The sequence below is a fragment of the Molothrus ater genome, chromosome 1 (genome assembly GCF_012460135.2).
Source record: "Molothrus ater isolate BHLD 08-10-18 breed brown headed cowbird chromosome 1, BPBGC_Mater_1.1, whole genome shotgun sequence".
Taxonomy (NCBI): Eukaryota; Metazoa; Chordata; class Aves; order Passeriformes; family Icteridae; genus Molothrus; species Molothrus ater.
The window spans coordinates 636,220-775,320 of NC_050478.2; the positions used below are offsets into that span (position 1 = coordinate 636,220).

At 55.6% G+C, this 139,101-nt stretch overlaps 5 protein-coding genes and 1 long non-coding RNA gene across 8 annotated transcripts in view; 2 read left to right on the top strand and 4 right to left on the bottom strand.

Annotated features, from left to right (window-relative positions):
• ELP6 (elongator acetyltransferase complex subunit 6) overlaps positions 1–11,436 on the bottom strand; it is a 26,767-nt gene extending 15,331 nt beyond the window's left edge. The window contains exons 1-4 of the mRNA XM_036379242.2: positions 11,356–11,436; positions 7,701–7,779; positions 6,361–6,431; positions 285–412 (exon numbers count right to left, since the gene is read on the bottom strand). Of these exons, the coding sequence (XP_036235135.1) occupies positions 285–412; positions 6,361–6,431; positions 7,701–7,779; positions 11,356–11,409 (332 nt within the window). The 5' untranslated portion in view covers positions 11,410–11,436. The remainder of the gene's footprint in view (positions 1–284; positions 413–6,360; positions 6,432–7,700; positions 7,780–11,355) is intronic.
• Positions 11,437–13,034: 1,598 nt separating this feature from the next.
• On the bottom strand, positions 13,035–14,540 carry LOC118684410 (uncharacterized). The gene is made up of 2 exons (XR_004979833.2): positions 14,220–14,540; positions 13,035–13,727 (listed from the first exon to the last, which is right to left on the bottom strand). It is a non-coding gene; the product is annotated as an uncharacterized LOC118684410 (long non-coding RNA).
• Positions 14,541–20,177: 5,637 nt separating this feature from the next.
• LOC129046940 (uncharacterized) lies at positions 20,178–22,919 on the top strand. The gene is made up of 2 exons (XM_054517366.1): positions 20,178–20,658; positions 21,702–22,919. Exons 1-2 carry the CDS (start codon positions 20,224–20,226, stop codon positions 22,845–22,847), a joined length of 1,581 nt encoding a protein of 526 aa, XP_054373341.1. The 5' UTR covers positions 20,178–20,223; the 3' UTR covers positions 22,848–22,919.
• CSPG5 (chondroitin sulfate proteoglycan 5) lies at positions 22,707–30,571 on the bottom strand. 3 transcript variants are annotated; one of them, XR_004979830.2, is made up of 6 exons: positions 30,403–30,571; positions 27,769–29,005; positions 25,843–26,031; positions 24,804–24,876; positions 24,064–24,345; positions 23,117–23,229 (listed from the first exon to the last, which is right to left on the bottom strand). XR_004979830.2 is itself a non-coding variant. In XM_036379223.2 (5 exons), exons 1-5 carry the CDS (start codon positions 30,467–30,469, stop codon positions 23,068–23,070), a joined length of 1,728 nt encoding a protein of 575 aa, XP_036235116.1. In that variant the 5' UTR covers positions 30,470–30,569; the 3' UTR covers positions 22,707–23,067. The 3 variants fall into 3 exon arrangements, 2 of the variants coding, with proteins under 2 accessions (XP_036235116.1, XP_036235118.1); XM_036379223.2 differs by lacking the exon at positions 24,064–24,345 and having other exon boundaries at positions 22,707–23,229; positions 30,403–30,569; XM_036379225.2 differs by lacking the exon at positions 23,117–23,229 and having other exon boundaries at positions 23,588–24,345.
• A 12,893-nt stretch (positions 30,572–43,464) lies between these two features.
• Positions 43,465–117,838, bottom strand: SMARCC1 (SWI/SNF related, matrix associated, actin dependent regulator of chromatin subfamily c member 1). The gene is made up of 28 exons (XM_036379240.2): positions 117,629–117,838; positions 109,083–109,202; positions 106,553–106,638; positions 101,737–101,818; positions 100,354–100,446; positions 99,081–99,150; positions 97,834–97,903; positions 96,557–96,632; positions 95,649–95,774; positions 94,826–94,944; positions 94,149–94,273; positions 93,415–93,474; positions 92,747–92,784; positions 90,828–90,949; positions 89,754–89,825; positions 86,117–86,230; positions 85,250–85,403; positions 84,336–84,449; positions 82,626–82,685; positions 78,283–78,541; positions 76,549–76,710; positions 68,794–68,849; positions 66,781–66,895; positions 65,682–65,836; positions 61,769–61,903; positions 57,061–57,319; positions 47,800–47,964; positions 43,465–45,118 (listed from the first exon to the last, which is right to left on the bottom strand). The coding sequence occupies exons 1-28, from the start codon at positions 117,821–117,823 to the stop codon at positions 45,033–45,035; spliced, it is 3,288 nt and encodes a 1,095-aa protein (XP_036235133.2). The 5' UTR covers positions 117,824–117,838; the 3' UTR covers positions 43,465–45,032.
• A 9,370-nt stretch (positions 117,839–127,208) lies between these two features.
• DHX30 (DExH-box helicase 30) overlaps positions 127,209–139,101 on the top strand; it is a 15,796-nt gene continuing 3,903 nt past the window's right edge. The window contains 5 exon segments of the mRNA XM_054515840.1: positions 127,209–127,371; positions 133,791–133,921; positions 136,011–136,121; positions 138,020–138,375; positions 139,077–139,101. The exon segment at positions 139,077–139,101 is cut by the window's right edge and continues 102 nt beyond it. Of these exon segments, the coding sequence (XP_054371815.1) occupies positions 127,209–127,371; positions 133,791–133,921; positions 136,011–136,121; positions 138,020–138,375; positions 139,077–139,101 (786 nt within the window).

The following is a 139,101-nucleotide window of genomic DNA, read 5'->3' on the forward strand; positions in this document are numbered from 1 at the left end:
ATAAATGTTTTTCTAGACCTGTGACATGCTTGGCAATGAGGTTGGGAGTGCAAGTTCCCTAAAATCTGGAAGGGACACAGGATCCCCCCCAAAGCAGCAGCGAGGGAGAGGCCAGAACACTTAGAGGGATGTGCACAATGCTGGTGTTTCCCTTCCCTTGGTGTCCAGCTGAGTCCTTGGGCCTTGGAGGAGAGCACAAAGGGCAGCAGGAGGCAGCCCTGGACCTTGGGTGGTGCCCTTGGTGGCAGCAGATGTGAGGGGGAACACTCCATGCTCAGGCTCACCTCAGAAACTGCAGAGGACTGGGCTGTCCTGGCTGCTCCTCCTCCCCAAACAGGAGGTCAAGGCAGGACTTGAGACCCTCCAGGAAGACAAGCTGTCCCTGCTCCTTGGCAGCTGCCAGACTGACTCCCTGGAGAGAGGAAAACATTGGCTTTCAGAGTGAACACTTATGGAAAATGGTGCACACAGAACCACATGGGTCGACAGCCAAATTTTCATTCTTGTTTGAATCAAATCTTATCTAAATGTGCTGATAAAGTCAGTGCTTCAGGGATGAAATGGGCATTTCTGTTACAGTCACTGGTGGCATGTTCACTCTTCCGTACTTTGGCAGGAGATAACAAAAGCACATTTGTGATTGTGATTTGGGGGCTCAAACCTCCTGGAATTCCTTTGGGAAGCCAGCTTGGTGTGCAGAGGCAGGGAGAGAACGGGCCAGGCTTCTCCAAGGGCCTGCTGTGAGCAATCCCTTCACCTCCCTCCCTGGGAGGTGAAAGCTTTTGTTTGTCACTATCTCCAGATCTGTGGCAATGAGGGCTCCGGGCACACCCACGCAGCTGAGCCTGGCACGGCCTGGATCCAGAGAGGCCGTGGGCTTGGCATCCCCACATTGCACAACACCTGGAGAGAGCAGCCAGGGCTCCCACAGCCAGGAATCCCACGGGAAGCAGCCCTGACTCCACCAGGAGGAGGAGGAGGACCATGACAAATGCCTGGGGCTGCAGCTCAGACTCAAACTCAGCTGGCTCACAGCCCTGCCTGCTGGTGAGGCCAATGGAGAGCCACGTGCTGGGAACAGCCAGCTCCAACGGAGACATCCACAGCTGCAGCACACATGGACAAGGCTCAGCTGGAGATCACACAATTCTACACAGGTTTGGGTTGGAGGGATGTTTAAAGGTCACCCACTTCCATCCCTCTGCGGGGACATCTTCCACTGGATTAGGTTGCTCCAAGGCCTGTCAAGGGCAGAAGGAGCTGGGGGCTCAGCCTGGACAAGAGGAGGCTCTGAGGGGATCTTCTCACTCTCCACAGTTTATCCTCAAAAAGGGTGGCCAGGCATTGGAAGGGGCTGCCCAGGGCAGTGGAGGAGTCACCATCCCTGGGGGATTTAAAGCCTTGTGGATGTGGCACTTGGGTTAGAGGTGGCCTTGGCAGTGCTGGGGGAAAGGGGGACACAATGATCCCTGAGGGCTTTCCAACCTCAGTGATTCCATGACCATGTGCAGTACAATTATTTCCTGGAGGATTGGACTAGGTGACCTTTTCAGGTGTCTTCCAACCCAAACCATTCCATGATTATCTTCCCAGGCTCAATTTTGCAGCACTATCACTTTGTAACATGGATATTAAGAATAATCTGAGGCCTGACTGAACTCCATCTGCTGGCATCTGCTCCCTGCTTTAAATGGAAGCTGCTTGGACTCCCAACCCCAGGAATCCTGCTGCCTGAGAACTCTTCCTCTATTTTCCTTTTACTCAGCTGGGAAGGAACATATGCCTGAATGCTCACTCCCTCTTCAGAGTCCCCCTATCAAGCAATAGATTTTTTTGGGCACTACCCCTCAGTAACAGCTCCAGAAATAGCAGCATTATTGGGCAATTCTGAGCACACACGATGGAAAACTTCCTAGCCAAGGACAGAAGCACCTTTATGTGGCAGGTGAGGAGCAGGGAACAGCCAGCAAATAAATACCTGCCATGCCATAAGGAAAGGCTGGGCTGCACAGCAGCCTCACATTCCCTCACATACCCCATTCCCTCAGGGATTTCTGCAGTGCATAGGACTGGGAACCTGCTGAAGGGCTGTGAGTAAATTCAGCAACTGATTTTACCTTTGCTTCAGCCATTTCTTCCTGCACACACAAAGTCTCTGTACCTCAGATCTGCAAGAAAAGCGTCCCCCCTTCAGAAGGAAACTCAGTGCTGTGACACCAGAGCCTGCCTGGGTGACAGAGAAGGGCCACAGCAGCCAGGGACAGGGTGCCTGTGTGTCAGACCAAGAATTCAGCCCCCTCAGTGCCATGCCACGGACCCAGCAAGTCCAGCTGCGTTTTCCAGCAGGGGAACAGGTTCCAGGGAACTCACCCACTGCAGTCACCTTCCACAGCAAACCTCTGCCTGTCCCCTGCTGCCAGCCCACCCAGTGTGATCTCTGAAAGCAGCACAGGAAGCATCAGGCAGCTTGGAAAAGTGGGCTAAGTGCTCTAAATGGCCAGTGGCACCTTCCTGAGTGCACAGCCAGGACTGATATCCCCAGAGCAGAGCCACTGCAGTGCCCAGCACCCAGACAGCGTAAAAGCTTTCATTGTGAGCCAGCATCCTGCTCCATTACCCTGGAGCACAGGACATTATCCTGGCATGCTGCCAGCCATCGACCCAGCCCAGGATGCTCCTGCAGCAGCAGCACCCAGCCCAGGATGCTCCTGACCAGCAGCACCCAGCCCAGGATGCTCCTGCAGCAGCAGCACCCGGCCCAGGATGCTCCTGACCAGCAGGACCCAGCCCAGGATGCTCCTGACCAGCAGCACCCGGCCCAGGATGCTCCTGACCAGCAGCAGGACCCGGCCCAGGATGCTCCTGACCAGCAGGACCCGGCCCAGGATGCTCCTGACCAGCAGCACCCAGCCCAGGATGCTCCTGACCAGCAGCACCCAGTCCAGGATGCTCCTGACCAGCAGGACCCAGCCCAGGATGCTCCTGACCAGCAGGACCCAGCCCAGGATGCTCCTGACCAGCAGCACCCGGCCCAGGATGCTCCTGACCAGCAGCAGGACCCAGCCCAGGATGCTCCTGACCAGCAGCACCCAGCCCAGGATGCTCCTGACCAGCAGCACCCAGCCCAGGATGCTCCTGCAGCAGCAGCACCCAGCCCAGGATGCTCCTGACCAGCAGGACCCAGCCCAGGATGCTCCTGACCAGCAGGACCCGGCCCAGGATGCTCCTGCAGCAGCACCCAGCCCAGGATGCTCCTGACCAGCAGCACCCAGCCCAGGATGCTCCTGCAGCAGCAGGACCCGGCCCAGGATGCTCCTGACCAGCAGCACCCGGCCCAGGATGCTCCTGCAGCAGCACCCAGCCCAGGATGCTCCTGCAGCAGCACCCAGCCCAGGATGATCCTGACCAGCAGCAGCACCCGGCCCAGGATGCTCCTGACCAGCAGGACCCAGCCCAGGATGCTCCTGCAGCAGCACTCAGCTCTCCTGTCCCTCTGGGCAGCTGTGGAGTGTGCTGCCCCCCGGCTGCCAGCAGTGACAGCCCCTCAGAGCAGAGCTGCTGCTCTCCACTGGCCATTCCATACGGGAAAGGGAAATGTCTGAGGGACAGAAGGAATGGAGAGTGCAAAGCAGGGGGAATGAGCTCATCGGCAAACACAGCTGTGGGACAAAGTGGGGCCATCAGTGATCGGGCCACACCACGCCCTCCAAGCTGTGAGCTCCACGCAGGGGACAGGAGATGGGCATCATCAAATGGGGACAAATCTGGTTTTCCTGTAAAACAAAACAAACTTTGTACAAGTGAGGGTGGGAACACCAGCCTGGCAGGGTGCCCTGCTGCTGTTTGTCCTGATATAGCCCTGCATGTTCTCTGCAAGGTCAGGGCCAATAACACTGACAGTGCCTTAAAATGAAGTGAGGGTCCTCAGGGAAAGAGGACACAGGCACAAAAAAAGCCAGGGAAGTTTTTTCCTGCAAGTAAAGATACATCCCTACACTTAGCTAACACAGAAGGAAGTGGTTTGGGACTTGTAACACCTGGCACTCTGGGAAAGCAGCAGGTCCCTGGAAGCATCACTTCAGCTGTGTATAAACATTCACTTTATCACCTCACACAACTGCTACAAGTGTCACTGTACAATCCACCCTGACTCCAGGAGCCTCCTCCTGGGGCTGGGACTACCCTGCTCCCAACAGAAACTGGGGCATTGCTCAGTTCTGAAGCTCTTCCAAGTGCAGGCTTTCCTAAGGCCATAATCACAGTCACAGAATCACTGAGGCTGGAGAGGTCCCCTGAATCCATCCAGTCCAGCCATTCCCCCAAGCACTGCCAGGGCCACCACCAACCCATGTGCTCAAGTGCCACATCCACAGGGTTTTTGAATCCCTTCACCAGTGGGGACTCCAGCATGGCCCTGGGCAGCTGGGCCAGGGTCGGATCACCCCTCAAGGGAAGGAATTTTTCCAATATCCAACCTGAACCTCCCCTGGCAACCCTTGAGGTCCCTGCTCCCTGGGAGCAGATTCTGAGCCCCCCTAGCTGTCCCCTCCTGGCAGGAGCTGTGCAGAGCCACAGGGTCCCCCCTGAGCCTCCTTTGCTCCAGGCTGAGCCCCTTCCCCAGCTCTCTCAGCCCCTCCTGGGGCTCCAGACCCTTCCCCATCTCCATTCCCTTCTCTGGACACGCCCTGTCCTGTACCTGGGGATCACAAATCTGTCCCCAGGACTGGAGGTGCCTCAGCAGTGCTAGCACAGGGCCTGTGGCCACACCATTACTGCTCTCCAGTAAAGATCTACAGCAGCCAGTTCTTAACCGAATTTAAGAGTGAAACTACCCTGCCGAGAACCACCTTTCCTGAGCCTGGCGTGTTCATCTGTGCAAAGAAGGATTAAAGCAAAGAGAAAATGTGATGGAAACTTGGATATAAATAACCGATGTTGCGACCTCCAGCTCCTCAGAGCCTGGCAGGAATTCACAGCAAGGACCACAGGGGCACCTATGAAGCTGCAAGGCAGGAGTGACTCAGAGCTGAAAGCAGCTCGGCGCTTCTCTGAGCTGTGCTTATCACCTCCTTTGTGGCAGCCACCTTTTGTTCGAGTATCAGACAGCAAATCGCCCCCATTTGCATCGCACGTGTGCTCCAGCTAATCCTCCTGTTCTCGCTCCTCAGCCTCCCAGCCAGGGAGATGTCAGCAGCTGCCATGAGTGTACACCGGGAAATCTCGGCATTAGGAAACACCCTGAACTTGAGGAGCAGGCAGGGATCCCGTATTTGACCGCTGGATTGCCTCCCCACAGCGGCTGCTGCGCCCCATTTCCGGCCCCACTCAGCAAGTTCCCCCCAGGATTTCCTCCCCTCTGCACCACAAAGGCCAGGACAGCTCTGTGCTCCTGGGGGGGTTTGTTCAGCAGGGGAATCACACCTGGAGTTACAGCTCCGTGGGGCAACAGCCTGTTTGCTGTGTGTCCCGGGCGCTGATCTCCTTTCAAAAGGTAAAATCTGTAAATATTTTTTAGCAGTAAATAAAATCGAGTTGTTTAGCAGCACCATGTTTCCAGTGGAGAATACAGAACCTGGTTCCTCAGCATCTGGGAGTCTTTGTGAGCAGCAGTGCTGCTGGGATTCACAGCAGAACCAGAGGGAGGAGCAGTGCAAGCCCTCATCCCCTCAGCCCCGGAAGGTCACCTGCACTGCCCGCCCACCTGGGGCATTTCACCTTGGAGTGGTGTAAAAGAGCTGAGTGAAGCAGTTTGGAGCTCAGACAATACGCTGACACGCAGAATTACCCTGCCTGCTTTGTCTCTGTTTCCTCATTTCAGAGTACACATAATCCTTGTCCAACTCAGCATGGGAAGGAAATCCCCAGGAACTTACCTGTGGCTCCTCACAGAGCTCAGAGGGATGGCTCAGCCCAGAGGCCAAGGAGGCACACAGGTGTCCTTGAGACCCTCCATCCCAACAGGAACCAGAGGACAGGGCACAAAGTCACCTCAGGAGCCCCTGTAGGAGTGCAGGGTCCTGGGAACACTGACACCCCAGCATTTTCCTCTCCAGGGGATTACGGAACCTCCATCCAGCAGTCTGTGCCTGTCTGGGGAGCACTGATCCCCAGCAAACCATTCCAAGCACAAAGCAAGCAGCTGTTCCAGCTCGTGGCAGGGCAGAGCCCGTGGGGCACCTCACAGCTGGGTTTCTGCCCCAAAGTGCTCTTTATCCCCATCCCAGGAGCACCAATCCTGACTGTCCCCATCAAGGCCTGGAAACATTTGCTCACGCACAGTTCCTGCTGCCCATTCCCATTCCTTCCCACCCAAGAGAAACTTCCTGGACCCATAACAATGAACCCATGCCAAGGACTCACCAGCTTCTGTGCCACGATGCTGTAGTGGCTGAAGGACTGGAGCAGGGCCACAAAGCAAACCTTGCAGCCAGCTGGGGAGGGACAAAAGCACGTGTTAGCAGTTCCACTTTGCAGCTGACATTAACAAAGCTCATAAATCACAGCAGCCAGGCCACACACCTGCCTGGAAGGACCTTGAAGTGATGCAGGTCTAGACAAACCCTCCTTTGCTTTCAGTTTTCAACCTTCTAGAGGATATCTGCATTAGTGAAAATGTGAGTTTAAAAAGAGGGGAAAAGAAGGAAAAAGATGACTTTGAAGAGTGTAAGGCCACTTTTCTGCCTCATGCCAGGCCAGGCTGAGACCTCCTGAGCCTGTTTGATGGTGTGACAGTAAGGAGGCCAAGGGCCAGCTGTGACACTGAACTACTGAAACCACAGACATGCCAAAAATTCCCACTTTGGCTCTCACAGGGCAAGCGACCTTGACTGGAAAAACACAGAACTGGGAATTGTGTCAGACACCTAAATAAAAAGTGATTTTGGAACACAGTTTGGCTATGAACATAAGCATGTTTTTGGACATGGAGTTCAAGCAGAACAAGTCAATGGCCCCAGATGAACCTTCAGATCTCCCAAAGGTTTTGGGCACCAAGAGGACAACACGGGGATGCTGCAAACAGGGAATACAGCACCCAGGCCCTGGGCTGGAGGGGGGCAGGTGACAGCCAGCACACCAACACCCAGGGCACTGCTGTGGGGCAGCACCATCAATGCCCAGGGCACTGCTGTGGGGCAGGACATCAATGCCCAGGGCACTGCTGTGGGGCAGCACCATCAATGCCCAGGGCACTGCTGTGGGGCAGGACATCAGCAGAGCCTGAGGCAGTGCCTGGCAGGTCTCTGAACCATTTACAGCTGCAGGAGTCCCTGAGTCCAATGCCTGCTCTGCAGGGGCCAGGAGGTTACTCACAGGGGAAACTGCTCCCACAAAAGTAATTAGACAGCTTGCCAGGCTCTGTTTGTTTCTTGACTCACTCTGAGCTTATCTGTTGTTAATTGGTCCTGATATGTGTAATTATATCATAAAAATGGAAGCAGTGAGAGAATTGCAGTGAACACTTCCCTGTCAGAGCCTGTTTGATTTACAACCATTGCCACAATCATGATGAAACAAGGTGCAGAATTATGGGATGTACCCGAGGATACAGAGGAGTCCCAAGAACAAGTCAGGACTAGGACCCACAAATCCTAACCCCAAACTTTGGGTTTATCTGAGGATAACTCACACTCTGCAGAACTGCTCCCTCATTGAGGGAACCCCTGAGGCGTTCCTGCCTCAGAGAGCTGCTGCTGACCCACCTCTGAGGTAGAAGGAGAGGAAGTGGTGCACCAGGAAGCTGCCATCTGTCCGGGTGTCTCGCAGCAGGGTGAATTTACCCTGGAAAAGAAGCAGCAAAATAGCAGAGTAAGGTGAGGGCACCAAGTGCTCTTGGTAGACAAGATGTTGGCTCAAGCTGCAGGAATTCTGCAGGTGCTACTCAGAGGAAGAAGTGGACAAGCAGAGCTCCAGCTGCCTGTTTACAGAGGGAAGCCAGCACTTCCTCTGGACACAGCCCACGGGGAGGCATCTGAACCACAGCCTCACTAGGGCTGGAAAAGCCCTCTGAGCCCACCAAGTCCAACCATGAACCCAGCTCAACCATTAGCACTGCCAAGCTCACCACTGAACCACGTCCCCACATGTCCCAGCTAAAAACCCTTGTGCTCAGCTGTGAGCCCAGCTGTGAGCCCAGGTCTGTGCCCAGCAGGTGCCACCCCCTCCCCTGAAGGTGCAGCACGGTGCTCCCAGTGCCACCACATGGAGCCTCTGGGGCTGGGCACCACCAGGGGCTTCTGGGCCCTTTCCATCTCCCGGCCTTGTGCCCCTTTCCTCCAATTCACGGGCATCTTCCTTCTCCCAGTGGCAGGGGAACAACAGCCACTCACTCACTGCATTCCCAGCCCATTCTCCCCTGCCACAGCCAGCATTGCCAGTGTGCTCCAAACGCCAGCACCCCTGGAGCTGCTGCTCCTCCTGTGTCAAACAGCCCTCCCTATCCTCCCTTCCGGGTTTACTTCCAACATGCCACCTTCAGGGAAGAAAACCTTATCATCAAAGTTCTGTAGTGCAGCAGAGCTCTCAGCACAAGGTATAAACCCTGTTTTGATCAGGCAGGAAATTAATTCTGTTCATTAGTGCACACTCATTATCAGCCCCAGCCTCATCAAGGTGTTTGTTTCCATTAAAATCTTAGGCAGGATGTTTCTTTAATCAATACAAATCATAGATGAGCTGCTTGGAAACACAAAGAACTTATCAAAGTGGGAGGTTTTTCTACTCCCAGGAACAGAAGAAGCCTTTCAGAGCAACGAGCCATCTCCACACAGGCAATTCCCAAATCATCCACCAGAACAAACTCCCCGGTGCAGAGTGAATGGAACAGCAAACATTGACCCTGACTGCAGGGAATGCAGAGCAGAGGCCAGGGCAGGGAAGTGAGAGCTGCAGTGAGAGAGAGCTCTTTCCCCAAAAAGGGCTATGCCTCAATGGCATAACACACTGCAGTGACAGGGACACCGCCCCAAGATGTGCCCTCCATGGAGGAGAGCTGTGCTCAAAGAGCACAAACCCAGACGTTCAGGGTTTATCTTGTGCTGCTCCATCCCCTCCTGCTCCCCACCAGAGCCCCGGGAAGAGCAGGCTGAGCACGCCCCACGTGCCCTCCCTGCCAGCACCAGCCGGCCCCCACAGGCTGTGCTGGCGTTTGTCACTCTGAGCACCCAGCACCATCCCAAAGGCAAAGCCTTCCTGTGGCATCCTCCCCATGAGCCCCAGCCCGGTCTGTCCACGCTCTGCCCTCACACACTCAACACCTGCAGGCTCAGGGACAGGCTGCAGCTGCTCGTCAGGAGCTGCCAGAACGGCTCGGCGGGGCAGCAGCGGGTGTCACAAGCCCAGGTGACACAGCAGGCACAGCCACAGCAGCTCCCTGCACCCAGCAGCCCTGCGGGGACAGCTCCTGTCAGCCCGGGAAGCGGCAGGGCCCGGCTGTGGAGCTGCGGAAATGGGGATGGCAGCGCCGGGAAGGTCCGGCCAGCAGAGGGCTGACACTGTCACACAGGGGGACAGCCGGCCGGGTATCCCAGCACACCGCAGGGACGGCTCTGCACAGGGATCACCGAGGGGGACCTGCACACACACTACTCATCATTTACCACCAGAGTGAAGCACATTTAGTGCCGTGGGTACTGCAGGAGGCCATTCCCCACTCCAGCACTGGGAACACCGCTCGCTGGGCAGGCAGCCACGCTGGTGTGACACCCAGAGAGGGCAGAACCCACAGCCTGTGGTGGGATGGGAACGCCCAGCTCAACCCAAGGGAATTCCTCACACAGACAAAGCCTTGCTCAGCTCCTGCTCTGGCTGCCAAGCCCAAACCCAGGATCTTCAGGCCAAATCTCAGGGTTTTGCTCTGTGGAACTTCCTGCTCACATCAAGGTGAGCTCCTTGCCTCAGAACCAAGCTCGTGGATGCCCTCATTCCCGCTCATCCCACAGCTCCACCACCAAAGTGTCCTCTCCACACCACAGAGCACAAACTCCACCAAGCACTTCTCCCTTAGCGTTTCACGTGCATTAAAAACCCGACAGCAACCCACAGGCACCTCAGGGCTTTGGGACTTTGCACACTCAGACCACCCTTTACTAACACCTCCCCAGGTCTGCTCTGAGCCTCAAGGGCACCATCCCAAATTCCCCTCAGTACTGATTCCCCATCAGAGCAGCACTGCCCCACTCCAGCCAGCCTGACAAGGAATGACCTCAGAAGTACCCTCCAGATCAAGGAGAAACCTCTCCTATTCCCATACAAGCTGGTAGTACAGCAAGGGGGGAAACTGGAGACAAAAGGGGAAACTCACACTTCTAAAATAAATTATCACCTCAAACTTGTTTTTATCATCTAAGCTCATAACTGTCAGGAAAAACATGGAGTAACATGGAGCATATGGATAATGTATTAATAATTACTGATGACACCAAGCTGGTGGTGTGGTCACACGCCAGAGAGAAGGGATGGGACATCCAGAGAGACCTGGAGATGTTGACAGAGCGGGTCCATGGGAACCCCATGAGGTTCAACAAGGCCAAGTACAAGGTGTTGCACCTGGGTCAGGACAACACCCAGAATCAGCAAAGGCTGGGGGACGGATGGACAGAAAACAGACCTGGAGCGGCTCCAGGGCTGGAGCCCCTCTGCTCTGGAGCGGGACTGGGGACAAGGCATGGAGGGACAGGACCCAGGGAATGGCTCCCAGTGCCAGAGGGCAGGGATGGATGGGACATTGGGAATTGGGAATTGTTCCCTGTGAGGGTGGAGAGGCCCTAGAATAGAATCCCCAGAGCAGCTCTGGCTGCCCCTGGATCCCTGAAGCGTCCCAGGCCAGGCTGGACGGGGCTTGGGATGGAGGAAAATGTCCCTACACAGGACGGGAGGTGGGGCTGGATGAGCTTTGAGGCTCCTTCCAGCCCAAACCACTCTGGGATTCCACGACTGACATTTTACCTGCACAGCTCTCACAGACAGCGAGGCTGTTTAGTTCCTGCGTGACTTCATTTACACAAAACCTCCCTGGAAAAGCTACATTAATTAATTAATTAATGACAAGTATCTCTAGAGCAGCTCCCGGTCCGGAGCAGTGCCCGCCAGCGGGTTTAACGCTTAGTTCTGTGTTTATTCCCCGCACGGGAGCACGGACACACCGTGGGAGCAGAGCTCGGCCCCTGCGCAGTGGGAGCCGGAGCCGTGAGGAGCGGCGGAGAGCCGGGAACGGGAGATGGAAGGGCCGAAGGCGGCTCAGCTCTGGCACCGGCCGCAGCCGCCGCCTCCGTCTGCGGAGGACGTGCCCCTCCCAGCGTGCCCCGCCGCTCCCGGCGGCCCCGGCCCGTCCCTCCCGCCCTCTCAGCGCCCTCTCACCGCGTCCGGGCGCTCCGGGGAGGCCCCGAGCAGCTCGTTCAGCTCCGCGAACATGGCGGGCGCCGCTGAGGGGCCGCGCGCGGCGGGAAACGCCGCGGGCCGCGCATGCGCGGGGCGGGTGGCGCCCCCTGCTGGCGGGGCGGGGCGCGGCCGGAGCCGCCATTGCCGCCCCCCGCGGACCCGCGTGCGCAGCAATTAACGGGGCTGGATCGGCAATTAATTAACGGGACTGGATCGGCAGTTAATTAACGGGGCTGGATCGGCAATTAACGCGGCTGGATCGGCAATTAACGGGGCTGGGCCCGCGTCCCAACCTCAATTAAAGCGGCTGGATCCTCACCCATGTGGTTAATTAAAGTTCTGAATGGGACATCCCATCATTAATTCGTGGACCTGGATCCTCATCCCATCGTAATTAACGGGGCTAGATGCTCATCCTATCATTAATTCACAGGGCTGGATCCCTATCCCATCCTTAGTTCATGGAGCTGGATCCTCATCCCGTTGTTCCCAGAGGCACAGCCTGGGGCTGGCTCTCCATCCCACCATAATTAACGAGGATGGATCTCCATCCCATTGTTAGTTCATGGATCCTGTTGTTAGTTTGTGGGGCTGGATCCCCATTCCATTGTTAGTTCATGGATCCTGTTGTTAGTTTGTGTTGTGGCTGGATCCCCATTCCATTGTTAGTTCGTGGGACTGGATCCCCATCCCATTGTTAGTTCATGGATCCTGTTGTTAGTTTGTGGGGCTGGATCCCCATCCCATTGTCCTTTTGTGTAACTGGATCCCCAGGATCCTCATCCCGTTCTTCCCAGAGGCACACCCTGGGGCTGGATCCCCATTCCCATAATAATTCATGGGCTGGATCCCCATCCCATTGTTAGTTCTTGAGGCTGGATCCCCATTCCATTGTTAGTTCTTGGGGCTGGATCCCCATGGTCCCCATCCTGTTCTTCCCAGAGGCACACCCTCGGTCTGGCTCCCCATTCCCATAATAATTAATGGGGCTGGATCCTCATCCCACTGCTCACAGAGGCACACCCTGGGGCTGGCTCCCCATCCCATAATAATTAATGGGGCTGGATCCCCATCCCACTGTTAGTTTGTGTGACTGCATCCTCATCCCATTGTTCCCAGAGGCACACCCTGGGGCTGGCTCTCCATCCCACCATAATTAACAAGGATGGATCCCCATCCCACTGTTAGTTCTTGGGGCTGGATCCCCATGATCCCCATCCCATTGTTCCCAGAGGCACACCCTGGGGTTGGCTCCCTGTTCCCATAATAATTAATGGGGCTGGATCCCCATGATCCCCATCCCATTGTTCCCAGAGGCACACCCTGGGGCTGGCTCCCTGTTCCCATAATAATTCATGGGGCTGGATCCCCATGATCCCCATCCCACTGCTCACAGAGGCACACCCTGGGGCTGGCTCTCCATCCCATAATAATTAATGGGGCTGGATCCCCATCCCATTGTTCCCAGAGGCACACCCTGGGGCTGGCTGCCCGTTCCCAGCAGCAGAGCTGCCCCCAGCTGCCCTGGTGGCTCTGGTCACCCCGAGCCCTGGTCACAGGGTGCCACCTGCCCCTTTCCAAACCCCCGTGTGGCACATTTAATCCATCTGGGAAGCATCAGGGACGCTTTGGGACACGGGGGATTTGTGAGGGGTCTGTTACTCTCTCACTGACTCCTATTTCAGTATCAGCACATTTGGGAAGTGCTGAACATGGTAAAAATGATCTGCAGTAACAGCAAATTTACAGCCCATAACCACCAAAATCCACATTCTCTGGTGTCATTTTTGCCTCCGAGCCCAAATTTGAGTTTTCTGGCACTTAATTCAGCTTTCCATTTGCTCCAGCAAAGCTTTTGTAACCTTTCATCGTGGATTTCATCGTGGAAGCAGGGATTGCCCTCCTGAGAGGAGCTGGAGAGAGGATTCTGGATCCAGGAGGACTGCAGAGAGGATTCTGGATCCAGGGATGTGCCAGGGGGGTTGGAGAGAGGATTCTGGAGCCGGGGATGTGCCAGGGGTGTTGGAGAGCAGGTTTTGGATCCAGGGGAACTGGAGAGAGGATTCTGGGGCCCGGGATGTGCTGGAGGCCGGGATGCTGCGCTGTGAGCATTAGGGGGCATCCCACGATGGGAGAAGAGCACGGAACGAGGGACGGAGGCACTGCCTGGGTTCATTCAGCCCCTCGGAGCATCGCTGCTGAGGGACTCCGTGGGGCTGGCACCGGGGTTCCACGGGAGAAGGGGACAAGCCGGGCTGTGGCCATCCGGGGAAGCCCCAGAGCTGCAGATTCCCGGGAAGAGAGCAGTGGGAACACGGGAGGTGCTCCCTCACCTTCGCACAGAATGATTCCTGGAGGGAGGATGGGCACTGTGAGGTTTGGCTGAGGCACTGCGGCCGTTCTCCTGCCCTTATTCCCGATGTTCGTGTGTGTGTGTTCCATTTAAAATTCACCCTCCTGCCCTCCTGCCCAGCTCGGGGTCCCTGCTGTGCCCCGGCCCCCTCTGGAGGAGCTGCCTCTCTGCTTCCCTTCGGTGCCTTCTGTCCTGCAGAACCCGGGGCTGGGAGCTCCTTTAGGAGCCCAAATCGCTTTGCTTTTGTTCCTGCAGCCTTTCAGGGGCTGGAGCCCTGCTCGGCTCCGGGCAGCGCAGGAGCCTCTCCCTGCCGGGGCCGGAATTCCTCCGGGAGAGCCTGGCCCCGGGGCTGGATCCCCATCCCGGTGTTAGTTCTTGGGGCTGGGGCCGGGATCACCGGGCTGTGGGAGCCCGTTCCACCGGCCAGGGGCCCACCGGGCCCGGGCATGCCTGGCGGTGTCCCGGGAGGTGTCCCCGGAGCTGTCCCTACCTGGCCGCATTGGAATGCGAGCGGAGCCGCCGCTCGGGCTCCCTTTGTGTGCGCTGTCACGTCTCCGTCCCCGTGGCACTTCCCTCCGGCTCTTCGCGAGCCGCAGAGCCCGAAATGCCTCGTAAATGAAACGCAAAATCCTCCCTTCTTCTCCCCTCAGCGGGAAGGGGAGCAGAGCCGCATGCAAAGTGCAGCTGCATCCCTCCAAACACCTCTCGTCCTTCCTCATCTATTCCTTCCCACACCCCAGGACTTGTTACCGTGCGAAGGCAGGGAGGATTTTGCTGTTAAAACCGGTGCCCCTTCCCTCCCATCTGCTCCGTGCCTATTTCCAGTATTTACCATGGAGCTGCTTCCCAGAGGAGCCATATGGGATCCATAGGTAACCACGCTGCTTCCAATGAAGCCCCTATGGCAGAGCAGTGGGGGAAAAGCAATTCATGCCCAAAAGTAGGGAAAAAAAAACCCAAACCACAGCAGAACAGATAAAACCAATTAATCTTGCAGTGTTTGAGGTGATTCCCAAGAGCCTGGCAGGGAAGGGGTGCTGAACCTACCAGGTTTCATGATGTGAGTGTGTGGAAAATGATTTTTAGGGAGAAAACACTTTGATTGACCTCCCGTGACTGTTGCTTTTTGCTGAGCTGCCCAGGATGGATTTTAGTGCCCAAATCCCACTCCCCCCCAGCAAAAGGAGGGTTTTCTTCTCCCGGGACACCTCGGCTGTTGCTGACACAATGCCGAGTGCTCCGGAGCCATAAAGGATCCCCGGAGCTGTGGGGCCAGCGAGGGTTAACGGGAGCAGATGTTGGCCGAGTCAATGGGCAGGGAAGAAAAGAACGGGACACGTTCCGGGATAAATCCCACCTCCTCAATGCCCGCCCCGACGCGGCAAAGAGCAGCTGGAAGGAATAATGGATGAGCTGAAGCAGGCGCTGGATTTCTCTGCAGAAATGCAGGAGCCAGAGTTTGAAAAGAGCTGCGCCGGTGGGACAGGCGGGGTGTGCCCGGTGCCTCCGGCCCTCCTGCCTTCCCACAGCCCTTTTCTCTAGGAAAACTCAGGGAAAACCAGCCTCTGTTGGACCTTCCCCTCTCCTTTAGCTGGGCAGGCTTGGGAAAAGCGCTGCCAGTGAAACCAAATCCTCCAGGTATTCACAAACACTCTGCTCTGTCATCCCGAGGCTGCACATCATGGAATAATCCGGGCTGGGCTGCAGGGGCAAGGATCGGACAAGGAAAATAAATGTGCATTTAGATCCTGAGAGCATGGTAAAATGGCCAGGACACCTGAGCTGCCTTTAAAAGATTCCAACAAAGCCACGGAGCAGCATCAGTTCCTGTCTCCCTCCTTTACCTTCTCTTTCTACTGTTTGCCCGAGGCTAAATCCTCAGCATGGAGTTATTCCCACCTCGGGGTACTCCTCCTGCTGGAAGATTTCATGGGAGAATGATACACCTGGAAAATACAAGAAAAATAGAGGAAATGGATGTTCATTTTTTCCCATTTTAAATCTCACTTTTTGCTTGCTTGTATCCATATAAACAAATGTATCTCTGGTGAAAGGAGCAACTGTGAAAAACGTTGGCAAAAATGATGAGGACTGAGCTGATAAACCTGCTCTGCACGCTCTGGCAGAGGGAGGGGAGGGCTGGGCTGACATTTCTGATGGCAGAAAAGCAGGATCACTGAGCGTGAGGCCGGAGGGAGCCCGAGAGGTCACTGGGATGAAGCAACACCTGCCACCAGCAAAATCCGCTCAGCCCCAGCCTTCCCTGGCAGATGTTTGTCCAGGCTGCTCCAGAAACCCGGGCAGCCACAGCTCCACAGCCTGCCTGGCGTTCCTTCCCAGCCCCCTTCGTTCCCGCTCCTCATCCCCTCCTGCTCTGGGTTTGTCTGTGCTGCTCTTGCTGATTGCTCCTGGCTGTGGAGAACGATTCACTGCCTTTGCAGAGCAGGGAGGAAAACAGAAACACAAACCACTTTGGATGCATTTTGCAGCTCACCTTTAAAATTCACTGCACCATTTCGAAGCAGAGTGCCACTGGCTCTCCATGAGGGATCTCCAGGCCTTTTCAGGAGACTGGAGAACCCCTGGGAAATGCGCTGGATGCAGCAGGGACCTGGCAGCAAAGCTGTGCCAGCACGGAGCCCCTCAGCTGTCGGGGCAGGGCACCACCGAGGTCCTGAGGATGGCAGTGAGCAGGGTGGGACTGAGGATGGCTGAGAGCCAGGGGGGATCAAAGCCAGCAGGGAAAGCACTGTCCCCTCTCCCAGCCCAGGTGCTGGGCTCCCCAAAGCCACTGCCCTCTGCCAGCTCCTCTGTGCCTCCCCATCCCTCACTCTCCCTGCTCCTTTGGCTGCTCCTTCTCCTCATTTTGCCCCGTCCTGCTTTTTCCGCTCCCCACACTTTGCAGCACTTCCCAGTTCCTTTTTTCCTGCCCTCTCCTCTTCCCACTAATTCCATGCACACCACTCAGCAGCCTGAATGAGATCCCCTTCTCCCCCACACCTGGATCACCACGCACACCTGGAGTTTGGAAGCTACAAAAAGAATCTCTGCCTTTTCTCCCAAATCCTTCCTGAAATCTCCTCTTTTCCCAGAGAGCCCCACCAGGTTTGCCTGGTCCTGTCTGCCCTGGCAGGCAGTGTTGTCTCACTGCTCCTCAGCCCACCAGATTGTCCCATCTGCCGTCTCTTGCCTCCATGTGAAATTCTCAGCTCTGACACCAGAGCTGCATTTTCACGCTGCATTTTTGTAGCTCCCAGCAAAAGGTGATGGAGACTCCTGGGTGCTCCTGCAGGATGGCTCCAGATTCCTTTAATAGATGCAAATTGCACACACAGATTGAACCACTGAGTTCTGGAGTGGGGTGGGTGGGAAGGGACCTTAAAGTTCATCCCATTCCAGGGACACCTTCCACTGTCCCAGGCTGCTCCAAGCCCCGTCCAGCCTGGCCTTGGGCACTGCCAGGGATCCAGGGGCAGCCCCAGCTTCTTTGAGCAGCTGTGCCAGGGCTGGACAGCCCTTTCCTGAAGGGATTTTCCCAATATTCAGCCTGACCCATTGGCACAACTTGAGGCTGTTCTCCCTTGTCCTGTCCCTGTTCCCTGGGAGCAGAGCCCGACTCCCCCAGCTGTCCCCTCCTGTCAGGGAATTGAGGAGTCCTTCAGACACTGTTCCCATGTCTCCCTGGCTCTCCAGCTCTCCCCACTGCCCACTCCTCTTTCCTGGCTCTCTCTTCTCCTGGACTTTCTCCCGTGGCTTCCATCTTTCCTTACATGACCTGCCCCAAACTGGACCAGCTCTTGTAAACCCTCAGCCATCCCCTGTGCTACCAAACAGCTCCCAGGTGGCTTTAACTGGGTTCTACCAAACAGCTCTCAGGTGGCTTTAAGTGGTTTTCTAAGCACCCCAGGATGAGGTTCTGAGAGTTGGAAGCAGTCTGAGAGTGCTGTTCAATATTCCCATTTTTGTAAGAACCAGGCTGAGGTTCTGAGGGCTGGGAGCAGTCTGGGGGTGCTGTTCAATATTCCCATTTTTGTAAGAACCAGGATGAGGTTCTGAGGGCTGGGAGCAGTCTGGGGGTGCTGTTCAATATTCCCATTTTTATAAGAACCAGGATGAGGTTCTGAGAGTCAGAAGCAATCTGGATGTGCTGTTCAATATTCCCATTTTTGCAGTCGTTGCTCTCTCGGTGGCAGCACAGCACCTCATTATTGTGGTGGGCATCTGCTGGCACTTGGCACCTCTAAAGGCTGGGGGTTTTAAGAGGTTTTTAAACAAGCCAGTGATCCTGTTGAGTTCCCAGCCTCCTCTGCCAGCCGCCTTCCTCCTTTCCTGGGTCCAGACCAACGCTCCCCTGCTCATTCTCCTCCTGCTGATGGAGCCCTTTCTTCTTCTCCTTAATGATTCCTCCCTATTTCCATCTCAATTTGGCCTTTCTGATGTCTCCCCACATGCTTATGCTCCCCTTGTAACTGCCCTTAGTAATTTGACCTAGTTCCCACTTCCCATAAGCGTTTTTTCTCGAGCCTGAGGTCAGTGAGGAGCTTGTGATGCAGCCAGGCTGGTTCCTGCTCCGTTTCCTATTGGGATGGCTCCTGTGTGTGCTGCTTGCAGCGTTCCTTTGAAGTCCCTCCAGTTTCCTTTACTCCTTTCACTTCTGATCCTGCCTCCCCCCAGATCCTGCTTCCCACTTCTCCAAACATCCCAGTGCCCCTTGTCTTTATTTCTCCCTTTTCTCCATGAGGGGTGGGAGCTTGGCTGCTCCACGCTCAGCCTTGGCCCCTTTTCCTGCTGTCCTTGTGTCCCAAGGCAGTCTTGGTTTGCTGGCCATGGTTGCTGGCCGTGCTCTGCTCTGTCCCTCCCAGTGGCACCAGGCAGCGCAGCAGCGGTGACAGTGGTGACACAGAGCAGCTGCCATGCCCGTGGCCAGCCCAGCCCTCGCTGGCCTCAGCGGGCGCATGCCCAGCTCCTCGTTCCCACACTGGGCATTCCACAGGTCACAGAGTTAAGAGGATTTTGCTTTTCTCCTCTCTTTAAATCCAGCGCGGAGTGGGTTTAGTGCTGGAATCGCTCCCTGTTACAGCCAGGCTGTGGGTGATGAGTAATTGGTATTTCCCAGCACTAAACACTGGGATCCCCCCAGTGCTTCCTGGCTGCACAAACTCCAGTGACAGCCCCTCCCAGCCAGGAGGGAGCCCAGCTCTGGTGGGAACACTGGGATGTCACCAGAGCTGCTCCCAGGAGCCTCCCACAGTGACCCTTTGGCTCACTGGGAGGTGTCCCAGGGTTCCCCACACAACACTCCTGTGCTGGGGTCAGCAGAGCTGCTCCCAGGGACGCTCCACAAGGGTTTGGGAATGGCTCCTCAAGGCTGACCCTGCTTCCCTGGGAGCTGGAGGCGGGACAGGAGGGGTGGGATCCACCCCACCACTCGTGGCTGTGTGTGACCGGAGCCAGGCTGTGCCGGGGTGGAAGATGGGGCACAGAAGCACCAGGCAAGGGAAGGGACACAGCCTGCCTCATCTTCCAAAAATTCACCAAGGGAAAGGGTGTGGGGCCAGCCCTCAGGCAAGGAAATGTCCTCAGAGGTGTCCAGAGGGGACCAGGGACAGGCATGGCACTGGCAGCTCCTGGCAGCCCAGGGAGGGGCAGACCAACCTGTAATCCCAGCAGAGCAGTGTCCTGTGCCAAAGGTGTCGGGCACAGCTTGGGGTGTGTGGGGGCTGACAGGGACCACTGAGCTGCTGCCACCTCCCTCTCCAGCCCCTCATGCCCCTGGGCAGCAAAGAGCAGCTGGGAGGAAAAATGGATGAGCTGAACCAGCTGAACCATGGTGAATGCAGACACTCAGCTGGTGAATCAAGGTCTGCTGGGGGAGTTGGGACTTTTGGCCATTGAGTCAGGACTCAGCCAGTGATGGGCACTCTCAGCTGGTGGATGTGGACCCAGACCATGAATGTGGACTCTTGGTCAGTGAATGGGGACCCTGGGCTGGGGAACTGGGCCTTTTTTGGTGAATGGGCACCCTGGGCTGGGGAACTGGGCCTTTTTTGGTGAATGGGGACCCTGGGCTGGGGAACTGGGCCCTGTTTGGTCAATCAGGACCCTGGGCTGGGGAACTGGGCCCTGTTTGGTCAATCAGGACCCTGGGCTGGTGAACTGGGCCCTGTTTGGTGAATGGAGACCCTGGGCTGGTGAACTGGGCCCCATTTGTGCATCAGGACTCACCCAGTGAATCCCAGCTCCGGATATTTTGTCTCAGGCAGCCGGAGCCTGTCAAGGGAAGAAAGGCTCCTTGTCTCGGGGTCGTGGCTCTGGTCCTGTTCTGTGTCTGGGAGAGAAAAGAGGATGGTGGAGAGAGGAGGGCAGCCCCAGTGCCCATGCCAGCTCCCTTCCCGCAGCCCGTGCCAGTCCTGGCTGCCCACAATGGGCCCATCTCCCCTCCCAGCCAACCAGCCAAGCATTGAAATTTAATAGCTCTGGCCTCTCTTCATCCCATGATTAGGCCTGTGACTAAAGCCCATGTGTTGCTCTTCTGGTTGGAGGCAAATTCCTCTGCAGGGCCGGTGAAGGCAGCTCGGGGTGCCTGCTCCCCGCCCTGTGCCGTGTCCCAGCTGCTCCCCGCCCTGTGCCGTGTCCCAGCGGGCACTGATGGAGCCCTCGGACAGCCCCGGGCTACCCGAGCCTCTGCTCCCTCCTCTGGGACAGGCAGAGGGGATGAGAGCTGGGCTGGGCTGGGCTGGGCTGGGCTGGCAGCCCCGGGGCACACGGAGACACAACGAGGGACACTGACCCCAGAGACACAACGAGGGACACTGACCCCAGAGACACAACGAGGGACACTGACCCCAGAGACACAACGAGGGACACTGACCCCAGAGGCAGGAACGGAGGCTGTGCCCTCCCGGGGCAAGCAGGAGCACGCCAGGAAGGTGAGTAGGGTCTGAGGGAGCAGCGTGGGGGAGTGATGGGCTCAGAGCGATGCCCCAGGGCTGGGGGACACGGGGACAAACCCCCAGTGCTCCCAACCCGGGCATGAGCAGGAGCATCCTTAAACCTGCTGGAATCCTTGTGACCCACTTTGGTCCGGAATCCCAGTAAGGCCCTACAGCCCATGGGGGCGAGCAGCTGGAGCTGAGGATGGCTCCTGAATCCAGGGCTCCTCTGTGGATCATCCCCATGGCTCTGAGACAGCTGAGGAGCCACGGCCTGGCTCTGCAGAGGGGACAGTCCCACCATTGCCCACCGGCCACACTGGGCTCCCTGGGAGGGACAGACGCGGGTGGGGAGGGAATGTGGGCACCACTCCAAGGTGGCACCTCTGTGTGGCACGTCCAGGATGGATGGGCTGTGCCAGGCTGGAGGTTCTGTGCCATGTCACCCTCAGCTCCGCGGTGACACTGTGCACGACGTGCTGTGCCAGCCTCACCTCCACACTGTGACCCTTGGTGACACCATGGGCAGGGTCTCCCCGGGCGGTGTCCAGCTGGACAGACCCACAGGCACCGTGAGGGAGGATCCCAGTGAGGAGCAGACGGGTTCCAGGTCCCACCAGCCCGGGCTGGACTCCCTCCTTGGCTGCCCCAGCCCACTCCGTGTGTCCCTGCATTCCCTCCTCGCTGACTGCCTCCAAGGGCAGCTGGGCATGGGGGGTGGCCTGGCCCATCCTGCAGTGCCCCTTCTGCCCTGCCTCACCCACGGCACTGCATCGCTCTGGGATCCCCAATCCCCTCCAACATCCCTGTCCCTACACAGCCGTTTCTTCTCCTCATACACAAACACAGATCCTCTCCTGCCACAGTGATGCCCATCCCACTCCAGCTCCCTTTCCCTCCCTCCCATCCCACGGGAAGCTTATGCCCAGCTCTGCCCATGCCAGGACATCCCACCTGCCCTCGGGGTTTGCTCAGACATCAGCATCTCCTCTCTGCCCCACCAGCACATCCCTGTCCTCATCCCACCCTTTCCATTGCAGTGTCCACGTTCCCAGTGCTTTATCCACGCCTTTACCTGTCCTAGAGCTCCTGTCCTGTGCTGGAAGGGGCCGGCAGAGACCAGCCCTGCCGGTTCGTTGCAGCAGTTTGTGGCAGGTGATGGAAACGCTGCAGCCAGGGGGAGATCTGAGGATCCCACACCGATGAGCCGCCCGCCGTGCCCGCCGGGATCGGCTGCCGGCTCCCGCCACCGCTCCTCGGCTCTTAATCTCCCCAGCAAGCCGAGAATTAATTATTCAGCGGCTCCCAGGACGCCTCGGAACATCCGCGCCCGCGGGGCTTTGGCTGCCCCGGCCCCGAGGTGCCGCACCCTTCACGCCGGGGGTGATGGATGGATTCGTGCCCTCTGTCCAGGGAACCCCGAGCGCTGGCACGGGGCTGAATCCGAGCCCGGGAGAGATCGGTTCCTGCTGGAAGCAAGAGGGAGCCACGAGGGGAGGGTGGTGGGAGTGCTGGGGTCCCTGGGGACAGATCCCTGTGCCATGCTCCATGCCAGGGGATGGCCACAGCCACCTGACCTTGCCCAAGCCACTGGGACGGTGGCACCGGTTCTCCTGCAGGCAGATGGAAACTGGGAGTTGGGAGGGATAACCCTGGGGTGTTTCACCCCAAATCCCAGCCTGGGCAGCTCCACTGAAGGAGCCTGTCGGAGCAGGAGTGGCTGGGAGCCATCACGCCATGGGCAGCCACCTTGTTTGGGGGGACCTTATGGGGACAGGGATGGAGCAAACCCTGGAGCAGCCCAGGCACCTCCACCAGACATCCCCGGGTGCCCCAGCTGCTCCCAAACGTGTCCAGGGTGGCGGGATGAGCTGCACCCCTGGCCTGGCAGAGGCAGGAAGGTGCCTGGAGAGGGTGACAAGGGGGAACCAGGCACCCAGCACCCCCGGGTGATGCTCAGAGGGGACCCTGTGGAAGCAGGGGCTGAATCCCTCTCGGGAGACATGAATGGCCACGATGGGAGATCGCAGGCACCGGCAAGAGGCTTAACTTTAAAAAAAAAAAAGGTTTATTTATTTCAAGATCTTACTTTTTTTTTTTCTCCTTTTTTGTTGTTTTTACCTGTATTTCAAAAAAAGTGGGGCAAAAGTACAAAAAAAGTCAGTTGCGGAACGGCAAAGGTTTAGAAATCACAGCGCGGAACGAACCCAAGCGAGAAACACGGAGCACGAACCAAACACCCCCACGACACGGCCGAATTATTACTGGAATTTTTTTTTGTTTTCCTCGGTACAAAACACACCAAAGCATGCCACGGAGCGGGAGGGACGCGGGGCGGGAGGAGAGGCTGCGGGAGGGGGGAGCCTGAGCCCGGCTCCGGCCCCGCCGCCGCCCCGGCGCCGCCGCTCACGTCAGGTTGTTCTGGAGGCAGTTCAGCTCCCCCACGTCCTGCTCCCCTTTGCCGCCCTCGTGCTTGGGCGACGTCGAGTTGTGGATGTTGAACGGCTCCTCGTCCTTCAGGCAGGATTTCAGCGAGTCCTGCAGCTTGTGGGGAGCGCTGGGATCGTCCTGCAGGAGAGAGGGGGGTCAGGGCAGGGCCGGGATGGGGCGAGACCCAGTGAGGGCACCCATGTCCCACTGACCCCTTGCAGCGAGCCACTGGGGGACAAATGTCCCCTCCCAGCTCAGAGGGCGGCACGGGGGGCCCGCGGCGCTCGCAGCACGGGGACAGGGCCCGACCCCCCCGCGGTGACGCCGTCCCCCAGCAGAGCCTCCCCACCTCGGCTCCCGAAGCGCCCAGGAGCTGTGCCAGCCTGGAGCCCGTGCCAGCCGCCGGCGCATCATCCCCCGGCCATCCGCCCACCGTTCCCGTTCCCGTTCCCGTTCCCTTCGCCTCGTCCCCGCGACGAGCAGCCACTCCCGGCGCTTGGCAGGAGCCCAGAGGGGCTGGCTTTATTGCGGTTCCTCAGCGTACAGCCCGTGCCCCCGCGCCGCTGGCAAAGCCGGGCACGCCTCTTCCCGACGTCCCCCCGCTGCAGCATCCTCCGCTCCGGGGCCTGGCCCGCACCCCGGCAGGAGCGGCCCCGCCGGCACCGGCACCGGCACCGGGCCCCGGCTGTGGGCGGCGGCTGTGCCCGCACGGTCCCGCTGTGGGCAGGGCAGGGCAGGGCAGGGCAGGGCAGGGCAGGGCAGGGGGAGCCTGCCAGGCCGGGCCGGGCCGGGCCGTGGTGGTTCCGGTGCTGCCGGTGCCACGCGGAGAGCGGCAGACGGACGGGGACACCCCAGGGCCGGCGTGACACAGGGACAGGATCCCCATCTCCTGGGCAGTGACATCCGGCCAGTCCGGAGCTGGTGCCATTGGCTGCAGGATCCCCAAAAACCCCTTTCCGGGGGGGTGCTGACCCTGCTGACCCCTCCTCATCCTCGCAGTGCTGCTGCGTCCCAGGCACCGCGTGCCGAGCCCTCCAGCTCCGGAGGGGACGGGGGATGTGCCGGGGAGCGGCACCGAGCTCATCCCGAGGTGCATCCTCTCGGCAGCGGGGAGGGAGCCGGCCCCGGAGCCTCCTGCCAGGGCGGCTAGGGCTGCTAAAGGCGGTCGGAAGACGGGGAACACCGGCCGTGGGTGGGGGAAGGCTAAAGGGACCTACGCTCCTCCTCCGGCTCCGCAAAGCCCTTCGCTTCTCTCTGTTCCGAGTCGAAAGACAGCAGGTTGGAGCGGGATCCCGGGGAGGCCGGGGGTGCACCCCAACCGTGGCACCAGTGTCATCCTCCAGCACCCGCGGCCATCCACTGCTCCTGCCCGGCGATGCCACAGCCAGGGAGCATCGCCTGCCCCGCTGTCCCCTCCCTGAACACCGGCACAGCCACCCCCGCCACCCCCACACGGAGCCAAAGCCATCGGGAGCTCGGGACGGCGGCTCCCGGGGAGCCACACAGGCAGGAGGGGACGGGGAAGGGACAGGGGGGTGACACTGCCCCCCTGCCTGGCCTCAGACCAGTCTAGCTCAGTGGGGACCGAGGGAACAGAGCTGTGACCATGGCAGGATGGGGACAGGAGGGCAGCGCTGGGATCGTGGAGGGGTCAGAGGTCACCAGACAGAGGGACAGGGATGGGACAGGAAGAGGGACACACAGCTCCTTACGTTTGGGTGGGAGCCCTCGGCGATGGTGGACAGGGAGAAGTTGTCGTTGTGCAGCTCGGACGGGGTGCGGTATCTGCGGGGCCAGGAGAGCAGGGTGAGAGCAGGCCCCCCCCGCAGCCCCGCCCGCCTTTTGGGGTGACCCTGCTGTTGGGGGGGTTAATTGTTCCCAGCACTGCAGGTCTGGGGGGGTAAATGTCCCCAGGGATGGACGTCTGGGCTAAATACCCCAGATCTGAGGGCTTTGGAGGGATAAATCTTCCCCGGTCTGGGGGTTTGGGGATTTGTACCCCCAGATCTAAGGGCTTTGGAGGGATAAATCGTCCCTGCTCTGGGGATTTGGGGTTTTGTAACCCCATCTCTGAGGATTTGGGGAGCTAAATGCCTCCAAGTCTGGGGGGCTTGGGGACTCAGTACACCCGGAGATGGAGGTCTACGGGCTTAAATGTCTTGAACTCTGGAGGTTTGGGGACTAAATGTCCCCAGGGATTGAGCTGGGGCTAAAGGAGCCCATTGTGACATTTTGGGGGGCTCGGTGCCCCCAGATCTGGGGGTTTGGGGATAGCTGGGCTCTGGGCAGGAGAGCGGGAAGGGCAGCCCGGGGCAGGGCTGGAGAGGCAGACCCGGGAACTGGCACGGAGCCTCCCTGCTAATTACACTTGGCATTTCCAAACACTAATTAACAGCTCATTAGGGACCGGGCTGGGAAGGCTCCCTCCTCCCTGCTCCAGGAGCTGGCCAGCAGTGGCCGGGGCGGGGGGGTGACCCCAAACCCTTCCCCGTCACCCCCCAGCCCTGTCCCCAGCCGGACCGTCCCCGATGGCCGCCCAGCCGCTGTCCCAGCGCGCAGCGAAGCAGATTAACTGGTGCCAGTCAGGAGCGGCTTTAAGGGATTAACCGCGGAGCAGGAGCCGCGGCCACGGCCCCCGCCCCCGGCAGCTCTCCCACCCACCGTGCCCGCGTCCCCCGCGGCACCGGCGGTCCCGGTGACGCCAGCAGGGCAGGGGTGTTGGGGCGGCCCGGGGGTGTCCCCGTCACTCACTTGGTCTTGCGCAGTTTGCTGTTCTCCGTCTTGAGCAGGTAGAGCTTCTTGGCGAAGAACACGGTGAGCATGAAGAGCAGCAGCACCACGAGCGCGGCCGAGCCCACGGCCACGCACATCACCTGGAAGTCGGTGACGATGGACTCGCAGCGCGTGCCCTTGTGCCACGTGTAGTCCTGCGTGTTGCACCTGCCGGGGGACGCGCTCAGAGGCATCCCCCGCCCCAAAACGCATCCCCCGCCCCAAAACGCGCCCAGAGCATCCTCGGGGGATGCGGTGTTTGTACCTGCGGGGGTTGCGGGGGTCTGAGGGGGATGGGATGAGCGGGTGACACACGAGGGGGGTGACACCGAGCGAGATGGGGACACTGGGACATGCTGGGAGCGGGGTCGGGGTCTCCCAGACGGCGCTGGCGCCCCGCACCAGCGGCTCCCAGCCCCAGCGGCGGCGGGAGCGGGGAGGGGTCCCCCGCGTCCCCCCGGGCTCGGTGCCAGCCGCGGGGCACGCCCGGTGCGGGCGGCACAGCCGGCGTCGCCTCCCGGCGCAATCTGCCGGGCCCGATTAGCGCGGCCGCCCCGCAGGCTCGGCCCTGACCTAATTCCTGGGCAGCCGCCGCCCGGGGGCAGGGAAACCCCCCTGCATCCCGGGAATGGGGCTGCGGGGCACCCAGAGCCCGGGAACGGCCTGCCGAGGGGGTGGAAAAGGTTCGGAATGGAATGAAAAAAGGATGGAAGGACTGGGAATGGGGTGTCAGGGGCATGGAGAGCCCAGGGATGGAGCACAGAGAAGGGAGAGCCCAGGGATGGAGCACAGAGAAGGGAGAGCCAAGGGATGGAGTACAGAGAAGGGAGAGCCCAGGGATGAGGAGCATGGAGGATGGAGAGCCTGGGAATGGAGCACAGAGAATGGAAAGCTCAGGGATGAGGAGCACAGAGAAGGGAGAGCTCAGGGATGAGGAGCACGGAGGATGGAGAGCTCAGGGATGGAGTACAGAGAAGGGAGAGCTCAGGGATGGAGCACAGAGAAGGGAGAGCCCAGGGATGAGGAGCACAGAGAAGGGAGAGCTCAGGGATGAGGAGCACGGAGGATGGAGAGCCTGGGAATGGAGTGCGTGGAGAGGGAGACTGCAAGGATGGGGTGCATGGAGGATGGAGAGATGGGGAGTGGGGCACACAATGGATGGAAGCACTGAGAATGCCAGGCCAGGAGGATGGAGAGCCCAGGGATGGGGCAGAGGGAATGGAGAGCCCAGGAAGGAGGTACTGGGGGTGGGACAGACCAGGAATGGGGTGAAAGGGGTGGAGAGGCCAGGATTGGGTTGCAGGAGATGGAAGCACTGGGAATAGGGTGCATGGGTGGTGGAGAGCCCAGGGATGGAATGCATGGAGTAGGGAGAGACTGGGAGTGGGGATGCACAAGGGCTGGAAGGACTGGGAATGGGATACATGGGAATGGAGAGCCTGGCCATGGGGTGCAGGGGATGGTGAGCCCAGGGATGGGGTGCAGGGCATGGGAACACTGGGCATGGGGTGCAGGGGATGGTGAGCTCAGGGATGGTGAGCAGGGATGGAGAGCCCCAGGATGGTGAGCCCAGGGATGGTGAGCAGGGATGGAGAGCCCCAGGATGGTGAGCCCAGGGATGGAGAGCCCCAGGATGGTGAGCCCAGGGATGGAGAGCCCCAGGATGGTGAGCCCAGGATGGTGAGCCCAGGGATGGGGTGCAGGGATGGTGAGTCCAGGATGGAATCTAGGGATAGTGAGCCCAGGGATAGTGAGCCCAGGGATGGTGAGCCCAGGGATGGTGAGCCCAGGGATGGGGTGCAGGGATGGTGAGCCCAGGATGGAATCTAGGGATGGTGAGCCCAGGGATGGTGAGCCCAGGGATGGCGAGCCCCACAGCCCAGCCCAGCAGGGCCCGTTCCTTACCGGCAGAAGGCCCCGTGGCTCTCCACCAGGTAGCACTGGCCGCCGTTGTGGCAGTAGCTGGGGACGAGGTCGCAGAGGGAGCGGCAGGAGCTGTTGTGCCGCACGTACCCGCTCCGGCACTCGGAGCCGTTCTCGGGCGGGCCCCGCTCCCCCGGCCGCGGCCAGGCCGTGGGGCCGCCCCCGGGCAGCCCGGGCGGCGGCGGCGGGGCCGCGGCGCGGTGCCCGGTGGGCCGGGGGTCCCGCGGGGCGGGCGCGGCCGAGGCGGGCGGCCGGTAGCCGTTCTCGTCCTCCAGCCCGCCGTCTTCCTCCTCCTCCTCTTCCTCCTCGTCCTCCAGCTCGTCCTCGTCGTCCCCGTCGGCGTAGAAGGAGGTGGTGGGGTAGAAATCGGCGTCGTCGAAGGGCGTGAAGTCGTCGTAGAGCTCGTGCAGGGCCCAGGGCGTGGCCGCCCCCTCGGGCTCCCGCCGCCGCGCCGAGCCCGCCGCGCCCCGGCCGCCCCCGGGGAAGCCCCCCAGTCCCTCGCCCCCCTCGAACAGGTCGTAGTAATCGACGTCGATGATCTCGGAGCCCGTGCGGTCGGCCGGGGGCTTGGGCGGGCCCGTGGCGGCGGTGACGGGCTCCTGCAGCCACGTCAGGTCGGTCCAGCCGCGGGCCCCCTGCGCCGGGGCCGGGCTGGAGGCGGCGGCCCAGAGCTCCGGGGCACCCCCCGAGTCCCCCCCGGCGGCGGCCACGGGGCCGGGCTCGCCCAGCACGGGGGTGCGCGGCGCGGCCGAGCCCCCGGCCGCCAGCAGCAGGTCGGATTCGGCGGAGTCGGTGGCGAGCTGCGGCCCGGGGGGGCTCGGCAGCGCGGCCGGGAGCCCCCCGAAGCCCCCCGGGGCGGGCGGGGAGCCCGGCGTGGGTCGGTCACCGCTGCCCGGCTCCTCGGGGCTGCCCAGCGCCACCGGCACCGTGCCCCCGTCCCCGGGCCAGGTGACGGCTCGGGGGGGCACGGCGCTGGCCTCGCCCTCCCCGGCGCACCCCGGGCACCCCTCGGGCACGGCCGAGGGCTCCGTGGTGGCCGTGCCCCCCCCGGGGGGCTCTAGCTGGGGTCCTGCCGCTGCCCCCCCGGCGCTCGTGCTGTTGCTGGGTCCCCCAGGGGGGTCTCCGCTCGCCAGGTCCCATTTCGGGGGGCTGCTCTCCAACGAGCCCTCCCAGGCTCTCCCCTCGCCAGCGCTGGAGTTTTGGGGGGGCCACGCGGATGCTGGGGAGGGCAAGGAGAGAAAGAGGTGTCAGAGGTGCCCCCGCACCCCTGTGAGGACGTGGCAGCCTGGGGGGGGGGGGAGTCCAACAGGTCCCCCACCTGCTCCACCTTGCACCCACCTGGATGCATGACAAGGACCTGGGGGGCAGGCGGGGCTGCACCCCGAATCCTTGAGTCTCTCTCGGGGGACTGATGGGGTGAACCCCACAGAAGCCCCCAGCTCTGTGGGTGCCCTCACACCCAACTCTGTGACGCCCCCCTTCAGCACAGCCCCCCCAACACGAGCTGCCCCCGTTCCTGCCCCCTCAGCTGCCCTTCAAGGGGATCCAGCCTCCTGCAAAGGGATCCAGTCCTCCCCCAAATGGATCCAGCCCCACTGCAAGGGCAGCCAGCCCTCCCCAGAAGGAATCAGCCCCCCAAAAGGGGATCCAGCCCCCTCCCCCGGTAGATCCAGCCCTCCTGTGGTTCTCGTGAGTGCACTCCACACACACAGCGGGCTGCAGCTCCCTGCGATGGGATGCAGCCCGGTTCCCGCCCCATCTCTGCGAGGGGATCCAGCCCCTCCGGCTGCTGCGGCTGCAGCCGCTACACACAACGGGATCGGCCCCTGCGGCGGGATCAGCCCCTCTGCAATGGAATCCGGCCCCTTCCGAGGGCATCAGCCCTCTCTGCCGCCTGCCTGTCCATCCGGACACACAGCAGCATCCAGCCCTCCCCACGCCGGGATCCAGCCCCCTGCCAGCGGATCCAGCCCTCCTCCGGTTCCTGCGAGTGCACCCCATACACAGCCCCGATCCCGCCCCTGCAAGGGGATCCGGCTCCCTGCAGGGGGATCCGGCCCCTTTCCAAGGGTATCCGACTCCCCCTGCAATGGAATCCAGCCCCCTGCAAGGGGACCCACCCCCCTCCGGCTCCTGCAAGTGCGCCCCAAAATCCCGAGAGGATCCAGCCCCTGCAAGGGAATCCGCTCCCTCCTGCACGGGGCTCCAGCCCTTCCCTGGCTCCTGCAGATGCTCCCCCTGCACGCACGGGGATCCAGCCCTGCCGCAAGGGATCCAGCCCCGGCAGGGGGATCCAGCCCTTCCTGCAAGGGGACCCAACCCCACGCACGGAATCCGGCCCCGGCCGGGGGATCCCGCCCGCCCTGCAGGGAGATCCAGCCCTTCCCTGGCTCCTGCAGATGCCCCCCCTCCCCATGAAGGGATCCAGCCCCCGCCCGGGGGGATCCACCTTCCCCCGGCAGCAGCAGCGGGATCCGGCCCCGGCCGGGGGATCCCCCCCACCCCCCCAGCCCGCAGCCCCCGCCCGGACCGCAGCCCCCCCACCCGGGGGATCCCCCCCGCCCCGGGATCCGCCCCCCCGCGCCCGTGCCGTGTGTCCCCGGTCCCGGTACGCACCGAGGGCGCCGCCGATCGCCAGCAGCAGGGCCAGGGCGCGGGGGGCGCGGGGGGCGCGGGGGGCCATGGCGGCATGGAGGGACCCCGGCTCCGCCACGGGGCCGGCACCGGCAGCGGCTCCGCCCGCCCCGCTCCGAGCGAGCCGCGCCGAGCCGAGCGGAGCCGCGCCGAGCCGGGGGGCCGGGCCGGGCGGCGGGGGCGGGACCGCGGACGCGGCGGCGGCTCCGGGCACGGGCACGGCACCCCCCCGGCACCCCGCGGGCAGCGCCGGGGGGCGCACCCCGGGACCCCCAGCATCGGGGGGGACACAGCCCGGCACCCCAATATCGGGGGGACACACCCCGGCACCCCCAGCATCGGGAGCACACACAGCCCGGCACCCCCAGCATCGGGGGGGACACAGCCCGGTACCCCCCAGCATCGGGGGGGACACAGCCCGGTACCCTCAGTATTGGGGGGACACAGCCCGGTACCCCCCAGCATCGGGGGGGACACAGCCCGGCACCCCCAGCATCGGGGGAGACACAGCCCAGTACCCCCCAGCATCGGGGGGGACACAGCCCGGCACCCCCAAGAGCGGCATCCCCGGAGGGGGACACCGGGGGACACATCCCGACAGCCCCCACCACCGAGGGACACACACCCTGGCATGGGCATCCTCTGGGGGCACCGGGGGGCACATCCCGGCACTCCCAGCACCGGGGAACCCCCCCCGGCAGCCCCCAGCCATCCTCGGGGAGGGACACCGGGGGACACATCCCGGCAGCAGCATCCCTGGGGCAGGGGACACAGAGGGCACACGCCGGCACCGCTGTCCCAGGGGGGACACCAGGGACACGTCCCGGCCCCCCCAGCACAGGGGGAGCCTATCCCGGCCCCCCAGCGCCGTCATCGCTCTCTGACCCCCAAACTGCTCCTGCATGGGGCAGGGACCCCCCCGCACCGGCACCGGCACCGGGATCCCCTCCCGGCACCCCACCGGCCCAGGGTGGGGCTGTGCCCCCCCAGCAGAGCCCCCGTGCCGGGTTGGACCCTCCTGTCCCCCGGCCCTGGCATTGCTGGCCAGTGCCAGACCGGTCCAGATGCCACCAGCTGCCACCACGGCCGCTGTCACCGCTGGCGCGTCCCCGGGGGCACCGGGGGCTGGCTCCCTCCATGGGCAGGGGGGCAGGGCGCTGCTCCAGCCCCTGGCCCAGCGCCAGAGGCAGCGTCCGGATGAGGCCGGGGAGGAGCCGGGACAGGAGCAGGGCCCGGAGCCCCCGGCAGAGCCCCCCGGTGCCACCGGCGCAGGGCGGGGACAGCGCCCGGGGACAGCCCGGGCCGCTCTGGGGACAGAGCCCGGGCCCCGCGGCTGCTCCTGGGCTGTCCCTGCGCCGCGGGCTCCATGGAGACCTGCCAAGGTCACCGAGCGTCCTTGGACACCTCCACCTGCAGCACCGCAGGAATGTGACCGTCATGGCTGCTCCACAGCCCGCATCCCAGCCCGGGAATCCCACACCCTGCACCAGGCATCCTGCCCTGGGCATCCCAAACCCTGTGCTGGGCATCCCAGATCCCAAATCCTGCATCCCACATCCCAAATCTCACATCCCATATCCCAAATCCCGCATCTCATATCCTGAATCCTGCTTCCCACATCCAAAATCCTGCACCCTAGATCCCAAATCCTGCATCCCACATCCCAAATCCTGCATCCCACATCCCAAATCTTCCATCCCACCTCGGGTGTCCCCCATCAGACATCCTTTACCCCACACCCCACACCAGTGTAGGATGCCAGGGCAGTGCTGGGGGCTCCCAGGGACCCCATCCAGTGTGCCCCAGTCCCACATGGGACCCCCTGGTGTCCCCCTGCCCCTCTGGGCCGTGTGTGTGGGGCTGGGCTGGGAATGGGGTCCCCTCTCCCCCAGCAGCGGCTCCTGGCCAGGCTCCTGCTGGGAACAAGCCCCGCTCTGTCCCCCGCTCTCAAAGGGGATTGAAGGGGCTGCACCTGCTTTGCATTCCCCAGGCTTCCGCCTCTGGATGCGTTTCCAAGGGGACCGGCCCTGGGGCCGCCTGGACGGACAGAGGGACACGGCCCTGATGGCTGGGAAAGGCTGGGAAGGGGCTGGGAAGGGGCTGGGAAGGGGCTGGGATGGGGCTGGGGGTCCCAGTGCCAGGGCCCTGCCTGGCAGCAAGAGGCAGAGGGAAGATGGGTGGGATCTGGGGATGGGAATGGTGCTGGGATGGTGCTGGGATGGGGCTGGGATGGGGCTGGGATGGGGCTGGGATGGGGCTGGGATGGGGCTGGGATGGAGGGGCTGGGATGGGGCTGGGATGGAGGCTGGGATGGAGGCTGGGATGGAGGGGGTGGGATGGAGGATGGGATGGGGCTGGAATGGGGCTGGGATGGGGCTGGGATGGAGCTGGGATGGGGCTGGAATGGGGCTGGAATGGGGCTGGGATGGGATGGGATGGAGGCTGGGATGGAGGATGGGATGGAGGCTGGGATGGAGGATGGGATGGAGGCTGGGATGGAGGCTGGGATGGGGCTGGGATGGGGGCGGGGATGGAGGATGGGATGGAGGCTGGGATGGAGGCTGGGATGGAGGCTGGGATGGGATGGGATGGAGGCTGGGATGGGGCTGGGATGGGGCTGGGATGGAGGCTGGGATGGGGCTGGGATGGGATGGGATGGAGGCTGGGATGGAGCTGGAATGGAGGCTGGGATGGGATGGGATGGGGCTGGGATGGAGGCTGGGATGGAGGCTGGGATGGAGGCTGGGATGGAGGCTGGGATGGGGCTGGGATGGGGCTGGGATGGAGGCTGGGATGGGGCTGGGATGGGGCTGGGATGGAGGCTGGGATGGAGGTGGGGATGGAGGGGCTGGGATGGAGGCTGGGATGGAGGATGGGATGGAGGCTGGGATGGTGCTGGGATGGGGCTGGGATGGGGCTGGGATGGGGCTGGGATGGAGGCTGGGATGGAGGATGGGATGGGGCTGGAATGGAGACTGGGATGGGGCTGGGATGGGGCTGGGATGGAGGCTGGGATGGAGGCTGGGATGGAGGCTGGGATGGGGCTGGGATGAGGCTGGGATGGAGGCTGGGATGGAGGCTGGGATGGGGCTGGGATGGAGGGGGTAGGATGGAGGCTGCGATGGAGGCTGGGATGGGGCTGGGATGGAGGGGGTAGGATGGAGGCTGGGATGGGGCTGGGATGGAGGCTGGGATGGAGGCTGGGATGGGGCTGGGATGGGGCTGGGATGGGGCTGGGATGGGGCTGGGATGGAGGCTGGGATGGGGCTGGGATGGAGGGGGTAGGATGGAGGCTGGGATGGGGCTGGGATGGGGCTGGGATGGGGCTGGGATGGAGGCTGGGATGGGGCTGGGATGGAGGGGGTAGGATGGAGGCTGGGATGGGGCTGGGATGGAGGCTGGGATGGAGGCTGGGATGGAGGCTGGGATGGGGCTGGGATGGAGGGGGTGGGATGGGGCTGGGATGGGGCTGGGCAGGGCAGCAGCCCTGGAAGTTTCCAGCCCATGGAAGCTTCCAGCACCCACAGTCACCCCTGGGGGCAGGAAGCTCGTGGGGCTGGCAGGGACCCCGGGACCCCTGTTCCAGGCCTGGAGCCACCCAGGGTCACATCTTGGCACCTCCATGGCTCTGCCAGCCCTCGGGACTGGCCTGGAGGTGTCCTGGAGCACAGCTCCTCCCCTCCAAGGGTTGTGTGCCATGGGAGCCCTGGGGCTCCTCGTCCAGGGGTGTTCCCCATGCTGGGGAATCCCCTCCCACCCTCGGGGTGCCCTCAGGGTCCCCACACCCCGGGGGCTCCAGCCAGTGCCACCCCAGGGTCAGAGCCCCGTGAGGAGACACCTGGGGCTCCTGGGGACACGAGGGTGTTGGCAGCCCCAGCCTGCCCAGGGGACAGGGCTGGGACATTCCCTGCAGCCCCACAGCCCCACAGCTCCACACCCATCCCTGCTCCCGTGGCTCCGGATCAGGGACCCCCAGCTGGGGTGGGCAGTGAGCACCAAGGGTCTGACCCCACATGGGGCAGGGCTCAGGGGGCACTGGGTGCTGTGTTCGTGCTCAGGGGGCACTGGGTGCTCTGTTCATGCTCAGGGGGCACTGGGTGCTGTGTTCCTGCTCAGGGGGCACTGGGTGCTGTGTTCCTGCTCAGGGGGCACTGGGTGCTCGGGGGGGCACTGGGTGCTGTGTTCCTGTTCGGGGGGCACTGGGTGCTCTGTTCCTGCTCAGGGGGCACTGGGTGCTGTGTTCATGCTCAGGGTGGGGCACTGGGTGCTGTGTTCGTGCTCAGGGGGGCACTGGGTGCTCTGTTCATGCTGAGGGGGGCACTGGGTGCTCAGGGGGGCACTGGGTGCTGTGTTCGTGCTCAGGGGGGCACTGGGTGCTGTGCTCATGCTCAGGGGGGCACTGGGTGCTGTGTTCCTGCTCAGGGGGCACTGGGTGCTGTGTTCATGCTCAGGGGGCACTGGGTGCTGTGTTCATGCTCAGGGTGGGGCACTGGGTGCTGTGTTCATGCTCAGGGGGCACTGGGTGCTCAGGGGGGCACTGGGTGCTGTGTTCCTGCTCAGGGGGGCACTGGGTGCTCAGGGGGCACTGGGTGCTGTGTTCCTGCTCAGGGGGGCACTGGGTGCTCTGTTCATGCTCAGGGGGCACTGGGTGCTCAGGGGGCACTGGGTGCTGTGTTCATGCTCAGGGGGCACTGGGTGCTCTGTTCCTGCTCAGGGGGGCACTGGGTGCTGTGTTCCTGCTCAGGGGGCACTGGGTGCTGTGCAGGGCAGGTACACCCAGCTGGGACAATTCCAGAGCCTCCCTGTTCCCAGAGCCCCGAGGCAAAGCGGGGCTGAGCCTTTCCAGCCCTGTGCCCAAGGCCAGGAGCAGCCCAGCCCAGCCCGGGGGCAGAGCCAGATCCCCCCTCATTCCTACAAACCTGCCTTGGGCTGGGCTTCCTCGGCAGCAGAGGCTGGGGTGAGCGATGGCAGGACGGACAGGACAGACAGACAGATGGACAGTGATGGCTCTTTAGTCCCAAAGGAGAAACCCAGCACCGACTCCCTCACTTGGGGAGAACCAGCTGCTGCTGCCAAGTCTGGGCTTTCCTGGGGGAATTACTCAGAATATTAAAGGTGATTTTAAAGACAGAATGGCAGCCACCATTTGGGGCCCTTCCAGAGCAGATCCCTGAGCTCTGTCCGTCCGTGCAGGGATCTGGGCAGGGATCTCACCCCAAACCCCCTCCCTGCCCACTTCAGCTCTGGCAGTGGATCCTGCCCTACCTGGGGGATCCTGGGCAGCCTCAGCTCCATCCCTCAGCTCATCCCAGCCCGTCCCAGCCCACCCAGGCTGGCAGCTCCCTGTCCCAGGGCTGTGGGGCAGCCCCACACCAACACCTCCCTCCTCCCTTGGGGCACCACTGGCTGCAGGTGCCAGCCTGGAGTGTGATCCAGGATCCCGTGGGGATGGACAGACAGACCAAGGCCCGGGGGAGGCCCAGGCTGGGCTGGGATCCTCACCGTCCCTGATCCCTGCCTCAGCTGAGCACCAGGAATTGCCCCATTCCTGCATCCAGTGCTGATCCCAGGGGCATCCAGACCCATGGGATAACGGGGGGGGGATGATATTTCCCCCCAGCTTCTGTTCCTCCCATCTCCTCTCCCTGGGCTGCCTTTCCCTCCCCTCAGCCAGGTGCTGGAGAGGCTCAGATCACCTTTATTTCTTTCATTAACAATATTGGAGAAGTGCAAAGAAAATGAAGGACTGGAACAAAGAGCCAGGACTGAGGTTGGTGTTTCCTGCCCCGGCTCGGGCACCTCGGACACGCGAACCCTTCCCTGTCTCACAACATCCTGGGCGTTGATCCTGAGCCCAGGGCTGAGCCCAGCTCAGCCAGGCGGGGTTTAGGGACGGCTTTGTCCTTGACTGGGGCTGGCACCGCCCGGGCTGGCTCCGAGGTGACGATTCCCGATGTGACACCGATCCCTGGAGGAGCCGCTGCCGACCTTGAGCCTCCCCCGAGGCCAGCCCACGGCTCCCAAGCCTTTCCTGCAGGGACAGACTCCCCCTGCCCCATCGGGCACGGCCAAGCTGCTCCCACGCCCGGCTGATCCCAAATCACCCCAATTCACAGTGCCCGGAGCAGGAGCCGTGGTTGGGATGGCAGGAGCAGCGTGGGGAAGGAGGCTGGAGGCACAGAAATCCACAGATCCACAACCTCTGCGTGTCCTGTGGTGCTGGAGCCGGGATCTTCCCAAAAAACCCTTCCTGAGCTGCCCATGGGCTGGGGCATTGGGGCTGCAGGGGCAGGGCCCAGGCAGGGGCACGGTCCCGGTGTCTGAGCAGCCCCTGGCTCCTGCTCTCCCTGCCATTCCCGAGCCACATTCCCCTGGGGCTGCAGAGGGAAAGGTGGGAGAGGTTTGATAATCCCCTGTCACAGCTCTGAGCTGCAAGGAGCAGGGAGAACCCTGAGTAAAGTGAGGCCGAGATTTGGGGAGAGGAGCTGGCAGGGAGCTGCATCCCAGGGATGGAGCTGTACATCCCAAGGATGGAGCTGTACATCCCAGGATGGAGCTGTACATCCCAGGGATGGAGCTGTACATCCCAAGGATGGAGCCCTGCATCCCAGGATGGAGCTGTACATCCCAGGATGGAGCTGTACATCCCAAGGATGGAGCTGTACATCCCAGGATGGAGCCCTGCATCCCAGGATGGAGCTGTACATCCCAGGATGGAGCTGTACATCCCAGGGATGGAGCTGTACATCCCAAAGATGGAGCTGTACATCCCAGGATGGAGCCCTGCATCACAGGGATGGAGCTGTACATCCCAGGATGGAGCTGTACATCCCAAGGATGGAGCTGTACATCCCAGGATGGAGCCCTGCATCACAGGGATGGAGCTGTACATCCCAGGATGGAGCTGTACATCCCAGGGATGGAGCTGTACATCCCAGGATGGAGCTGTACATCCCAAGGATGGAGCCCTGCATCCCAGGATGGAGCCCTGCATCCCAGGATGGAGCTGTACATCCCAGGATGGAGCTGTACATCCCAAGGATGGAGCTGTACATCCCAGGATGGAGCCCTGCATCCCAGGATGGAGCTGTACATCCAAGGATGGAGCTGTACATCCCAAGGATGGAGCTGTACATCCCAGGATGGAGCCCTGCATCCCAAGGATGGAGCCCTGCATCCCAGGGATGGAGCTGTACATCCCAGGGATGGAGCTGTACATCCCAGGGATGGAGCTGTACATCCCAGGATGGAGCCCTGCATCCCAAGGATGGAGCTGTACATCCCAGGGATGGAGCCCTGCATCCCAGGATGGAGCCCTGCATCCCAGGATGGAGCTGTTCATCCCAGGATGGAGCTGTACATCCCAGGATGGAGCTGTACATCCCAGGATGGAGCCCTGCATCCCAGGATGGAGCTGTACATCCCAGGATGGAGCCCTGCATCCCAAGGATGGAGCTGTACATCCCAGGGATGGAGCTGTACATCCCAAAGATGGAGCTGTACATCCCAGGATGGAGCCCTGCATCCCAGGATGGAGCTGTACATCCCAGGGATGGAGCTGTACATCCCAAAGATGGAGCTGTACATCCCAGGATGGAGCCCTGCATCCCAGGATGGAGCTGTACATCCCAAGGATGGAGCCCTGCATCCCAGGATGGAGCCCTGCATCCCAGGATGGAGCTGTACATCCCAGGATGGAGCTGTACATCCCAAGGATGGAGCTGTACATCCCAGGATGGAGCCCTGCATCCCAGGATGGAGCTGTACATCCAAGGATGGAGCTGTACATCCCAAGGATGGAGCTGTACATCCCAGGATGGAGCCCTGCATCCCAAGGATGGAGCCCTGCATCCCAGGGATGGAGCTGTACATCCCAGGGATGGAGCTGTACATCCCAGGGATGGAGCTGTACATCCCAGGATGGAGCCCTGCATCCCAAGGATGGAGCTGTACATCCCAGGGATGGAGCCCTGCATCCCAGGATGGAGCCCTGCATCCCAGGATGGAGCTGTTCATCCCAGGATGGAGCTGTACATCCCAGGATGGAGCTGTACATCCCAGGATGGAGCCCTGCATCCCAAGGATGGAGCTGTACATCCCAGGGATGGAGCTGTACATCCCAAAGATGGAGCTGTACATCCCAGGATGGAGCTGTACATCCCAGGGATGGAGCTGTACATCCCAAAGATGGAGCTGTACATCCCAGGATGGAGCTGTACATCCCAAGGATGGAGCTGTACATCCCAGGATGGAGCCCTGCATCACAGGGATGGAGCTGTACATCCCAGGGATGGAGCTGTACATCCCAGGATGGAGCTGTACATCCCAAGGATGGAGCCCTGCATCCCAGGATGGAGCTGTACATCCAAGGATGGAGCTGTACATCCCAAGGATGGAGCTGTACATCCCAGGATGGAGCCCTGCATCCCAAGGATGGAGCCCTGCATCCCAGGGATGGAGCTGTACATCCCAGGGATGGAGCTGTACATCCCAGGGATGGAGCTGTACATCCCAGGATGGAGCCCTGCATCCCAAGGATGGAGCTGTACATCCCAGGGATGGAGCCCTGCATCCCAGGATGGAGCCCTGCATCCCAGGATGGAGCTGTTCATCCCAGGATGGAGCTGTACATCCCAGGATGGAGCTGTACATCCCAGGATGGAGCCCTGCATCCCAGGATGGAGCTGTACATCCCAGGATGGAGCTGTACATCCCAGGGATGGAGCTGTACATCCCAAGGATGGAGCCCTGCATCCCAGGATGGAGCTGTACATCCAAGGATGGAGCTGTACATCCCAAGGATGGAGCTGTACATCCCAGGATGGAGCCCTGCATCCCAAGGATGGAGCCCTGCATCCCAGGGATGGAGCTGTACATCCCAGGGATGGAGCTGTACATCCCAGGGATGGAGCTGTACATCCCAGGATGGAGCCCTGCATCACAGGGATGGAGCTGTACATCCCAGGATGGAGCCCTGCATCCCAAGGATGGAGCTGTACATCCCAGGGATGGAGCTGTACATCCCAAAGATGGAGCTGTACATCCCAGGATGGAGCTGTACATCCCAAGGATGGAGCTGTACATCCCAGGATGGAGCCCTGCATCACAGGGATGGAGCTGTACATCCCAGGATGGAGCTGTACATCCCAGGGATGGAGCTGTTCATCCCAGGGATGGAGCTGTACATCCCAGGGATGGAGCTGTACATCCCAGGATGGAGCTGTACATCCCAAGGATGGAGCTGTACATCCCAGGATGGAGCCCTGCATCCCAGGGATGGAGCTGTACATCCCAGGATGGAGCTGTACATCCCAGGATGGAGCCCTGCATCCAAGGCCACATCCCAGCCGTGCCAGCTGCTGTGTCTGTGCAGGTGCACAGGTGACAAATGAAGCTGTCCCCGAGCAGGGTAAGTCACCCTGAGTGCCAGCACTGCTCCCACACCTTCCTCCTCCTCCCGCCTGGAGGAGCCGCTTTAGTTCTGGTGATTTTGCCAAGAGGGCACCAAAGGCCCTTCAGAGCAGCTTTCACCTCCAAGGCTTTGCTCTCATTAACGCGGCTCCCTCACAGTCAGGAGGAGCCGTGGAGACTCAGCCTCCCCCCGGCACGGAGGGCAGGGCTAAGCCCGGAGCGGTGAATACGAGCTCGTCCCTCCCACGGCTGTTTCAGCTCTGCAGGAGGGAGCCCGAAACCGGAGCAGCAGAGAGCGCCAGGGCCGCAGGGCACCGAGGGCACCCGGAGCATCCTCCGAGGGCAGCGCCCAGGGGAACGCGGCATCCTGGTGCTGGCACTGGGAAGGAGCAGGGGAATTCAGGGCATGGATCCTGGGGGGTCTGGAGGCTCCCCAGCAGCAGCTGGAGCAGAGCCCAGCGAGGAGATGCCCCTCGGGTCCCTCTGGGCTGATGCTGTGCCTGGAGGTGGCTCCAGCTCTCTGTGGGCACGGAGCTGGCTGGGCATCCGTGGTCCTGGCATATGGGGACCACCAGCTCCATCCCAGGACTGGAATTCTGGGAGCAAGCCTGGTAGGCTGCTGGCTCTGATGGACACCAGGTTGCTTTTATCACACTGCAACTTAAAACGACAGAAAATGAGAGATTTGGGGAAAAAAAATTCCCAATAATCAGCCCTCAGTTTGTCCAGGTGACACCCAAGGGCTGCTGGAAGGGTCCCTGTGGTCCCAGCAGCATCCTGGGGTTCCTGTGGAAGGGGAAATTCCCAGCACAAGCAGCTGGGTGGGAGCTGGTGCAGGCAAAGGGGGACAGTGCTCCTGGAGAGGTGGGCAGGGATGGCCCTGGCACTGCCCTGGCACTGCCCTGGCACTGCCCAGCCCTGGGCAGGTCACCCAGAGCCACCATCAGCCCCGTCTGGGGCAGGTCTGTTCCTGCTGGGATCTGGGGATTATCCAGGGCGGCACCGGAGTCAGCCCTGTTCTGGTTCCTGTCAAACCTGAGGAGGGAGGGAAGGAGCTCCCAGCCCTCCACACCCTGCCTGTGGAGGTTTCCTGTGACAAAGGCACTGGGATGAAACAGCAGCGAGGGGACAACGCGCACTCAGCCACCTCAAAGTCTCCACGAGCCCCAAGGTGCATTTTGGGCTTTAAATCGGCCTGAAAAGGACAAAAATGCAGATTTCAGGCAGCTGGGGTGGAGGTGGTATCCGAGGCAGGACAGGGGAGGTTTAGGGATGGACAAGGGCTGTGCCTGCTCCCGCTCCTGCGTGGTGCAGAGAACAGTCCCGCATCACCTCTCCCCTCCCCACAGGATCCGATTACCGGATGAAGATGCAAACCCCTCCCAGCTGCACCAGGCACGGGGAACGTTCTGGAGCGGGCAGAGGAGCTCACCCTGAGCAGGTAATTCCCTTTGTCCTAAGGACATCTGGGATTGAAGTGACCCCAAGAGAGGTTTTGGAGCAGACGCTCAGCCAGCTCAGAGCCCTGTCCAACCCCCCTTTCCAGCTGCTGTACCTGCACCAGGAAACCGAGAACAGCCGTAAATTGACTCCCAAATCCCACTCCCTGCTCCAGCAGCAGGAGCAGCCCCAGCCCCCAGCCCATGCCCAGCCCAGCTGTGGGGACCCAAAACCCCAGGATGGTTTGGGTTGGGTTGGAGAGACCCCAGAGCCCACCCAGTGCCACCCCTGCCATGGCAGGGACACCTCCCACTGTCCCAGGGTGCCCCAGTGTCCAGCCTGGCCTTGGACACTGCCAGGGATCCAGGGGCAGCCCCAGCTGCTCTGGGAATTCCATCCCAGCCAGGAATTCCCAATTCCCAATCTCCCATCCATCCCTGCCCTCTGGCACTGGGAGCCATTCCCTGGGTCCTGTCCCTCCATCCTTGTCCCCAGTCCCTCTGCAGCTCTCCTGGAGCCCCTCCAGGCCCTGCCAGGGGCTCTGAGCTCTCCCTGGAGCCTTCTCCTCCCCAGGGGAACATTCCCAGCTCTCCCAGCCTGGCTCCAGGTCCCTGTGCTGGTGGATCAGGGGCAGCTCTGCAGGTGGGGTCTCACCTGAGGGGCAGAATTCCCATTTCCTGCTGCCCACACTGGGATCAGCCCAGGCACATGGGGGTCTCTGGCCAATCCCTCAGCCACCAGCATTCCCAAACTGGACCCCAAAGCCCATCCATGGGACCTCAAAGCCCATCCAATGAACCCCAAAGCCCATCCATGGGACCCCAAAGCCCATCCAATGGACCCCAAAGCCCATCCATGGGATCTCAAAGCCCATCCATGGGACCTCAAAGCCCATCCATGGGACCTCAAAGCCCATCCATGGGATCCCAAAGCCCATCCAATGGACCCCAAAGCCCATCCATGGGACCCCAAAGCCCATCCATGGGATCCCAAAGCCCATCCATGGGATCCCAAAGCCCATCCAATGGACCCCAAAGCCCATCCATGGGACCCCAAAGCCCATCCATGGGATCCCAAAGCCCATCCATGGGATCCCAAAGCCCATGCAATGAACCCCAAAGCCCATCCAATGGACCCCAAAGCCCATCCATGGGATCCCAAAGCCCATCCAATGGACCCCAAAGCCCATCCATGGGATCCCAAAGCCCATCCATGGGATCCCAAAGCCCATCCATCCCTCTCTGCCTCACTCCAGCTCTGCCCAGCCCGGCCTTGGCAGCGGCTGCGACCACGAAGATTTGAAGCCTGTAAAAAGAAAACTTCCAAAACTGACATTTATGATTTACCAGTTTCTGTGCATCCTTCAGGAAAATGATCTTCAGGATGAGAGGAGGAGAAATGACCATTGCTGGGACAAGCCTTGCTGGGATGCAAAGATCCAAGAGCTCCTTCCCTTTTCTTCCTGCCCCGAGCAGGGGCAGCTCCAAGCAGCCCTCACGAGGATGCTCAGCAGGAGACCCCAGCCCTGGAGACCCCCCAGCCTATCCAAGGAGAATTCCCAGCTGGGAATGTGCCTTTCATGGCATGTCCTGAAGCCAGGGACACAGCTCTATCCCTGGGCTTTTCCCTCCTAGGGAATTGAGGACTGTGGGCATTACAGGATGCCTGGAATGGAAGAGGTGCCACTTCTGAGGCAGAGGCTGCCACTGGGCATGGCAGGGGAATGGCTGGAATATCATCCAGACTGGATTCTGGTTTCAGTTTAATCAGCACATGAGCCCTGCTGCAGCCTGAGGAGCCCGGGGGGATCACAGGAAGAGCAGCACGGGCAGCAGGACTGAACCTGGCAGGGCAGAAGGACTGAACCAGGGCTCCCCCAGCCCAGCCTGGCACATCAGAGCTGCCCTGATCCCAGCGGGAAGCAGGACCCCAACAGCAGGGATGCTGTGGGGCTGCTCTGCTGCAGCCACTCCCTGAGCTCTGAACCCTGACAGGACCTGTCCCCCCAGCACATTCCCACTGTGGGAAGGGTCTGTGCTTCCCCCATGGCTTCCATGCCTCCCCCAAGCTCAGGGTTTGTGTTTGCTCCTCTGGAGCTCACACCCAGCCCCAACACAGCCCAGTTCCCACACAGCAACGATTGCCAGCTCTTCCCACACACACAGAGGCAAAGGAGACTTCACAAACTCCACAGGCTTTGTACAAAAACCGCTTTTTTTTGCTTTTATTTCACAAAATTGGGTGGCTGCTGCAGGAATCAAACCGGCCCTATACAGAGATCAGGTGAAAAAGTGGGCACAGGGATTATTTATACAGAAACAAAACAGAGTCCAGGACCCAGGTCCTCGGCAGGATCAGCACTAGGACAGTAAAAAATAGTCTCCACCTGGATCCTGGGAACTGCTCACGCTAAAAACAACCTGAGGTTACTCTAAACTGGACTAAGGGCTGCACCAGAAATCCCACGCTCACCCCAAAGAGCCTGGAGGGGAAGGAAGCCTTGGGAAGGGGAATGGGAAGGCCCCTGTGCTGGAAGACCTGGCAAAGCCTGAATTTTTAAATGCTGGAAGCGGTTCTGGAGGTTCCAGAGTTTTTGGGAGCCTCTCTCCAGCCCAACCTGGACAAAAGCCATCCCTGAAATCAAGGAGCAGCATCCAGACCCTCGGCAGGGAAACCCCAAACGCTGCTGGGCCAGGAGGAGGGCAGAGAACCCGAAGCTCGGGCAGAAAAGGACTTTTTGCAGGACTTTTCCCCAAGTTCTGGCAGCCTGGAGGTGTGCAGCAGCAGCAGCAGCTCTGGAGTGCTCCCAGGTCTGCCTGCTGCAGCTGCTGCCCTCCCCACCCCTGCAGCTGCACTGGGGTGACAGGAGCTGTCCCAGCTGCTGCCCTGGCTGTCCAGAGGTAGTTCTGCCATTCCCATCCCAGCCATCCCAACCCAATCCCAAATTCTAGCACTTCTTCGCTACCTACTTTAATTTTTTTTTTTGTTTGTTTTCTTCATTTTAAAAAGTACAAAGTATATGCTCCAAAAAGAGGGACTAAAAATGGGGGGTTATTCCTCAGTTGGCTACTGCACCAAACTACTCAGGGAAGGTCCAACTACCACCTCCAAAGGCAAAGGAAAGGTAAAAACTGGAGCAAGAGAACTCCTACCATTGAGTGGTTTTATTCTGATTGATTCACTCCTGGTTTCACTGCCATGGATCAATATTTCCTGTAATAAGTTAGAGGCAGCTGTGGCTGCAGCCACCAGGAATCCCTGCAGGCCTGGCTGCTGGGCTGTGCCCCTGCCTCTCCTGCTCTGCCCCAAGCTCTGGTTTGGCCTCTGCTCTCGGTGCTTTGCTCAGCCCAGAGACCCCAGAACACCCAATCCCCCCGGGGTGGGCACATCCTAAAGCTCAGCTCCTGCCCTAAAACCTGGATTGTTTCACCCTGCAGGAGAAGCCAAAAGCACCAAGAGGAAGGAAACCAGCGTGGAGCTCTGCAAGGCCAGCAGGCCAAGGGGTGAAGGACTTCCCAGCAGCAACGTGGAGGCACTCCTGGCACCCCCACCTGCAGCTTCCCCTGGCAACACCGAGCCCTGGGGGCTGCAGGGGGAGAGGGGAGTGCCAACCATGCCAACCGTGCCAGCCGTGCCCACGGCCGGGAGGGGAGGGGACACCTCCCCAGGAACAGAAGGGAACTGAGGAATTCTCTTTTGGTCACCACTCCGCTGCTGTGGAAGCTCCTTCCTCCTCCTCCTCCTCCTCCTCCGGGGCTGCCTTAGGGAGCGGCAGAGGCCGGCGGGGCTCCGGCCGGGGGTGGGGTCACTCCTTCCGCGGGAGGCGGGGGCTGCGCCGGGCCGGGGTCTGCAGGGACACAGCGGGACAGTGAGGGACAGGGGGGACAGGGAGGGACACTGAGGGACACAATGGGGGCTGCGCCAGGCCGGGGTCTGCGGGGACACAGCGGGACAGTGAGGGACACAACGGGACAGTGGGGACAGGGAGCGACACAACGGGACACTGAGGGACACAATGGGGGCTGCGCCGGGCCGGGGTCTGCGGGGACACAGCGGGACAGTGAGGACAGGGGGGACAGTGGGGACAGGGAGGGACACAACGGGACAGGGAGGGACAGGAAGGGACACAATGGGGGCTGCGCCGGGCCGGGGTCTGCGGGGACACAGCGGGACAGTGAGGGACAGGGGGGACAGGGAGGGACAGGGAGTGACACAACGGGACAGTGAGGGACACAACGGGACAGTGGGGACAGGGAGGGACAGGGGGGACAGGGAGGGACACAACGGGACAGTGAGGGACAGCAGGGGGGCTGTGCCGGGCCGGGGTCTGCAGGGACACAACGGGACAGGGAAGGACACAACGGGACAGTGGGGACAGGGAGGGACAGGGAGGGACACGGAGGGACACAATGGGGGCTGTGCCGGGCCGGGGTCTGCGGGGACACAGCGGGACAGGGAAGGACACAACGGGACAGTGAGGACACAACGGGGACAGTGAGGACACAACTGGGACAGCAGGAGGGGCTGGACGCAGAGAAGGGACACAACACCCGCGTGTCTCCAGCCCACAGGACAGACAGTCTGCCCGAGGGGAGTTCCTGCAGCCAGAGCCCAGGAATGGCTCCTGAAGCTCTGCTGCACCTTTAGTTTGCTCTTCCACCACCCAGCACTGCATGGGCTCCGTGAAAGAGCAAAAAGCTCCCATATTTTTATGGACAAGATGCTGGGGATGCAGCTCAGCAGCTGGCAAATCCACGCCAAGCAACTTGCAGAGCTGGAATTGGCACCTCTCACCTGCCAGCTCTGTGCTCCAGCCCAAATTACAGCTCTTCTCTGTTTAAAACAGAGGGAACAATAGGTTTGGTATCAACAGAGGCTGCTCCTCCCTCTGAAGGATGGATGTAGGTTAAAGCAGAGGAATCCACAGATGCAGTGAGGAGGGGAGGAAGGAGGGTACAAAGGGCCAGCCTCGTGCCCAGAGAGGAGATGCTAATGGAACATGACTGACTTGTTTAGCAGGGGAGGAAAAAAGGAGAAATTAAGGGAAGGGAAGAGTGCAAACAGGAATACAAGCTGACACGAGACATTCCCAGCGGTAAAGGCTCGGGGAAAAGGAGGGAAAAGTAAGGCTGGGGAGCAGAGAACAGGAGCAGTGCCCAAGCAGAAATAGCACAGAGCTCTCCTGCTGGGGCTGGGAACGCCCTGAGTCACAGCTCACAGCAGCTCCTGCTGCTGAAGCCAAAATCTAAAGGGCTTTTCCCAATTATTTTTTGGGAGAGGTACTACAAGTGATGGCAATTCCTGCTCGTCTGGTGAGAGCCACACTGAGCATTTTGGGGTGAGGATTCCTGAGCAGCAGCTGGGCCAGGCTGCAATTAATAATGGCAAATTTATTGAGGAATCCCTGATGGAGAATTCCTCAGTCATCCCTCTCTGTGCCAGCTTGTCTTCTGCCTTCTGAGCTTGGCCACACTCTCACACTCATTCAACAACTCCCACACCATGGCTCCTGATCCAGCTGCTTTTTTGGCTGCCATAAATCAACTTCATTTTTGGAGGTACACATTTTATACTGGGAATGTTCTTTACATGGTTTATCCTCTCCTTCTTCCTAATCATGATTTCCATGCTCCAATTCCAGGGTGCCAAGTTTTCAGTAAGGAATAATTGAACTGGATTCTACTCTGACCTCCGCTATTTAGAAATTACATTTAATTCCTGACCCTCCACTAAAGTCAGGAGAGGCTTTTGATCATCACCACCAAGCCTCTGCATGGTTATAAATAAAATAAGGGATGTTATAAATAAAATAAAGAACAATGGAATGTGTTGGGATGCCCAGAGGGCTGAGGAGCACTTAAAGCTTCCAGCACATCCCTGGCAGCACAGATCCTGATACTCCCAGGAACCAGGGGGTCTGCAGGGCAGGGGAGCCCAGGACTACCAGGATTATCCATCCCTTTCAGGCTGCACTTACACAGATCCCACTGTCCCTGCAGGAAGCAGGGGTTTGCAGGGCAGGGGAGCCCAGGACTACCAGGATTATCCATCCCTTTCAGGCTGCACCTACACAGATCCCACTGTTCCCACAGGAAGCAGGGGTCTGCAGGGCAGGGGAGCTCAGGACTGTCAGGATCACCCCCCGTGTCAGGCTGCACTGACACAGATCCCACTGTTCCCACAGGAGCAGGGGTCTGCAGGGCAGGGGAGCCCAGGAGTGTCAGGATCACCCCGCTGTCAGGCTGCACTGACACAGATCCCACTGTTCCCACAGGAGCAGGGGTCTGCAGGGCAGGGGAGCCCAGGAGTGTCAGGATTATCCATCCATTTCAGGGTGCACTGACACAGATCCCACTGTTCCCACAGGAAGCAGGGGTTTGCAGGGCAGGGGAGCCCAGGACTATCAGGATTATCCATCCCTTTCAGGGTGCACTGACACAGATCCCACTGTTCCCACAGGAGCAGGGGTTTGCAGGGCAGGGGAGCCCAGGATTACCAGGATCACCCCCCATTTCAGGCTGCACTTACACATTCCGTTGGGGGCAGCCAGCGGCACGCGTGGCCCCAGCAGGTTCCCGGCCATCGGGGCCATGCCGGGCGGGGCCGCGCCGCCGCCGCCGCCGCCGTGGATGCTGGCAGGGATCATCCGGCCCGGCAGGGGCTGGCCCGGCAGCAGGGAGCCCGGCAGCTGGCCTGCAGGGAGGGACAGACACGGTGAGAGCCGGGCAGCGACAGGCAGCAGGGTTCTGCTCCCAGCCCTGGCACAACCGTGCGGCGCAGGCGGCTCCAGGTGCGCTCCACACCCCAGGAAACTGGGGTTCAGCAGGAGACCCCAGCCTATCCAAGGGGGAATTCCCTTCTCACCCCCCCAGCACACCCCGGGAAATGCCTTCTGACCCCCCAGAAAATGCCTTCTGACCCCCCAGCAAACACCTTCTGACCCCCCAGCAAACACCTTCTGACCCCCAGCACACCCCAGGAAATGCCTTCTGACCCCCCAGCAAACACCTTCTGACCCCCAGCACACCCCAGGAAATGCCTTCTGACCCCCAGCACACACCCCAGGCAGGGCCAGGGGGCACCTGGAAGCTCCCCACAAGGGAGAAGTGGGAGACAGCAGAGGCAAAGCCACTGCAAGCAGAAAGGGCATCCATGGAATGCAGGTGCTGGGAAGCAAATGCAGTAACAAGGCATCAGAGGAAGAGCCTTGATGGAAAGGAGCAGCCATGAAGCCTCCTCATGGATAAATTTGGTGAGAGAACTGAAATCATACAGTTCAAACTGGGCTGCACAGGGTAGGAATTCCTACCCTGATTCCCTGTTGTGCTGTGAGGGAAGATTGCAAGGCTCTTCCTCACAAATCAGCTCTGTGGTCTCGAGACCTCCCTGTTCCAGGGAAGGAACAGGTTTCCCATGCTTTAAATCTCATTTGAGGGATGGTTTGGCACAATCCAATTCCATTTCCTTCATCACACTTCCATGGAGGGACGGGATTTTAATGAGACAGGGATGGAAACAGCTCCTGCCCCCTAACCCCAGGCAAAGGGGGAAGGACCTGAGAGCCAAAGAGGCTCCAGGAGAGCTGGAGAGGGACTTGGGACATGGGACAGGAGCCAGGGAATGGCTTCTCACTACCAGAGGAATGGGATATTGGGAAAATCATCCAGTTCCAAGCTCCCAGAGACTCAGAGGCTTTGTAGCAGAAGGAGGCATTCACAGCTACGAGGGGTGTCATTCACTGGCAAAATAAAGGTTGATCAGGGAATACAAATATAAAAACTGGAACAATACAGCTGTGTTTGAGAGGCCCAGGAAAGGTGGGAACTGAGAAATTCCCAGCCTGGGAGCTGCCACCTGACAGGAGCCTCAATATTGGCCATCCCTGAACACCACAGGCCTACGAGATCCTCTCTCACTAATGAAGTGATTAATATTAAAATCCCTCTTCTGAAACACCTGAAGCTGAATCAGACTTTACTACACACTGAGTGGCTTCAGTGGAACTCCAGCACTGGGCACGAATTCCTTCAGGGAAAGGCTGCCAAACCCACAGGGACGTGAAGATTCAAGGGTGTTTTATGTGCAAATCAACCCCAGCTGAGCTAAAACCACCACTGAACAGAAACTAAACCTACTTTATAAAGTGTCTTTTCTTCATAAATGCAAAGTGTGTCCCATCCCTGGCAGGGTCCAGGGCTGGGAGCAGCCTGGCACAGTGGGAGGTGTCCCTGCCATGGTAGGGATGGCACTGGATGATCCTTAAGGTCTCTTGCAACCCAAATCAACCCCAAATGTCCCAGCAATGCTCACTGGGAAGCTCCCTCCTCCCTGGGCCTTGGAGTGTCCTGAGCTTTTCTCCCTGTTAAACCTTGGAGGTTTAAAACCAAGCAGCTGAAGCTGAAGTTGTGCAGAAGCTGAGAAGCTCCTCTGTGTGGGGCTTTTTCCCCTTCCTGACACAGGATGCAACATTTTCATCTCAAAATTACCTTAGGGAGCTGGCAGAGGAATGAGCCCATCCCATCCCAGCTCCGAAACACCCAAGTGAGAGCACCCAGGCACTGACCCCACCCTGAGTGGGATTAACCAAGGGGAAACCACTGCTGCCACCACAGCACAAGCACAGCCCTGCTTCACAGAGATGTTTTTCTTTTTTTCCAAGAGAAAGCGCTCCAAGACAGCGGCTCAAGCAGAAAATGTGCAAGTGTGACCTACATAGGGGGGAGAGCTTAGGAGCAGCAGCTGCAGGAAGAGATCCAGCCCAAAGGTTCAACACAACGAGATTTAACTGACTGAAAACCCCTCACACGGAGGGGCAGGGCAGGTTCACCCTCCCCTGCTACCACTGCAGCTCCACAGCCCAGGGAAACGGGCAGGAGCTGCCTTCAGAGGCTCTCCAAGGTATTTATCTCCATTAAAAAGCCTCTCCCTCTATTAAATCAGCACTTGAGGAGCACTGGGCTGATAAGCAGCCAGAGGGGTTTTGTTTTGATGCATGAGGCTTGGAGCTGATCCAAATCCTCCAGCACCTCTCCCTGCCCAGCCTGTGCAGGGAAAACCTGTGGACACAGCCAGGGCTCCGTGCAGGATGGCCTTGGGAGGGCATGGAGCAGCTCTGGGGATGAGCCTGGCTGCCACCCTGCTCTGCTGGAGGAGCTGCTTCCCAGCCCCGACACGGGAGAGGCACAGAACAGCCCCAGGAACACCTGCTGGCATCCCAAGGTGTGCTCCTTCCCACTGGGAACAGGCTTCACAGGCTCTGGGAGTCTGGAATGGTTTGGGTTGGAAGGGACCCTAAAGCTGATCCCATGCCACCCCTGCCATGGGCAGGGATATTCCAGCAGCAAAGCCACCCTTCCCTCCCCCTCCCCAGCCAAGCAGTGTGAATAATTAACCACAGCAACTCACTGAGCCTCGTGTCTGGGGAAGGAGAGGCAGAGTTTCCACTGCACTGGCACCCAGCATTTCTGTTCCTGCCCTCCCTCCAGAGCCCTCCCGGGCCAGAGCCAGCCCTGCTCTGGGGGCACCATTCCCAGGGCACCATTCTCACCCCTTCTGGGACACCATTCCCAGGGCACCATTCCCAGCCTCTCTGGGACACCATTCCCAGGGGCACCATTCCCAGCCCCTCATTCCCAGGGGCACCATTCTCACCCCCTCTGGGGCACCATTCCCTGGGGCACCATTCCCAGCCCCTCATTCCCAGGGGCACCATTCCCAGCCTCTGTGGGGCACCATTCCCTGGGGCACCATTCCCAGGGCACCATTCCCAGCCCCTCTGGGGCACCATTCCCTGGGGAACCATTCCCAGCCCCTCATTCCCAGGGGCACCATTCCCAGGGGGCACATAGGAGACACTGGAGCATCTCTGGGGAGCTGCTGCTGTCCCCCTCCTGAGGAAAGGATGCTGCACCCAACACCCCAAGGAAAGGATCCCCCACCCAACACCCCAAGGAAAGGATCCTGCACCCAACACCCCAAGGGAAGGATCCCCCACCCAACACCCCAAGGAAAGGATCCTGCACCCAACACCCCAAGGAAAGGATCCTGCACCCAACACCCCAAGGAAAGGATCCTGCACCCAACACCCCAAGGAAAGGATCCCGCACCCAACACCCCAAGGAAAGGATCCCGCACCCAACACCCCAAGGAAAGGATCCCCCACCCAACACCCAAAGGAAGGATCCCGCACCCAACACCCCAAGGAAAGGATCCTGCACCCAACACCCCAAGGAAAGGATCCCCCACCCAACACCCCAAGGAAAGGATCCTGCACCCAACACCCAAGGAAAGGATCCTGCACCCAACATCCCAAGGAAAGGATCCCGCACCCAACACCCCAAGGAAAGGATCCCCCACCCAACACCCCAAGGAAAGGATCCTGCACCCAACACCCAAGGAAAGGATCCTGCACCCAACATCCCAAGGAAAGGATCCCGCACCCAACACCCCAGGGAGAGCTCAGCCCTCAGCAGGGGAGGGGAGGGCAGTGCTGGTCCCTCCAGAGGAGCTGTCCTGGGGTCACTGATTGACTGCTTGAGGCCAGCAGTTCTGTAATGCATCAGGTATTTACTGCTTTGTTCACTACTCCAGCCCCAAAGAGCCAAACTGCAGCAGAGGCAGCCCAAGGTGGTGTCAGTGTCCCTGTGTCACCAACCACCCTGACAGCTCCAATCCCAAATTACACCCTGCTTGCACGGCCACGGATCAGCTCCAGCCCCTTTCACCACCCCCTGACTTGGATTTCCTCCCATCCCACTGCTCCCTGCAAGCTCTGCACATCTGATGGAGAAATGGGGAGCACTGACAGCTGACAGGGAATATTTACCTAAAGGAAGCAAACTCAAAATCCTGTACCCAAAAAGCCCCCTGGAATCATCACCAGTCCAATAAGGAAGCAAATAGTGTCCAGCAACTCAATTTAAAGCCACAAATAATGAAATGCTCAGCAGCTGAAAAACCCCAAGCCCAAAATTCCTGACAAAGTCCCTTTTTTTTGAGTATTTCAACCATTGACAGAAAAGCAGGTAAAATCTATCAGGGAAAAGGTTATTAAAATTGCTCATCCAGCTGTGGTGGGAAGTGTATCCTGCCCTCCTCATTCCATTTCTGCCTTAGGTCAGAAACTGTTTACCAGCTGACAATCCCACCTGAAGGAAGAGTTAACAATGACAGCTACTGCTTCCCAGCTCTCTTCCTCCAAGGATTTCCAGAAGTTTCTCCCATTCCACACCGTGAGTATCACCAGAACCAGGAGTTCTCACCCCATTGATCACCAACCCAGGGCTTGGAGAGAAATCAATGGAGTGCCCAAAGTGGTACCATGGGAAGAAACTGGGAATTTGATTTCCTATTGCAATGACAAGGGGCAGCTTTTCACAGTGAAATTGGAACCCAACTTTGTTTTCCTATTCTAAAAGTTTTCATTCCAGGGCAAAGGAATAAATAAGCTCAGGGGAAATGAATTCTATGGCCCAGCAGAACCAGACACGGCCATGCCAAGGAGAAGTGGGTGACCCTTGGCTGGAGATGCTCTCCAGATGGGCCCAGCGCTGGAGATGTTCTCCACCACCATGTCCAGACTGACACCTGAGCTAAAAACCAGACTTCTGGGAGAAGCCTCTCTTTTTAACTTTTAGGTAAGAGCTTGACTTCGCTGCTTCTGCCCTGAGCAGGGATTTATCCTCCTCTCTTTCCTCTCCAATGCCATCTCAGAGCCTTTCCTCCCTTTGCTTCCCCCCATCCCTTCAGCTCTCATCAGTCACTCAAGGGTGTTCTGCTCATGCTCTGCTGAGCCCAGGGTGGCACCTGCAGCTGCTGCTGAGCTCAGAACCTGTCAGGAACCACCGCTGAGCACCAAGGTGAGGCCTGCAGTGAAACCTGGCCAGCACAGCAGGAGCTGGGCGGGTATTCCCAGCCCAGCTGCTCCATGGTGCCCCTGGATCACTCTCAGGGGTCTGGGGGTTTCTCCTCCCCATCCCTGGCAGTGCCCAAGGCCAGGTTGGACATTGGGGCTTGGAGCAGCCTGGGACAGTGAAGGTGTCCCTGCCATGGCAGGGGTGGCACTGGGTGATTTTCAAGGTCCAACCCAAACCATTGCAGGACTCCATGATCTCCTCACACTCACCAAATTTTGGGATCTCCACAAAGGCTGCAGGAGACTCGGGGGCAGATCCACTGAGGGCACTCACAGCTGTGGGGTGACCAAGCTGACATTCAACATTTCCTCTCCATGCTCCCAAGCTAGAATAACTCTACTGTGCAGCCAAAGAGCTTTGGCACCCCTGGGCTTCCCTAACCCCAGGCATTCCTAACAAACTTCCTCTGAAGAACTCAAGGCAAGGAGCCTCCTCTGCTTTCTAGGCAAGATCAGCTGGGCTCTGGCTGGGGACACAGAGGGGTTTGCTCCAAACTTAGAGTGGGCCTCAAATTCCTCCCTCTACAAGAGCATCAAAGAGAGAACTGTCAGAGGAGGTGAGGGCACATCCTGGTCCTGGGGAATGAGACAGCTCTGGATGCTGCTGGGAGCCAGGAGAGCTGAGCCCCAGCCAGGGGAGGTGCTGCTGGGAAAGCCAATCTATTGAGCAGCTTTAATCAAAGCTGGAAGAGAGATGTTGTGACTAATGGACAGAGCCCATTCCCTGTCCCTGCTCGGGGAATGCAGAGCCTGAAGGGCTGTGAGGGCTGCAGTAACACAGGGCTGAGTGAGCCAGGGGAGCTCTCAGCCCCCAGTGAACAAATACTTGAACCAATTAACAAATGCTTTAACCTTGTCCCAGTCTCCACAGCAGTGTGGGAGGGACAGCTGTGTATGGATGTGCCAGGGTTCCCTCCTTCCCTCTGCTCTCATTTGCCAGTTGTCCCTTTCCAGGTTATTCCTTCATGGGAGCAGCCCTGAGCTGTGCTCAGGTTTTCAGAGTCTAAAACTACACCCTGTTTTATCACACTCCCAGTCTAATTCCAGCAAAAACCATACCAGCTCCCAAAGAGTCTGTGGTGGTTTGACAGGAAATGTGTTTTTTGGGATGCTGTGTTTTTGGTCAATGGATATTCAGACTTTAATATTGGCATTTAACCTAGCCATTAGGACATAGACACGCCTCTGAGAACAGGGGGTTAAAAGCAGAGCTCTCCCCTGGGAGGGTCCTCTTGGGTTTCCGGTGGGAAAGAGTTCGGGTCTCTCCCCCGGCCCAGCTGCTGGCTGGGCAGGGGGAGGGGAAAGCCATGTGGCCGAGAGAGGTAGGCCTGAGCCCCGGGGTGGAAGGGTGGAAGAGAGAGAGAGAGACACCGGGAGCCATCGGGCAGCCCCCCCTGAGAGACACAGAGAGAGAGAGAGAGAGAGAGCCGCTGCCTGGGACTGTAACCTTGAGACTGGATAAACATGGGCCTGTCCTGGCAGCACGGCTGGGACGGAGAAGAAGGGGGGGGGCGCAGCCGGCCGCTTGTAGGAGCTTTTAACCCCTTCTCAGAGAATGAGAACTTTACAGAACATTGACCTCTCCTGGAAGATAGAGTGGAAGATGAGGAAGGAAATGGGCCAGTGTGAGAGAGGTCTGGGCGAGTGAGAGATAGTAGAAGAATAGAGAAGAATCCTAGTGGGAAGAGATGATGGAGTGGCTTTTGCTGGACTCTTTTTGTATAGCCATGGACAGAACCATGTTCCTTGTGATACAGAGACTGCATTCTAGGGGGAGGCAATGGCCTCAGAACCAAGAGGGTTCAGTGTTGATGCCCCTCGGCCCCAGGGGGTGAAAAAATATGGGGGGGACAGGTGTCCCAAAGGAGAGATTGTGGGGACAGGTGTCCCAAAGGAGAGATGGACAGACCCGTGATCCTTGTGATACAGAGACTGCTCAGTGTTGATGCCCCTCGGCCCCAGGGGGTGAAAAAATATGGGGGGGACAGGTGTCCCAAAGGAGAGACTGTGGGGACAGGTGTCCCAAAGGAGAGACTGTGCCCTTTTTGGATCGGGACAGAGCATCCTTAAAAGACAACCCTAGAAGCAGCTCTGGTCCGTGTTCAGTGGTGACAGCACTGGACATGAAAGGAAGAGGTCACGACGCAGATGTACTCCGGGCAGTGCCACGAGTGACACAGAAACACACGAAGCTTCAGCTGTGTTTCCAGGGGAAGCCCATGGTACAAGAAGGACTCCTCTCCTCTTGATGAACTGAGGATTGATTGTCTAAAAGGTGGTGCTGGACCGAGAGTTGGTGATTTGAGGAATAAATGTATTGTGTTTGGAATTTGGTGGGGGGAGGAGGAAATGCATTTGTGAGGTTTTCATTTTCCCTGTGTGTGTGTGTTCCTTTTTATTTGTAGTTGTAGAGTAGTTAATAAAGTTCTGTTTTCTTTTCTTTCCTAAGTAGGAGCCTGCTTTGCTTATTCCTGGTCACATCTCACAGCAGCTACCAGGGAGAAGGTATCTTCATGGGGGCACTGGCATTGTGCCAGTGTCAAACCATGACAGAGTCCCAGGGATTTTTGTCCACAGTAAACCCAGGAACTCCCTGAGCCTTAAAAGCAGAGTGAGCCTGAGCCTCACCAGACACCTCTTCCCTCCCTGCCCAGCACCAGAACTCTGCCCCTGCTGAGGGAACCCACTCTGATTACTCTGCAGATCCATTTGGATTGGATCCTTTCCATTTTCCTTCTCACCTGCAAATCCTGCTGTTTTCCTGGGCCCTTCTGCTCCCTCCCAAACCAAACACTTTTTGTCTCAACAGGAAAACCCAAGTTCCTGCAGCTTCTTGTTGCCATGTTCTATGTGGACTATGACACCCAAACTTTCCAGCTTCTTCAGCAGCTGCCTATGAAAAATCTTCCCAAATATTTTTGGCTAATAACTGATCAGGTTTGCTTCTGGAGCAGGTTTTGGTCAAGCTCCTCCTTGGCTGTATCCAGTCCCACAGCCGGGTTCCCACGTGCCAGCACCGTTATTTGATTTTAAATTACCATTTCAACAACCTTTAGCAAGTAAAAGCTGCCAGTTCACATCCTCACCTGATCACCCCACCCTCTGGAATCAGGAGTACCCACCCCTGGAGATACCCAACCCTCAGCAGGACAGGCTGCACTGGAGACTTGCAGGTGACCCCTCTGACCAACAGAGTCCTGAGACCCTCCCCTGGCACCAAACCATGAGGCAGGACACAGGAACCTCTCACAGCCAGCTCTCCTGCCAAAGAAGGTCCTTAAGGAGCTTCCCACCCCTGCTGCCCCTCCCAGTCCTTTCCCTTAATTTCTGCACTTTTGGTGTGCCATGGACTGGAGAATTTGAGGAGTGACTGTTTTTGAAGGAGCATCTGCTCAGATCACCCATCATAAAACAAGTCTAGGGAAATACAAATAACCTAAAAACATCTGGAAGTGCTTGGGGCAGCTTCATATTTCACTTTAGAGCTTGACTGTCCCAGGCAGGGGACTCCCAGCCCTGCTGGACAATCTGCTCTGGGGCTGATGAGTCCCTGAAGGAGGAAAGTGTTTTCCTGTGGCTGGAAGGAATTTCTGCTGCTGGTGCCCACTGCCTCCCACCCTGGCACTCCCCCACTCCTGACTCCTGGGGTTCCCCCCTCCATAAAACACCTCCTCCCCACATCTGGAATGGGGGTGGGAGCTCCACAACAAAGCTGCAGAACATGCATGGCTCATCTTTGCAGCAGCAAACTGTGTCTGGCAGTGGCCCCATTATAAACCAGTAACCCAGAGCATCCACAGCCCCATGGGCAGCCCCTCTCCCTCTGGGCTCGCTGCTCAGGCTCAGGGCAGCAACTCCCTGCTCCCAGCTCTTACCTGGCTGAGGTGGGTGAGGAGGTGGCATCTGGTGGTGCATCATGGGGTAGGGTGGGGGCTGCTGGTGGGGCAGCAGCCCTGGGTGTGCTGGTGCCCCCAGGGGGGTGATGCCAGGCCCGCTGGGGTGCTGGTGGGGCTGCTGGGGGTTCTGGCTGTGCTGCTGCTCCATTTGCTGGCGAGCCCTTAACTCGGCGTACTTGAGCTGCTCCATGTGGAAGTTCTGCCTCTCAGTCAGCAGCTGCTGCCTCTGCTGCTCCAGCTGTGCCAGGACAGAGGGCAGAGGTTAATAATGAGTTACCAATGGTGCATTTCCAGCTGTGCTGCTGCCTCTGCTGCTCCAGCTGTGCCAGGACAGGACAGAGTTAATAATGAGTTACCAATGGTGCATTTCAAACACCTCCTGCCTCTGCTGCTCCAGCTGTGCCAGGACAGGACAGAGGTCAGTGAAAAATGGTGCATTTCAAACATCTCCTGCCTCTGCTGCTCCAGGACAGGACGAAGGGCAGAGTTGGGTTAGCAATGGTGCATTTCCCACCTGCTCCTGCCCATCAGTGGGTTGGGTTGGAAGAAGTCTCTCATCCCAAACCCAAAAGGAACTGCTGTCCTGTGGATGTTTGCAGCAGGTTCTGGGAAAGGCTCTGCAGCTTTTTCTAGCTGGGACACACGAACTCACCTCGTTCTGTCCTAAAGCCTCTCAGCAGCACAGCTCGTTACTCACTGAGCTCTGCACTGAGAACTCGGCCCTAGCACAGCTCTGGGAGAAACTGGGGGGTTTTCCTCTGCATCTTCTGCATGTTGGAATGAGGGAGAGCAGGAACCTCAGGGGATTTTCTAGGGAAGCCTGAAGCAGAAGGTGTGTGCAGCTGCAGGAGCTCAGGGATCACAGGCAGGATCCTTCTCCACCCTGTGAGTGCAGGAATCGGATGTCACAGCAGCCAGACACAGATTTGCATTATTAAGAGCTTTATGTAAAAAAACACATTTAATTTAGGCCAATTAACATCAAATAGGCTGCTTTGATTAATTATGAAGTCACGTAGAGAGTGGGACCTGAGCAATCTGGCCTAGGGAAGATGCCCCTGCCCTGGGTGGAACTGGATGATCCAGAAGATCCTTCCAACCCAAACCAGTCTGAGATTCCTTGAAAAGACAAAAAAAGCTACAGAAAGCATTTCCTACCACTGGGCATCTGTATGATGGGTCAGGGCTCTGCTGAAGGAAGTGATGTTTGACTTATTGCAGGAATATTGACCCATTCCCACGTTATTACATTAATACATACAATAATATATTGTTATATCCATGGACAGCCGGGCCCGGGGCTGCGTGACTCGTGTACAAATCCTGAAGCAGTGTTTTAAGGTAGGCTCCACAGTTCAGCTGAAAAGCAGGTTGCCAAGGAGACTCTCACCTAGCAGGAGTTCTCCAAAAATCCCCAAGCTGCCTCAGTAGTGGTGCTGGCAGGCTGGCTGCTGACGAGGCAGGCAGGGCAGGGGAAGGCAGCTCACAGAGGAGCCTTTGAGCAGCCCCAGCTGGGCCAAGCCCATGAATTAAACATGAGCCCGGCCGGGGGAGCTGCTCCCGGCCACAATGGCATCATTCACGCTGCCCTGGCTCTTTTCTGCTCTCATCTGCTGAGGGAAGCACCCGATAAATCCACCCCACCGGGGAAATGGGGTGTGTGGGGAAACATTCCCGAGGTGGCAGACAGCTGGGAGAGGAATTCCTGCAAATGACTCCAAACAAAGGCTCAGGCAACACTTTTGTTCCTCTGAGACCCTTTTGTGGCCCTGCTTTGCTCTCTTCGTGGCACCCCATCCCGTTACAGTTTAAAAGAGTCTTTACAAGGATGCCCAAAGAGCAGCCAGGGCCTGAAAATTCACATCGGAGGAGGAAAAGCAGGGAAAACTTCCCTTCTACACAATCCCTGTGCTTGGGATCAGGAAAGACAGTTGGACAGAGGAAAAAAGGCACAGAAAGACAAGTTACAATGTGAGCTGGTGCTAAAGCTGAGCCAAGCTTAAGCCTGGGATCCAGTGCCAACCCAAAGCCCTGGTTCTGCAGCAGGCTCTGTCCCACCTCACACACAGCCCCCAGCTCTGCCCCCAAACTGGCACTAAAACAATTCCTTTAAATAACACATTTCCAGTGGGAACTCCATCAGGGACCTGCAGCTGCCCTCCCACCTCAGTCATTCCTGCAGGAATGAGGCAGGAGCAAGGCTGGGAGCCTTCACCAAGGTCAGCTCTGCCCCAGAACCCCAGAGTGCCTGGGCTGGGAGGGTCTGGATGCCACCCAGGCCAGCCCCCTGCCAGGGCACAGGGCAGGGTCCCCTGGGCTGTGTCCAGGTGGCTCTGGGATGTCTCCAGAGAGGAGACTCCAGCCCCCCTGGGCAGCTGTTCCAGGGCTCTGGCCCTGCATGGACAGAGGCTGTTCCTGCTGCTGGGCTGGAGCTGCTGTGCTTTGCTTTGTGCCACTGCTCCTGGTGCTGTCACTGAGCAGAGTCTGGCACCTTCTCCTGGCACACAGATGGGGAGATTGGTGGGCATTGATGGGATCCCCTGTGAGCCTTCCCTTCTGCAGGCTGAGCAGGCCCAGCTCCTGCAGTCCCTGCTCATCAGAGATGCCCCAGAGCCCTGAACATCTCTGTGGCCCCTGCTGGACCCTCTCCAGCAGAGCCTCTCCACAAAAGCCCACTCAGGAAACCAGCTGGAATTCAGGGAGGTGGTTCTGGGTGTCACAGCTGACAGTGACAATATCCAACACCCCTGTCTGTGCTGCTGTCAAAGTGCTGCACCAGCAGGGGCAACTACAAGCCCTTAATGGCCACTCACACAACAAATCAGTGCCACAGCTTCATCTCCAGCACAGAGCTTCCTTTCAGGGGGAATTTCCCCATGGAAAGGGTGGTCAGGCTTTGGAAGGGGCTGCCCAGGGAGGTTTGGAGTGCCCATCCCTGGAGGTGTCCCAGGAACACCTGGAGGTGGCACTGAGTGCTCTGGGCTGGGAACAAGGTGGGCACTGGGCACGGCTGGGGCTCCATGGGCTGGGAGGGCTTTTCCAGCCTCAGGGATTCAGGAATTCCTCCCTGAACAGAACCAGCAAAGCTTTAGGTGCCATTAGAAATTGTGGGTGGGCCAAGCTCCACCAACAATCCCCTGGTTTCCCACAGCAGTGGCACTGCTGACACTGCTCAGCTCAAACACAAATAAAATAAATGTGTTTTGCCTGAGATGTAACACCCTGCAGGCTGCAGCACCGACTCCTGTCAGCACTCACAGCCCCTGCTCCCTCCCTGCAAGGAAAGCCAGGGCAGCAGGAATGACAGGCCCAGGGTGCAGTGGCAGCAAGGAGGCTTTGCTGCCTTAATTATTCCACTAAATATCCACAATGACAGGTGAAAAGAGCGAATTTAACCACCAGGAAGCCAAGGGGAAAATCTGTATGCACATTTTTAAAAAGGGAAATGTCATATGCCTCAAAAGGGAGGAAAAAAAACCTCCCTGTCACTAATGGAATATATCCCCCAAAGAAAGAATCTGCAGGGAACCTTTCCAAAAGAGCTGGGTCCATTTCCTGAGCTGCCAATCAAACACAGACTGAAACACTGGAGGATGTGGAGCAATCCAGAAATTCCTGCTGACATCCTGCTCCAAGAGGAGTCCACATCTTGTCAGACTCCATCAGTGTGATTAGGGCAACTCTGGATTGGAAAAGGTTCTCCATGGATGTGGCCATGGCATCAGGCCTGGCAGGGCTCAGGGAATGCCTGCAGGATGCTCATGGTTTAGTTTTGGGTGCTGTGAGGAGCAGGAGTTGGACCTGGTGCCCTTTCCATGAATGCCAAATGGGGCTGCAATTCCATTAAATTCACACAGAAGGGTAAATGCAGAAATCCCTGGAATTATGAATCAACATAGCACAGTCTGAATCTTCAACCCATCCATATTAACTGTCTACTCACAACAATGAGGCAGCTACAGACAGAAAAAAGAAATTAAAAACTGTCCATTTTGATAGAAGTGAGATTTTGAGTCATCTTTCAAGGAGCTGGAGAGGAAACACTTCTCCAAAGCCTCTGGCACTGCACGTGACACAACTGCTGCTAATTCCTGAGTAATCCAGGTGCAGACAGCTCCTCTCCATGTCCTGACCTCACTCCCTTCCCCTCTCCTGAAGCTGCTGCTGCCTTCCCAGCTCAGGCAAACCCATCAGCAGCAGCACAAAGTGAGGCTGGCACTCTGAGCATTCCCCTTCCACCTCCACATCCCACTTGCAGGGCTTTCCCAGGAGCTGCTGAGTGCCCCCAAAACCCTGAACTGTGTCCTTGGAACCCCTTGGGTCAGGGGAAAGGCACTCAGGGCTGGCTCCCTCCCCTAGGGAAGGGAGGGCTCCACCCCTTTCACTCTTGGCAGGGCAAAGCTGTTCTGAGGTCAGACACAATCCATGTGAAAGGGCCACATGAAGCTCAATTCCACATTCCTGCGCAGGGTAAGGATGAGGAAGCAAATCCTGATACCCCAGTGTGCTGCTTATGGGACAGAGGAACACTGGATGGAGCAGGACAGGGCCCAAATGCCACTGTGGGAGGGAACTGTGGGTTCCAGCTGAAGGAGAGGGACACAGAGGGGAGGGGAGGAGCTGCTGCTTTTCCAGGTGCTGGCACACAGAATCTGCAGTGAGAGATCTGATCCCCAGTTGCACTTACTGCCTCCTTCTCCCGGTCCATGATGGTTTCCAGCTCCTCAAAGTGGCGAAGCTTTATCTCCAGCTTCTTCATCTGAGTCTCCACCAGAAGGGCCACCAGGGACTTGATCTTCCTCTCCTCCACAGCTGCCAGGTGCTGGGGATGAAACACAGGGGGTGTTGTGTGACACTGGGCACAGGAAGGGGCTGGGAGGGAGGGAATCTGCCGCTTCAGCCATCCTGCTCCACTTGTGGCACGAAACAGGGAATTCTAAATCTTATGCTGGGAACCAGAGGCCTTGGAAGATGATTAGGTTTAATCAAATAAACAGGTGTGAAGGTTTCCTACAAGAGGTGTGGAGGATGCTCAGAGCAATCCAGCTCTGGGCACAGGGAGCCCTTCCAGTGGGAATGCAAATGAGGGAGAAGGAAGGAGCTGTTCAGAGGAGTCAGCTGAGGGTCACCCAAAAAGCTCCCAGCAGGACACACACAGGAGGCTGTGACCCAGAATGACCCCAAATCAGGGAGATGGCACTGCCACATCTTTGCCATTAAAATAGATTTTTCTCAAGCAGAAGGCAAATTGATTTTTATAAGGATTAGCTTCGTGCCATTTATATCCCCACATAAATAACACCAGAGATCTGTGCATCTATATCTGATACACGAGGCAGCCATGCAAGTGTTTCACACCCTCAGAGTGTGACAAGTGTGCTCACCATGCCCGTCCCTGTTTCTGTTAAAACCTGAGCTCAGCAGGAGAAGCCCCTGGGAGTGCAGCCTGGGGGGCTGTGTGCTCACAGGTGTGTCACAGGACAGGGAAAGGTGAGGGCTGGGGGCAGCAGGAAACAAGGAAAAGCTGGAGCTCCTCCAGCTCCAGCTGCAAACAGACCCCTGCTGAGGGAGCTGGGCCCCAAACTGGGACACCAAACACAGAGGGCAGGAAAGCAGCATTAGAAACCTCCCTGGAACCCTGAGCAGAATCTGAATTTCTCAAAGCCGTGTGACACTGTGCCATTGACAATGTTCACCTCCCTGACCCAGCAGCAGTGAGGGAGGGCTCAGTAAATGTGGGCAAATGCACTCCTGACTCTCTAAAGTGAATTTCAAATCAGGTCTGAGAGAACCAGAGTGACCCCAAGCTCGTCCAACACCATATCCCTGAGAAATTCCAGCAGCTGTTCCAAAACTGACCGAAGTGCTGCACAAAAAATAATGAAACAAAGCTGACAGAACAGAAAATCTCATGTTAATAACACTGTTAAGGAAAATAAACTTGTTTGTATGAAAATTCAGAGTGAGGGAATCACCTGGGGATACACAGTCCTCTACCAAACATTTCACTCTGTTTCACATGTGCAATTTTAATAATGCAATGGGATGAACACCTGATCAAAGCACATGATTAGTTAAAGGACAGGTCTCCAAATACACCTTGGAAAGAAAATTATCTCTCAAGTTTTTCCTAGACAGACTCAAAGAGGCTCAGCCTGGCACTACCCAGGGCTTTCCATGGGCAAAGGACAAATCCCTACAGCTGCAGCTGAGGAGAACCAGGAACACAAATTCAGGGGTAATCTGAAATGCCTGATAAACCCATCACTGCACCAGCCTGGACTCATAAATGAGCAAGTGATCCTAAAGGGTTTTTCCAACCTAAATGATTCTACCAAAAAGAATCATGGAATGCATGAATGCTTTGGGTGGGAAGGGACCTTAAACCCACCCAGTGCCACCCCTGCCATGGCAGGGACACCTCCCACTGTCCCAGGCTGCTCCCAGCCCTGTCCAGCCTGGCCTTGGGCACTGCCAGGGATGCAGGGTGGGCACCCTGTGCCAGGGCCTGCCCACCCTCACAGGGAACAATTCCCAATTCCCACTGTCCCATCCATGCCTGCCCTCTGGCACTGGGAGCCATTCCCTGTGTCCTGTCCCTCCATGCCTTGTCCCTGGCCCCTCTCCAGCTCTCCTGGAGCCCCTCTGAGATCAGCAGCTTCCAGGAATGATCTCTCCAGTCCCAGGCACCTCCAACAGGGATTTGGAGAGGTCACAAGATCAGTGTTTGGCAGGAGGTGAAACTGGGACCAGAACAGCTCTGGGAAGGGGAAGAGATGGACCAAGAGCAGCAGTTCTGCAGCTCAGTCCCAGCTGGAGAAGAGCAGGAGCCATCAGGGATGCTTCTGCACAGAAAGGAAAAACCAGCTCACATTGGGTGTCCATTGAGAGGAAAATGAGCAGAAGGGACTTAAATTCTAATGCTGTTTGTTCAGAAACCAGAACCTGTGCAAGCATTTCAATTGTTGGTCTGTGTGAAATGCAGAGTCTCACCCTGAACATTCATGTTCACCATTCCTCAAACAGCACAACTCAACTTCTGGAAGCCACTGATCCCAAAAGAAAAAAAAAAAACAAACCAAAAAAACCAATAACAAGGGAAAAAACCCCAAACACAGCCCTCATTTCAATCCCCTGTCTTTAACCCCCATCTTCACTCAGAATCCATCTGCAATATTGCTCTGATATGAAATCCTAAGGAAAACAGCTTTTCACATAAGCAGGGCCAGAGTTTATGATGAAGAGTTTAATTACTCCCTCAGACACAGACCACCCAAAGCTCTAATATTGTCTGGCTTTTTAAGGCAGGGGGAAGAGAAATCCCTGCTGAACCTGAATTGTATCTCAAGTGTCAGCCTCCTAATTACAATACATTATTCCCTGCAATGGGAAGCTGAAGCTCTTCCAGAACATTATTACTGCCATAATGAAAAGTGCCATCAGCCAGGCCCCTGCTCCCTCCAACTCCTCATCTCCAGAAAAATGGAGCAGCAGCTCATCCTGGAGCAAGTGGCCTTCCATAAAACACAGATTAAACCTCATGTCTTCTCACACAGATACAGGTTTGTCCAACTTGGCTGAGGATATCTGTGAGTCTGATGAACTGAGAGCCACTCTGGGCTCTGCACTTCACCAAAATACTGAACCTCAGCTTTGCTGCAGTTTGGGATTTTAATGGACAGGGAGTTGTCTGCCATGTGGGATTTCACAGCCTGGTTTGAAAGGTAAGAACTGAAACACCCTCCCTCTCCTGGGTTCTGCAGGAGGGAGTGCACAGGACATCACCCACCAGCCTCACTCTGGGGGATGCAGCTGGGGAAAAAGTCTGAAGTTAAAGAGTCAAAGATCAGAGTGGAAAAGTTAATAGAACACACAACACCTCACTCTATCCATGGAAATCCACCAGGAATAAACACCCAAGCCTTGCTCTTGGTTTTATAAAGCAGGTGCAACGTGATACTGAATCCAAGAGCGATTAAAAAAACCCAAATTAAAACTTGAATCCAGAGAAATTTGTAAAGAGAAAACAGATTTGAGAAAGATACTCTAGAAGCAATGAAAGCAGTGTGGTTCCTGCAGAAGGAAAGGCAAGACGGCGTGCAATTACTAATTACAGGGTAAAGAAAAGCTGATTCAACACAGCTCATTAGAGACCACACACAAACAGGACCTAAGGGGACACACCAACGTGCTGTTAGCAAAACACAGGAACACTGAGGTGTCTGAAAGCTGCAGTGCCAGGAGTGAACATCCCTCTGTGTCTGCCCCAGGCAGAGCCCAGGGGTTGGAGTGGAGCCCTGGGGCAGCAGGAGAGGCCATCAGAGGGTTTGTGCCCCCCAGCACCACCCAGCTCCCCCAGCAGCCACCAGCCTTGCCAAGAAGCCACACACACACTTTGGGGCTACTCCTTAGGGATGCTCAGCCAGCTCATAATCACCAAAGAGCTGCTTAATTAACCCTGTTCATTAACTCCCCCAGGGGCTCAGGCAGGAGAAATGCAGGCAGCACTGGTGCTCCTGTGAGGTGTCAGGGACCAGAGGGTGAGCCCCCAGCTCTGCTGTCCCTGGCAGGCAGGCTCAGGCTGCTGGCACAGCACCAACCTTGGCTTTGGTGGCAGCAGAGGCCAGGGCAGCAGCTGCAGCTGTGGCCACGTTTCCTTCCGAGATCTCGTGCTCCACTTTCTTCTTCCCAGCCTCAGCTTCTTTGTCCTTGCTGCCATCAACGTTCTCCTTGTTCTCCTCTGCCTCCTTTTCCTCTGCAAGACACCCAGCCCAGGCTGTTACACGTGTTCCCAGGATGCACCACACTCATTAGTCAGGCACTAATTAACTCATCCCCAGTCCCAGCACTGCTCCCCATCCAAATGCTGACAGGGGAACCCCAGTTTGAGAGGATCTGATCCAACAAATGGGGCAACTTTAAATGCTTTTCATTCCCATCCTCTCAGTTCAGCACCTGCCATCAGCTCCCCTCCTCATTTCCACATCAACTCCATCAAATCCAAGCACTCCTTATTCTACATGGTGCTAAAATCCTGAATCTTGGATTGCAGGAAAAAAGCAATATATCCATTCCCATCCCTGAAGTGTCCAAGGCCAGGCTGGGCAGGGCTGGGAGCAGCCTGGCACAGTGGAAAGTGTCCCTGCCATGGCAGGGGTGGCACTGGATGATCCTTACAGTCCCTTCCAACCCAAACCATTCCATGATTTTATGAGGCACAGGGGAAATGGCAAAAAGAATAAGGTTTTATGTAGATGTTGTTACTTCTCAGCCTGCCAAAATCCAGGCTCTGCATCACTTCCCTGGGAAGCTGAGCTGAAATATTAACTTCCAATAGGAGAAATGAGCAGAGAATCCCAGAGTGGTTGGGTTGGAAGGAGCCTTAAAGCCCATCCAGTGCCACCCCTGCCATGGGCAGGGACACCTCCCACTGTCCCAGGCTGCTCCAACCTTTAACACCTCCAGCAGTTCCACTTCCTTGCATCCAAAGTGATCAAATGTTGTGGAATCTGGGCAACCCCCCCCCTTTCTATGACCCACAGGCACTTGGGGGCTGCAGCTCCTCCTGCATGCCCAGGGAGGGATTTGGTGCCCGAGCTCTGCAGGGAGGCTCAGTGGAGCCTCCGTGAGCACAGAGCAGCCCAGGGGAACACTCCCAGCTCCTCTGGGGAGGAGCTGAGCAGGGGCAGCTCTCCTCACCTGTCTTGGGCTCTGCAGCCCCTTCGCTCTCCGGCTCCTTGTCCACGTTCCGCTCGCTCTCCCCTTCCGGAACCTTCTCCCCTTCCTCAGGCTCGCTCTCGGCTTTGCTCTCCACCTGAGGGGAGGGGAGGGTGGGACAGGGGCAGGGAGAGGAGATACTCACTGTTAACTCTGTATGGCACTGGGGGACAGGGGCAGGGAGACAAGGTACTCACTGTTAACTCTGTATGGCACTGGGGGGACAGGGACAGGGAGAGGAGATACTCACTGTTAACTCTGTATGGCACTGGGGGGACAGGGGCAGGGAGAGGAGATACTCACTGTTAACTCTGTATGGCACTGGGGGGACAGGGGCAGGGAGAGGAGATACTCACTGTTAACTCTGTATGGCACTGGGGGACAGGGGCAGGGAGAGGAGATACTCACTGTTAACTCTGTATGGCACTGGGGGACAGGGACAGGGAGACAAGGTACTCACTGTTAACTCTGTATGGCACTGGGGGACAGGGGCAAGGAGATACTCACTGTTAACTCTGTATGGCACTGGGGGGACAGGGACAGGGAGAGGAGATACTCACTGTTAACTCTGTATGGCACTGGGGGACAGGGGCAGGGAGAGGAGATACTCACTGTTAACTCTGTATGGCACTGGGGGACAGGGACAGGGAGACAAGGTACTCACTGTTAACTCTGTATGGCACTGGGGGACAGGGACAGGGAGACAAGGTACTCACTGTTAACTCTGTATGGCACTGGGGGGACAGGGACATGGAGAGGAGATACTCACTGTTAACTCTGTATGGCACTGGGGGACAGGGGCAGGGAGACAAGGTACTCACTGTTAACTCTGGCTATGGCTTCCAATGAATTCCTTACCACAGTGGAAGGGTTACATTTTAAAGGGTGGCTGCTGCCTGAGCCAAATTTGACAGACCAACCCAAAATGTGAATAAATGTAAATGTAAACTGGACCAAGGCCAGCGACCCAGGCCAAGCTGGGTTACTCTGTGGGCACAAAAACTCCTGAACTGGGATGTCTGGGAATATGCAGATTTCCAAGCCTGAGTGAGTCTTCCCCACTTATCTCTCCCAAATGTCCCTGTTGATCAGGGTGGCAGAACTACCTGAAAACAGAGTGGGAAATAACCCCAAGGCTGATCAGCCCCAGGTTAGTCTGAACTCCTCATCTGCTGAAGGAGGCAACAAGAAATATCTCCTGTTGCTGCAGACTCCAGAAAAAACCATCACCATTTATTTGTCAGGAATGTAGCAGGAATTAAATAATAAATAAACAAAAATTTAAAAATTTAATTTGCGTATAGAATTAAAATAATTATTTTATTAGAATACATATTAAACATAATTATATTAATACACAAGCAAATAAAATAGTAATAATTTAAATTTAGAGTAATTTAGCAGTAACTAAACTGGTATCCTGGAATTTCTGGTTTAATCCCAGCTCATGTCTGAAACACCCACTGCAGTTTGAGGCGCCTGTCTGTGGACACAGCTTATGAAAAAGCCACAAGCGTGTTCTTGGGGTCATGATCAACAGGTAGAAGGATAATGATAATTAGTGACCTTTAAGGGCAGGGTGGATCACCCCCACATCACAAACACACCCATGCCCAAGGGCCAGGCCACGATTCCTGTGGGGAGGATTCTCCTAGAGCAGCTCAGCTGGAGGCCCCTCAGCCAGAAATGGCAGTGAAATAACTGAGAGTGTCCTGGGGGCAGGTATGTGCCCAGAGCCCTGGCCCAGGAGCTGCCCAGAGCCCCCCAGGTGAGGGTGCCCCCCATGTGCAGCTGCAATCCCAGTTCCCACAGCATCCCCTGTTCTGCTGCCTCACTGCTGTCACTCCACACTCCAGCTGGAGCTCTGTGGAGGCTGGGATCTGTCCCTGTGGGGACACACACTGTCACAGCTGTCACCTGTGTCACAGGCACCATAAAACTCCTGGATTCAGGATTTAAGTGCCAGGAGCCTCCTGGCAGCAGCCCCAAACTCACCTTCTCTGCTGGCTGCCCCTCTGCCTCTGTTTCCATCTTCTCTTCCTCAGCTCCATCTGAGAAACAAACAGGGAGGGTTTTAGGGTTTTAGGATTGTCCCCACAGACCCTCTCAATTCTGGGCTAACTAAAACCTGCTGTTCTCCACCAGTGGCTTCAGCAAAGGGCCAGCACTGAACTGCCACAGCCCAGGCTGCTCCAGCCCTGCCCTGGGGCACTTCCATCCCCCCAGCCCTAAACCAGAGCAGACAGGGCCCAGCTGGTGTTCAAGTGAGACCAGCTTGAGGACAGAAGAAGGAATAAGAAAGGTGATGATTACGGAGCCTCTGTCCCAGGTGCTGGATGGGTGCACCTTGTAGCAGGAGTGCTGGGAGTGCATCCCCGTGCACCATGTGGCAATTCATTTATTGCTTTATAAACCACTGATTTAAAATGTTCCTGTAATGACAGCTCGTTCTGGAGATCAGGGGATAACAACCAGCCATGGAAACACCACGGAGGTGCCTGCACAATGTTCTAGAATCTAGAATAGTTTGTGGGATTGGTTAGAAGGTCAAGAAATCCTAATTCCTCCACAGCTCTGCAAGGAGAAACAAGAGGAAGCTCGTGGTCCTGGCCAAGGATTTCACAATTTATACAGAGGCATTAAAGGAGCTTATTTAGATCCTGGACTGGGGTGATGCAGAACTGCTGGTGACAAGCCCTGATCCATCTCTAAGCTTCTGAAGACATCAGCTGGTGCTGGGGGTTCATTTTCAGTAATCCTCATTTTCCTGCTAATTCCTGTGTGCTACACTGAGAAAAACAAGGTACAAAGTGTTCTTCTTGAACAGCAACGGCTCTGTAGAGAAATTTTTACACAAGTCCCTTCCATATATAAGAAAAACCAACTAAAATGCCTGACTGAAGGGTAATAGTTTTCCTCTTGGCCTATTTTAAGATGATAAACCCCCTTATCTGAACTATCTGCCACCATAATTCAATTTAGGGAGGCTGGGGACATTCTCCCTCACAGGTTTTATCTCAGAGTTAGGATTTAGTGACCCAATAATGTCACAGGGAAAATCTCGATTAGATTTTGTCAGACAGCTCTTTCAAGCCTAGAAGCAGAGTTCCAGACTGGGCTGGAAAGTGTCATTCCTCCAGGAAAGGGAAGGGTTCACAAAGAAAGCTGGATTCAATCCTTTAAGACAAAAAAAGGGGAGACAAAGTGCAGAACATTCTGAGTGTGCCCAGGTTGGTGGAACTCAAACCAAAAAAAATACTGCCTAGAAATAGCTAAATTTACATTTTTTGGGTGGGGAGGATCATTGAGGTCATCCCATTGCCACCCTACCATGGCAGGGACACCTTCCACTGTCCCAGGTGCTCCCAGCCCTGTCCAGCCTGGCCTTGGACACTCCAGGGATCCAGGGGCAGCCACAGCTGCTCTGGCCAGGAGACCCCTCCATGGACCATGGGAGCTGCTGAGGGGCTGCTGCTGCTGCTGCTGTGGAGAAATTCACAGGATGCCAGGATCCCTGAGGCTGGAAAAGCCCTCCCAGCCCACTGAGTCCACCCTGTCCCCAGCCCAGAAGTGAGTGCCACAGACTGAGTGCCACCTCCAGTCATTCCTGGGACACCTGCAGGGCTGGGCACTCCAAACCTCCCTGGGCAGCCCCTGCCAAGGCCTGACCCCCCTTCCCATGGAGAAATTCCTCCTGGTGTCCCTCCCCTGGCCCAGCCTGAGGCTGTTTCCTCCTGTCCCTGTTCCCTGGGAGCAGAGCCTGTCCCCTCCTGTCAGGGAGGAGCTCCAAACAAACAGGACATCCCAGAAAGACAAACTGCTTCCCAGCCACTCTTCAGAGATGATTTTCTCAAGGAAAAGCACACAGAGCATCTTCAAGTGCCCTCAGATCCTCCTGGGTGTCGGGACACATTGATGGACACCACCCAAACCCAGGTGCTCCTTCCCATGTCCAGGGACACCTGGAAGGAAGGGACCTGTGACACCAAGATTATTCCAACGTCCTGATTTAACTCACTCCTCTGGTCCTGGCTGCAGCAGCACATGTGAGGTTAAAATGAGGCTGACAGCTTCACACAGGTTGTGGTCAATGGGTTTTGAAAAGTGTTTTCCTGAATCAGCTGCAGAGCCCTAAGAGGCAGTGACAGCACGGTGGCTGCAGCTCCCAGTGCCACCAGGTGCCACGGGTGGGACACCACGGGACAAGGCACAACAGCTCCAATGATCCATTGTCAGTCTGGGGGGAATGAGTTTGCCTGGGTGGAAGCAGGTTTTGGCTCTAAATCCCAGGCTGCTCAAAGGATCCCAGGGTCATTAAGGTTGGAAAAGACCTTCAGGACCATGGAGTCCAAGCTGTGCCTGATCCCCACCTTGTCCCCAGCCCAGAGCACTGAGTGCCACCTCTGGGACTCCACCACCTCCCTGTGCAGCCCCTTCTGATATTTAACACCCTCTCCATGAAGAATTCCTCAAAACAGTAGAGTCTGGTAAAACTTAATCCCAAATTCCAAAATGAAAGGATGACACAAAGCCCAAAACACGCCTGACCTGCACAGCCATGACAGAATTGCCTCTGGCCCTGGCACAGACACAACCACAACTGCACTGATTTTCTGTTGTGATCTAATGAGCTTATTGAAAATACACCCCAGAGGAATTATCAGCCTGGAACAAAGAGGAGGGAAGCCTTGACTTTAAGGAGAGAGCTCCTGAAATCCCTTTCCCCTGCACCAAAGATGCTCCTGAACTCTCTTCAGGAGGGTTCATAGTGCACCTTGCAGGATGTGGGAATCAGGGATCACAGAATCCCAGATTCATTAAAGCTGGAATTCACCCCTGAGACCACGGACTCCACCCTGTGCCAGTGCCCACCTTGTCCCCAGCCCAGAGCACTCAGTGCCATCCCCAGGCCTTCCTGGGACACCTCCAGGGATGGGCACCCCAAACCTCCCTGGACAGTCCCTGCCAATATTTAATAACCTTTCCATGAAGGAATTCTTGCTGATGTCCACCCTGAGCCTCCCCTGGCACATCCTGAGGCTGCCCCCTCTCCTCTTGTCCATGTTCCCTGAATGAAAGGACATTTCTTAGATCAGGAAGAAGCAGATGGTTGTGAGCCACCCCAGGACAGCTCTAAAGAGGGAAAATGCACTGGGAGATGAGGAATCATCATCTCTCCAAGCCCCTCTTTCCACCTGAATTAGCAGGTGTATTGTTTCTATGGAATTTTCTGTTTTTCACATTATCTCCAAAAACACTGAGCCCTTTTTTTCTAACACATGAAGAACTCCGAGCTGAGTTCTGCCCAAGCCAGTGACTCCACAGAGAACTCAAATGGACTTTAGGTCAACAAGCAAACCTGTGAAACATCTCCCTGCTAAGAACTCCCTGTGTTACCAGAGAGATGCAGGAGCAGCAGCTCCGGAACCTCTGCTGCAGTGAGAGGAGCAAACACAGCTCTGCAAACAGCAGTGGAGTCACCTGCCTGAGCTCCAGCTCAGCAAACAGTTTAAGATGCCCTCCAGACAGCCCAGGCTCCCCTGCTCTCACTGAGGCAACACACAGCCTGTCACAGCCAGGCTGGGACATGAATATTTAATTGAGAGGAAATCCACGATAGCTGAGGAAATATCCCAGCCCTGGGTATGATAATGATGCTGTTATCTAAACCATCATTGACATTTCCCACCATAAATCAGGGCTGCACTGCCTCACACAGCCTGGGGGCTCAGCAACAGGGGGCTCCAGGGGAAGCCTGGGGAGCTGGGAATGCTCTGGGGGAGCTGGAAAAGCCACAGCAGCTCCTGGGAGAGCCACAGAATTCAGATGGGCCCAGCCCCTGGGACACACTCAAAGCTATATTATATTATTATAATATTATTATAATATTATCATTATATTATTATTGTTATATTCCAGGCACTCTGGAATCCACTGGTTTAGGAATGCTTCCATCACCTCAGAGTTTTCACCCTGGACAGCAGCAGAGGAATCTCCCTGCCAAACGTGACTCAGATAACTGGGTATATGTGCCCTCCTTGTGTGGGGTTTTCTAGAGAGTGTGTGTGTGTTTGGGAATGAATCAAACCCGTGCCCAAGATGGTGAATTGAACCCTCCCCTGGCACTGTTGGCAGGTGATGGGATGCAGGAAATCAAACACAGTCCCTCACTCAGTGGCACAGAGCAGCTCCAGCACAGCCCCTGCACAGGCTGCCTTGAGAAATCAGTGTCATTAACCATGGAAAGACATCAACAAAGACCTCCTAGAAATTATCAATCACCACAGGTGTGCTGGATATTCCCCTTCTCTGGAGCTGAATCCCAGCCCAAAGAGGGGATCCTCCTTTGCTCCTTTGCCCAAAGCGCTGAATCCTCCCTTGCTCCCCTCGGCCACTGGCACTGGCACAGCTGCAGAGCAGCTCCAGTCATTCCTTCCACAGCCTGCACTGGGGCAGAGCTCAGAAAGCTCTGGGTATTTCTTGTGGGGGGCTGTTTTAAAACCTTGGAGCAGATTGCCCAGAGCAGCTGGGGCTGCCCCTGGATCCCTGGCAGTGCCCAGGCCAGGCTGGGCAGGGCTGGGAGCACCCTGGGACAGGGGAAGGTGTTCCTGCCATGGCAGGGGTGGCACTGGGTGGGTTTTAGGGTCCTTCCAACCCAAACCTTTCTGTGACCCTATGAAAGCAGGAGACAGAGCCCACCACACTCACCACAGCATCTGAACCACTCCAGTCTCCTCCTAACTCCACTGCAGCCTCACTTTATCAACTTAAAAGGAATTATCACCAGCTCTTAGAAAACCTAACAATGAAGACTTAGAAGAGGAGATTCTTGGGTATTAACTTAAGCTCCTCCAATCTGTTCCAGTCATTTTCCCTTCTCACATCCCATATTGACTATAATTCACTGATATTAAATAGTGTTAAAATTATTATGGAGCTCTGATATAGTTTTACTTTTGAAATATATCAGCTAATGAACTTTAATTCTAGTATGGAACCATAGGCAGATAGTTGCATTGCAACCATGGTTGCATTTAAATATAAAACCAGCATTCTGTGATTCCATTACAGAATGGATGGAGGGACAGGACCCAGGCAATGGCTTTGAAGAGAAAGAGGGCAGAGTTAGACTGGCTATTGGGAAGGAGCTGTTCCCTGGGAGGGTGGGGAGGGACTGGAACAGATTTCCCAGAGCAGCTGGGGCTGCCCCTGGATCCCTGGCAGTGCCCAAGGCCAGGCTGGACAGGGCTCACCTGGGACAGTGGGAGGTGTCCTTGCCATGGCAGGGGTGGCACTGGATGATCCCTGAGGTCCCTTCCAGCCCAACATCCTTTGATTCCATGCTAGTCTAACAGCCAGTGGGCTTCCATTCCCATCTGGAAGCCCCAGCAGGTGTTCCCATCCCTGCCCAGCTCTGGGGTACAATCCCCCAGTGCCCAAGCACAGCCCCAGCCCATGGCACACCCTCTGCCACGGACACTGGGGGTCCCTGTGCCCAGCTCTGGGGGGTGGGAGGCACCACAGATTGCTGAGTGACCCAGTTCACTCGGGCTGAGCAGCTCCCCAGGGAGAACCATCTGCTCCTGCCCTAATTTATTCCATTAGTCACAGCCCGGCACAAATCGCATTAACGCCGCCGGGGCCAGGCCCAGCTCCCCTCACTGCTCACCCAGAGCTGCTGGGGTGGGACTGCCCTGAGAGCCCCAGAGCCACTGACAGGCACCTCTCACCCCCCTGCCAGCCTGGGCCCACAGAAAGGGCCAGAAAGGGCCAGCCTGCAGCCTGGAAACGGGGAAAAGTCCAAGAGCAAATGTGTCACAGGGGGGACATTGTTGAGGACAGGAGGGAACGGCCTCAGGATGGGCCAGGGGAGGCTCAGGGTGCCCATCAGCAGGAATTCCTTTGTGGAAAGAGTTATTAAATATTGGAAGGGGCTGCCCAGGGAGGTTTGGAGTCCCAATCCCTGGAGGTGTCCCAGGAAGGCCTGGAGGTGGCACTGAGTGCTCTGGGCTGGGGACAAGGTGGGGACCAGGCACAGCTGGGACTCTGTGACCTTGGAGGGCTTTTCCAACTGAAATGATCCTTAACAACCCACAGTGACATCTGTACTGGGAGAAAATGGTTAGGGGAACAAAGACTGGAAGAAAAATTTAGCTTAAGCTGACCTTATTTTAAAACAACTATGAAATTAAACTCAGCTCCAGATGGAGTAACATGGAGATTTGGTTTATAGATGACTTGTAAATAAACCCAAAGCTTGTCCTTCCAGCAGAGCTTCAATGCCTGCTGTCAGCTCTGAGGAGCAGGCAGCAGCAGATGTTCCAGATGTTTCTCTTCCCCTTCCAGCACACAATGCCCACAATCCCAAAGCACCGAGCTGCCTCATGGCAAGTCTGTCCCACTGAGTGCACAACTGAGATGTGTGACAGAAGGGCTGAGTGGTTTGTTTGCTTCTTTTCTAATTAAAAACTATCTTGGTGATTTAAATGGCATTTTGCAATCTAATTTACTGGGTAGTTTTGCAATGGACATTAGGAGCTATAAATAGCAGCCCTCTGTGGGCAGCAGTTGATAAGTGAAGAGCAGCGAGCACAGCCCCTCGTGATGCCATCCCACAATCTGGCACCTTGCTCGTGTCCCTGGACAGGGTGACAGCAGGGCAGCTCTGCAGGGCAGGAGCACATCCCAAAGCCAGCCTCCCAGTCAAGCTCCATCACATCCTGCTCAGCTTCACCCAGAGCCAGACGTGCCTTTTCACGTCCAGGCACCGAAATCAGTTGTGATAAGCTGAACAAAGCAGGAGCCAACAGGGCTGAGAGAAAGGAGCAGTGACAAGATTGTGGATCTGTAACCAAATGAGGAGAGCAAAGCCTGAGAAAGCCCTGGGGATGGAGTAAACAGTGTCTGCTCCTCCTGCTGGGGAGAGCCACCACGGCCAACAGAGAGGGGCAACACAGCTTCACTTCCCAGGGAGCTGCTTTGACACTCCAGAGCAATCAGGAACCAATCTGCACCAGGCAGGGTTTCAGAGAAGAGACTTAGCAGCAGAATATTTGCTGAACACCACAGAAATTAAACCAGAGCTTGTTAACATGCACAGGTAAAGCCCAGCAGAATTCCAGCCCAACCAGAGCCAGGGCTGGATTATCATGTGCCAGTCCAGCACTCCATCAGAAATGCCTCTGCTGCTGCCTCACAGTGAGCAGCAACACACTCAGAGTACCAGATCCACCCTAAAACACACTGCCCAAACCCCCCTGTTTGCTTTAACACCACAAAGGCAGAAACAAAACTGTAGCTAATTGCACAGTATCATAAGGAGACAACAGATTTGTAGATTTGTATTACTAATACAAATTAATTGCATTACTTTAGCATAATTAATACTAAATGTAGTCACCTGAGATTGAAGGTCTTGCACAACTTTCTATGCAAAAACTTAATGACTATCATTTTGAATTCTCCAAAACCCACCCAATGGAACATCCTGCTCTGGTATTTTTGGTCAGCCCACTCTGTGCATCCCAAGCCACAGCATTTCCACACAGAGCAGGAGAACAAACTCCTAGAACTCAAGGTAGCCCTAAAATCCTTAGTTCAGTGTCTGAGTCAATCCTGCTGTGAGCAGAACGAGCCATCCCCTTCTCCCTCCCCACAACTTCCATCTCCAGCTGGAGGAGGAGAATTTGGAGGAGAATTTGGGGTTTCTCAGGACTCAGGGACAATGCCCCCAGGGGATGCAGCACTCACCCATCTTCTCAGGCTCCTCAGGGCCCGTGCCAGCGATGCAGCTGCTCTCCAGGCCGTAGGTGGGATCCACTTTCCCAGAGGCTCGAGCTGCTTCCTGCACCTTCTTCACGTGGGCCTCCACCAGCTCCAGGGGCACCTCCTCTCTGACCCGGGAGAACTCCTCTGGGGGACACCACACACAAAATGAGACATTCTGGGGCTTTTGCAGCAAATCAAGTCACATTTTCTCTGACTGGTGTGCAGGTAAGCTCTGGGACAAAGGGAATTCTCAAATATCTGAGTTCCTTCCTGTCACAAGAGGTGGTTGATTCTGTCTTTCAGGTATGGTAGAAAAGAGTGTCTTCCCAATTACATAAAATTGTGTTTTATGTGGAAAAACAAGGCAAAAATTGAAAGGAACTATTTTATCAAGTGGACACATCCAGTGTCCACTCAAGACTTGAACCTTCTAGTAAAAGATGTCCCTGCTCATGAGGTGGAACAGGAGGTGCCTTTAAGGCCCCTTCCAACTCAGTCCAGTCTGGCAATTCTATGATCTCTGGCAAATAATTTCACACAGGTAAAACAGGAAGACTTCAAGATCCACACTGAATTTCCCCAGAGCTGCACTGGTGACAGTGCTCAGAGGAACACCAACCACCAGCTGCAAACACATCAGGAGCAGCGAGGGCAGAAAGCAACACCAGCCATTCGTGGGCTCTCAGTGGCCTTCTGGAGCCACTCCAACTTCACACAGAGTGCCTGGGCTGGGAGGGTCTGGATGTCACCCAGGCCAGCCCCCTGCCAGGGCAGGGTCCCCTGGGCTGTGTCCAGGTGGCTCTGGGATGTCTCCAGAGAGGAGACTCCAGCCCCCCTGGGCAGCTGTTCCAGGGCTCTGGCCCTGCATGGACAGAGGCTGTTCCTGCTGCTGGGCTGGAGCTGCTGTGCTTTGCTTTGTGCCACTGCTCCTGGTGCTGTCACTGAGCAGAGTCTGGCACCTTCTCCTGGCACACAGATGGGGAGATTGGTGGGCATTGATGGGATCCCCTGTGAGCCTTCCCTTCTGCAGGCTGAGCAGGCCCAGCTCCTGCAGTCCCTGCTCATCAGAGATGCCCCAGAGCCCTGAACATCTCTGTGGCCCCTGCTGGACCCTCTCCAGCAGCTCCTTGGCCTGAGGAGCCCAGAACTGGACAGGACACCCCAGCTGTGCCTCACCAGGGCACCCTGACTACAAATGGGCTTTCAGGGAAGCAGAAGACAAACCTGGGGGGAGCAGAGCTTCTCCTACAGAACCTGTACCCCCAACTCCTGTGTTTTACTGCTCACTGAGGACTCTGCACCCCTGTGGCTGGAGGGGCAGGCACACACAGGGTGGGGGGTGTGAGGCAAGAGGGACAATGCAGGTGGTGAGGGACGTGGGGCACGTGGCGAGGGCTGTGAGGCGAGGGACGTGACGCAAAGGGGCGAGGGACGTGACGCAAAGGGGCGAGGGACGTGGGGCAAAGGGGCGAGGGACGTGGGGCAAGGGGCATGACGCAAAGGGGCGAGGGACGTGGGGCGAGGGACAAGGGATGTGAGGGGAGGGACATGCGGCAAAGCGGCGAGGGACGTGGGGCGAGGGATGTGAGGCGAGGGACATGGGGCATGTGGCGAGGGCCGTGAGGCAAGGGATGTGACGCAAAGGGGCTTGGGATGTAGGGCAAGGGATGTGGGGCTCGGGACGAGGGGCTCGGGGCAAAGGCGGCTGTGCCGTACCAAGGGCAGCCTTGGCGGCGGCTGAGGCCACGCGTGGATCCACCACGGAGGCCAGGAAGGCCACGGTGCTCATGACGGGGTTGCCGGACTGGCTGAAGGGCACGGGCTGGTAGGCCAGGGGCCCCAGCGAGGCGTCCGAGTTCTCCAGGTAGGGATCCTCGATGGGCAGGCGCAGGAAGTGCAGGATGCACTCGTCCTGCGTGCGGCTGCCCACGTGCTCCGACACCTTGTTCCAGTCGTCCTTGTACATCTCCAGGGCCTGCAAAAGGCAAAAGCGGCGGCTACTCGGGGAAAGCAACGCTGCTGTGGGCAGAAGGGTTATCCATACTGGTTATTGTGTGATGGAGCAGTAAATGGGGATCAGACAACTACTAAAAATGGGTTTTTTTCTGGCATCAAAATTATCTGCGTAAGAAATACGAGAATTTCCCTGGGGTATCAGTGACATTGAAGCCACAGGGATCATCACAGGAGTGGATGCTGTTACTGTATCAGAAAGAATTGTCAGAGGACTTGGGATTTACTAATACTTGCACAGTAGGTGTTTTTCCATTTTGCTTCCAGAGAGAACTAAACCTGCCTTTCCTACCAAGTCTCATTCCTCTCTCATTCCTTTAATTCCCAGCACCGCCTGCAAGGACTCTTGTTCCCTGTCTGAACACAGGAAGCTCTTTGGGGCAGGAACAGGATTTATTTCTCTATTTCCATTTCTAAATGTGGCCTGGCTGTGATGGTGAAATCCAGCCTTTAGATCCAACAGATGCTATGGAAGTGGAAAAGCATCAAACCAATAGACCAGTGGAAAAGAGGGAAATCTATCCCACACCCTGAAGCCAGGAGAGACCAGCTCTGCGGGAGCTGTGCACAGTGTGATTTCTATTAAAATCAGGGCTAACAAATCAGTACTGGCTAGATAAGGCATCTCATAACGTAAGAACTTGCAGATCATATCAAAGACATAATCCTGAATTTCAGCAATTTTTAAACTTCCTCAAGAAAAGTCTTAAAACAATTTAACTGCAATGAGCTACTGAAGGCACTGCACTAGTTCCTGAAAAACCAACACATTAATCCTGTAAAATCCTCTAAGTCACAGCCTAGTAAATTATTACTCCTTAAAAAGACATTTTTTTCCTTGAAAATTGTTTTAGTGCAGTATCTGGACAGTATAAAATAAATACTGACATATCCTGAACCATTAACTTTCACATTTCTGAAAGGATTCATGGTGCAGTCACCCAGAAAAGGCAAAAAACCATTTGAATTTCTGGCAAAAGATGTTCAGTGTGAAAAGGAGTTTTCCCAAGTAAATCTCTCCCACAAGGCTGAGAACTCCCAGAAATCTCAACCTTCTAGACTGACTGAACTCTCAGAGCAAGGAGGGAGAGCTTGGAGCTGGATCTGCCAGAGGTCCCGAGGAGAACACGCCCAAGGTGGGAGAGCAGAGCACACAGGGACACAACATTCCTGTGCTGGGGGTTTCAGCACTTCCCAGGGACAAGAGGAAGATCCAAACTGAGCCACCAGCCTGGTGCTCAGAGTTCCTCCATCTGGGAAAGGTCCACAATACACACCAACTTCTATGGAACACCAGGACCAGGCTGGAGGGGGCTTGGAGCTACCTGGGATAGTGGAAAGTGGCAGGGGTGGAGTGGGATGGGCTCTAAGGTCCCTTCCAAACACACTGCTGGTCTTCAGAGCAGCTCTGAAGTGTTTTAGTATTTGCTCAGTTAAAACAGAAGCTCTGAGAATTCCTCAAAGACAGAATATCAACCTTCACGGGGCCCTCAGGCACACTGTGGCTGCAGAGGGTCAGCTGAGGTCAGGAAAATGTTTGCAAAACATGCTCCTGTTTGCAAAGATGTGGAAGCAAACTGGCTACAAGGACAAATAATTCAATCCAACAGCAGCAGAGATCCAACATGGATCAAACTGGAGGGACATGCCCAAGCTGCCTCAGTGGGCAGCACTTCCCAGAGTGATTTAAGCTGAAACCTGGCTGAAGTTCCTCTCTCCCAGCCAGGTCTCAGTGCTTAACTTGGGTGGGAGCAGGAAACCCCCAGCACATCTCCAGAAAGCCTCTGGCTCCCTGCTCTTCCCTCCCAGGAGCTGCTGAAGACCCTGAGCAGCACCAGCAGGGCTTGGGAGAGCTCCAGGGAGAGCCCTGGGCTTGGGAATGACCTGGGACAGGCTGCACTGGCCAGCCTGCTCCCCACTGGGAATCACCATCCCCAAGCCCTGCTGAGCCCTTCTCCTGCCCTGGGACCTTCCAAGGGTTTGAGCAGAGGACAGACTGCTCAGCTCAGCAGGTCACACTCAAGGCAGATATTTATTCTCTGCTCAGCCCTTATTTCCCTTTCCCTAATTTCACCTCTGGGCTCTCAGTCTCCATCTCCATTTTTAACCCCACTGGCACACGAGATCAGCTCAGCTTCTCAACCCCCAAATTTCTGCTTTCTGCTCCTCCTCCTTCCCCGTCTGTTGTTTTCCTGCCAGACAAACCCTCGCTCGCAATAAATGTCCTCCCTAAAAATAGCTGAAAATGCATTTAACTCTGCCTGAGCCGTGGGGACACGGACAGGGATGTGCAGGGAGGCTGCTTTGGGAAGGAAAACTCTATTTCCTCCCCCAAATTATTCAGTCAACAGGCAGAAGGCCAATAATTATATTTCAGATACGATTTATTATTTGGAACTTCACTGCCTATCTATCTGCCCAAAGCTACCCTGAGGATTTAATTGGACTGAGCTGGCTTGTTACAGCTGAATTACTTATGCTTGAACTGATATACTCTTTACTGATTTATTCATGGAGCAAGTCCATGAAAAAGGAGGAACAAAAACATTATTAATTTAAACTCATTAAACAGAATTGCAATCTCAAGATTTAAGGGGGTTTTGGTTTGTTTTAAACACAGAATATGTCACTGGATTATTTCATTGGGCTATAGCATGCACTGTATGACCATAAGCTAAAAACATACAAACCAATGAATTTTAAATAACAGTACTATTAATATTAAATATTTAAATAATATATTTAAATAAATAAAAAAGGAAAGAAGTCAGTATATCAAGGCATTAGCCTTGTTTCTCCTTACAAGAATGCCATGGAAAACAGTTGTTTACACCCTATAAGCAAAATTTTTCCATGTGCCAATAGCAAAGTATTGGCTAAACAGTGAATATCAACCTAAAATAAATAGGAAGAAAGGGGAGATTTTGGCTGTTTGATGACCACACTCCATATGTGTGAAGCCTGAATCACAGCTGCTCATTTGGCACTGACACAGGTCCATCCTCCAGGCTTTTCCCCAGGAAATTAACTTTTCAATGGGTTTATTGACACATGGGAAGACAAAAAAGCTGAAACAACCAGGCAATTGCAGTTTGCTCTGAGCTCTGCAAATAAAACTCAACAAAAACAGAGCCCCAAACTGAAATTCTCAGAAGTCTGAATTACTTTAAAGTAATGCAGCCTCTACATCAAGAAAATGTTCCTGTGAAAGCAAAGCTGGGGAGAAGATATTTTCTTTGCAGGAAGTGGAAGCACTTTAAATTATTTCAGGCCACTGAGATTGTTCTTCTGCTGAAGCAGAGAGAAACTGCCCTGATGTGAGAGCTCAGAACCCTCTGCAGCTCCTCGGAGGGTTCCAGCCCCACTGCAGCTCCAGAGATCCACCCATCCCCATGTGCTCCAGAGCTTCACTTGAAGCCACCTGGGGACACCAGTCTGCACCATAAGGCACCTCATGGAGTCATCTCAGGATTTTGTTTTTGGTAGACTTCCAGAAAAAGCTCAAAGAACACCCCAAGCTGAGCTACAGGAAAACAAGGAGGAGACAGATGGGATGAAGGAGCTACCAAAGAACTTCCCTTCTCCGTGGCCTCAACTGTTTCCCAACCACTTCAGCTTCCAAAATGAGCTGTTTCCCTGAGCTATGGCATAGCTTGGAAATCAAAACTTCCAAGTATTTATCTGAGGGCCAGGCAAACCTTTACCTGAATTATTTACCACTATTTGAATTGGTGACATCATTTCACACTGTCAGCGAGTCCTGCTGAATGAAAGCACCTCTCTGCACTGCAAAACCTGTTCTTGACTAATGCAAAATTGTTAAATGCTTCATTCTGGCTTGCAGGTCCAAGTTAGAAGCAAACCTCACACACAGGCAGCCCCTCTCTCACAGAGATGCTCCTGCCATCTCTTTTTGGTAGCAACACTCCTGTAGCCATGATGGCAATTGTCATCTAACTCTGGAAAATGCACATGTGGACTTTTAAAGCCTGACCTACCCCTCGTGGCTTGGTTTCCTACCCTTTGGCTTGGCCTCATGAACTCACCTCTAAGAGCAGCAGTGTCTCCTGCTCTGTCCATTCTCTGCCAGCACTTGCACCTTTACTCTACAAAAGACAGGAGGGGAAAAAATGAAGAGGTGAAACACAGTACTTCTGTCACAAAACCTTGTAGAAGAAAACACTGAAGAGGAAAGGGGAAGAAGCTGTGATTTGATCCACTCAAACCTCCCCCCTCCAGCTGGTCACTCCATTCAGGGGTCCATGATTTACTCCTCAGTGAAGGCACAGCTGGGTTTACACACCCCAACTTCCCACCACGCCTTCTGAGCTAAAGCAAAGGGATCTGCACCCTCCTCTCCCAGTGATCTGTGCCTGCACACACAGCAGAGAGGGTTTTCCTGAATAATAGACCCCTCTGAGAGCTGGAGGCAGGGTGGGCTGGTCCAAAATAAGTTAATTTATCTCCAAGCTCATCAGTCACTCAGTAAAGCAATAACAACTCTGTACAGGGGGGTGAGCTATGTGAGAAGGCAGAGTAAGTCCAGCAGGATCATCTGCTCCAAGGGCTGCTGCTCCCAAACCCACACCTCGTGGTAAACTGCTCAGCCTGGATAAAAGTTCCAAATTCATGGTGGAGCTTCCCCTCCTGTGACACCCTGACCCAGCACAAAAGCAGCTCAGGACCTGCTCCCAAGGAACATCAGCCCCACTGGATGGCTCCGTGCTGGACTGAGAGAAGAGGCTATTTAGGATAATAAATGTTATCTCCAGATGCATTTCAAACAGCTCATTAATCAATGTGAGTCACCCAACTGCTGCTCTCCACAGCCAAAAGCCCCAGCACACAGAAACCAAACAGGGCAGTCTGCCAACAGTGAACCTGCTCCAGTTCACAGCCCCTGTAAACAGAGCCAGAGCCCACAACCAGCAACAGATTTATCAATTTGGAGAGTATTTATACCTCCCCTAACAAGTGAAAAAGTCAATCCATGAAATGTGAGATGGAACCAGCCTTATAAAAATACCTCGAGAACAGGTTTGGGTTTGGGGGGTTTTAAAGGAAGGTCTGAAGTGGTAAATAGTGCTTAAATAGTTATTTTTTAGGTTTAAACAGTGACCTCTGAGGACAATGAACCAATGGCATGGAATTAGCCTGATGCCACCCCCATGAGGGGCACTACCCAGCTCTGGAGAGTCCCAGTTCCCACTGGAGGCTGTGCTGAGGGACCCTGGCATTCCCACAGCACCTCCAGGGACACACGGGGAGCAGGGAAAAGCAGCAGGCTGTGGAATCAACACACCACTGCAATGATGGCCCCCAAGTTTCATTATCCTGTGTGACACTGCAATGACAGTGCCCAAACACCCCCTGCAATGGCCTCAGGACACCCAACCAGTGGGCACTGGGGTCCCTGTGTGTCAGCCTGGGAACCAGGAGAGGCAGAGATCCTGCTGGAAGCTCCCTGTGTCCCAAATCCTTGGGTGGTTTGCTGATGCTGAGCCATTCCAGCAGGACACGCAGGGACACAGTGAGCTTGGCATCTGGGGCTGACAGTGTGGACTGCTCTGGGAAGCTGTCCATGGCTTTATTGCCATGAAATCAGAATTCCAGCACAACCTCCCACCCTAGTGTCCTGCACAGGGATGGGAAACATCCAAACCAGGAGTGGAGGAGCAACACAAGTCACCTCAGGGACAGAGTGGGGGACACCTGAGGGACAACAAAGCTCACAGGGAGCTGGATGGGACACTTGCCTTGGCCAGAGTCTTTTTGGAGTAGATGTCTGTGCGAAGGCCAAAGTTCTGCAGGTCAGTTGGCTTCTCCTTGTTTTTCTCAGGGAAGCTCAGCATTTGCTGGGCAGCTGGAACCTGGGAACAAATGTTACAGGGGAGAGGGACAGCAATTGAAAGCTACCCAATGTTTTCAGACCAACACCCAACAGAACATGGACTGAACAGAGATGCTGAACACAAGCCCAAGACACTAAAACAATGTCTGAGCAACGTGTGAGTGGTTCTGCATAGAACTGCCCCAGATGCTGGGCCCAGCTCTCAGCAAGGGGACATTTCCCAGCTGCTCAGTAAGGGGGTTAGGGTTTTTTCCCCAGCAGCTCAGGCAGGAAGGGGACATTTCGCCAGATGTCCAGCAAGGGGACATTTCCCCCAGCTGCTCAGGCAGCAAGGGGACACTTCCTAGTTGTCAGACAAGGAACATTTCCCAGCTGCTTGGGCAGCAAGGGACATTTCTCAGCTGTCAGACAAGGAACATTCTCCAGCTGCCCAGCAAGGGACATCTTCCCCAGCCGCCCAGCAAAGGGGACACTTCCCCCAGGTGGGAACCAAGGGGGACACTTTCCCCAGCTGTCAGACAGGGGACACTCCCCCAGCTGCTCAGACAGGAAGGGGGACATCTTCCCAGCTGTCAGACAGGGGACATTTCCCAGCTGCCCAGCAAGGGACATCTTCCCCCAACTGCCCAGCAAGGGGGACACTTCCCCAGCTGTCAGACAGGGGACACTTCCCCAGCTGTCAGGGGACACTTCCCCAGCTGCCCAGCAAGGGGGACACTTCCCCAGCTGTCAGGGGACACTCCCCAGCTGTCAGGGGACACTCCCCAGCCGGGCAGGGCCCTGGCTGGCAGGGCAGCCCCAGCCCCAGCCCAGGCTCACCTGCGGGGTGCGGATGTGCAGCGGCATCAGCCCCGAGGGGGTGTCGGCCAGCACGTTGAAGTGGGGGGTCGGGGGGGGCCCCATGGCCATGGGGCGGCTCTCGGGGTCCACCTGGTAATTGATGAGCCCCCACTGCTCCAGGAAGGCGTGGACCCTGTGAAAACAACACAAATCCAGCCTTTGCCACCAAAGGTTTGCTCGTGCTTCGTGTGGGAGGGGACGAAGTACAGAGCTGATGTTGCTGGATCAAATCCAGACCCAGGAGCTCCTCTAGTCCTTCCTTAATCCCAAAGAGCAAAACAAATCCCAGAGCAGGAGCTCTGTGCACACCTGAGGGCACTGCAGTGTGATGGATAAAACAAAGCCTGACTGTGTCGAGCTCTGGGCCCCAAAGAAAGACCCTGAGGGGCTGGAGTGTGTCCAGGGAATGGAGCTGGGCAGGGGCTCAGCCTGGAGCAAAGGAGGCTCAGGGGCCCTTGTGGCTCTGCACAGCTCCTGCCAGGAGGGCACAGCCGGGGGGATTTGGGATCTTATCCCAGGGAACAGGGACAGGAGCAGAGGGAACGGCCTCAGGCTGGGCCAGGGCAGGCTCAGGGTGGGCACAGCAGGAATTTCCCCATGGAAAGGGAGCTCAGGGTTAGGGTTAGGGCTGCCCAGAGAGGTGACCTAGAGGTGTCCAAGGAAGGCCTGGATGTGGCACTCAGTGCTCTGCTGGGGATAGGGCACGGGCTGGGCTCAATCTTTGGAGGGCTCTTCCACCCTCAGTTATTCCACGATGCTGCTGCTGCCTGGAAATGCCCAGAAGCTGCAGGCCCCAAAGGCCCAGGCCCCAAAGGTCCCCAAAGGCCCCAGAGGGCAGGCTGTCACCTCATGACAGCACAGACGTCCCCGGTGAGGTTCCTCCTGCAGGCAGTGCTGGTCAGGTACTCCTGCGGGTTCAGCCGGTACGTGTCGATCATGAAGTTCCTGTAGGCCAGGTATCTGCAACACAACAGCCACAGCCGTGTCCCTCAGCTCCTCCACAGCTCAGGGCAGGCATTTCAACACTGACCCCCCAAACACCCATCTCTGGCCAGGAAACACCAGCAGATCTCTTTCACTGGTGCCATTTCAGAACCAGCACCAAAACCAATGGGGAAGTGGAATGCACACTCTGGTTCCAGACTGTTTCACTCTGGATTTTCTCCTGTGTTTGGATTAGCAGCACATGGAAACATGTTGAAATTGTAAATCACACAATTATCTGTTGCAGCTTGGTCACTGAGCAAATATTCCCACAACAGAATAGAAGCTGCAGGATGAAAATAAAGGTGTCTGGTCTTTACACAGGAACAGGATAAATAATCCTGCTGCATCCCTGTGTGAAGGAAAAAAGCTGCACAGAAAAGCAGACGTGGATGGAACACTGCTGTGGCTCCATGTGGAGTTTTTAATGGATGAAGGGATGAGGCAGGAAAGGCTGGAGAACAGCAACATGGAGAAGAAAAAACCTTTGAAAAGCAGAGGACAAGAGCCCAGAGCCAGCACAGCTGGGAACAGCTGGAGCAGAAACAACCCCTCAGAGATTCCCCCATTTCAGTAAGATTCTGGAAAATACTAATGCTTCCTAATACAAATTATCCTGAAGAAAATAACCTGCCACAAAATTATTGATAGCCCTGCTCTTTAGAGGGAACAAACGCCATCTGACACAGACAGGTTGGCACCTTCCAGGCTGGATGGGGCTTGGAGCAACCTGGACTATGGAAGATGTCCCTGCCCATGGCAGGCAGGTGCAGTGAGATGGGCTTTAAGGTCCTTTTGTACCCAAATTACTGCAGGATTCTGTTTAGTGAGTATCCAATGCAAAGCTGTGTGTAAAACAGTGGTTTTAGAGCAGATTTCTGCCTTTGGAAAATTCCAGGGGGGAATGTTTCACATGCAGTGTGTGAAGCAGCTGGGAACCAAAAATATAAATCATCCAGGCAAGGCCTGAGCAGGCAGATGCTGCAAGCACATGTCGCTGCCAAAATCCCACATCTTCCTCCTGACCAGATCATATGTGCAACTGGCTGGAAGAAAATTGCTGGAGTAGGTGTTTGGCTCCATGTGGGATGCTTGGGAGGCAGGAAACAAAAAGGAGCTTCTTCCACAGAGGAACACTGAGAACATTCCTGAATGCTCCAGGGGAGGAGGGGAAGAACCTGCCCAGAACAGGTCCTGGCTGCAGGAATTAGTATTGATTAGCAAAGGTCACATCAGGAGGTGCACAGAGAAGCACAAGACAGGAACATCCCCAGGCAGGCTCTGAAGGGAGATGGTTTTGAGCCATCAGCTAAACCCAGTCAGCAGTGAGAACTCAAGCAGGATTTATCCGAATCCCTTTGCAGCCAGGGCCACCCCAGGCACAGCTGTCACAAGGATGAACCTGTGTGAGCTCCTCCAGCACGGTGTTCTGGCCTGAAACATTCAGCTGAGGCCACTCATCTCCATTCAGGGGGATGTTCTCTTTGATCTCCAAAGAAAACACAGCCAGGACCATGTGCTGCTCCTACAACCCCACAATGGCCCCACCACCAGATCTCCAGGGTGACAGGAGGACTGGCAGGAGTCCCCAGGCTGCTCCCATGGCAGGCAGAGAGCAGGGACAGCCCAGGGAGGAGCAGGGGGAGCACTGATTTGTGATGCCAGCTGCAGAAGGGCACCTGGGCCTGCAGTGACAATCACAGGGGCCACAGATCCAGGAGAGGAACATTCCTTCCACATGGCAGCTGCCTGCTGCCTCTCCCTCTGAGAAACCCCCAAAGGGCAATTTCCTGGGCAGCAAAGCTGCTGGAACAGAGGCAGTGCTGGATGAGCCTGGAACAAGAGGATCTGCACAACCCCTTGCCCCAAGCCCTGCTGGGGCTTCCTCTGCACTCCCACATGCAGGGAAGCTGGGAGGGCAGACCAAGGACTGGGAGTCCTTGGGGGTGCCAGGAGCCTCAGGGGTGTCTGAGCCAAGCTCCTGCTCAAACCATGAATTGTCACCAGGTTTCTTAGGGCTTTGCCCAGGCAGGCCTGAAAGACTCCAAGGAGCAGCAATCCCAATTTCCTAAGGCCCCATCCCAGTGCTTTGCCTTGTTCAGAGCTCAGAACTCCCCTTTCCTCCAGCCAGAAGCTGCTGTTCCATGCCAGCCTGAGCTGCTTCTGCCCTGGCACAGGCCCAGGGACAGCCTGGCTGCACCCCAGGGAGCTCCTGGGGCAGGGCACAAACACCACGAGGGGCCCAGGAGAAAGGACAGTCCCTAATTCCTGTTTCTTGATCAGACCCAAAGCACCACAGACCAACAGCCACACCTGAGATGGGAGATCCCAGCACGAGGATAACCTCTGCAGGGATTCTCCTCTCCAGGCTGGGAGAGCTGGGAATGTTCCCCTGGAGAGGAGAAGGCTCCAGGGAGAGCTCAGAGCCCCTGGCAGGGCCTGGAGGGGCTCCAGGAGAGCTGGAGAGGGACTGGGGACAAGGGATGGAGGGACAGGACACAGGGAATGGCTCCCACTGCCAGAGGGCAGGGATGGGTGGGAGATTGGGAATTGGGAATTCCTGGCTGGGATGGAATTCCCAGAGCAGCTGTGGCTGCCCCTGGATCCCTGGCAGTGCCCAAGGCCAGACTGGATGGGCTTGGAGCACCTGGGACAGTGGGAGGTGTCCCTGCCATGGCAGGGGTGGCACTGGGTGGGTTTAAGGTCCCTTCCAGCCCAAACCATTCTGGGATCCCATGGAATGCTGTGTATGAGGAATGAAGGGCCCAGATGAGATCAGGACACTGAGGAGACACCTCAAACACTTCCTGTAGTACTGGATTGAAAAAACACCTTCTAAAATCCCCAAAAGCTGCTTTGGAACCAAGCCAAGATCTGACACCAGGACAAAGTGACCCCAACCAGGCCAGTCCCACTGCCCACAGGGACCAGCACACACTGGTGTCCAAACCCAGGATTTTTTGGTGTGAAATCTCAGGGTTTAGGATCATTTTAATAGAAACAAACATATTGTTCAAAAGCCTTTGACCATCTTTCCTTTATCCATGGCCTTTCAAGATCACTCTGAATAACCAAACTCAAACCAGAAAATTCACTCCACAGCCTGAGACAGGATCTACAACACACAGAAACACAGAAATAGAGCATGGCATGAGGAGAGAGGGAGGAATAAGCAGGATTGTTCCACTTCTACCCTTTCATGGCATTTTAACATGGCTTTGGAAGTTGATCACATCTTGTACCACACAGACTTGAAGAATTTGTTCCAGTATTACTGGGGGAAAGTAGTTTTATTTTACCTGGATAACCACTGGCAAATATCCCTTTGCTGTTTAAACTTTGATCTCTACCACAACAATGAACAAACACTGTCTGTGGCTCTGTCCCTACAGGAAGTATCAGGCTCACCCACACCCAGCTGTGCCCACAGGATTTATGGGATGGGAAGCTCCTTTATCCTGCCACACTGTCACTGCCCACATTCCCAGGTTTCACTCACATTTCTGGAGTCTTGGACTTGTTTTTCCCGTTGAAGAATTCCGGAAGCGCGCGGCGTTCAATCACGTGGATGCTGCAACAGAACAGTTCGGTGTCAGAGCCTGAAACAGCCCTGACTCCAAGGATTCCAGGCTGCAACAAGTGTCCTCCCTCTAGAATCACTGACTTCTCCTCAAAGTCAGCTTCTGAAGCAAAATAAAAAGGCTTTCCTTTTAAATAAACAGAATAGTCAGACGACTAGAGAAGAGAGAAAGGAATTAAGGTGGGAATTGGAGGGAAATCAATGTATGCAAAACCTGTTTGAAATCCTCTTCCTCATTCCCAACCCCTGAGAAGGGCCAGAAAGATTTCAGCACAAAACAGGGGAACCAGACCTAAACAAGAGTCACTTCCTTCAGCTTGGTGAGAAAACAAAAAAAACCCAAAAAAGTGAAGCCTGCCTGTGGAATTCTCTGAATCCTTCCCCCTCAGGGGAATCCCCAGGGCTGTTGTGGAATTCCCTGAATCCTTCCCCCTCAGGGAAATCCCAGGGCCTTGCCTTGGAACAATTTCCCACAGTTTTCCCCACCTAGGCTGAAGGAGAAGACTTCCCCATGGAGTCTTGCACACCACCATGAACCACTCCAGTCCCTTCCATATGTCCCAAATTCTGTTGGTTTCTCCTTTCCCTGCTCCCTCATTGGCTGTGGTACCCCTGGTGGCTGGCCCCATCTTCCCTGTAGGGCAATGCCACCCCCACGTGTGCCCATACTGAGCCCTTTGTGCCACCCCCATGCCCTCCATACCAAACCTTGTGCACAGCACATGGCCAGGTCCTCTGTCCCCGACTTCCCTTGGGTGTGCTGAAATAAACCCTGCTGGAACTGACCCTACAAAAGGTCCTGCTGGCTGCCTCTCCTGGCTGAGCTGCCCATGGTGAGTGTGGCTGACTGCTCAGCAGCCTTTCCACAGGATAGCTCACTGGGGAACAGGATCCAGGCAGCAGCAGCAGCAGCAGCCACCACCCCATGGAGCCCCCTGGCCCAGGCAGCAGCAGCCACCACCCCATGGAGCCCCCTGGCCCAGGGCCCCTCACCAGTTGTAGTCGAACCAGGAGGCGTAGCTGGGGATGATGATGTGGTTGGTCTGCTCGGTGACATTGTCCTCCCCCGCGTCCAGGGAGCGGCTCTGGTCACCCTTGTTGGGGTCCTCGTCCTCCTGGGGCACAGGGGGACACAGCAGGGTGAGGGCACAGGGGTCCCACAGACATTCTGGGACACCCCCAGGAGCAGGGAGAGCAGCACAGGGGTCCCACAGACATTCTGTGACACCCCCACGAGCAGGGACAGCAGCACAGGGGTCCCACAGACATTCTGTGACACCCCCACGAGCAGGGACAGCAGCACAGGGGTCCCACAGACATTCTGGGACACCCTCACAAGCAGGGACAGCAGCACAGGGGTCCCACAGACACTCTGGGACACCCCCAGGAGCAGGGACAGCAGCACAGGGGTCCCACAGACACTCTGGGACACCCCCAGGAGCAGGGACAGCAGCACAGGGGTCCCACAGACACTCTGTGACACCCCCAGGAGCAGGGACAGCAGCACAGGGGTCCCACAGACACTCTGGGACACCCCCATGAGCAGGGACAGCAGCACAGGGGTCCCAGAGACACTCTGTGACACCCCCATGAGCAGGGAGAGCAGCACAGGGGTCCCACAGACACTCTGGGACACCCCCACGAGCAGGGACAGCAGCACAGGGGTCCCACAGACACTCTGTGACACCCCCAGGAGCAGGGAGAGCAGCACAGGGGTCCCACAGACACTCTGGGACACCCCCATGAGCAGGGAGAGCAGCACAGGGGTCCCACAGACACTCTGGGACACCCCCATGAGCAGGGACAGCAGCACAGGGGTCCCACAGACACTCTGGGACACCCCCATGAGCAGGGAGAGCAGCACAGGGGTCCCACAGACACTCTGTGACACCCCCAGGAGCAGGGACAGCAGCACAGGGGTCCCTGAGCCCACAGACATTCTGGGACACCCTCATGAGCAGGGACAGCAGCACAGGGGTCCCACAGACATTCTGGGACACCCCCAGGAGCAGGGACAGCTTTGGGGCCTCTCCACTGAGCCTCCTGTGAACAGCTGCTGTTCTGCAACTGAAGTTCCAACTGCTGAGCCTCAATGATCACGAGGAGGGCACAGAGGAGGCAGCAAAACAGGGTCAGGACGTGACAAGAACTGTACAAAACACCTCAGGTGTTGATTGAGTGACATTAAAAATAGCCAAGTCCCACAGGCAGACCCTGAGGAGTCACTGGTATCAATAATGGATCGTTATCTGTGATCAGATCTTTATCTGAGCCCCCCCAAAGACAACAAGGTACCACTCTGAACACATCCAGGGATCTGACATCTGTTAAAAATAGTGCCTGGCATGCCACAAATGCAATTCAATACAGAAACTACCCCTGCAGCTCTACTGAAATGATCAGGGAGCCAAAGCAGGGTTTAGATTTAGTCCTAAAACCGAAAAAAACCCAAAGCAAAACCTCTCTCTGAAAAATGCTTCTTGGAAAATACTCAGCATCTGTCTCCTCATTCTCCTTTTTGATAGACCAGATTTAAAAATACCAAGTCATCCACAGAACCTGGAGAGTTCTATAATAACAAATCCTCAATCCTGTCAGTCACTGATTTAATCTTAATCTTACAGATCACTGGAAAATGAGTTCAGGTGAAGTTACTGAAGGTGAGACTAAGATCTTGACAGGACACAGGGAACGACTTCAGAGAGAAAGAGGGCAGGGTTGGATACTGGGGAGGAATTGTTCCTGGAGAGGGGCCAGGATGGAAATCCCAGAGCAGCTGTGGCTGCCCCTGGATCCCTGGCAGTGTCCCTGCCATGGCAGGGGTGGCACTGGGTGCTTTTTAAGGTCCCAAACCACCTGGGATTCTACAGTCTCGGTTGTTACCACATTCAGGAAGCAGCAGGTGCTGTTACCTTTCCTCCAGTTGCCACTGTCTCCTCATCCTGCTCATCTGAAAGGTAAAACCATTGAGAATTACACCAATAAACTCATTTAAATGCCCAGGAGCCTTTCCAGCAACACAATTGTTTAGCTGGAAAGGACATTTAATTTCTTTGGGAAGGGAAGGGAGGAGGGAAACAAAGTGGATCCCACATCACTAAAGCAATTACACCTTTACCTATCCCAGACCAGGGAACAGGTAAGAATACAGGAAGGATAATTAGAATTTCTCAACACTTCAGAATCCATAATTAATTACTTCCTTTCCCAGTGTCCTAAATGACTTTTGGACAATAAGATTTGGGATACGAGTTTGTATCTCATGCCAAGGCTCAGCAAAGCTCAGGGAACCTGTGATTTACCCTGATTCCCAGTAAAAAAAAAAAATTCTGCTAGAAAAGAGCTTGCATGTCATGTTAAAAAATAAAAATAACAGTAGCCTATGAGGGAACAGCCTTGCAGTGAAGAGCTGGTACACTGAAACTTGAATTTCTATGAAATATGAATTAATTCAACAAAACAGCAGAAGTAGAGATTGCTTTTTAAACTGGGAGATTTCTAGGAGATTTAGAAATATTTAAGAAATGTTTTAAAATATTGACTGGAAGCAGGATTGAGGGTGAGGGCTCAGGGGCTTTACCCAGGTCAGCCACGGTTCCTCCTTTCACGGGCGTGTTCTCACTGTCCTTCTTTGGGTTCACTGCAAGAACAGAGTGATGAGAGAGCAGCAGAGAGCAGCAGAGCTGCAGCCTGGCCTCATTCCCTGGGCTCTGCCTGCACTTCAGGAGTTCACAGCAGCTCAAGGGCCCGTTTGTCCCATTGCCCTGCATTCCCAGCTCCACTCAGAGCAGCACAGCCCTGCCCAACACACAGCAAGGCTCCAGTGCACATCCACACCAAGGAACGCCCAAACACAGAGACTCCCAAAATTACTGCTGCCAGGGATGCTGAAGGAATTCTTTTTCCCAGAATTATTATTGCCCACACCAACATTTCCCTGAAAAGGACTAAAAGCGCTTGACACCAGCACATTTTCCACTCATTTAACATCCTTCTTCTGGGGGCTTGGCAGGGAAATACTTTGCTCCAGAAAACTCCATTTCCCCCAACATGAGCCAGTGAAATGAAACATTTCAGCAGATCACTGCAAATCTATTTTTAAAAGTGTCTTTTATAAATGTAGTTTTGTATTTTAAAAGGCCAAAAGGAGGTGACACTGCTGCCCTTTTCAGCTGTTACATGCCTGACTAGATAAATTTATGGGCAGAGATCCATGGCCATGGAGTACTTCAAAGATTTGACAAAATATAGACACAGTTTTAATGCAGTTTCATTTCTAACACTCAAAGAGCCCAAACTGTTCCCATATTTTACCATTTTTGGGAAGTACCACTTCTTCTATGTTGGGTACTGGGGTGGGATCCTCCATGTCCTTGGTGAGATCCTCCTGCTCATCCTCTTCCTTCTGCCCCCTCCTTTTGCCATAGAGAGCTGCTTGCCTGGAACAGAGCAGACACAGGGGCTGTGCCAGATGCTCCTGGACAGGGCTCAGTGCCAGGACAGGAGGGTCAAATCCTCCTGAAACCCCTCTGGGAACAGGGGCAGAACCAGCCCCCATCTCCTCACAGACCCCAACTCAGGCTTTACACCTGGGAGGAGGAATTCAGATTACCAACTCATTCCTGATAAAGTTCCAGTTTTGTCTCATTAGAGCCCCACAGGTCCATAAACAACACCTGAATTCTTAGCTTTGAAGTGCTCCTCTCCATACCCACACATAATACCCCATAGTTAGTAATTAAGTTTTTAATTACTATTAAAAACTTCCTTATTACCATTTAATTAATAGTAATTAAGTTTTTATTTGGGTAAAACATTGGTAGAATAAGGAATTGCACAAACTGCTCAGGAATAATCCCTCAAGCCTATCCAGAAATAATTCCAGAACCCCAGGTCACAGAGCTCTCCCCATAGGCATTTCTTGAATTTCTTCTCTTCCTCATCTCTTTTCACCTCAAATTCCAGGCCTCTGGACACTTGCAGACACTCACCCTTTCTTCCCTGTCTTTTTCCTGGACTCCACAGGCGTGGGGGGTGGAGAAGGGGAGTGTTTCCTCTTCCTTGTGCTGGCTGCTGCTTTCCTGTCCCTCCTCTCAGGGCTCCTCACAGGCTGGGAGGGAGCAGAGCTTGGAGTTATCCCAAATTCTCCCACTGCAGGGCTGGAGGCTGCATCCTTCCTTAACCCACCCCAAAACAAGATGCCACAGCCTCTCTGGGCACCCTGTGCCAGGGCCTGCCCACCCTCATAGGGAACAGTTCCCAATCTCCCATTTATCCCTGCCCTCTGGCACTGGGAGCCATTCCCTGGGTCCTGTCCCTCCATGCCTTGTCCCCAGTCCCTCTCCAGCTCTCCTGGAGCCCCATCCCATGCCCAGCCCAGCTGTGGGGATCCAAACACCCACAGCAGTGCCAACACCCCAGGATGGTTTGGGTTGGGTTGGAGGGACCTCAGAGCCCACCCAGTGCCACCCCTGCCATGGCAGGGACACCTCCCACTGCCCCACGTGCTCCAAACCCCAATGTCCAACCTGGCCTTGGGCACTGCCAGGGATCCAGGGGCAGCCCCAGCTGCTCTGGCAATTCCATCCCAGCCAGGAATTCCCAATTCCCAATCTCCCATCCATCCCTGCCCTCTGGCACTGGGAGCCATTCCCTGGGTCCTGTCCCTCCATGCCTTGTCCCCAGTCCCTCTCCAGCTCTCCTGGAGCCCCTCCAGGCCCTGCCAGGGCTCTGAGCTCTCCCTGGCTCCCTCCCTTCTCCAGCCCTGTGCCTGCAGAGCTGAAGGACCCTGCTGTCTCCCCAGGCCCCCCTCACCTCCTCATTCTTCATGGAGATCCTCTGGCGGAAGCTGACGGATTTCCTGTTCTCATCCACCTCATAATCCTCCTCATTCATCCACTCATTGAACACATCCGTGTCCAGAATCCACTTGGCATGGACCTGCACACCAGGAGACAGGGACAGGCTGATGCTTTGGGGAGAAACAACTCCATGGGAGACCTCCCAGGGTTAGGGACATCTCTGGAGCTTTACCAGGTCTGAGTGTCCCAATCCCTCTGGTTGCACACACACTCCTGGCAGTGACACAGGGTAGGACCACAGAGGATGAACAGGACTCAGAACTCAACCTCTGTTCCTCAACCATTTTCAGGCCTCCAGGAGTGGGAGGTCAGTTCTGAGATCTGGGACAGCAGCTCTGGGTTACCAGTGCTCTTTGCATGCTGAAAATTGCCATCAACACCTCCTAAATACACACATCCCCTAGGCAGGTGTACCACAAACACCAAAAAGTGAGCAAGAGTCGGCCATTCCCTGGAGGGACAAAGCCAACTGTCAGGATTACAACATCCACCTTCAGATAGTTTGGTTTACACGGCTGAGAAACCTTCTGGTGCTTTAGGGCCATTTCTACAATTTATTACTGATTTATTAATACTTCACACAATTCTCTCTGACTATTCCTAGTAAGGTTTACACCCCAAAATCCTGTTTTCCAGCAAGCTACAGGTGCTGGAACAGACTGCAAGGCCCTTTCAGCCTGGGCTGCTGTGACTCCAGGAGCACACACAGAACATGGCCAGGGTAACACAGTGAGTGCAGGGCAACACCCAACAACCAACTGCCCCAGGGGGGGAGCTCTGGAAGGACTGAGCCAGACTCAGCTCCCCAGGCCTAAGGCAGGCTCAGCTCAGCTCCCCAGGGCCTGAGGCAGGGTTTCTCACCTTCCAGGGTTTCTCGGGGATGGGCGCATCCTCGATTTCCGCCTCGATCTCGCTGGCGTGGACCCAGGTGTCGTAGCTGGGGAGGGGCAGGAGAGGACAGCTCAGGCACCAGGAATGGTTTTCCAGCAGCTCTGGCACATGCAGCCCTCCCTGCTGGGACTGCTCATTCCCACAGGGAGCAATCCTGCTTTGTGCCACTGAACCGGGCACAGGGCGGGCCCTGGGGCATCCAACGCACGTTAAAAGTTAAAAATCCTCTCAGTGAACCAGTCCAGCTTCAAGTGCAAGTCTGGAGAGATTCAGGGGCTAAAGGCAGCTCTGAGTCACCCAACCAACCCTGCCATTAACTTAATCACTTCTTTCTGTTCTTGTGATTTCAAAGCAAGAGCTACTGGATTCCTGGAAGGGAGGAAGCTGCACCCTGTCCTAGAAACCACTCATCATTTATATTCATTCTTCCACATTATTTCCTCAAAAGTCTATTTATTAACAAACTGCACTGAGGAACAGCAAAAGCCACAGTCCTTTGTAACCAACACCAGGTGCTGAGGAAGGAGTCAGGTGCAAGGAAAGATGTGCACACAGCCATTCCTGGCTTGACACTTTGTTTTGTGTGTACCTGGTTTAAAAACACCAACACAAGCCTGACTACTGATAGAAATATAGAAATATTTAAAGGCTCTTCATCTGTATGAATAAAAAACTTGAGTGTGATTATTGTTTGCTGTTCTCCATTGAAAGCCCCATGTGAGATAGAGCTCCTAGGAATTTGGTGTGTGAACAGATTTCAGTGGCCTGAGAAAGTTAATTAAATAGAAGTCAATACTGGGTTATCAATGTTTTCATTATCTTCCACAGCCTGGGCTCAGAAACCAGTTATTGCAAATACAGTGAAGCTCCTACCAGCACATACATTGAATTTTAACATGTTCCAAGAGCACAGGGCAGGTTTCTCAAAGGATGCATTAACAGTCACTTGCACCTGACTGAAGACAACCCTTGGAGTAAATCTCTTTGTCAGAGCTCAGCCAGGTTCTCCCTTTAAAATTTAAGGAAAGGCTCATTCCAGCTTTAAAATCAATTTCCAACCAGTTCCTTGTGGCTCTGCAGAAGAACTCTTTTTCCAGCCTCACCCACCTGCCAGTGCCACAAAAGGATGTGGATATTGCAGTTTTACATCAATAGTTCATTCCTTTCAAGCTTTGCTCATTGAGATCAAGACTTTTCCATCAACAACCAGTTAAAACTCAGGGTTTGCTTCCCCCAGCCATCTTTACCTGTCAGGAAAAAAGCCCCAATGTACCAGCACCTGCTTGTCCTTTTTCATCACAGGTCTCAACCACTCATCTGCAAAGGGAACACAAGATCCAGGTCAGATGTGGAGGGAAAAGCTCAATAATTCACTTTTGCACAGTGAGTCAAAGGGAAGTTACTGCAAACCCCCCTGCTAAAGGTCTGCTGGGACTGAGCTGGGAAGGGACCTTAAAGCTCATCCCAATCCCCTCTGCCATGGCAGGGACACCCCCACTGTCCCAGGTGCTCCCAGCCCTGTCCAGCCTGGCCTGGGCACTGCCAGGGATCCAGGGGCAGCCCCAGCTGCTCTGGGCACCTGTGCCAGGGCTGCCCACCCTGCCAGGAACAATTCCTAATTCCCAATATCCCACCCAGCCCTGCAGCTCTCAAGTACCAAACCCTGCAACCCAAATCCTGAGCACAGAGCCCAGAGAAGCATCACAGGAGAAACCCCAAGGATGTGAACGTCCATCTCCAATCCCTGCTGGAATTTTGGGCTGCTCCCCCAGTGTGACCTGGGGCTCAGAGCTCAGAGCCTGAGACACACACAGGGCTGAGCCTGCTGCTGTCAGAGGGACAGACACAAACCATTCCTGATCCCTGCAAACTGCAGGGAGCACTTCCATCTAGTGGCCAGCACAGGCCAGGGAATGTGGGAAAGGGATTTCTTTATGTCTGTGCAACTTGGGCTTGAGGACAATCACCTCCCAGGTAATTAAATTTATTTAAGATGAAAAAGGGAAGAAATATTTTTTGCTATTTGCAGAAAGAGGCAGCAGTGAAATTGCTTCTTTTTGGACCTTGCACTTCATGCAGGCAGAGTGAACTTGAACACAGCCAAGGCTCATGGAGGAGCTCTCCTTGCCCCCCACGCACAGGGATTGTACCAGCATCCCCTGCAGAATTCCTGGAGAGCCAGGAACTCAGAATCAGGGAATTGCTGAGGCTGGAAAAGCCCTCCAAGATCAGAGTGCAGCCATTCCCCAGCACTGACCCATGTCCCCAAGTGCCACATCAGCTCTGAAATCCCTCCAGGGTTGGGACTCCACCCCTGTCCTGGGCAGGAGGAACTCTCCCAGTATCCAGCCTCAAGCTCCCCAGGCACATTATCCACAATGCAGCAAGTGTTCCTCAGGAGCAGGCTGGGAAGAGTCCTGGTGAACACTTCCACAGCTTCTCATGGCACTCATTCCCAGAGTGTTCCCACTGAAAAGCTGCCCCAGAACCTTACCATCATCCACTGAGGTAGGACTTGGATACACGTGGTGGGTAGCCTTGGATTTCTCTTCAGTGACAGTTCCCTGTGGGAAACAGAAGAAACTGCATGAGAAACCCTGAGCACATCACCCCAAGAGGCAGCTGGTGTTCAAAACTTCCATCCCATAAACGTGTAAGGGATTGATTGAACAGCACAATGAGCTGCAGATCCCATCCCTGGATGGCAGCAGCAGGAATAGAACAGCATTGAGGGGTGGGATGTGGGATGCTCTGGGATCAGGGGCTGAAGGGCAAGAGCTCCCACAGCTCAGGAAAGGGACAGGGCAGCTCTGGAAGGAGCTGGAAAATAACAGAAATTGGAGCAGGGAGGACTTGGGACAGCAGGGAGCCACAGGCACTGGGCTGGGGTAGTGGGGAGATGACAGCAAGGGGTTAAAAAATGAAAATAACCAAGATAGTGAGGAAGCAAAGCTAGTGACAAGATGAGCATTCAGAGGCAGAGCAAAGGAAAGCCCAAAAAGCAGAATTAGGGACAATTTCTGTTTTCATCTCCTCACATCCCTGCAGAGACAAAGCTGCTTTAAAAATCCCTTAAATCACTCATGGATACAGCGTGGAGCTCACTACAGACTTCCTTTATGAAAGGAAAATTGACTCATTCACTCTAATTTAAGCAATAACACCCATCCTGAATCAGCCAAATAATTAAGAGCAACTTGTGAAAATCTGCCCAACTGAGGCTGAGACAATGGTTCATAATCACAACACAGGAAATACATTAAATCTGGAAAAGAAACTCTTTGGCTACAGCTGTGACTTGTCCTGACTCAAAAGCCATCAGACCATGCAGAGGTCACGTTCCAGGGTATTTCTCTGCAGACAAGTGAGAAGCCTGTTTATGTTTTTAAGGATGAAGCCATTAATCTTGCTCAAGTCATCCTGGAATTACGAGGGCAAGATTCCCTGAGGCTGCCTGGGCTCTGCTCAGCACCAGCAATCAAAGAGTGAAATAAAGCAAAAACCAACAACCATTTCAGAGTGAAGCTTCCTTCTGCTGTCCCACACATCTGGAACAGCTGCCTCACTCCCTGCTTCAGACCCAGGCTTGGACAAACCTGTGCTGAGCAATAAATCAGCTGGGGCTGTCCCAGCTCACCCAGAGCCAGCTGGCAGCAGGTCCAGGTGTGCTTTTAGAGCACAGCCAGGGTTCAGGCAGCCCAGGGCTAAGGCAGGGCTGTCCCTCAGAGCTGAGCAGCCCTGGTACAGCTGTGCTGTGTGACATTCACCTGGTGACGCTTGACAATGTCCTTCAGCTTGTTGGCCAGCTTCAGCTCCATGTCAGGAATGAGGTAGATGGTTGGTCTGCTCAGACAGTTGTTCTGGGAGAGAACAGCAAGGTGAACAAGGAATTAGGAGGTGATCTGTGGCAAAAATCAGAATATTCCTATAAAATCCCCAGTGCTGGAACTGCAGTGGAACCCAGACCAGGGGGTGACACAGGTCAGTGATCCCAGCTCCAGGGGCCCAGGGACAGGGACATTCCCTTCCCACAGCTCCCCAGCAAAGCCCTGCCCAGGTTTTTATCAGGCACTGAAACCACTGTACGTGGGCAAGGGTTTTTTGTAATAAAATTATTGTTGCTTTTTGCTGTTCTTCCTGTTTCCATTGTTAATGGACACCTGAAAGTTATGTTTTGACTACATCATACACTGAACTCGGCTTCAGAGTTTAAAAAAAAAAAAATCACACATTATTGCCATGCAGCAGCTAAAAAACTGAACTTCAAATGAGACTCCACAGAGCTGCTTAATGAGTACAGATAACAACTTGTTTGGTAAAGTGAGAGTAAAATGGATCCTAACCTGAAAAAGGCCAGTTCAGATCAAACTGGAAGTCAGCCCTGGAATGGGTACAGGAGCAGTCACCCAGCCCCAAGGGTGCCACCTCCACAGGGACATGGGGACACCTGGGATGTTTTCTCTTTCCTTACAACAGGTTTTCCTCACACAAATAAATAAAACAAAAACCTCTGCATATCCACAGAGGGCCAATGGAAATATTTCACATTTTTCAAGCGAAAATGTGGAATTGTGACTGAGCTGGGTGGGAGAGGGAGGGGAGGGTCCTCCATTCCTACAGAGGGCCAGGGTGAAGTCCTGCCCTGAGTGCCAGCAGTGGGGCCTGCCCTGGCCTGGGTTCCTCCTGCCCAGCAGTGGGGCCTGCCCTGGCCTGGGTTTCTCCTGCCCAGGGAGTGGGGCCTGCCCTGGCCTGGGTTCCTCCTGCCCAGGGAGTGGGGCCTGCCCTGGCCTGGGTTCCTCCTGCCCAGGAGTGGGGCCTGCCCTGGCCTGGGTTCCTCCTGCCCAGGAGTGGGGCCTGCCCTGGCCTGGGTTCCTCCTGCCCAGGAGTGGGGCCTGCCCTGGCCTGGGTTCCTCCTGCCCAGGGAGTGGGGCCTGCCCTGGCCTGGGTTCCTCCTGCCCAGGGAGTGGGGCCTGCCCTGGCCTGGGTTCCTCCTGCCCAGGAGTGGGGCCTGCCCTGGCCTGGGTTCCTCCTGCCCAGCAGTGGGGCCTGCCCTGGCCTGGGTTTCTCCTGCCCAGGGAGTGGGGCCTGCCCTGGCCTGGGTTTCTCCTGCCCAGGGAGTGGGGCCTGCCCTGGCCTGGGTTTCTCCTTGCCTGCACCAGTGTTTTCTCAATGGTCATGAACATCTCCACGTTCCGGTCCATGCGGGAAGGATTCTGCAGGTCAAACCTCCTCCTGTCAAGGGAAATGATTCACAAATATTAACTGCACATCCCCAGCTGCCAGCAGTCCAGAATCTTCCCTGCTCCACACAAACTCTGGATCGTGGCAGGGGTGCCAGGACACTCCAGCACAGCCACAACTATTTCTGCTGCACTTGGCATCCTTACCAGCAAGGAAACCACCATGAACCACATCAAGAAATGCAGCTGATTTGTGAGATGTGCAGGGAGAAAAAGGAAGGTTGACAGTGTCCACCAAACCCTGCAGCAGGGCTGTGCATTCCACCACAGCCACAGGGAGTAATTAAACACACAACCACCATGGATTTCAACATCAGATGAGAAAATTCATGGATGAGCTCTCATGGCTCTCTTACTTCTAGCTGCCCCCATCCAGCAGTCCTGGGAGTCCAGAGAAGCAGCAATTCCTCTGCCTGGTGTGAGAACAAACCACCCTCCAGGACACAGGCAGCTAACAACCCATGGCAGCATTGTATCACCACCTTTACTGGACCCTGGTGCTCTAATTTTGTTATTTCATGGACAAATCATCACAATTATTGCAATGCCAATGGAGATCTGTCCATCAGAAACGGGGGAGGACACAAAACCTGAGAATCCTCCTGGGAAGCAGCATGAGAGACCCCAGATAACCTCTGCTGTGCCCACCTGACCCCTGAACACATCTGGAACTCACAGATGGGCCAACCCAAATGAGGGATGGGGTGGTGACCCCAGAGCCTGAGGAGGGACAGCCCCAGCCCCAAAGCAGCCTTAGCAGCTGCAGGGAGTGCCACAGCAGGTGCTGAGCCTCAGGATCCAGCCTGTCCCAAAGCTCCAGGGGTGCTGAACCCTCAGGATCCAGCCTGTCCCAAAGCTCCAGGGGTGCTGAGCCTCAGGATCCAGCCTGTCCCAAAGCTCCAGGGGTGCTGAGCCTCAGGATCCAGCCTGTCCCAAAGCTCCAGGGGTGCTGAACCCTCAGGATCCAGCCTGTCCCAAAGCTCCAGGGGTGCTGAGCCTCAGGATCCAGCCTGTCCCAAAGCTCCAGGGGTGCTGAACCCTCAGGATCCAGCCTGACCCAAAGCTCCAGAGGTGCTGAACCCTCAGGATCCAGCCTGTCCCAAAGCTCCAGGGGTGCTGAACCCTCAGGATCCAGCCTGTCCCAAAGCTCCAGAGGTGCTGAGCCTCAGGATCCAGCCTGTCCCAAAGCTCCAGGGGTGCTGAACCCTCAGGATCCAGCCTGTCCCAAAGCTCCAGGGGTGCTGAACCCTCAGGATCCAGCCTGTCCCAAAGCTCCAGAGGTGCTGAACCCTCAGGATCCAGCCTGTCCCAAAGCTCCAGAGGTGCTGAGCCCTCAGGCTGTGTCCCCAGATGCAGAACAGGACCTGGAGCATCCCTGCACCTCCAGGTTTGGGATCAGGCAGCTGCTGGGGTCTGGGAAGGCTCCTGGGGTGTGGGGGGGTGGCAGGTGTGAAACCCAAAGCCCTGCACACCCAGGGCAGGTGTGAGACCCAATCCCAAACCCTGCACACCCAGGGCAGGTGTGAGACCCAATCCCAAACCCTGCACACCCAGGGCAGGTGTGAGACCCAATCCCAAACCCTGCACACCCAGGGCACTGGCAGATGTGAATCCCAAACCCTGCACACCCAGGGCAGGTGTGAAACCCAAACCCTGCACAGCCCCAGGGCAGGTGTGAACCCCAAACCCAAACCCTGCACACCCCCAGGGCAGGTGTGAATCCCAAACCCAAAGCCTTGCACACCCAGGGCACTGGCAGGTGTGAATCCCAAACCCTGCACAGCCCCAGGGCAGGTGTGAATCTCAAATCCAAACCCTGCACACCCAGGGCACTGGCAGGTGTGAGACCCAATCCCAAAGCCCTGCACACCCAGGGCACTGGCAGGTGTGAATCCCAAACCCAAACCCTGCACACCCAGGGCACTGGCAGGTGTGAATCCCAAAGCCTTGCACACCGAGGGCAGTGGCAGGTGTGAATCCCAAACCCAAACCCTGCACACCCAGGGCAGGTGTGAATCCCAAACCTAAACCCTGCACACCCCCAGGGCAGGTGTGAATCCCAATCCCAAACCCTGCACAGCCCCAGGGCAGGTGTGAATCCCAAACCCTGCACACCCAGAGCACTGGCAGGTGTGAAACCCAAACCCTGCACACCCAGGGCAGCAGCAGGTGTGAAACCCAAACCCAAAGCCTTGCACACCCAGGGCAGGTGTGAATCCCAAACCCAAACCCTGCACACCCAAGGCAGGTGTGAATCCCAAACCCTGCACACCCAGGGCAGGTGTGAATCCCAAACCCAAACCCTGCACACCCAGGGCAGTGGAGGCTGGCACACCCTCCCCACGAGGCTGCAGTCACCACCCAGCTCACACCAGCCATTCCCAGCCAAGGGCAGTTCCCTACAAACACAGCCCTGTCCCAGGCACAGATCCCTTGTGCCAGTGCACACGGGCTCAGAGAAGGTTCAGGAAAGCAAAGCTGAGCCCCAAGCCTTTTAGCTCCAAGCCCTGTGACCCCACTAAATCAATGATGACATCCCCCTGGGACCTGCAGGATCTCCTCCAGGAGCCCTGGCATTTTCAGGAGGGAGGAGCCCAGGCAGGTGGATCTGTGGGAACACCTGAGGTGCTGGGCAGCTCCACCAACACCCCCTGTCAGGGTTTAGGGTTCTGTCCTAAAGCACATTACCCTTCACACTGAGGACATGGCAAACAAATCAAATGTAAGATCCTGGCACATTTCTTGGAATCAGCCTTTTAGAGAGGAATTTATGACCTTGTTGTGTGCTTTGGGAAGTTCACCCTGACTTGCAGAAGCATGGCCAGACATCAAGGCTGTCAGGCCACTGTTAATAAGGTGTTTTACACTTCTAATACAGAGGATTTTGAGTCAAGACTGAGCCCCTTCTCCAGTATGCAGCCATGGTCTGTATCCAAAACACCCAGAATGGCTCTGTGGGAGACAGATGCCAAATTAACACCTACAGACCTCTTGGTACCTGTGGCACAAAGACACCCAGGGCATGACCAGAATGTTGCCATTTTTAGCTCAAAACCTGCACTGTGCATCCATGGAATGCTGCATGCCCCCAGCTCCCTGCCTGCTGCAGACAGCCAGAGAAGGACATGGATAATGAATAACAGCACTGTTTCAGCTGCCCATTGGGATAGAATGGCACTAACTCTTGCTGGGCTCAGCTCAAGAGGCTCCCTGGGCCAGGCTGGGCCAGGGGTGTATGTCCAGCTCTCAGACATACCTATTGTGGCGAGGAAGGGGACTTCTCCTATAAGACAGATCAGTCACAAACAGGTTAAGCAGGAGCGACAATGCAGACCAAAACAAAAATCAAATCAAGCACAGGGCAGGCAAACAGCACAGATCACTTGGCAGGGTCAGTGGGGACACATTCCAGGCTCTAGGGCTGAGCTCAGAGTTAAGTGCAGGATTACTGCCCACATGCACACACAGCAGGCACTACCCACCTAATCCTGGGCAGCAGCAAGGCAGGGACAGGGGAGGAGGCAGCTCCAGAGCCCTGCTGGGCTGGGCAGCTGACTGCAAACCACATTTTCTTATTGAAAATAAGAAATGTTCATTCAGTTCAAATGTTGCTGAAGTTGGACCCATTTCATTCCTGTATCTTAAGGCAAAGAGGTAGCAGGACACTGCTGGTAAACCACACTGCAGAGAGGTGTCTGTCCCAGGTGCTGGTAAGATTGGAAGAGGAAAGCCCCTGAGAGTGGTTTATTCCTGATATATCCACCTCAGACAGAGCAGATATGAATATAAATAATTCCTAAAAACAACCAATCATTCTCAAACAACTTTGTTTTGCCTTTTAAATGGCTCTTTTGTGTAAAAACAACTCAGTCAATTCAGGAATGCTGCTACAGATTGGAAACATCACATCCAAACTATTGAAATTTGTGGACAGGAACAACCTCTGCTTAATTTTATTGATTGTTTACATTTATTGGCTTTCCATCCTCATTTTTTTTTTTGCCCAGTGCTCTCATAAATAGTGATTTCAAGGCCAGGTTGGACACTGGGGCTTGGAGCAGCCTGGGACAGGGGAAGGTGTCCCTGCCATGGCAGGGAGTGGAACTGGGTTACTTTAGGACCCCTTGCAGCCCAAACCATTCCAGGATTTTATGATCCCACGCTGCTGTTCCCTTGGGAAGAGGATTGTAACTGAAAACCACCCAAGTTAAACCACTCCTGAGATGTCACAGGGATATTTTCATCCCAGTACCAACAGCTCCAGGGGCAGAGTTTCTAAGTGCTTACCCTCCCCATTTTTGGAGCAATGGAAACCTGAGCATTTACTAGGAACTGCAGTGCCTCATGCTTTCCCAGCCATAACTAAACCAAATAATCAATACAGCAACAAAGATTTATGTCTCACAGATGTGAGACTGATCTGGTTCATTTTCTCAGTCAGACAGCAAGGAAATAAAAAAGGAGCCTCAAACTTGTAATTAACTCCAACTACAGGCCCAAAACCTTCAACTTGGCCAACTCCTCTTTAAATTTAGAAGTGTGGGGGTGTGTCTTAAAAAAGCTACCATCAGCAAAACAGGAAAAAGTTCCCTCTTCCCATCTCCACTGCCTTGCCTGCCCGAGTCTCCAGGAAGGATTAAACTTTAGGTAGTTTGCATAAGCAATTCATGTGCTTGGTTTCATGCAAAAGGTGTATAAAAAAAATAAAATACAAATAAAAACTTACCAGCCCTGTTCATTCTTATATTTGTAAGCAGCACCAAGAATGTGACATAATGTACCTCCAGCTTTGAAATCCATGAAGCACTTTGCCTGGCACCCAGAAAACAAGGAAAAACAGTCACATTGACTTTTATGCAATTATTTTAAACAAACACATAGTGGTTAGCTGAATTTTAGACATAGAACATATCAAATGAAAAGTTAATTTTCAGATGAAACACTTCCAGAGTTTGAGGTTCTCCTTTCAGAATGTTTCCTGAAGATTAAATGTATTTGGATTAAGCAGAATTTTTTTTGTTTGCAGGAACTTGATGTATCTGAAAGCTCCAGGTCGAGCTGTAAAAATCCAAAGTATTCTTTGAACACCCATTTCACAGTAAATTAAACCTCACATCGTAGCTGTCAGGGAAGCAGCTCCTCATCTGTGTGAGAGCATCAAACCAGATCATCAGGAATGAGCACCTGAAGCAGAGCTCAGCTATTCCACACTCCATCCATCCCTCCCCAGGGAAAGCTGTGTGTCAGGAGCTGCACATCTGCCCTAAAACACCAAACCCAGCTCATGTCTGCCCTCTCAGCTTCACCTGAGTCACCCCTTCCCAAAGCAGGAATCCCACAACACTCAAACAGGGCTGGAAGCTTCAGAGTCCCCCCAAGTCCTTTCTCTGCAAGGTTATTAAAAAACTCCTGTTTCCTGAACAAAACCTCAATTTTCTGATAGATTTGAGTCTGGATCTGGAGTGTGCACCTTTCCTGCTCTCTCTGGTCAGGAGGGCTGTGCCTGGGAAAGGCAGCTGCTGTCAGAGTCCTCCTGGCAATAGGGACAAGAGGATGGGGCAGCTGCAGGCAGGGCAGGGAGGGCAATGCCAGGACCTGCTTTGGTCCTGGATTATTCTGTGCTTCTCAGTAAATATAAAAAACCTATACAAGGCACAAGCAGAATCTGGGGAGCTGCTCAGAGGCCAGGCTCTGCTTACCACCAGGAGCTTTCTGCTGGGAGCAGGAGAGACCCCCCCAAACAGCAGCATCCTGAGGATGGGCTGAGGAGTTGGGTCCTGCTGGAAATAACTGAGACCCAAGGGCTGTAAATTAACCTGAGCAAATTTGGCCAGATTAGAGCTTTGAAGCAGCAAGAACAAACACAGGAACAACATCTTTATGATGGCACTGCAATGTTTATTGCCCATTTTTAAGATAAGACAAATTGATTTAAGGCTCAGGAGCACTCCAGTGGTTAATGCACTTGAGGAATGTGGGCAGGTCTATGGTTTGTGCTGCCACATCCAAATAAAGCTCTGCAAAGCTCTCCCTGTCCCTGAAGCTCCCCACTATCACTGAGGCATCAGGAGAGGTGGTGAGATCCTGATGGCACCTTGGGGTGCTTCTGGGTGCTTTTCAAAGCACCAGGAGAGTCACAAAATCCCAAAATGGCTTGGGTTGGAGAGACCTTAAGGTTCATCCAGTAGCCCCTGTGCTGTCCAGGGACTCCTCCCACTGTCCAGCCTGGCCTGGGGCACTGCCAGGGATCCAGGGGCAGCACAGCTGCTCTGGGCACCCTGTGCCAGGGCCTTGCCACTCTCAAAAGGAAGGATTCCTTCTAAAATTCATCTGGGAATTGCTCTGGGATACATCCCAGGAGTGAAAACCCTTCAGTGAAGGAGTGTGCACACCCCACCCTCACGGAGAGGTTACAGGGACAGAACACCTGGGGACACCAGAACAACACAAGGATGCACCCACAGCCACAGGAGCTCTGCCAAGTTTTCAGGCCAACTTCAGCTTCAATGGGCTTCAACCCCTTCACTGGCTAGAAATGGTTCCAGCTTTGTGTTGCCACCCCAGAGCCCCAGAGGCACAGCCCCAGTGCCAGCACACACCTGTGCCAAAGCTGAGCACACACTGACAGCCTCAGGACACCTGTCCTGGCCCACAGGCCCCCCCAAGCACCCAGCTGGCACCAGGCTGGCACCCTGCCCTCCTCCAGCTCTCTGGGGCTCACACTGCCCAGGACAGGGCTCCAGGCTGCACTTTGGGAGCAGCACCCTCACAATGCTGATGTTGTTTTGGGTTACCTGGATCCCAGGGGACTGAGATCCACCCCAGGCCAGCAGGTCACTGCCTGCTGCTGCTGCTGCAGAATGTGGCAAAGGCATTTCTCAGCCTTGGCAACCTCCCAAGTCTGGAGTTGAATAACCAAAACACCTCATGGCAGCTTGTTTGCCTTGGAAAATGCATTTTACTCACTCAGTTTAGGATGCACCAGTCCAGATTTGACTTAAAACTGATGAATGACACTGAGTTTTAGCAGAAATGAAAATGTTCCCACAGCATTCCAGAAATCATTTCAAATACAGAAGGAAGCTGTATTACAGTGCAAATGTGCACTAAGGAGAGCTGTGCTGCTCCAGCCCTTCCAGAGGGTGCACAGGAGGAGCCTGGGCTGGGACAGGGATGTCCCAATGCCCTGGACACATCCCAGGAGCACACACAGAGCTGTGCCAGCAGTGAGAGCCCCAGCAGAACACAATACTCACAGGAAGCTTTGTGAAGGCAGGATTGGTGACATGTTTTCCAAAGGCATCTTCCTGGAACTGCAGCAGCTGCACCACCAGCCCAGCCAAGGTTTTATTGGTAGGAGCATCTGCCTGAACGTACTGCAAGACAAGAAGCACAGTTTGTGGGGACAGGGAAGCTGCACTGAGGCTGCCTGGGGACGCCCCAGCTCCCTCCTGCACCTGCAGAACAGAGCTGGAGCATTCTGGGATCCCTGGGAAGGGCTGCAGAGGGGTTTGCACAGGAGGAGCACCCAGCAGAACCATTGTCCAGCTTCAGGCTGAACATCCTCCAGCACTCACCTGCGGCTGAGCTCCCAGCTGGGCTCCAGACAAGGATTAACCACTCAGCTCCTAACAAAGGACCAGGCTCGTGCTGCCCACACACACAGAGCCTCCTGCTCTAATCAACTCCCAGTTAATCCTCAGAGCAGCCCTTGGTATAAATAGGATGTCCTGCCCAGAGGGAAAAGCTGAGCCACACAAAGGCGCTTGTGATGTTTTGGGACAATCTGAGCAGCTCCCAAGGTTCAAGAAAATGACATTTACATTGTGAATGTAAAATCACAGCATGGAATATTAAACCCCCTCCCATGGTGCTGAGTTTGTGTCACCCCTAATATCCAGTATTCACTCACTGGATGTCACCTCCTTGCTGTGCCAGGTGACTGCCAAGAGGAGAACAAACATCATTTTTCCAGGTAGAACATGGAGCAATTTGAGATGCCCCAGTCTCTCAGCCGGGTATTTCTCAGCCTTTGCCCTTCCCTCAAATCAGATTCTTCTAAAACCCCTTAAAGAAAATGAGTTCGAGACCCAGACCCTCAAAGTTTTAAAGCTGTGGTGCCAAACACCAGCCAAACCCAACTGAGCTTTGCAAAGCATCAGCTCCAAAGGCACCACAGAGACACAGAGTGAGTGGAAACAATTACAATTCCAGTGTCTGACCACCCTGAGATGGGCATTCCCCCAGCACTTTCTCAGGAGCAGGCACATATCTGAGACATTAAATCTTCCCAACTCAAAGGACACAAATTCCCCTGAGGCTCCCGAGTGTCCTGTCCTGGGTCTAAATCCCGAGCCAGAAACACGAGCCTGGAAGGAATTGAGGGCTAACATTTCAAAGCTGCAGTTCAATTTGCCCTCTTCCCTCCCCCAGGAATTAATGTTTTAATTACATCAAAATCACAGAATATCCTGAGTTGGAAGGGATCCACAGAGATCACTGAGTCCAACTCCTGGCTCTGCACAGGACTTTGGATAAGGGCTGGAGGGACAGGACAAGGGGGAACAGCTTCCCACTGCCAGAGGGCAGGGATGATGGATATTGGGAAGGAATTCCTGCCTGGCAGGGTGGGCAGGCCCTGGCACAGGTGCCCAGAGCAGCTGGGGCTGCCCCTGGATCCCTGGCAGTGCCCAAGGCCAGGCTGGACAGGGCTGGGAGCAGCCTGGGACAGTGGGAGGTGTCCCTGCCATGGCAGGGGTGGCACTGGATGATCCTTAAGGTCCTTTCCCACCCAAACCACTCTGGGATTCCACAAACCTTCTTCAAAAAACAAATCCAGAAGAAGTGGCATCCTTGTACTGACTTTATATATATATATGTATATATATATTTATTTATTTATTTTAGAAATTTTCCTTCAGAAGGAAAATTACATGAGAATGCACCTTGCACAGCCTATTCTTAGACAGGTGAACTTTTTCAGGCAGTCATTCCTTTTCCTGCAGCTCCCATTTTCCCCTCTTGCAGGAGGCACTGACAGCTGGAAGCAATAAAGGAAGACAACACCTTCTCATCCTCCCTTGCACTGCCACTATCCTGCAGATCCTTTTAATGACAAGCCCATTACCTTGCCTGAGGTTCCCTGAACAATAAGGGGAAAAACCCTTTAAAAAGAAGCCCAAGACTCCCCTCCATCATTTCTGCATCCTAATGAGCAGCACAAATGGGTCTTTATGCAGTAAAACACAGCAGACAATTTCCCAATCGATTCACGGGGGTTTGAGGGACCACAGAGGCATCAAGCCCAACAGATCTCCAGGTTCTCCCCTCATGTCCACACAATGCTCCTGCAGCAAATAAAGGTTTCTAAGCAGTGAATTCCAGAGGACAGAATGATGCCCTGTTCCATAAGAGGATTTTGCTCTCCTGCTGAAATGCCAAAGCCCCACAGACACAGCACAGAATTTTCCAACCTTTCCACACACAATAATTAGAAACACAAAGCCACCCCCGGTCTTTAAGCAGAAAATGTGTGGTCAGAAAGCAGAGTGTGAGCAGCAGCAGCAGAGGGAATCTCTGCAGCCAGTGCTGCACTGCAGCTGCCCTGGGAGCATTTGTCACCGCTGGGGGACAGATCCAGGGCTGCCTTTGATGTGGGCACTGACCCCAAAGACCCCATCATCAGCTCTGCTGTGCACACACCTTCCCCACACAAAGGGCACTGCAGCTCAGAGCACCACACAGGAGCCACGGGAAACTCACCCTGAAATGCTTTGATCTGGTCAAACAAACGCCTGCTCCTTTCCAAAGGGGAGAGCACAGAGGAGCTGCACACAGACCCACCCTGGATCCATCCCCAGGCAGGCCCAGGAGGCTCCTGCCAAGGACAGCAGGGCCACAGACACGGCCAGGACAACCCTGGGGACAGCAGAGACTGCCAGGGCACCCCTGGGGACAGCAGAGACTGCCAGGACAGCCCTGGGGACAGCAGAGACTGCCAGGGCACCCCTGGGGACAGCAGGGCCACAGACACGGCCAGGACACCCCTGGGGACAGCAGGGCCACAGACACTGCCAGGACAGCCCTGGGGACAGCAGAGACTGCCAGGACAGCCCTGGGGACAGCAGAGACTGCCAGGACAGCCCCTGGGGACAGCAGAGACTGCCAGGACAGCCCTTGGGGACAGCAGAGACTACCAGGGCAGCCCCTGGGGACAGCAGGTGGTGCCAGCCTGACACATTGATGGCACAAGTGTCCCCAGCAGCTGCCAGTGCCAGCCTGTGCCCTGCTCCAGGATATTCCTGGCAGGGAGGAGGAGATCCCAGCTCTGCCTGGAGCTCTGCCCTGCAGACCCTCCCTGGGCAGCAGCCCAAGGCCTGGAGCAGCCCCAGCTCAGGGATGTGCTCAGACCCCTCTCCATGGGCCAAGGGGGTCCCAGCTCTGCCCCAGAGCTCCCCATGCTGAGCCATGCCCTGGTCCCCTCTAACCAACATCCCACCTGCTCCCTACAAACCTCAGCATCCTCCTCCTGCCCCCCAAAAATCAACTGCTCTGGCCTTTTGTGTCAGAGGGGCAGAGCAGTCAGAGCCACCAGAGCTCCCAGGGCCAACAGATGGATATGGATCTGGATATTGCCCTGGATATGGATCTGGATATTGCCCTGGATATCAACAACACATCAGGATGGCTCCCTGGGGAGCTCAGCTGCAAGGCCAAGGCCAGGGGCTGCATCCTTCATCAGGCAGCTGCTAAACCCCTCCCCAGCTACCTTAGAAATAGGTCTTACAGACAATAAATAACTGCTTTGGGACACCCCATTTTAATATGAGGGATGAGGCTTACTGAGAAATGAACTGCCTAAACAATGCACAATGTTATAGGTAAATGAGCATTAATATAATAAAAAGAGAATTGCCCACTTTACTTCTGAAGTGTGAATTTCTAACTAACTATGGTGACATCAAGGTGCCCATTCCAGTCTACCCAAATTACTCTGAACAAGGGATGGAGGGACAGGACACAGGGAATGGCTTCCACTGCCAGAGGGCAGGGATGGATGGGAGATTGGGCAGGAACTCCTGGCTGGGAGGGTGGGCAGTCCCTGGCACAGGGTGCCCAGAGCAGCTGGGGCTGCCCCTGGATCCCTGGCAGTGCCCAAGGCCAGGCTGGACAGGGCTGGGAGCAGCCTGGGACAGTGGGAGGTGTCCCTGGGACAGTGGGAGGTGTCCCTGCCATGGCAGGGGTGGCACTGGATGGGCTTTAAGGCCCCTTCCCCCCCAAACCATTCCAGGATCCTGTGACTTTGTTCGGTTAAAGTCTGTTAGAAGCCCCAGGACTCCAAACCCATGGCACCAACACATTCCCAGCTCCCAGGGAAGCAAGGCTCCAACATCCCCATTGCACCCACACTGCCTGGGAAGGAGCTGGGCACCTCCTGCATCCCTTGATGCTCAGAAACAACACAAACCAACTTCCAGACATGACACACACAAACTGGGAGCAGGAGAGAGCCTCGAATAAATCAGCTCAGTACAATATAAATAATTTCATTTTCTGCCACTGTGTTTGGTGCCTGTCGATGAGTTTTTCAAGGTCCAGTGTGAGTCTTCCACACTACTACTGAAACCTCTTTCATTCTTAATTGTACTCTGGAGACACACAGAGCTCCCCAAGAGCTGTTCCTGCCCAGAGACACACAGAGCTCCCCAAGAGCTGTTCCTGTTCCAGAGACACACAGAGCTCCCCAAGAGCTGTTCCTGTTCCAGAGACACACAGAGCTCCCCAAGAGCTGTTCCTGTTCCAGAGACACACAGAGCTCCCCAAGAGCTGTTCCTGCCCAGAGACACACAGAGCTCCCCAAGAGCTGTTCCACTTCCAGAGACACACAGAGCTCCCCAAGAGCTGTTCCTGTTCCAGAGACACACAGAGCTCCCCAAGAGCTGTTCCTGTTCCAGAGACACACAGAGCTCCCCAAGAGCTGTTCCTGTTCCAGAGACACACAGAGCTCCCCAAGAGCTGTTCCTGTTCCAGAGACACACAGAGCTCCCCAAGAGCTGCTCCTGCCCAGAGACACACAGAGCTCCCCAAGAGCTGTTCCTCTTCCAGAGACACACAGAGCTCCCCAAGAGCTGCTCCTGCCCAGAGACACACAGAGCTCCCCAAGAGCTGTTCCTGCCCAGAGACACACAGAGCTCCCCAAGAGCTGTTCCTGTTCCAGAGACACACAGAGCTCCCCAAGAGCTGTTCCTGTTCCAGAGACACACAGAGCTCCCCAAGAGCTGTTCCTGTCCAGAGACACACAGAGCTCCCCAAGAGCTGCTCCTGCCCAGAGACACACAGAGCTCCCCAAGAGCTGTTCCTGTTCCAGAGACACACAGAGCTCCCCAAGAGCTGTTCCTGTTCCAGAGACACACAGAGCTCCCCAAGAGCTGTTCCTGTTCCAGAGACACACAGAGCTCCCCAAGAGCTGTTCCTGTTCCAGAGACACACAGAGCTCCCCAAGAGCTGTTCCTGTTCCAGAGACACACAGAGCTCCCCAAGAGCTGTTCCTGTTCCAGAGACACACAGAGCTCCCCAAGAGCTGTTCCTGTTCCAGAGACACACAGAGCTCCCCAAGAGCTGTTCCACTTCCAGAGACACACAGAGCTCCCCAAGAGCTGTTCCACTTCCAGAGACACACAGAGCTCCCCAAGAGCTGTTCCCTTCTAGAGACACACAGAGCTCCCCAAGAGCTGTTCCTGTTCCAGAGACACACAGAGCTCCCCAAGAGCTGCTCCTGTTCCAGAGACACACAGAGCTCCCCAAGAGCTGTTCCACTTCCAGAGACACACAGAGCTCCCCAAGAGCTGTTCCTGTCCAGAGACACACAGAGCTCCCCAAGAGCTGTTCCTGTCCAGAGACACACAGAGCTCCCCAAGAGCTGTTCCACTTCCAGAGACACACAGAGCTCCCCAAGAGCTGTTCCTGTTCCAGAGACACACAGAGCTCCCCAAGAGCTGTTCCTCTTCCAGAGACACACAGAGCTCCCCAAGAGCTGCTCCTGCCCAGAGACACACAGAGCTCCCCAAGAGCTGTTCCTGTCCAGAGACACACAGAGCTCCCCAAGAGCTGTTCCTGTTCCAGAGACACACAGAGCTCCCCAAGAGCTGTTCCTGTCCAGAGACACACAGAGCTCCCCAAGAGCTGCTCCTGCCCAGAGACACACAGAGCTCCCCAAGAGCTGTTCCCGTTCCAGAGACACACAGAGCTCCCCAAGAGCTGTTCCTGTTCCAGAGACACACAGAGCTCCCCAAGAGCTGCTCCTGTTCCAGAGACACACAGAGCTCCCCAAGAGCTGTTCCTGCCTGGAGACACACAGAGCTCCCCAAGAGCTGTTCCTCTTCCAGAGACACACAGAGCTCCCCAAGAGCTGCTCCTGTTCCAGAGACACACAGAGCTCCCCAAGAGCTGTTCCCGTTCCAGAGACACACAGAGCTCCCCAAGAGCTGTTCCTGTTCCAGAGACACACAGAGCTCCCCAAGAGCTGTTCCTGTTCCAGAGACACACAGAGCTCCCCAAGATCTGCTCCTGCCCAGAGACACACAGAGCTCCCCAAGAGCTGTTCCTGTTCCAGAGACACACAGAGCTCCCCAAGAGCTGCTCCTGTTCCAGAGACACACAGAGCTCCCCAAGAGCTGCTCCTGCCCAGAGACACACAGAGCTCCCCAAGAGCTGTTCCTGTTCCAGAGACACACAGAGCTCCCCAAGAGCTGTTCCTGTTCCAGAGACACACAGAGCTCCCCAAGAGCTGTTCCTGTTCCAGAGACACACAGAGCTCCCCAAGAGCTGTTCCTGCCCGGAGACACACAGAGCTCCCCAAGAGCTGTTCCTGTTCCAGAGACACACAGAGCTCCCCAAGAGCTGTTCCTCTTCCAGAGACACACAGAGCTCCCCAAGAGCTGCTCCTCTTCCAGAGACACAGAAAACTCTTCAATATTAAAAGTCTTGTCTAACCTAGAGACAAAATGAGCAGCTCTGTAAATGCCCCTCTCCCACTCTCCCTGTCCCTTGGGACCCCTGGATCCTGACTGAGCTTGGTGCTGCTCTGGGGTTCTCTCCAACTGGCCCCAAGTGTCCCTGGAGCTGGACACACCAAGTGCCGCTGACACCTTCACCACTGAGATGTACAAAAATCTATTTTTAAGAGCATAAACTGGACAAAGGCCAGTTAAATCACCATGTACCTCTCTGGAAGAAGCCACGCACCTACAGCGGGATGAAAACAGAACAAGATGAACCAGAGTCCATTTACAGCACATCCAAAAGGCAACCAGCCCTTCACTCTGGAGTTTTAAGCCTCCATCTGTAAGCACTGGTATGAACTTTCTTGTTTCCCCAAACCAAAATCACTTTTCATTTTTTAAAAGGATTGTCACAGCAACATTCCAAAACTCACTTGCCCTGTAGAGTCTCCATAGCCCAACTCTAATTACCTTCCAGAGCCACAAGAAATAAATATCTATTTTTATAACAGTTAATAATATAATAATTTCTTTAATAATAATAATTATTATTATTATTATTATTATTATTATTATTATTATTATTATTATTATTATTTTATAAGCAATTTGAAAGGAGGGGTTTTTTTTCCCCTTGGCTCCCATTGCTGCACCACACTCCCCCTGCCCAGCCAGTACAGAGACCAGCCTGGCAGAGGGGTTCAGAGCCACACAAACACTTTCTGTGCTCAGCAGGGCACCTGGGCCCTGCTCGGAGCAGCGATTTCCTGCTGAAATCAGGATCCCGGGGGTGCTCGGCCAGGACAGGGAAAGGGAAAACCACAGCTCCTCCAGCACCGCAACCGGAACAAGCCAAACTGCACAAATATTCTGTTACACTGCCCTGTCAACACAAAGAGCTCGAGCTGCTGCTTCAAAGCGCTCCCCACGCCCCGATCCGAGCTGGAAGGACTGGAAAAACAAAAACACACCCGAGCCCCAGCTGCCTTCACCCCGCAGCGCCCCAGCTCAGATTGCCAGGTCAGATTCCCGGTCTCAGATCCTCCGCCACACAAAGAGCCCAGCCAACAGCCGGTGCTCCTCCGTGGGTGACGGACACCGGGCCGGCCCCGAAACCGGCGGAACACGGAGATTGTACAGCTGGGGCCGTGCAGTATCCCCGGGCACCGCTCCGGTCCGAGCAAAGCTCCTCCAGCTCCGCTGCAGCGCCGTGCGGACCCGCTGCAAAGTTACACCGGGGCATTCCTCACGGTACCGAGATGAAGTTATAAAATCAGCACACGGGAAATAAAAACAAAACACATAAAGAAAGCGAGGCAGCCGAGGGGAGCGAAGCATGCGGGGAGGAAGAGGAGCCCAAGGGCAGCAGCGGCGCTGCCGGGAGCGAGCTCGGGGCAACACGCGGGGCCGAACGCGGGGCTGAACGCGGCTCCCGACGGCTCCGGGGGATTTTCCTCCTTCTCCTCCCTTTTCCAGCGCTCCCGACACCGCCGGGGCGCGGCTGAAGCGAAATCCAGCGGGGCCGGGACCTGCCCGCACAGGAAAGTCACTGCCTGGGGCGGGCGGGCACCGGCCGGGCCCCCGCCGGCAGCGGGAACGTCCCGGCGCCACCGGGGCTGCCCCAAACACGGCCCCGGGCGCGGAGGGAGCGGAAACGTGCCCGGGGCTGGGGCTGCCCCCGGCCCGGCCCCGCGCCCGCCGCAGCGGCGAGGCCGCGGGTCACAAAGAGCGGCGGAAACCTCCGGCCCCCCCGTCCTGTCCCCGTCCCCCGCCCGGTGCCCGCCGTCCCCGCCGGGCCGCACCTTCTTGTAGTGCTTCCCCAGCCACACGCGGACCGAGTCGAGCTGGGACACGGTGTCGGGGCTCTCCCAGAACTTGCCGGCGGGGCCGCCGTCCTTGCGGCGCGCCGCGGCCAGCGCGGGGCCGGGCCCGCCCGCCGGAGCCGCCGCGGGACCGCTCCCGGGGCCTCCGCCCGCCGCCAGCGCCGCCGCCGCCATTGTCCCCGCGCGCCCCGCGCCGCGCATGCGCCGCGCCCCGGCCCGCGCCCCGCCCACCCCGGGAGCGCGCTCGGGACCGGAACGGGAACGCGGTCGGGAACGTGCTCGGGGATGTGAACGGGAACGTGCTCGGCGGTCGGAATGGGAACGCGCACGGGGACGCGATCGCGAGTGTGCTCGGAGATGCGAACAGGAACACCAACGGGAACGTGAACGTGCTTGGGGATGGGATCGGGAAGGCCAGCGGGTACGCGCGCGGGAACGCGCACGCCGCTCATGTGAAGCCCCGCCCCTCGATTGGCCCCGCCCGCCCCGGGGCGGCTCCGCCCGAGCCGCTCCCGCTGAGGGACCCCGGGGGCTCCGAACCCCGAACACACCGTCCGTGCCCTCGGTACCGCCCGGGATTGCTCCAAACACACACCGTCCGTGCCCTCGGTACCGCCCGGGATTGCTCCAAACACACACCGTCCGTGCCCTCGGTACCGCCCGGGACTGCTCCGAACACACCGTCCGTGCCCTCGGTATCGCCCGCGATTGCTCCAAACACACACCGTCCGTGCCCTCGGTATCGCCCGGGACTGCTCCAAACACACACCGTCCGTGCCCTCGGTACCGCCCGGGACTGCTCCAAACACACACCGTCCGTGCCCTCGGTATCGCCCGCGATTGCTCCAAACACACCGTCCGTGCCCTCGGTATCGCCCGCGATTGCTCCAAACACACACCGTCCGTGCCCTCGGTATCGCCCGCGATTGCTCCAAACACACACCGTCCGTGCCCTCGGTATCGCCCGCGATTGCTCCAAACACACACCGTCCGTGCCCTCGGTATCGCCCGCGATTGCTCCAAACACACACCGTCCGTGCCCTCGGTATCGCCCGCGATTGCTCCAAACACACCGTCCGTGCCCTCGGTATCGCCCGGGATTGCTCCGGACCCCGAACACATCGTCCGTGCCCTCGGTACCAGCAAGGGAGCGCTCCGGACCCCGAACACCACCGTCCGTGCCTCGGTACCTCCCGGGGTCGCTCCGAACGCACCGTCCGTGCCCTCGGTACCGCTCCGGTCCGATCCCGCTCCCGCCCCCGCCGCTCAGGGCCGGTGTGGAGACCCCGAGGTGCAATTAGGGAATAAATTGGGTGCTGCCATAATTACCTGCAGGTGTCTGCACCGAATCCTCACTGCTGGGTGCCTTCACCTTTCCATAAGCATATCTAAGGGGTCATTCCATAAGCACGGAAGGGGTCATTAAGAAGCAATTTCCACCAAATTTCCTTTACAGAAACTACTAAGTTTTGAGTCTCTACTGATGTTTTATTTGTGAATTGAACATAACAGATTTTTTTTTAAGCAAAAACGTGTATATAATTTAAAAATACAACACATTTTAGTTCAAGCATTTTCAAATAGAGTGTCAAAAAGTCCATCATTAAAATCACAATCCCCAGTATAGAACCATCCCTTGCATTACTGTAGTTTGTAAATGTTCCCTTGTCCCTGAACACTCCAAACAGAAATAAACACCTGCAGGAAAGGAAGCCTCTGGAGATACAGGGAATAATAAACCCACCAAACATCCAGAAATCTGAACTTCAGAATTTCAGAGCTGCCATTCTGAAAAGACAGCAGAGTGAGTCAAGCCAAGAATTCCAGAAGGGTTTGGGTTGGGAGAGCCATAAAATCTCATCCCATCCCATCCCGTCCCACCCCTGCCATGGCAGGGACACCTCCCACTGTCCCGGGGTGCTCCAAGCCCCAGTGTCCAACCTGGCCTGGGACACTGCCAGGGATCCAGGGGCAACCACGGCTGCTCTGGGCAGCTCCCCGATCGGGATTGGGCCTGGCCGGGTCCCACCCCGGGACCGGCATCGGCACTGGGACAGGGATCGGGGCCAGGATCGGGATTGGGCCTGACCGGGTCCTTCCCCGGGATCGGGGCCTGGCCGGGTCCCACCCCGGGACTGGCATCGGGACCGGCACCGGGGCCGAGGCTACAGCGCCGCCACAGGCCGCGCCGCCCATTGGCTCTGCCATTGCCATGGGAACAGCCCTCGCCGCCCATTGGCTCTGTCATTGCCATGGGGACAGTCCCCGCCCCGCGCCCACGACAGGCTTCGCACTGTGGCGCCGCAGGCCGGAGGGAACGCGCGGGCTGCCTCACTTCCGGGGAAGGGCCGGAAGTGAAGGGCGCGCCGCGCCGGAAGCGCGCGCGAGGCCTGCCGGGAGCGGTAGTCCCGAGGGGCGGCCCGGCGGCGGCAGTCGCGGTGCGGAGGTCGGTGCCGGGCGGGCGGGGGTCGGACCGCGACCCCTGGGGCGAACCCGGGAGGCCGCGGGGGCGGGACGACGGCGGGAGGAGGGGCAGGAGCGGGGGATGGCGGCGAGCAGCGCGGGGCGAGGCGGGGAGGGCCGTGCGGGGCCGCGGCCTGTGCGGGCGGGGCGGCGCGGGCGGGGATGCTCGGCGGCACCGGGGATGCTCGGCGGCACCGCCGGGGCCGGGGATGCTCGGGAGGCCTCGGGGATGATCGGGGGGGCTCCGGGGCACCGCTCCCCGCGGGCCCTGGGCGAGGGGCCGGCGGGGAGAGCCCGGCAAGCGGCCCCGGGAGCGCGGCATCCCCGGAGCTCCATCGCTGCCCGGGCAGGCTCCGCTCCGCTCCGCACGGAGCCGCTCTCCCGCCGCCTCTCCCGCTCCTGCCCCTCCGTGCCCGCCTGCGCCTCGCCCCGGTGCCGCCGCCGGGCCCGTTCTGCCCCGTGGCCGCGGGAATTGTGGCTGCGGGTGCCCGTCCGGCCCCGGGGCTGTCCGGAGCCCGGTGCCACCTGCAGCCCTTCCCTGCCCCCCTGCACCGCTGGCAGCCAGAGCCCTCGGGGCTGCCCCTAACCAGAGGTTCCTGCACCCATCCGCTGTCCTTTGGCACAAATGACCAAGAGTAAAAACAAATCTCTGCTACAGGGGCGTGCTGGCTGTGCCCGAGCCGGGCAGGGAATCCTTGGATGTGCAGGCAGCAGGATTTCCCTCTCCTTTGTTCTCCTCACAAAGCAGTCGGGGCTCTGCCCCTTCCAACACCGCTGGAGTACCCCAGCAGCCAGTAATCAGAACTGCTGTGATTTTTCCCGTGTCTCTCTCGGGGATGTGGTTTTCCCTCATGTAGGCGTTTTCCAGTGGATCGAGGAGCCCCCACAAAGGCCCAGTTCCTTCCCATCCTTGGGGATTTGATCTGACAGTTTCTGTGCTGCAGTGCCTGCTTTCACTCTTTGCCTGAGTCTGTTCCTAACAAACTTTTAGTGCCTCTTGTGCCACCCGGGTCTCTGGAGTTTGCTGGGTGCGAGGCACCAGGCTCCAGTCTGCCATGGATTCTCATCCCAGCTGTGCCACTGCCTGTCCTGTGTCATCCTGGGCCATTTCATCCCAAATCCAGTGTCCTCAGAGCTCCCACATCTCTCCTGTCATCAGACAGAGTACATTTTGAGTCTTCCAATGCTCCTGTCCATGCTGGTCCTGCATCCCCGTGCTTCCCTGGGGGCTGCAGCAGCTGCCACAGTTGGACACTTCTTCTTATTTGGGACCAGGATCTGCAGGAGCAAACCCTGGGATGTCCCCCAGGCTGCTGGATGTGCTGAAAGTGATTCCCAGGTCGGGATCCTGGTGTCAGCTTCAGCAGATCCTTTATCCTCCTCCCCGTTCTGCCCTGTCCCCCCCAGTCTGGCTCTGACTGGTTCCCAGTGAGGCTCCCAGCCCAGCTGGGGTCTGCAGACAGGATCACACCAACAGCTGGGCTGGAATCTTCCTTATCCAAGGGGAATCTCAGTTCTTCATCTTGGAACCTCATCCCCAGAGGGTTCTCATTTTTTTATTCCTTTGTTCTTGAGCAGAAAAGACCATTTCCATCAACTTTATATTGCATTTACCCACTTGGGTTGGAAGAGAGTGTAAGGATCACCCAGTGCCACCCCTGTCGTGGCAGGGACACCTCCCACTGTCCCCGGTGCTCCAAGCCCCATCCAACCTGGCCTGGAACATTCCAGGGATCCAGGGGCAGCCAAAGCTGCTCTGGGAATTCCATCCCAGCCAGGAATTCCCAATTCCCCATCTCCCATCCATCCCTGCCCTCTCTCAGCTCAAAGGCATTTTGGGAGAGCCCTTTTCCCCAGGCCAGTGTGGGTGAGGCATTCCCTGCTCCCTGGATTCCCAGGAGGAATGTCGCAGTTCACCTGCCCCCTGTCCCAGGACACTGAGGGAGGGATTCCCTGGGGTACCCCACACACAGCCCCCCTGTTTGGTCAGAGCTGGGCAGGGGGATGTGCCCAGTGCCCTGGCAGTTGCATTCCCTGCAGCATTCCCTGTCCCACTCCTGATTCCCAGGGATTGGCTCTGGCTCTTTCCTCTTGGAGCAATACTGGGCTCACCCAACTCATCCCCAGTCCCCTTGGCTTTAGGCAGTTTGAGCCAGGCTGGGATGATGCACAAGGAAGGGGGCACAGGCTGCCCTGTGCCAAGCTCCAGCCTTGGGCATCTGCCCCCAGGAGCACAGAAGAGCTCCCTGACGTTGTTCCCTGCAGTGATTTATCACACCAGGGACATTCCCTCCGAGATTCACCACAGCACACGTGGGGTTTCATTTTTGCCAAGTCAGTTTGCTCTGTTTTTATTGATTTCACCTTGGAAAAGGCCAGGTGTGGCCCTGGCAGCCAGGGCAGGTTGGTGTCTGTGTGTCCGTGGGGAAGGAACCATGGACAAGGTGTCACATCCAGAGATGTGGCCAGAAAATGGGGTGGGTTTATTTGAAGCTTTTTTTTTTTTTTATTTTTTTTTTTTTTCTACCGAAGTAATTTTGTCTTATTGAAAGCAAAAGTGAATAATTGGAATGATAATTGCAGGCTATTAATTGCATGCACAGGAAGTCATTGATGGGGACAGTTAATGTCCACAGAATCCCAGAATATCCTGGCTTGGAAGGGATCCACCAGGATCATGGAAGTGCAGCTCCAAACCAACTTTGTGTGTAAATGCTGACCTTCAGTCCTCACCCATCTGATCTGAGTTTATAGAAAATCCTTGTTACCGTTTCCAAGAATCCCTGCAGTGTATTTAATACTTGGCATGACAGATAAAACACCCCAAAACAAAGTTGGTTTTCTTATTTGTGTGAAAGTTATAAATAGGAAGTTTAACACAGTTTCAGTAAAGAACATTATCAGAAGTACAGTTCTCTTTCTTCTCCTGGTTTTTTCTTTCCCTTTAAGGAGAATAATGGCAATAATCTACTTCATCCTGGCCTAAAAGGCTTTTAAAACCCCCTCATTTTCACCCCAGAGCCAAAGCAGAAGCATTTGAAAGGAAATAGCCATTCTAACCTCAGTTTCTTTGTCTCCCTGCTGCTGTCCCAGGAACGCCCTTCCCGCCGGGATGGAGATGTTCTCGCTGAATTCCCTCAAAGGTAGGAGCTGCCACAGCCGGGGGGTTCCTGTGCTCCAGGGGGAGCTGGAGCAGGGCCTGAGGAGGAGGAGGAGGAGTTCTTGGTGTGAGGAGGGAGCTCAGCTGTGTCCTGGGGCTGCAGCACCGAGGGGATGTGGCAGGAGGCTGGGACAGGGCAGGATTTCAGGGCAGCAGTGGGATTGGGCAGGGAGGAGCCCTGCCGTGTTATCCACAGACACTGGACATTCTTTGCTGTTCAGCTTCAAGTACAGGCTTTTTCCCTTTTAATTTTGTCCTCCTAGATATTCCTGTGTCCCTCAGTACCAGCTCCAAGGGTTCTTTGTCCTTGGGATTTGATCCTGTGATCCTGTCACTATGGCTCTTAGCCCTGCCATTGCTTTGCCAGCCTTCCTTTCTATCATATTTTGTCCTCAGAAATCCCTCCAGTCCCTGTTTCCTGTTTTAACTTGTGCATCTTTCCTGAGCTCTTGGTCTTAGTGGATAGAATGGACTAAAATATTCCAGCTCTGGTTGAGGCAGAGGGACCCTCCCTCCATCCCAGGCAATTCATCCTTCCCCTGGCACTCAGGAAACCCAGCAGTGACCCCGCCACTCCTGTCAGTGCCCTGCTCTGAGCCACCAGCACTGGGATTTAGCTGAATTTATACTAAAAATCCCAGAATTCTTCCCAGTCTAGGGCAGGAATTGTGTACAAAGTCACCTCAGCTGGGAGCAAAGCCCCTCTGCTCCCCCAGACCCTGCCAGAGGGCTTGGAGAGATGGAACTTCCCTGCTGAGGGCTGGTGGTTTGTCATGGCCAGGCTGCCTGTGGGACTCTGGGATGCTCCAGCCCTGGGGATGAAGGAATTCCTGAACGACACTTGGCTCCTTAAGGAGCTGCTGCCTCTGCACAGCCTTGGCTGGAGGGGCAGGTGCAGCCCAGGAGCTGCCAGAGCTGGGGGACGGCTCTGGAGATGCTGCCTGTGCTGGCTCACGCTGCTCCCTGCAAAACAAAGATACCTGGCATGGGTGACTTCTGCAATTTTGTAATAAATTGACTCTTCACTGCTGCTTCTGTGCCCACAAGATAATTTTTTATATCATTTTCGGTGACAAACCAGCAGCCCTCCTCAGCCCTGACTGTCCCTGCACGCTGGGACTGCCTGGCAGCCTCTTCCCCCAGCTTTTCCAGCCCCTACCCGTGTGTTCCTAAGGTTTTCCCAGCTTTTCCAGCCCCCTGCCCGTGTGTTCCCAAGGTTTTCCCAGCTTTTCCAGCCCCTACCCGTGTGTTCCTAAGGTTTTCCCAGCTTTTCCAGCCCCTGCCCGTGTGTTCCTAAGGTTTTCCCAGCTTTTCCAGCCCCTACCCGTGTGTTCGTAAGGTTTTCCCAGCTCCCTGCCCGTGTGTTCCCAAGGTTTTCCCAGTTTTTCCAGCCCCCTGTCTGTGTTTCCGAGACTTTCCCAGCTTTTCCAGCCTCCTGTTTCTGAGATTTTCCCCAGCTTTTCCAGCCCCCTCCCCCTGTTTCTCCAAGGTTTCCCAGCTTTTCCAGCTCCCTGTCTGTTTTTCTCCAAGATTTCCCTGCTTTTCCAGCCTCCTGTGTGTGTTTCCAAGGTTTTCCCAGCTTTTCCAGCCCCCTGTGTGTGTTTCCAAGGTTTTCCCAGCTTTTCCAGCCCCTACCTGTGTGTTTCTGAGGTTTCCCAGCTTTTCTAGCCCCCTGTTTCTGAGATTTTCCACAGCTTTTCCAGCCCTCTGTCTGTTTCCAAGATTTCCCAGCTTTTCCAGCCCCCTGCCCATGTGTTTCCAAGGTTTCCCAGCTTTTCCAGCCCCTGCCCGTGTGTTCCCAAGGTTTTCCAGCTTCCCTTTCCTTCCAGTCCTCCTTGAAGATTTGATTTCCAAACCACCTCAGTTTATTCCTAAATAAAATAGTAAAAAACACAGTAAAACAGTAAAAATAATAGTTTGTGCAACGTGCTGTCACAAGATTAACCCAGGATTAATTCCCTTCAGTGGGATGAGTTTTCCTTTTTAGTGGTCTGGGTGATCTTTGGATGATTTTTGAATGAACAATCGGTTTTGAATGATTTTTCCCATTTTAGTGGACCAATTCCTTAAAATTTGTAATCCAATGCCAGAATAACTTAAAGTCTTTAAAAAAAAAACTGGTTTTTTTTTTGGTCATCTGGTGCTGATTCAAGATCTGGGTTTGTGTTTACATTTGGGGGGGGTTGTTTGTTTGTGGGTTTTTTTGGTTGTTTTTTTTTTTTAAGTAAAAGAACCTATAAAGACAAATCAGCAGCTAATTCAGAGGTTCTAAAAAGAGAATACAGGAGAAGGCAAACTTGGAGTAATAAGACTTTTTTTGAGTGTTCAACTCTTCTAAAGTTTTTTTTTTAAATTTTTTCTTTTTTTTCTCTTTTTTCTTTTTTTTCATTTTTTAGCTTGTTTTGTTTTTTTCTTTTTTCCTTTTTCCTAAAGGGTTTTATTTTATAACTTTATTTTTCTTGAACCTCTTCTCCTGGAGCCAAGGCTTTGTAAAACTGAACTGTGCCATTGTATTAGTTAGTATTTTTTGCCTTATTGAAGATTATTTTAAGAATCAGGAAAAAAACCCAAAATCAAAACAAAAACATGTAAAAAAACCCCTTTTGCATCATGATGCTTTACCAGGCATTCATGTTAATTTTCACTTTACACACAAAATACTCAGTAATAAAGTCTTTGACATAAAAATGAGACCCTGGTTTAAAGAAATGCAAAACTTAATGGTAATCCCAATACAGCCAGGGCTGATACAGATTAATTGCTTAGGAAAAAAAAAAATCAGATTTAAATAAATACTCCTGTAGGGTGGGAATTTCAACCAGCTCCACAGCCTTAAGAATTTTATACCTGAATTATTATATGAAATAATTCATGTAGAACTGAGTAACAGGAGGAGTTAGCTGGGAGAAGCGAGGAGGCGCTGATTTATTTCATGAAGATTCCAAGATTTTTATCAAAGGTTTTCATTTTAGATTGTATAGATTTAAGATTTGATAAATATTTAAGATTTTAAGTTCTTTAAAATATTTGAAGCTGATAAAGATTTTAATTTTTTTCCATTTGTTTGTCTCAAATATTAGCGAATAACGGGCTGCAGGAGCAGCTGGATTTTAGGGATACGGGAGGGTGCGACATGGCTCTGCGTGCTCCGGTGCTCCAGAGCCGCAATTCCCGGTGCTTTAGAGCCGCAATTCCCGATATTCCCCGGCCGCAATTCCCGATGTTCCCGGCCGCAATTCCCAATATTCCCCGGCCGCAATTCCCGATGTTCCCGGCCGCAATTCCCGATATTCCCCGGCCGCAATTCCCGGTGTTCCCGACTGGAATTCCCGATATTCCTCGACCCAATTCCCGGTGCTCCCGGCTGGAATTTCCGATATTCCCCTGCCGCAGTTCTCGGTGCTCCCGGCTGGAATTTCCGATATTCCCCTGCCGCAGTTCTCGGTGCTCCCGGCCGCAATTCCGGGGGCTCCAGGGCCGCAATTCCCGGTGCTCCAGAGCTGGAATTCCCGGTATTCCCGGCCGCAATTCCCCCTGCTCCAGAGCCACAATTCCCGATATTCCCCGGCCGGAATTCCCGGTGTTCCCACGGCCACAATTCCCGGTGCTTTTATAGATTCTACCGGGAATACCTACTTTATTATTTATCTCTGTGTAGCCTCTGTTCTAAGTCAGCCGTCACAAGGCATCACTCCCACGGCCGCAATTCCCGGTGCTCCCCGGCCGCAATTCCCGGTGCCCCACGGCTCTGGAGCCCTGGCAATGCCGCGGGCTCCGGCCACGGCCGGGACAGCAGCTCCCTGTCTTTCCCCCGTCCCTCTCCCCGCCCCGTGCCCGCTCCGTTCCCGCCGGGCCGGGCGCTCCCGGTCCTCCCGCCCGCCGGGGGGCGCTGCCGCCGCGGCCCCTGCGCTGCCCGCGGGCGCGGGGCGGCCCAAGATGGCGGCGCTGGGGCTGCTGCTGCAGGCGGCGGCGCCGCTGCGCCTGTGCCGCGGCCCCCGCGGGCCCTGCGCGGCTCCCCGCGGGCTCTGCTCGGCCCCGCGCGGGCCCGCCGAGCCCCGCCGGGACGAGGAGGACGAGGAGGAGCCTGAGGTGGCGCAGGGTGAGCGGCGGGCCCGGCCGGCGCTCGGGGCCCCGCGCGGCGTTCGCGCAGCGGAAGGGAGGGGCGAGCTCGGGCCCGCGGCGGGGCGGGGGAGCCGCCACATCCCTCCCTCCCTCCCTCCATCCCTCCCACCCTCCCTCCCTCCCTTCTTCCCGCGGCTCCGCCGGGACCGGGATGCGCGGCCAGGGAGAGGAGCCGCCGAGCTGCGCAGGTACCGGGGGGCGCCGGGGGCACCGCGGAGCCGCTGCGGGGCCGCCCCCGCGGGCCTTTGTTGGCCGCACTTGGGTTTCCCCGGTGATTCCCCTCAAGGTCGCCGAGCCGGGCCTGGGCGAAACTCCGGCCGCCTCCGGTGGCTGACGCGAGAGGAGAATCCCCGTGGAGCTGCGGCAGGAGAGCGGCTGGGCCGGGCGGGCCGTTAGGGCCGTTCCCCGCTCTCTGTGCGCGGCATCCCGCGGATCCGCCCGGGCAGCAGCCCTGGACAGCGGGAGCCCCGGGCTGGAGCCCCGGGCAGCTCCGCGGCACCGGGCCCGGTCCTGCAGCGGCCCCGGAGCCCGCCGGGGCTCACGGCTCTGGCCGCAGCCTGGAGGATTGTCCCGGTTGGATGTCAGGGCTGAGCGGGCCCCGGTGGGAAGGGTGAATGGCATCGGAGTTGTCGCTGCTGTAAAAGAATGTTTAAAACTCGCGTTCGGTGCCGTGTTTTGAGTCGCTTTTTGTTGGGTTATGGAGCGTGGAGAACACTTGGAGCTTGGAGGGATGCGAGTGGTTTTGTGCCAGAGGTTGTGACTTGAACCATTTTTCCTTACAATAGTCGCTGTTTTGGTTTCAGTTTTCTTTCGTGGGCTGCATTTTGGAAATTTGGAGTGTTATTATATTTGAACGTTTTCTTTTTTTTCTCAGCCCTCATGCTTCTGTGTTGGGCTTTTTTTTTTTTTTTTCCCCGTGTTCCAGCATTATTAAAGTCATTATTTTCCTCAGTATTTTCTGGATTCTTTGGGTCTTGGTTCCATTTGTCTTTCAGAAGCTGCTGAGTTTTATCTTGGAGCTCAGAGTGGGATGGTCTTTCGGTTGTTGCATTCAAGCTGTTCAACAGAGCAAATTATCTGCCTGCTAAAGCAGGTACTGAACCACCCCAAATTATTTAATGAGCTGCTTCAGGTGTTGCCTGAGAAAAGGAATAAACCAGGATTTTTTTTCTTTCCTCTTTTGTACTTTATCTCTCATCACTTTTTTCCAAAGTGTTTTCAGGCAGTCCCTGAGAACGTTTATTTTTGGTCTTTAGTTCACTCATCCTCCCAGTTTGTATGGAGGATTGACCATGGAAGGCTCTTGATCTTGAGATGGGAGTGTGGTGATGCTGGAATTGTTTCCAATAATAGATTTGTTTTGGATGAGCAAATAAAAGCCCTCAGGGTGTTGTGAACCTGCCCTACCTGTCCAGCTGCTCCTTGAACACGTGGAGATCATAAATGTCATTTGGAAAAGCTCTTTCTGAGGTGGGTTCTGAGCCCTCAGCTTGTGGGCTGATGTCTCATTAGCTGTCATCATTTGGCTGCTTTGTTATTAGCCTTGGATGCAAATATGGAAATCCACTGAGACCCAGGCCAGCTTCAAAAAGTCACTGTTAGATCCATGTTGTTATCTGAGGCTGCAGGGTTTTGGCTCACACAGTGGGGTTGGGGAGCTCAGTCACTTCCCCCTCGTTCCTGAGGCTGATGTGCCCCTGCCCTTGGGTTTGCTCCAGGAGCCCTCCTGTGTCACTGATTAGAAATTTGTCCTGTAGAACTCAGCAGAATTTGGGCTGCAGCTCTGGATCCCTTCCTGGATCCCTTCCCCTTTGTTCCTGAGGCTGATGTGCCCCTGCCCTTGGGTTTGCTCCAGGAGCCCTCCTGTGTCACTGATTATAAATTTGTCCTGTAGAACTCAGCAGAATTTGGGCTGCAGCTCTGGAGCAGGGCAGGTTCCTGAGCAGCCCCAGTGGCTCCAAGGGGGAGTTTGGCCACTGCTCCTCCTCAGCTGGTCCCACTTGCTTTTGGAGGAGCCTGCTCATTGTTCCCTGAGCTCTCCTTCAGCCAGGAGCTGCCCGTGGGGTTTATTCTGTGTGTGTTGAAAGGAGCCCTGGTCAGGATGGCTGGGGATGGTTTAAAACCCCCAAATTCCCCAAAAGCCATGCTTTGGTGTACTCTAAGCTAAGCTGCCAGGTGGAACCTTCTGTGTCTCCCTCCATCTCTGCCGTGGAACATGTCTGGGCTAATTCCTTGTGAAATGGATACTGTGGAGCCACAGGGCTTTTTTTCTTCCTTGGGGATTTTTGATGTCTTGGAAACACATTTGGATTTATTGCTTGAATTTATCCTATCTTGAGGACTTTTGTCTTTGACAGTTTGTCCTTGGTGCTCATTTGTTGCTTTTCCAGGGAGTAGAATTGGAGAGAAGAGAGACACTGATGGGTCTCCTCTGTCCTCCTTGAAGAAGACTTTGGGCTGTTTTGTTTGTGCTCTGGTACCTGAGTGTTTCCACTCCTCGGGTTTGGAGGAGGCTGGGCCACTCCAGCTGGGTGGTTTGTTGGTTTTGGGGTCTGCTCTTTGTGGTTTTCAGTGCAGCTTGGAATTATCCTGGACTTTCACAATCAAATTAAGCTAAAGCACTCACTGGCTTTGAGGAACTTTAATTAGTTAATTGGCTTCTTTGATAGCCCCACCCTGACTTGTCTGCTCTCCAAGACAGGCTTTTAATATTCCTTCCTGCTCTCAGGGCTGTGGTTTGGGTGTCGTGTGTGGCTGTTTGGGGAGTATTGGGTTGTGCTCCTTGTGCGCGCACGGACACAATTCCCACCCAGACATCCACCCTCAGCTGTGGCGGACCCGAGACACTCCTTGCTGCAAATCCCATTTGGCAGGGAAGGGAACATCCTGCAGATGCAGTTCTGCAGTTGGGGTTGTTTCAGTAAAAGCTCCAAGGGAGGGATGGGATGGCTTCCTGCAGGATGAGATCCTTTCAGCTCTGGACCTGGGGCAGGAACGGGCTGAAGGTGATCCAGCAGCCCTTGGCACAGTCAGAACGTGCTGCTGGATGGGGCAGTGTCAGCTGGGGAGAGAGCCCTGCACCTTGCTGGGAATTCCAGGCCTGAGCTGGCACCACAACTGGGCTTTGTCAGTCAGAGATCCCATTCTCCCCTCTAGAGCAGATTAAATATTTACCCTGTTAAGTCTTCACCGAGGAATCGCCTCAGAATGTGAGAAACTGCCTCTGTCACAGGTAATTGCACTTGGGGGGCATTATAAAAATGTGCTTCTTGCACCTCTTATCACAGAATGTCCCAGGTTATTGTTGTGAAAGAGGAAACAACTGGAAGCCAAATCACCAGGCTGGTGCTGGAGATTTGCTTTTTGCTTTTCTTTTTAATTAGTGAATTGAATGGTGCCTTTGGGAGTCGTGTCACTGCTCCTCCCTCTGTTAGTCCCACCAATGTGGAATGGAATAGAACTGCAGAGTGCCAAAATCTTGGACACTTTTCCAGTTTTCCTGAGCAGGCCTAAGTCTGAATGTAGAGGAACTTGCTTCAGTAGATAGAAATAGCACATTTGCTGTATAATTACACAAAATTGGCTCATAGTTTTTCGTAAGGCTGAGACCATTTTCCTTCTCCCTTAGCCAATATATAGAAGGTAATTCATGGACAAATCATGCTCATAAATCAGAGTAATTCCTGCATTTCCCCTGGAGTTATCCAAGGCTACTGAAAGCATTTCTCAAGATCCAGGTGGTTCTTCTATAGTTTGCAAGAGGCAGTTTCAAATCTGAGTGTCACCAGTGCATGTTGTGTGCTGAGCTGTGTTCCAGGCTGCTGGGTTTTGCTGGGGAGGGTGATGGCATCAGCAATGGCTTTTTGTTCTCCTTAGCCAATGTCCAAGGCAGTGGCAGGCCTGCAGTGGCACAGCAGAGCTCTGCTCTCTCTGAACCTCCTGTGGTTTCCCACTTGTTTCCTTCCAGCTGGGCCCTCCTGGGACAGCATCATAGTGAGCAGCTTCCCAGAGAGCATCTCCTGCACTGCCTGTGGGACAGAGCCTCTCCTGAGCTCTCCTTGCCTGGAGCATCTCAGGAAGCGTCCAAGGCCAGGCTGGATGGGCTCGGGGCAGCCTGGGATGGTGGAAGGTGCCCCTGCCCAGCTGTTAAATAAATGAATGGAAGATCTTCCAGGATCTTTCCAACCCACACCATTGTGGGTCTGTCTGCAGTTCCTGTGTTTGTTCATGGCAGTAACTCCAGAACCAGTTCCCAGCAGGCCATGGTGGCACATCTTGGTGCTGCTCAAGTGGGTGACTCTTGGCTCCTCGTTTCTCCTCGCCTTTGGTGGCTCAGTTGGAAATTCTGGTTTCTGATGGTACCAGTGATTTCTGAGCTGGCTTCTGATTCATTGCTGAAACTTACCCTGGATTCCTGCAGGGGATTTAGAGGCTCTCTGAAAGGGAATGCTCACCCCAGGGCGGTGTGCAGGGAGGTTACCGAGTCCTGGCTGCCCGGGGAGGGTGTGTGGGATGAGGCTGAATGAGGAATGAGCTGTGCTTGCTCCTGCAGAGAAGAGATCCCATCCCTCTGTTCCCTTGTGCTGCTTTGGGTACCTGCAGGACTGTGCTGGCTGATTCACTTGTGAGCCCAGCACAAACGTGTGGGTTTCCTTTTCCTGCCTTAGCTTTCTGTGGGGTTAGGGCTGCAGATTGGCTCCCTGCACATCTGGCTTGGGAGTGCTGCAGCCTGGGAGAAGGGGCAGCTGCCCCTCTCCACTCCCTGTTTGTGAGCTGCAGGAACATCTGGAATTGTTATCACATTGGTCTCATCTCGCTGGACCTGCTGCTGCAAAAAAAGGCCCTTCCCAGTGCTGGCCATGGCAGTGGTGCAGGTGAGAGCAGCTGGAGCAGCTCCCTCACTGCCAAAGTTGAGGCTGGGACGGGAGGTGGGTGTGACATGGCTCTGTCTGGGGCAGTGGGACTTTGTTGTTGTTATTATTATTATTATTATTATTATTATTATTATTATTATTATTATCGAGTGATTTGCTGTGACCATGAACATCCCCTCCCTGCTGTACCCTGAGCAGCATTTCCCTGTGGGGCAGGGGCCAGTGTCCTCTGTCCTGCTGCCCCTGGGGCTGCTGTGTCCCCAAACACTGTTGGCAGACTTCTCTCCAGGAGGTTCTCTGGGCAGTTCAGAACTAAACCACATTCCCAGGCTCTAATCCAGCGTTCTCAGTCATTTCAGGAGGAAGTCCTCAGGCATTTTTGCATGTTCCTCTGCTGGTTGGATCTGATGTGTACCTTGTGAGACCCTGGATTTAACCCGTGGCTGGGGGGGGATGTTGCAAACACCCAAATTGTGCAAAGTTGTCACTGCTCAGTTGGGTTTTGATATCAAGGAGTGACAAACAGAGCTGGTGGGGAAACAGCACTGGCTCCATGCTGGTGACAGCAGCTGGACACGAGCCCAGGGCAGGGATTGTCCCCTGTGCTGGCCCTGCTGAGGGACCCCCTGGAACCCTGGGGGCAGCTCTGGGCCCCTCCAGCAGGAGAGCCCTGGAGGGGCTGGAGTGAGTCCAGGGAATGGAGCTGGGCAGGGGCTGCAGAGTCCCTGAGGGAGCTGGGCAGGGGCTGCAGAATCCCTGAGGAGCTGGGCAGGGGCTGCAGAATCCCTGAGGGAGCTGGGCAGGGGCTGCAGAATCCCTGAGGGAGCTGGGCAGGGGCTGCAGAATCCCTGAGGGAGCTGGGCAGGGGCTGCAGAATCCCTGAGGAGCTGGGCAGGGGCTGGAGAATCCCTGAGGGAGCTGGGCAGGGGCTGCAGAATCCCTGAGGGAGCCGGGCAGGGGCTGCAGAGTCCCTGAGGGAGCTGGGCAGGGGCTGCAGAATCCCTGAGGGAGCTGGGCAGGGGCTCAGCCTGGAGCAAAGGAGGCTCAGGGGGCCCTTGTGGCTCTGCACAGCCCCTGCCAGGAGGGCACAGCCGGGGGGGTCGGGCTCTGCTCCAGGGCACAGGGACAGGAGCAGAGGGAACGGCCTCAGGCTGGGCCAGGGCAGGCTCAGGGTGGAAATTGGGAATTTCCCCATGGAAAGGGAGCTCAGGCCTTGGCACTGTCCAGGGAGGTTTGCAGTGCCCATCCCTGGAGGTGTCCCAGGAACACCTGGAGGTGGCACTCAGCGCTCTGGGCTGGGGACAAGGTGGGCATTGGGCGCAGGGTGGGTTTGATGATCCTGGAGGTCTCTCCCAACCTCAGGGATTTGGGAGCTCAGTGGTATCTGGAGATACTGCAGGTGAACCCTGGACCCTCTCTCTGTCCCCGTCCTCCCCTCTGAGCCAGTGCTGGAGCACACCTCTGGATGGGACTGCACAGCAATTGGGAGACATTTCATTCCTCTTCTTTTTTTTTGTTCCAGATTCCAGAGATTTGCTAAAGGAATTTCCACAGCCTAAAAACTTGCTCAACAGTGTGATTGGCCGAGCCCTGGGCATTTCCCATGCCAGGGACAAGCTGGTGTACATCCACACTAACGGGCCAAGGAAAAAGGTAATCCTTGCTGCTGGAAGGGTGGGACACAGAGAGTGGGAAGGGAGCCACAGAACTGCTAATCCTGGAAGTAACTTCCCAGAGAAAAACATATGAGAGTTTTAATCCCACTTAAAAGTTGTGTGATAATCTTTCAAACAAGAAATATTCTCACTCCTTCCTATTTTTCCTGATCTTCATGTGCTTTAAAGGTGTATAAGGGCAGGTGCTGTTCCTCTTTTTGTGTGGATATTTTTATTTTAAGTGACTTGCTGTATCTGGCCTTTCTCAGCAGAAAGACACATAGTCTGTGCTTAAAGGTATCCTACTACCTGAGAAAATTAAGATTTAAAAGCTGTATTTTAGCCCTTAGGACCCCTAGATTTGATTGTAAATTCCAGTAGAACAAATTCCGAAGCCTAAAATGTCCAATTGTGAGCAGAAAGGAGGAGTTTCTTTGCAATGGAGGGAGGCTTCAGAGCAGAATGAAACGCAGCCTCTCTGTTTGTTAAAAGAAGCAGAGGAATTCCAAGCAAACAGTTTGCCAGGTAGTTTGAGCTGTCACTGGGATGCCCGAGGCCCAAATCCAGGTGTGGGCTATGAACTGAGCAGGAATTCTTACCTAATGGTGCTCCATGGTCAAGGCTGTGCCTCCCCCTGTCACACCGGCTCTCATTCCAGAGCTGAAAGCCCTTTCCAGCTGAAGTTTAACTGTAACCTACATTCCAGGAAAAGACTCACTTCTGATGGCTTAACATTTTCCAATAACATTCTGTCTAAAATTTCCCAGACAGTTTTTATTGCCACATCCTTTTTAAGCATCCCTGGTTTTAGGGGATACATTAGTAATGTTACTTCAGAGTTCTTCATTATTTGTGTTTGTTTTTCTTGCTCTTTCTCAAGCAGTAGTGCAGTTTCCCAACTTAAATTTTGGAAGACCGTAGCCAGTGCCTCATCCCTAAAATTTGGAGTACCCCAGGCAGTGCCTCATCACTTTAGTTTGTGTAATTGCTTCCCATTCTTGCCAGCACTTAAATAGATTAATGTGGAGAGTAACTTCAGATTAAAACAAAAAACTAAACCAGGAAAATTATAAAGGAGATACAGGAGCCTTGGGAAAGAAATGAGCGTTGACTCACAAAGAAAAAGCAACCCAGCAAATGTAGACAGAAGGACAGGTGGGAGCCTAGAGAGCTCTTGTTGGATGTGAACAGGGGTTTGTGAGCACCTGGCCTTCCTGAGACACCTTTTTTCCCAGCAGGTCTGTGCTTTCCAGGCTGTGCCTGAGGCAGAACCCATAGCAATTCCCTGCTGAGCCAGGTTGAGGGGCAGGAAGGCAGGCAGCCAGGTGCTGGGGAGTCGGGAGCCTGTGCTCCAGCCCTGGGGGATCCACTGCTGCCTTTCATCTGTGCTGCACAAGCAGGAGAGAATTCCCTGGGCCTTTCCCTCTTGGAGCCTTGTGGCATCTGCAGGGCTGGGAGCTGGGCGAGCTCTTGATTTGCAGCACTTCTTTGAAGAGGACCAAGTTCAGCTCTCAGCATTCTTTGCCTCTGCAGGTTTTTGGTGCTCCCTTGCAGGAGCTGTGCTGGGGCTGTGCTTCTGCCAGTGTTGGGCTGGAGCTGGGTGCTCCTGTGCCCTGTGAGTGCTGGGGTGCCTGGGAGCTGAGGCAGTCCTGTGCTGCTTCCATCACAGGGAGGAAGCAGCTGGGAAGATTGCCTGGCTGTTGCAGCTGGAAGGGGTTGGAGAGGGGATCTGCTCCAGGGCATGCTCTGGCTGCTGCAGTGAGCAGAGGGACAGCCCTGCGATGGAATTGTTCCTGTAATGTGCTCCTGGCATTTATCCCTGGGAGCTGACACCTTGTGGCACCACAGCCCGTGCTGGACCCCAGCCCCGCAGCTCCTGTGGGGCTGTGGCACCCCTGTGCCCTGCTCAGCCTTTTCCTGCAGAGCTCCTGCCATGGAGCTCCCCTGAAGGGACCAACACAGCACTATGTTCAGTGCTCTTCTGCATTTCTCCTCTTTGCCTGGAGTGCAGAGATGGATGGAGTGGGTGTGCTCTGCTGGAGGGGAGAGCTTGCCCAGCTCACCCTGTGGCTCTCCTTGCCTTTCAGAAAGTCACTCTCCATATAAAGTGGCCCAAGAATGTGGAAGTGGAGGGCTATGGGACCAAGAAGATCGACGCGGAGCGGCAGGCGGCGGCTGCAGCGTGCCAGCTCTTCAAGGTGGGCTCTGCTGCTGCTCAGCTGGCCAGGCTCACCCTGCCCTGTGCAGCCAGCCTGCCCTGCTGTGGGAGCTCCTTCTTCTTGCCTGTGCACTCCCTTAGGGGGCCCCTCTGGTACTCAGAGACCTGAGTCTGAATCCATTTGAGCTTAAGATCCCACTTGCTCCAGGTAGTCCTGGTCCTTGTTCCTTTTGTCCTGGACCTTAATCAGCTCCTTAGCCTCTGCAGTGAATAGAGTTTCCCTCAGGTGGGTTTGCTGGTCACTAACTCCCACTCCTGCCAGTGCAGCTGGGTGTGTGTGCAGTTGTAGGACCTTCAGAGCCTCCTGTTTCCTCTTCATCAAAGCCAGTGTGACAATTACATGTAGTAATTTACTATTGCTCTACAGTTATGCTTTGTTTGGCACTTATTTATGGCTGGAAATGGGTGTGTGCAGCCACTATCAAACAGGCCCAGTAAAACTATAAAGGTCACTCTTGAAGCAGTTTTATAGCTGAGAAAAAGATGCAGTTTTATCTCCAGCTCTGCCCCGGTGGTTCTGTGTTACTTTGAGCAAGTGAGACTGATTTTGGAGTTCCCTGTTAATCTGTTCAGTGGGAACAGGCATATCTCTGTGCTCAGGAGAAGATACTGTGGATGCTCTGGCAGTGAGACAGCTTTTGATTTGCTTGTAGATCAGGATGCTCTTTAAGGAAGTAGCCAGCCTTCAGAAGTTAAGGAGGGCAGTGTGAAAACTCAGCTTCTTCAGCTGCTTAAGCTGATCCTCTAATTCTGTGATCAGCAAAACTTGCCTCGCTCACTGACTTAATTCCACCTCACTCAGTCAGCATTCACTGGGAATATATCCTGGTTTTATCCTCTCTAGTCCAGTTCCCTGCTTTCTTTGAGACCCTGGAAGTTTTCAAAGGAAGGAAAATACCCTACTGATGTATTTTCCCCAAATTTTGGAAATGGCTGAAGTGCATTTTAGAACTTAAACCAAAACCCAACCGTGTGAAACCACAGATTGAATATGCAAAGCTTTCTTTGCCAGCTAAACTGGATCCTGGCAGAAGACCCTTGAGATGGGAGGCCTTGTGTGATCACAGCTATAGAAAGAGCTACAAATGCTACCTAAAACGTCATCAGTTCAAGAAAATTAGTAATGTCTAATTAGTGCAGAGAGTGAATAGAGAGACTTTGAATAGAATAGTGAGCCAGGTGAAATTTGGTGTCTTAGGTACTCCCACAGTACAAAATAATACAGCTTTTTCTAATACAGGGTCATTAAGGCCATTAAATGGCCTACAGCTGTAACTTTTAATTTATTAAAATTAAAGCTAGAACTTATTGCAGCAGTCTGGTAATTTTGAAATGGTGTATGCTGCACTCTGAATATGTCTGGAGCTTCCTGCAAGATTCAGTCCTGAATGGTGATGGTAGGAGAGTTTTTAATTACTGCAGGCTTGCTCCAGAACCTGACAGGTCAGGGACATTTTCCTGCTGCTTGCATAATTAACTGTTCCTGGGAAATGGAAGGGGATAAACCATTCCCTGAATTCTCACCCTGTATTATCCCAGATTATGCTAGTTCACACTAGCCTTCCCAAAAAGATGCATTTCCTGCTCCGAGGGTGCTTTCAAAACTTGAGGGTGATAAATATAGCCAAGAGTTTGGTGGGCCAGGGTTTACTGGGGTTTTACATTCTAAGGAGCTGTGTGGGGCTGAGAGCCATAGCCTGGGCAGGGAGGGAGGGCAGGGATTCCCCCTGGGACACAGCAGTGGTGGGGGAAGTTCAGATCTCCTGCAGGTGCCTTTCCTCGCTCTGTCTTTGCTGGGGAAGGAGGGGCCGCCCCTGCCCCTGCCCCTTCCCCAGCAGGGCATGGCTCGGTCCCCAGAGCTGCCCTGTCTCTCTGCAGGGCTGGGGCTTGCTGGGCCCTCGGAACGAGCTCTTTGACGCCGCCAAGTACCGGCTGCTGGCCGAGCAGCTGGGCTGTCCCGACGAGCGCTGGTGCTCCGAGGGCAAGTGGCGCTCCAAGTCCGGGCCCTCCCTCGCCGACCTGTCCACCTGCTGGCGCCGCATGGAGCCCGACGACGCCATCCAGCCCATGGAGCAGGGCAGGATGCCCAAAGCCATGAGGAGGGAGGAGCTGGAGGAGGGGGAGCTGGAGGAGGGGGAGCTGGAGGAGGGGGAGCTGGAGGAGGAGGCCATCGATGTCTCGGACTACCTGCCCATGGCGCACCAGGACGCCCGCACCCCCGGCAGAGATGCCAGGTGGGTCTGCCTGGGAATGCTGAGCCAGGGCCGGGGCAAGGGAGGGTTTTCCTGTGGCTGGGGAGGGCTGGAGATGGGCCTGAGGAATAGTGGGGCAGCCTGGTCTGGTACCTGGCTGCCGTCCAGGGAATGCACAGACTTGTTCCCTGCAGTTCTGCCCTCTGGAGACGCTGCTGCCAGTCTTGTTACCTGCCTGATTCTTCTGTGCCTCAAGACATGTCCATCCCCAGAAGTGGTGCATGTGCACTTACACCAGGTTTTGACCACCCTGGTTTTAAGGTTCAGTCTGTTCCCTTCCATCCCCCATAGCTGCCTGCTTGACTTTATAAGCGCAGATCTTGGATTTTTAATAGGCAGCAGGAGCAAGATCTGTAAGAGATGTAGGTGATGGTGGTTATTTCTATGACGTGTTTTTTAAATACAGAATTATTTATTAATTAAATCTGTTTCAATCTGTTATTGCCATCTGGTTTGTAGCCTTGGTGTAAGAGGGTTTGATCCCTCTGCAGTAGGTGCCTTTATTGGGCTGGGTGGTTGTGACTGACAGATTTTAGTACCAAGGGACAGCAGGACTCTGCCCATGACCAGAATTACCTGGGCTTTAACAGAATAGTTTCAGAGCTCAGTAGCACTCGTGGAGTGAGGCAGGTCTGAGCACAAGTGGGCACTTTTGTATCCAACTCTGCTCTTGTCCCATGCAGCCGAGGAGGGAGTTCCATTGAAATG

Bases quoted from the DNA above. Each gene is read 5' to 3' on its own strand.
- LOC129046940 (XM_054517366.1), top strand. From the start codon at position 20,224: ATGATTAGGCCTGTGACTAAAGCCCATGTGTTGCTCTTCTGGTTGGAG. The intron at 20,659-21,701 runs GTGAGTAGGGTC...TTTCCATTGCAG, and splicing joins AGCAGGAGCACGCCAGGAAG to TGTCCACGTTCCCAGTGCTT.
- CSPG5 (XM_036379223.2), bottom strand. From the start codon at position 30,469: ATGGCCCCCCGCGCCCCCCGCGCCCCCCGCGCCCTGGCCCTGCTGCTG. The intron at 29,006-30,402 runs GTGCGTACCGGG...TGCCCTCCCCAG, and splicing joins GGCGATCGGCGGCGCCCTCG to CATCCGCGTGGCCCCCCCAA. The intron at 26,032-27,768 runs GTAAGGAACGGG...GTCCCCCGGCAG, and splicing joins AGCCACGGGGCCTTCTGCCG to GTGCAACACGCAGGACTACA.
- SMARCC1 (XM_036379240.2), bottom strand. From the start codon at position 117,823: ATGGCGGCGGCGGCGCTGGCGGCGGGCGGAGGCCCCGGGAGCGGTCCC. The intron at 95,775-96,556 runs GTGAGAAACCCT...CCTGGTGTGCAG, and splicing joins TCCCCGAGAAACCCTGGAAG to GTCCATGCCAAGTGGATTCT. The intron at 90,950-92,746 runs GTAACAGCACCT...CCTGTGCCCCAG, and splicing joins CAGTGGCAACTGGAGGAAAG to GAGGACGAGGACCCCAACAA.